This window comes from Aulonocara stuartgranti (assembly GCF_965226115.1).
Source record: "Aulonocara stuartgranti genome assembly, chromosome: 15".
Lineage (NCBI taxonomy): Eukaryota > Metazoa > Chordata > Actinopteri > Cichliformes > Cichlidae > Aulonocara > Aulonocara stuartgranti.
This window is the reverse complement of record NC_138951.1, coordinates 14,709,071-14,830,966: the sequence shown is the minus strand read 5'-3', so window position 1 is coordinate 14,830,966 and position 121,896 is coordinate 14,709,071. Positions and strand designations below refer to the sequence as shown.

General features: G+C 40.5%; 3 protein-coding genes and 1 long non-coding RNA gene across 7 annotated transcripts in view; 2 read left to right on the top strand and 2 right to left on the bottom strand.

Annotated features, from left to right (window-relative positions):
* Positions 1 to 209: 209 nt before the first annotated feature.
* On the bottom strand, positions 210 to 86,391 carry LOC309689930. Of its 2 annotated transcripts, none has more exons than XR_014271560.1 (3): positions 86,329 to 86,391; positions 19,583 to 19,703; positions 210 to 379 (listed from the first exon to the last, which is right to left on the bottom strand). It is a non-coding gene; the product is annotated as an uncharacterized lncRNA (long non-coding RNA). The 2 variants fall into 2 exon arrangements; XR_014271561.1 differs by lacking the exon at positions 210 to 379 and adding an exon at positions 62,222 to 62,295 and having other exon boundaries at positions 18,470 to 19,703; positions 86,329 to 86,363.
* Positions 2,352 to 11,996, top strand: dusp10 (dual specificity phosphatase 10). Its single transcript, XM_082506630.1, has 4 exons — positions 2,352 to 2,788; positions 3,863 to 4,692; positions 9,605 to 9,973; positions 11,269 to 11,996. The coding sequence occupies exons 2-4, from the start codon at positions 3,909 to 3,911 to the stop codon at positions 11,532 to 11,534; spliced, it is 1,419 nt and encodes a 472-aa protein (XP_082362756.1). The 5' UTR covers positions 2,352 to 2,788; positions 3,863 to 3,908; the 3' UTR covers positions 11,535 to 11,996.
* On the top strand, positions 33,757 to 36,479 carry LOC309690183 (uncharacterized protein). Of its 2 annotated transcripts, XM_082507111.1 has the most exons (4): positions 33,757 to 34,578; positions 34,859 to 35,141; positions 35,307 to 35,614; positions 35,720 to 36,479. In XM_082507111.1, exons 1-4 carry the CDS (start codon positions 34,349 to 34,351, stop codon positions 35,973 to 35,975), a joined length of 1,077 nt encoding a protein of 358 aa, XP_082363237.1. In that variant the 5' UTR covers positions 33,757 to 34,348; the 3' UTR covers positions 35,976 to 36,479. The 2 variants fall into 2 exon arrangements, with proteins under 2 accessions (XP_082363237.1, XP_082363236.1); XM_082507110.1 differs by having other exon boundaries at positions 35,307 to 36,479.
* Positions 86,392 to 119,764: 33,373 nt separating the features above from the next.
* Positions 119,765 to 121,896, bottom strand: part of hlx1 (H2.0-like homeo box 1) — a 3,779-nt gene continuing 1,647 nt past the window's right edge. For both annotated transcript variants that reach the window (XM_082506279.1, XM_082506278.1), the window contains 2 exons: positions 121,856 to 121,896; positions 119,765 to 120,580 (listed from right to left, as the gene is read on the bottom strand). The exon at positions 121,856 to 121,896 is cut by the window's right edge and continues 144 nt beyond it. In XM_082506279.1, coding sequence (XP_082362405.1) covers positions 120,251 to 120,580; positions 121,856 to 121,896 — 371 coding nt within the window. In that variant the 3' untranslated portion in view covers positions 119,765 to 120,250. The remainder of the gene's footprint in view (positions 120,581 to 121,855) is intronic.

Sequence of the window (121,896 nt, the reverse complement as noted above, 5' to 3'; positions counted from 1 at the left end):
TGAGTCGGTTTTTATGCAAATTATTAAGCAGATGAGGTGACTACCCCGGAGAAGCTTCTGCTATCCAACAAGCCATCACCACATATTTGAGGCAATGAGAAAATCAACGAGCTTATAGCCATCACTGGTCTTCTTTTACAACACATGGATGGCCAGGTGCGTTACTTACCTGGGGAAAACCCGGTACCAGGGTCCACTATGGGAAGAAAGCAAGCTGGCAGAGGCAGTGTGATGTTTTGAGCAATGTTCTGCTGGGAAACCTTATTGATGTTACTCTGACATTTACCACTTACCTAAGCATTGTTGCAGACCATGTGCAATATTTCATGGAAATGGTATTCCCTGATGGCTGTGGTCTTTTTCAGCAGAATGATGCACCCTGCCACAAAGCAAAAGCGGTTCAGGAATGATTTGAGGAGTAAAGCAATGCGTTTGAGATGTTGATTTTGGTTCCAAATTCCTCAGCTCTCAATCCACTTGAGCGTCTGTGGGATGTGCTGGACAAACAACCCACCTCGAAAGGATGTGTTGCTAACATCTTGCAGTTCAGGCCTCATAGGTCACGGCTGTTTTGCCAACAAAAAGTGGACTAACGAGGTATTAGGCAAGGTGGTCATAGTGTAGTGCCTGATCTAAGAGAAAACTTAAAAACACTTTTGGAGAGGCCCAGTGCTTAAACTTGATTGGGCTTGAGCCAATTATGACCAACATGCTGTGACTATGGCTACTCGGGAGCAGCTATGTAAAAAAGAAGGGCCTAAAATTACGCTGTTGTCTTTGTATGTGATTACTGGTGCTATAGGAGGCTCAAAAAGGCTGTTAAATCTAGGTTTTAGAGGCACTTATTTTATCCTGTGGCACTTTCAACAGTTCAGTGAGTACTTTCAATAAAGATGTGAAAGATACTGTGACTTGTATTAATGTTTGGTGGAAGACGATGGTGAACAATGTGTCAATCTAAAGAAAGAAACAATGTATCATTCTTTTTTACAATGAAGATCTAAACCAAGACGTGGACAAACTATCTTTTCATTCTCTGTTTCAGTAAACCAGTTCTGGCAGTTGTGTAGCATTCGCTTAAGCCTTTCTGGGTTGGCAATAGGCCTTTTTTTTTCAAAACAGACATCATGACTTGCAGTAGGAAACAGGTGTTGTTCTTGTTATTTAAATGTCTACTGCAGGGGCGGGGCTTCCTAGAAAACGAAACACTTCATATGAGAGGTTAACTGACCACAATGGAGATCAGTGAGAAGATGCAGTGTTATTTATATTTTGGTCTAACTGTGTACGTCTTCAGTCTGTCTCACCAGGAAGACATTTATATTTTTGCACTTTCATATGAAAACTAGCAGAAATACTTCTATGCAGAATGGAAAACAAAACTGGCTGCTTTATTACCACCACAGCCGGCTAATCACAACAGGAACTGTGTGGTACTGTCAAACTGTTGGTTTTGGAAAGTTATTCGTATAAACGTTAAGTTATACACACCCCTACGACACAGGGAAGGTGGAGGATTGGGTGTATTTTTTAAATTAAATTATGTGATAAACAGCTGAACAGACAGCCATCACGGCAGGGACGTTATTGGGATTTTTAAAATGGGATGGCACAGGGGGCCCCACCAGAAATGAGAACATCTGATCTGAAATACATCACATGTGACACCCTGTGCCCTCATTATAGACAGTGTGTGTGAAACATGACAGGGGCACAAGATCCTAAAAACAGCTTCTCATTAACTTTAAAAATCAGTGAAAGAAATATTTAGATTCTTAACTTAAGTCAGTTATAATTCTACGTAAGTACAACATCAAAATATATTTAACACACCTAAAATAAAAGTGAAATTATTGACTCATTAATGTGTTAATCTAATTAGCCAATCCTTCCAAGACAACTAGCTGAAGTACAAAGTGAGCATCAGAATGGGGAAGAAATGTGATTTAACTGGTGTGGGATGGTAGCATTTCAGAAACTGACCAAAATCTTAGAGGAATGTTTCCAACATCATGTTAAGTCTGTGCCACAAAGATTTAAGACAGTTTTGAAGATAAAAAGAGGTTCCAACCTAACAAAGCGGTCGCTCAATGTAGATTTTAGACAAATGATGAGACACATAGGCTTTAAAATAAATTATATAAAGTAAAATACTTCTATCAAACACACAAAACAAGCATAAGTCAATTAAAAACTGAAGCAACACAGCAAACAAATTTTAAAAAGGAAAAAAAAATGATGTTATGGCATAACCTAAACCTCTCTTTCAGTAGGCTCTTCACTATAAAACACTATAATCTGAGAAAAGAATCAGCTTTTCCTTTTCCTACGGTTTAAACACTCTATTAAACTCCAATAAAGCTCAATTAATGCTGTTTGCCTTCTTCCTCGAGCCTCCTGGAGAGACTTTTGATTGGCTGCCAGTGACATCATCTGTACGCGCGGACCGGAGGCCGTTGAAGCGACAACCGCTCCCCCTCCCCTCTCAGCCAGCCACAGAGAGAGGCAAGCAGCTCGTCCAAATCCCTCCCACCGCAGGGCCGGCCCTGGATGTACGAGGAGGATCAGATGTAATATTAATGAAGTCGCGCATTGGCTCGTACTCGCGTCATTCCCACTGCGCGACTTCTGTAGGCTGGCAGACTTCCTTCAATATTATTTCTGGACAGCAGGGTAAAAGTACTAAAAAATGTTGCCCAGCCACAACACTGGGACGGACTGAATGGAGGCCACGTTGTCGGGGAGCGGAGATAATAAATCCGTCTACGGTCAACCGCGACACTCACCGGTAAGCAGAAACGCAGAGCAAGTTTGGGAATCAGTGGCACAAGTTGTTCTTGAAATGCACGGTCATAGAGATTTCACGCGATTCCATAATTAATGAAGCAGAATATTCAATTGCTGGAACCATTTTGAGTATATATATCTATCCCTCTATATATATATAGTGTGCGTGTGTGTGTGTGTGTGTGTGTGTGTGTGTGTGTGTGTGTGTGTGTGTATTATAAATTCTCTCTTATTTTATAAGCCCCGCAGGCTTAATGGGCTTCAGTCCTGACAAATGCGGCAAAGTTACAATCTGTACCTTATTTTTCTTTATTTTTCTTTTTTCTTTTTTTGTTTAAATCAGTCATCCCGTATTAATCTTTTTAGAAATTATTCACGGCGGTGGTGTGAAATTGGATTTCCTTCAGTCTGCAGCTCATCTGATCAGTTAGTCTCCTCCTGAAAGCCATATCACATTCTCGGCACGTTCTCATGCCGGTTTTTTCAATGAATTTGGCCATGAATGATTTCTGCTTTTGCTGAACCTGCACCGTGCATAAAGGATGGCAGCGGCCGGGACAGGCAAAGCTCGGCGGGTGTCTTTACATAATATGCCAAGATGACATGCTTTTAAAATGCTCAGGCTTCTGATCCAAAGGAAATGCCACCCTTCTTTTTTGGTACCCCGTCTTTCCATTTGGGTGAGACAAAACTGCAGCGTAGCATTGATGCAGTATTTTATCTTTTTTTCTTCTTCTTTCTCTCTTTACCTCTTCCTGTTTTTGAATCAGCCACACCAGAGTTGGGATGAAAAATTAAGCATCACTCACGTGTGTGCGGTGTCTGGGGGATGATTCATATTAATTACACCCAACAGTGATTCAGTTACAGGAGAGTCTTGATGATTTAACTGTTTATTATTAGTGGCCGGTCTGTCACACCTAAATTTTCCCACCAACTTGGGTGTCGCCCTGCAGGTGTTGACATTACTAATATTTGGCTTCTGCAGCCGTTTCCTAGTTTGCATGGTGTTCAGACAGACGAGGGGACGTCTTCTCGCAGCCGGGATTAATTCAAAAACTTATCCTTTCCACAGAGCGACTTGTTGAGTTCTCCGTGAAAGTCCAGTCCTCGGTCTCCCCATGCCTCCATCTCCCCTCGACGACAGAATTGTGGTGGCGCTGCCAAGGCCAATCCGACCTCAGGAACTCCAACTACGCCTGGACACCAGCTACCTGGACTCCATCACCACCAGCAGCATCGACAAGACCGTAATCAGCACCACCGTGGTGAAGATCCGGGCGACGGCCAATCTTGTAACGTATATGCCCTCATCCAAGGGCTCCACGCGCTCATTGTCGTGTGGATGCAGCAGTGCCAGCTGCTGCTCTGTCACAACCTATGAGAAGGACAGCCAGAGCCTCAGCCACAGCCAGGTGAGCGCCAGTAGCCCCAATCTCAGCTACGCCGGGCCCCCTACCCCAATGGTCAGCAGCCATGAAGCATTAAGTGCCCCCAGTCTCGCCCCTGGCACACCGAAGGCCCTAGCCACCGTGAGGGTCATCCACCCCAATGAGCTGGCCAAGCGGATAACCTGCTGTCCCATGGGTCACCCTGTGGGGCCCGTGCCGGTCATCATTGACTGCCGGCCCTTCATGGAGTACAACAAGAGCCACATCCGGGGGGCCGTGCACATCAACTGCTCTGACAAGATCAGCCGGAGACGGCTGCAGCAGGGCAAGATCACTGTGCTGGACCTCATTTCCTGCCGTGAGGGCAAGGACTCTTTTAAGGGCATCTTCTCTAAAGAGATTGTGGTTTATGATGAGAGCACCACAGACCCGAACCGGCTGACATCCACTCAGCCTCTACATGTGGTCCTGGAATCACTGAGGAGGGAGGGCAAGGACCCAATCATCCTCAAAGGTAACACTTGAAGTAGAAGCATCAAAGTGGGAGATAAGTGAAAAACAAGCAACTAATGAGGGCTTTCATTTACAAAAAGGGGGTAGAAACCGCAATTTCATGGGGTTTAGCCTGACTTTGGAGGGACTCTGTAGCAAGTGTCTGATTTAATCAGCGCTAGAAGCTTAGTCGCAATATAAACTAACATGAAACAAATGTGGTAGAATAATAGTGTGTTTAAAGCCTCCTAAACGTTTGTCTTTATTGTTCGGGCCAGCTGATTTTCTTTCTTTCTTTTTGCCTGTCACCACAGCGTTTTAGTTTTATCACCCAGTGAGCTGTGGACTTAAGCCTCACAGCAGTTATAACACCACAGATAACAGCTTCTGCATCCACTGCCTGCATCGCGCTCATGCATAAACTTATGCACACGCTCTTTAAGAGCTTTCTATATGACTCGCTCTCACCTTTTTTTTCCCCTTTTATTTTATTTTTCTGTTTTTTGCAGAGAGCTAGAAGCAGCTGTTATTAAATAAGGCAGCCTGGTGAGATAGCAGTCCCTGGGTCATTGCCATGTTTTCTATCTTTGGTTGGTGTGTTTGAAGCTGGAGAAGTATGTCGTATTTGGTGGGTTTGGGGGTTGGGCTGCGAGTGTTCCTGTATGCCTCCCAGTCACAGCCTAGCCGTAAGATCACAGCACCTTGATCTCGTCTCTTCTCGTCTGTTGCTTTCACTTGTTCCTCTGGTCCTCCTGTGTACTTTGATAGACGAGGATTCTCCTCAGTCTCTCATCCTGCACGTGTGTCTGTCTGAAGCTGCCTCAGTGGGAGGAACAGGCAGACTGTCTTGCTCTTTCTTCCTCTGGTTTAATTCTTGCAAAATGCGAGCATCCTCTCTGCTAAAGGGGATCAAATAGCACAGGCTCACTTTCCTCTACTTTTATCAGCATCGGCGATGGCTAGTTTCTGCCTTCTCGTCACATGTGCATTCTTGCCTGGAGCCTTTATTCCATTCTGCATACATGCATGTTTTATATTATGTAATATTTCACTAAAAACCGTTAACATTTTTTTTGTTGCTGTAAGGACTTTGCTGCTGTAATGTGCAGCCATCATTATTCTTTACTTCCTTAAATTATTTGTAGAAATGTGTTATTTCAGGCAGCAGTAAAAATAACACATCTGGAACATACTTGTGCAAATGCTGTTGAATAATTTAGCCAGAGTCTGTTATTTTAGAGCTACCAAACATGTCTCCATCATGATTTATTGTAAATATGGCCACGGTGTGTGTCTCTACTTCACTGGAAACACAAGATCTTCTGTCCCCTGCCCCGCTGCAGCTAAAAGCAGATATAGGTTACACCTAATCCGTCAGAATTGCCATAAACAGCATGTCAGTAGTGTTGGAGGGTTTAGGGTAAGGGCTGGAAAAAAGCAGGTCTGTGGTGCGAGAGGCCTTGCGAGGCAGAAGCGGTAGCTTCTGAACAGGAACTGAGCCAGTGGCTTATGAAAGTGATCGAGACACTTCTCGTGTTTTTCACTTTTGTCAGTTTTAGTCGCAGATAATGACAGACAGTCACACTTGGCAGACTTCATCTCACGGCACCGTGCTTCTTCTGGGGGTTCTGCTGTTCTCGGTTTACTATGAAAGCTGAATTTGAGAATAAAAATATGCTTATTCAGTTTGAGCCAGAACTAATTTGCATTGTTCACATTCTCATTTGCATTGTGCGGCTAGCTAAATTTGTTTTTCCCAAATATAGATTAAAATGGCAGATATTTGCTTGTTACTAATGTTTAATGGAGTAATAATAGAGTCACAACAAATTGCAATAGAGGCAGCTTTTATTTACAGCTAAATATTTTGCTTTTGTGTGCAAAGGAATGTGTATATCGCCCAATGTTTTAGAGCCTTTGTTGAATTTTTGCTCTAAAACTGGGAAAGCGACTCTGAAACGCTGTCATCTGCACATTAATACCCCTGTTTTAGTGTTAATTTTGGTCTATACCAACTCGTGATGGATAGCTTTCCCTTTAACCTTCCCTAATGCTTCCGTAATGTGGCTTTATTTTGACGTTTAACTGAAATCAGCTTCCCAATAAGGTTACTCAAAAGAACGCTGTTATTATAATAATAATGAGTTACCTCTGCGCAGTAGAGGTAAAAGTAAATGGTCAGATTACAGGTTGGAATTTTTCAAATTTAGGTAAAGCGCTTTACTAGTCCCTAAGGACCCCAAAGCGCTTTACACATCCAGTCATCCACCCATTCACACACACACTGGTGATGGTAAGCTACATGTAGCCACAGCCACCCTGGGGCACACTGACAGAGGCAAGGCTGCCGAACACTGGCGCCACCGAGCCCTCTGACCACCACCAGTAGGCAACGGGTGAAGTGTCTTGCCCAAGGACACAACGACCGAGACTGTCCAAGCCGGGGCTCGAACCGGCAACCTTCCAATTGCAAGGCGAACTCCCAACTCTTGAGCCACGATCGCCCATTTATGATACACAGCCATTATATATATACACCCTGCTAGTACTGGGCTGGACCTCCTTTTTGCCTTCAGGACTGCCGCCATTCTTCATGGCATAGATTTGACAATGTGATGGAAATGCTCCTCAGAGATTTTGGTCCATATTGACATGACAGCATCACACAGTTGATGTAGATTTGTTGCACATCCATGGTGTGACTCTCATGTTCTAGTACCTCACAAATGTGCTCTACTGGCTTTAGATCCAATGACTGTGCAGGTCTTTTGAATACAGTGAACTCATTGTCATGTTTAAAAAAACAGTTTGACATGATTTTAGCTTTGTGACATGGCGCGTTATAATGCTGGAAGCAGCCATCAGAAGATGGTCCTTAAGGGACATGGTCAACAACTCACAGTAGTATTTTAGGATGTGGTATTTAAATGATGCTCACTTAGAGCTAAGGGGCCCAAAGTGTGTCAAGAACATATCCATCATGATATTACACAGCAATCGCCAGCCTGAACCATTGATACGAGGCAGGAAGGATCCATGCCATCATGTTGTTTATGCCAAACTCTCGGCATGCCATCTGAATGCCGCAGCAGAAATCAACACTCATCAGACCAGTCAGTGTTTTTTTCCAATCATCTGTTCGATTTTGGGAGCCCATGGAAATTGTACTCTCAGTTTCCTGTTTGTAGCTGGAAACAGGAGTGGCACCTGGTGTGGTCTTCTGCTGCTGTTTGCATACTTCAAGGTTTGACATGCTGTGCATTCGGAGAGGGTGTTCGTCATACCTCAGTTGTAACAAAGGGGTATTTCATTCATTTTTGCCTGTTGCAGTACGGTCTTTCTTCTTCTGGCATCAACAAGGCATTTTCAGTCAGAGAGATACCGCTCACTGGATATTGTCTGTTTTTCATACCATTCTCTGTAAACCAGAGAGATAGTTGTCGGAAAATCAAAGTAAATCAGCAGCTTGTGAAACACTCACTTCTGGCACCAATAACCATGCCTCGTGCAGAGTCACTTAAATCACCTTTCCTTTCCATTCTGATGCTCAGTCTTCATGCTTCAGTGCATTTAGCAGCTAAGGGATAACTCCTTCATGAGCTGGTGGAGACCAAAAGGAGAGCTAAAAGTAGAACAGGGCTTATATTCTTGAGAATGTTTAAATGATAAAGTTTGCTTGATATAAATATGTGTTTAGTCTTTCTGTTGAGAGATAATAATCAGTGAGAGGAAAAAATGTCCTAATAGTTTTATTTCTTTAGGCAAGGTTTTTCTAAATGGCTATAAAATACAGATACAATATAGCTTTAAAAAAAATAATTGTAAAATATTGTGATTTCTCTAATCTATATAACAAGAGTTGTACACCCGATACAAGTGCTTTACCTGCACCGCCGAAAAAGCCCATAAAAACATTAACATCATGAATATTATTCATCTTATTATTAAAATTGGTCACTCTTTTGGGCATTTTCTAAAAAAAAATCTGGAAATGAACTCCATTTCAGTGGAAATTCCCCAAGGTGTTTGAGCGTTGAGCTTGTTGTTGCAGGTCCTGTGAACACTTCCCCTTCTTATATTTACCACAGTGTAATTACTACCATGATAATGAGGGCTTGGCGACTATCATACCACGTTTAGGGTGATGTCTTTGTTTAACAGTGGGGCTGCTTCACGATGGAAACCGACAGTTGACAGGAGTGTCACCTGCTCTCCACCACAGGGGAAGTTGTATGGTTGTGCGATGACCTCACATGGCATTATGTCAGCTCTTGCACTGTGAACAATACATGAACTGATACTTGGACCCCTCCCCAGAGCTCCAGTGCTGAAGGGAACCTTTGGCTGATGGTATCACTGGTGCAAACAGGTGCAAACCGGTTATTTGGAGAAGTGAAGTGAAAGTGAATAGTGTATTTAAAACTCAGTGCACCTATTTACCTTCACATTAACAGGTAAACAGATGCGCCTGTGTGTACATGAGCTAGTGGAAAATGTCCTGCAGGCAACTTTGGGTCTGGTTTTCAAAGCAAGTTCACTTGGCCAATGGCTTCCTATTATCTAAATGCAGCATTCAAATTAGAACCAAATATAACAGTGGCGTCTGGGGTTTGTAATGTTTTCAGGGCTTCAGAGCTTTTATCTGCTTTTATCAGATGTGTATGCAAAGCTTGGTTGTCCTGCTTAGCTGTTTCGTGTTTCATGTGGTGGTCAGACATATAAGCATGTTTATTTTTAGCAAAACTGCGCTCCTGTGGGAATTGAGCCTTTAACCCGTGCCATGTCATCTTCATGCTCTATCTGCTGACACCAAAAGGGTCCAGTCTGGATTTAGAAAAAACAAACTGAAGAAAAAAGTGTTGTTTGAGAGTTTAACTCATTTTTTTTGAAGCATTAAACCCGCCCTACATCAGCCTTTCTCTCTCCATTCACAGGAGGCCTTAGCAGCTTCAGGCAGAGCCATGAAAACCTGTGTGAGCACTCGCTGCACCTTCACGAAGGCTTGGACACGGGCGCAGCTGCTGGCCTGACGGGGGCTCTACCTCACTCCCTGCCCTCCACCCCGGACATAGAGAACGCAGAGCTGACGCCAATCCTGCCCTTCCTCTACCTGGGGAACGAGCACGACGCTCAGGACATCAAACTGCTGCAGCGCTTGAACATCGGCTACATCCTAAATGTAACCACCCACCTGCCGCTCTACCACTATGACACGGGCCTCTTTGTCTACAAGCGCCTGCCTGCCACCGACAGCAACAAGCAGAACCTGCGGCAGTACTTTGAGGAGGCGTTTGAATTCATTGGTATGAAAATCACCTCTTAGCGTCACAGTACACATTTGGACTCAAGCTCGGCCATCTCACTGGGAAGCTGGCGTATTTAAAAAGTCACATGACATAAAACTTTCACTGCTGGTTGCACAGAGCTGTCAGCAGTTAAACAAACAAAAATGTTGGTTCATAAACTGTCTACATTACAAGAGCTCACATTGTGTCATGTGAGGTTATCGCGCATAGTATAAAAATAATCTGTATGTAATGAGTACTTCCTTTTGTGTGTTTTCTTGTAAATCTTCTCGTGACTCACACTTATTTCTTTAAATTCTAGTGCAGGAACCGCTTGGTTAAAAAAGGAAAGGTCATGAATCATCCCTCTGACACTGGAATAGTTGGTTTAGAGCAGCTCGCTCTCACGTCCTTTGAATGCATTCATTTTATTTTCTGAAGGTTATAGACAAAACCTCAGAAATTCGGCATTGTTAGACGGATTCAAAAGAGTTTTTGTTTAGTCTTGGGTTGAAGTATTTGTAAAAAGGATGAACTCATTCACCTTTTTTCTCTCCCTTATCTTATTATACATACTCCAGTCCCCTCCACGCAATTAAAAATGTTAATGTTAGGAACACAAAGGGATATTTTATGTAAGGAAACAATAGTGCTGTTTTTTTCTCATATGGATGACTAAAGTTTGTTTAAACTGGATGGCTCACATAGTCTGAGCTGATCTATTGAAATTTCTTTGCTGCCTGAAGGGAGGAAGGTCCTAGATCTAACTCACAATCAAAAACTCCACTTAGCTGAACTGAAGGTTTCAAAAGAGCTCCATGTCCTGGCATGTTGGATCCAGTGAATTCGATCTGTAGTTGATGTGCTGCTGTAATGCAGAATTAACTCTTTCCTCATAAAGACGACATTTGACGACCTGCCCCGTACCCCTAATGACGAGTTTTTAAACCTCTGTATATATCAATAAAGATGAGGTTTGATGACCATTAGAGTAGATTCAGGGTCTTTCCAAGGGTAGCTGCATAGACAGAGGCCATCCTCAGTAACTTCTTATGCAAATCTAGTCATTTTGTTCTCTAATAAGGCCTGAAACATGACAGAAACCCCTCAGTTCAGAAAAGAGCCTTAAAGGTAGCTCCTAGTAGCATTTCACGGTGTAAAGACTGAAGTAGATAAAAACAAAACCTTATAATCTAAAGTTCAGAAAGGTTTACTCTCTGAACACCTGAAGGCACAAAGGAAGGTTCATTATCCAATCATGTGTGATGACTGGACTTCCTCATGGGCTAACTGTTTCCATGTTCTTTCTGCAGAGGAAGCACACCAATCGGGTATGGGCCTCCTGATCCACTGCCAGGCAGGCGTGTCTCGTTCAGCCACCATTGTGATCGCCTACCTGATGAAGCACACCTGGATGACCATGACGGACGCCTACAAGTTTGTCAAAACCAGGAGGCCCATCATCTCCCCGAACCTTAACTTCATGGGCCAGCTGCTGGAGTTTGAGGACGACCTCAACAGTGGAATAACGCCACGAATCCTCACGCCAAAGTTGATTGGTGTGGAAACCGTCGTCTAGATTAACCTCTCGACCACTCCCCCTCCAATGCTCGCACTTGTACCAAGTCTCCATCTGCCAGCGGAGACTGGCTGATCTGAGCCAATTTGGAGTGTGAGAGTCGCCGAATTTTTCTTGACTCTTGAGAATGCCAAAGCTCTGGGTCAGTGGCGAAGAGAAATGCCAAAAATCCCCACTGTTTGGACCTGGCTGAAGTCCCAGAGGAGAGAGCTAGAAAGACAGGAAGCGGTCGGTGGCGAGCTTTCCACTTGTGACTGCAGAGGAGCTTAAATGACGGAGAAGGAAATCTGTTTGGAAAAGAGATTCTGTGCGCTTAGGGGTAGATATTGACAGAAGAAACTCTTAAAGCTCACACTGTGGCACACAGTTTATGTTTGCAGACTCAGGCGGGGTTGGCCACGGCAGTGCCTGTCCAAAAAAAACAAACAAAAAAAACAAATAAAGACTTGTTTGGTGTGTTAATGTTGTTTTATTTTTATACAGGGGTTTATGGGGGTGACCATGACAAGCCCACAGCGGCTTACTGTGCAATAATTTCAGAGTGGAATGCAACTGAGACCTTGATCTTATGTGTATATATCGGACTTGATAATACAAAAATATTTCCAGCTCTTTGCTGAACAACAGTTTTGATGTTAATGTAAATTACTGTTGTTCAGTTCAATGTGCATAAGTATGCTGTATTTTAGGCAGAGGTAGGAGATGGGGGGTGGGGTGGGGGGCTTATGGGGGTTTTCGTCCGCTGAAACAAAATTCATACTGAGTGCGTTTTCTTCACTATCTTCATTCCCCATTCCTGCATCTACATATGCATATCTTTTAGCAATATACATAGTAATAGACAGCCATATGAGCTTTTCTTTTCTGTTTTTTTTTAATGCATGGCTGCTGGCAGTTGAAGGAACACTTTGAAATTACAGTGAATATTGTCAAACAGGGCTACTGGAGTTGTTTAATGTAACACAATGGAGGAATATCACTGCCTGCTTCTGTCTCCTAGTCGTTTTTTTCGCTCCAGTTCATCCGTGAGCCTGCTCTGTTGTACTGTTAAGTCCCCGTTGTGGCCTCATCTTATGTTCTTGTCAGTGCCCTATATTTTGAGCTATGGTTCAGCCGATTCTAAGGTAGCAAAGTTAAGTTGAGGTACAAAAAAAAACCATGCACTCGTGGGTTACAGTTTAATGTGACAGTGAGGGTGGTGGTGTGGTAGCAGCGTGACCATCGTCTAATCTCGTGCAACTCCCTGTCACGAAGCTACAGTTAAGTGAGCTCTTCTTCCTTGCATAGGCAAGCGCTGCTGTCACGTGCTGCTCTAGCGCCTCTATCAATGCCTTAATTCATGCGTCACCAGTGGGCCTGCGCATGGCACTCTTAACATGTACGCACGAATGCAGAACACGCAGAGGTCAAATGTTAGCTCCCAGGCAAAACTGCCCCGCTCCTTTGTCTCAGCTCTTTTCAGACACGAGAGACTTCACGTTGCCTCGCTAACCTGTATAAATGATGGCATTCTGTCATTCGGATAACATCTTTAAATTAATGCTTCTCACCGCTTCATGCAGACATGGCCAAAGAGAGTGAAGAAGATCACACTGATCACGTCTTTCATGTGTGGCGGGTATGGTTCTCATTGAGTTATTAATCGAGAGATGGCACACTTTTGAACGTCTCGTCGCCATTGCCACCAAGAGCAGGGTCTCTATCACTCTGCGCGTCTGTGTGTGCTGCAGGGTGCTGCTGAGAGTGCTGCGCCCCGTCCCTGCCACAGGCTCAGAGAAGGAGATCTCTCTCTCTGTCTTTCATTGAGAAGAGCAAATGCATCATAGAGGAATGTTTTAATTACATCCGTTAATTAGATGCTGAGTTGGTGAGATAAAATGTTATTTCCATTTTTCTGACATTCGGGGCATTCTCTGGTGAGCTGAGGCAGCTCGCAAAGTTGCACGAGAAACACGCCTGTCTGTTAGGACGCATGCAAGACTGTTGCAAAGCGGTCAGATTAATAGAAACGTGAGTGTCTGAAAGGAGCTACGTAGACATCACTCTTCTAAGATTGTTTCTGCCATTCTTAATCAACGTGCGGACGTTTAGGAAGAAACCCCTGGAGGTTAAAATGCTCTTTGTGCGAGTCCAACCAAGTGGTGGCATTTGAAAGGAAATCTAATTGTAAATGAGCTCGGCACGATTATATGCACTTCCTGCTTCACTAATATACTCACCCCTGACCCATAAAACAAATATATTAAGACTCTACTTGGTAGACTTCGCTCTCATCCATGTTGTAGATTGCTGCGTTGCCGCTGCACGTGCTGAATTTTGCATTCATCCTAATTTGTCTTGGCGCATTCGATTGTCTCACCTGTTGAGTGCTCATAGTAAAAAAGGAAGCATTTACCTACCCAGGTGGGATGAGCTGCGGTTTAAGCCTTTCCACTCATAGAACCGATCAGTCACTAAAGACCTCGTCTAGAGCTAAATGTGTGCACAGCCATAAAATATTCAGCAGATCAACACTGTTGGAAAATTTAAAATTTCCTTTTCAAACAAAGAAAAATTGCCTTGTTATCGCGTGGAAACCATGCGTCTTTGACCTAATTGGTTTAGATTTGATAAACCCAAGGGCTTTCAAAGTTTTCCCAGTACATAAAAGAGCATGTAATCTTTCAACTGAAGTTAAAACAAACAGCCAGTGATTTATGCCTTCTTCCCGAGCTGATTTGAAGCAGCTTCCTTACAAATTACGGTCCCAGTTCTCTTTATAGTCATAATGTTCTTCTGGTTTCTGTTCAGCTCTCCACTGTCTGCATGAAATAAAAGGCATGCAAAGAAGCACAGGGCTAAGTATCAGTGTCGAAAAAACATCTGCTTCGCAGTCCACTGTAAGCAAATTATATCTTAAAACCAAACCCGAAAGGTTTTTTTTCATTGTTGTTTATTCAGTTTTGAAGAAAAAGTTCAGCCGGTAAGATTGAGACGTTTTCATAGCAAAGTGAATACGCATACAGTGTACTCAGTAAGGCTTTACAAACCAACATTCACGACAATAAGCTTGAAAAAAAAATCCCTCATGTGAAACTTCATGCTATGCAAAACGAACGAATATATAACGGGCTGTTTTCAGCTATTGTTTGATAGTTTCGAGGTCTCTGTGAACATTTCGAGCATGAATAACAAGTTTGCAGCCTCAAAAAGTGAGATTTGTGTGATTCACCGACAAAGAAGTTTAAAAAAAAAATGTCTGTCCTATGTATTTTTTTGTTGTTGTTGCTGTTGTCACTGGTGTCTACTGGTGCTTTACAATATCTGATTATGATGAAAAGGTATAATAATAATAACCATTTACCACACGTTTGTAGATGTGCATTTATATTTGGTGACTACCATTTGCCAATAAAAAGAGAAAAGAAATAAAAAGAAAAAAGAGAGAGCTTATTATCTGAGCCATTGTTGTAAAGGAAAAGTATACCTTTTCATCCCATTTGCTGATTCTTACAATCGCAGAGGCACATGGCTTTTTTTTTTGTTTAAATGTAACGATCTATTTGACTGAATAATGTAACCGTCATACTGTACATTGCTCTCCGATCGGAAACGAAGCATGCTGTGTGCTCCTGGTCTGTGAGGGACACTCGCAGTCATTATGGTGCTGTCTGTTTTTTCTCACATTGCTCTTTCTGTAGAGGTCATCGCCAGACTGACAGCTCCGAAAAGGCATTTGGGTCTGTTCCCTTTTATTCGGAAATATGGTTCTGTATTAGAACAATATCAAGCTGTCACGTTTGATGTGCACTCTTTACGACTAGACTTGTTTAAGAGTCTCTGCTTTGGGCTCAGGCTCCGGTGACAATGGGCTTCACTCTACAAGTCTCTATATCTTTCTTTGTGTCTATAGTAAACACTCAAATATATACAGTATATAAATATATATCTATTTTCTTTGTATGCATATATTCATTACTATTTTTGCACTGACCTATGGACAGATGGATTTATTTTTTCCACAAAGGGTGCTATTATAACGGAGGCCTTCTCCCACACCTTTTTGCATGACTTGCTCAAAATTCCTCGACTGGTCTGTCATCTCTCCTACTCTCCTCCTACTACTCCTTGAACTGTTGCAATTGAAGCACTGTAATTTTGTAATCCCTACTCGTGAGCTTTGAAATAAACAGGGAGGCTTGAAATTTTGTTTGGTGTACTGGATGTTTTTCTCCTTACCGTCTCAACAGTTCTTCAGCCACTTAAGATGAAAGACAGCCAGTTTCTAATATATTTTACTGGCATTTAAATTAATTTGTTATTAAATCTGTGACAGATGTTTCATGTTGCATTTAAAGCTATTTATATGAAAAAATGGTCACATTTCTGTGTAATATTTGACTTGCCTGACACTCCCCTCAGCTAGATGAGGACTTTTAGCATTTTGCAGCTGACTGTTTTGGTTTTATGGCCCACAGCTTTGCTGTTTTTGATGCAGTTTTCTCATTTACGACCGCAGCAGGCAGATATTTTGATGCCAAGTTTCAGACTGAGAGACCAGTTGAATTGGCTAATGTTCATAACTATCTGCGAGTTGTATAGACATCCAGCTGCTTGCTCTATTGATTACTTACACTCACAGGCCACTTTGTGAACAAAACATTTAACTGGTCATTAACACAAATATCGAATGAGCCAATTACATCGCTGCAACCCAATACTCTGAGGCAAATGGACATGGTCAGGATGACCTGCTGAAGTTCAAACTGAGCATCAGAATGAGGAAGAAAGGTGATTTAAATGACTGTGAATGTGGCATGGTTGTCGGTGCCAGATGGGCTGGTCCAACTCTAATTGGTTCAAAAAAACTGAACAACAGAAGAAAAAATAGTGCCTTATCCTGGTCTTAGTCTTTATTTTTGCTCCCAGCTTCACGTAACAATACGAAGGCATCGATCCATCCTGGCTCGTCTCAACTGTTCAGGCTGGTAGTGGAGGTGTAACAGTGTGGGAGATCTTTTCCGCGCACATTTTTACTTAGTGCTACAACCTACCTGAGTATTGTTGCTGACCATGTCCATCCCTTTATGACCACAGTGTATCCATTTTCTGATGGCTGCTTCATGCAAGATATCACGCCATGGCACAAAGCTGAAATCACCTCAAACTGTTTTTTTGACCATGAATGATGAAGTTAATGAGTTCACTTCACTGAAATGGCCTCAAAAGTCACCAGATCTCACTTCAATAGAGAACCTGTAGGATGTGGTGGAATGGGAAATTCACATCATTGATGTGTAGCCAGCAAATCTGCAGCAATTGTGCGATGTTATTGTGTCAGTATTGACCTCCAGCACCTGTGCCCCCAAGGCAAAAAGAGTCCCACCTGATACTAGCAAAATGTACCTAATAAAGTGTCCAGAAAGTGTATTTAAATGTAAATGTTGTGTCTACAACTCCAAAGCGACCACAAAAAAAAAAAAAAAATGCAGGTTTAATAATTATTGAGAACTAAAAAGCACAAAAGAAATAAATCATAATTTTTGGACAAGAGAAAAGAGAAAAAGAAGTCTTGACGGGAGACGCTGTCTTGACATCTGAGCACCCAGAGGAATACACAGCAAGAGTTGTGAATTATCTGCGCTCCCTTCCATTGAACCATGTGTCACATAGCTACAGGAGTTATGAGCCTAAATTTACTCCAACTTTACAGGCGGCTTCTGCCTCATGGCTAGTGGGGAATGGGGGTCAAGATCTCTCCATAGGAACAAGAACAAAAATAGTTTTTAGTGTTGTTTCTAATTACGAACGATGAGTGCCACGACTCATTAATCCTTTCCTATCAGCACTGGGCCGGCTGGCAGCACCAGAATAGCCCTGATCTTTGTGCTGCTGCACGCCGCTCTCCAGTGAGCCCTGCATGGACGTATTAGGCAAAGGGGGCCTGAGAGGAGGACCTACCTTTCCTGTACACACACACATACACAGGTGCACACACACATACATTCATACACGCACAGTCAAGTGTGTGCATACTTCCCAGTCAGAGGAGAAGGTGACATAATCCAGAGAGGAACTCCAACCCTGAGGACGGCTGCGCTGGTTACAATCAAAACTGTTTCCTTTGTTGTACTTGGGTGACGTCTCACCTAAATGACACTGCAGCAGCACTCTGCTGAGACCTTGTGAATAAAATGCTGCCGGTCAGCAAACTTTATTATAAACTACACTAAATGTACAATATGGATTTGAGCTAATGGGCAGGCAAAAGGATTGCATAAAGTATGAAAGAATGGTGAACAGCTTGATTCTCCTAAAAATAACTGTACTTAAGGATTTATTTGGTGTATTAATTTGATACTGTGACCAGGTTTTCTCCTTTCAGTGACTCTAAAGTCTGCAAAAACAGTCATGAAATATGATAGAATTCTTGGCTGAACTTCCCACTGCTAACGTCCACTAGAACCGCTGTGTCTTCCTCCCCTCACCCGCAACTGTCACTGCAGATAGCCCCCCTGCTTAAGCCTGGTTGTGCAGGAGGTTTCTTCCTATTAAAAGGGCGTTTTCCCTTCCCACTGTCGTCAAAGTGCCTGCTCAAAGGGGGTCATCTGATTGATGAGGTTTTCTCTGTTTTCTCTTTACCTTACAATATAAAGCATCTTGAGGCAACTGCTGTTGTGATTTGGCGCTATGTGAATACAATTGATTTGAATTGAAATGAATTGAAAATGAGTGATCTTGTTGCCTTTGAAATTGGTGCTTTGAAGACAGGGACCAGATCGAGACCGCTCGCAGTCGGCTCCTGTCTTTAAAGCAACTTTGGTGATAAAACAGCAGTAATATGGAATCAGTATGCTGTCAGTTTGTGGTCAAGTTGGGAAGCGTGATGAAACAAACTCGAGAGAATCATATATTCCTCCACAAATGAGGCAGGTTTGCTTTAATACAGAATATAACCAGAATGCAACCAGTTGAACGAAAAGCTTTCTGGAAATGAATGTGTCGCAGACGAGTTGCTCTCTGATTCCAGTGTGTAGGCTGCTGCAACTACTGCAAATGCAATCACCAGGAAACCAGAGAGGTTTAGGAGGTTGCCCCCCCCCCTAGAATGACTTTGCCATTAGAATGCAAATTTACTTCTTCATTTCAATCCCTCAAACCTTACTTGCACAAACACTTGATGAGGAAATCTTCTGCAGCTGTGTCCTGAAGGGCATTAGCCACCGTTTAAAGAAACAAAGCCTCACAATGTGAACAGTGTACACCATTCTGAGGTATCAACACCAGAGCCACAATAGCAGAAGGAACAATTCCTCAGCTGCACACACAGCAAAGCAGTCTTACCTTTTCTGCCATCTATACAGGCAAACATTTGTTGACTCACTGTTTTCGCTGACTCACTCAGGCCAAAAAACCAAAATGCTTTTTTTTAGTAGAATAGGCATGGATTTTATCCCTGTCTGCACAGAATACCTTATTAAGACTGATTTATTTGGTTCCTGATTAGTGGTTTTGTGCAGGATAATTATTGAGTTTTGTAGCTTGATTATCTTTTAACAGATTCACATTAATGTTTTCTACTGTTCAGTCTTTATGCTGAACCAAGCTAGACAGCAGTTAAAATTTACAGTGCAGACATGAGAGTGGTATCAAGCTTTTCAGATATCTCCATAAACAAGTAAATGAGCAGATTTTTTGAACATGTGAATTATTCATTTACAGCCTTTAATATGCATTTCTCCCCCTCAGGCTCTGCTCATGAGTGCTTTAAGGATGTTTTTTTTTTGAGTTGCCATGTCTATGTCCACATAGATTTGTACACCGGTGCACATTTGTAATAGTTTGGGTTACAATATTTCGTGAAAATGAAATGAAATCCTCTTTTAGAATACAGTGGGCTTTCATAATGTTCATAAAGAAGTGTGCAAAACATCAAAAACCATCTCCTGTATCTAAATCTGAGCAGTTGGCAGGTCATTGTTTTGGAATTAGATGTTCATCGATCACTTATGGATGTAAAGTTTTGGTGTCTGCAAACTTTTGGCAGCACAGCGTATATATATTTATACCTGTGATGTAGATTAGTCTGGACGAGCTGTCCCACTCACTGTGATGTACTTCTGCTGTAAATGAGTTCTGGCCTCCGATTCTCTGCAGTCAGCTCTTAGTTGGTGAGTATGAATTATCCTCCTGCATCACAAACAGAGACACAAACAGGAGTGTGAGACGGGGAGACAAACGGGGTCGGCGAGGGCCAGAGAGAGATAAAATGCGAGAGAAGGGGTCATGGCTCATTTCCACCCCTGTGCACCAGGGAGCTTACAGAGAGGGTCTCCAGGTATGACACAAGTGCCATATTGATGTCTCTGCAAATAAGCAAATGCAAATATGCCACCTGGAGTGGAGCCAAAGACGGGAAAGGACAAGGAGCTCGGAGAGTGAACATAAACAAAGAAAAATGTTATTCTGCAAAGATCAAATTGATATCAAACAACACTGCCGGCTCTGCAGTGGGAAGAGATAAATACGCTGTCATCTGGAGCTGCTGAGTCCACAGCTTTGCAGAGCGAAGAGCGGCGGAGGTTCATTATCGCTTGTGGCACGTGTCGGACATTTGAAGTGTCATGTGTTGCTACACAGCCACAAACTGACCACTACACAAGAAACAGGCTCAGTGTGGTGACACCATATGTCACGCTGTCTCTGCGTGAAGCTGCTGTGGCCATGTTTGGAGTGTATCTGGTGGCTTGAGGCTCCTCCCCCAGCAGAGTGACACTTTATCGGAAAATAACACATTGTATTCATGCATGTATTGATTCACAGCACTGTATTTGGTCTAGTTTGCCTCATGATTCATGTACACACACACTGTCATGCAATAATCGTCAATAGACACGCAACAGCTGTCAGTTTTGAACCATTCCTATCTTACTTTTAGTGCTTTTAATACATTTTATATAGAAAACCCAGCCATGGGGGCATGAGCCAGTGTACCTCTGCTGCTGTTGCCATGCCAAAAAGTGATGATCTGTCAAAAATGTGTTTTTTTTATGCCCAATTTTCTTTTCTTATATTGGTAAATAGCCTGTAGTAAACAGGCTATGAAAGGATTATATATAAAATTATATGTAAAATAAAGAAATGACCTAACTATCGTTATGACTCTTCATTATTCCACTCAATCCAGTCCTTTTTGGCCAGTTAAAATAACGTTATAGAATTGTTACGTTATAATTTCTTCCTCCTTTTGGTCAGATCTCACTTGAAAAAGACTTCTTTAATCTCAATGATAGTTCTGATCCAAATTGAAAAAATGGATTTATAAAACTAACTTTGCCAGAAACTGATTGGTTTAAAATGACTTGATATTATTCATGAGAGACATGTTTAAGAGGTTATAGTTCAACTGGTCATTTACAGCAGCTTAAATACAAGAATCCTGGCACGATGCTGGTCCCAAGCCCTGGTAAACAGGGTGGGTTGTGTCAGGAAGAGCATCTGGTATAAATCAGACATAAAGGTCATCAAAAATGAAATTTCCATACAGGATCGGTTGAAGTTAACAATGACTTTATCCAAAATAATATACAGTGGAGAAGAGAGGTCAGGAAGAAGGTGTGGCAGGGTTGAGTAGGTGTAGATAAGTGCCAGGGGTGATTTGTGACAGAAGGATGGCAAGAAACGGAACGTTTATAAGATAGATAGTGAGACCTGGTATGATGTATGGGTTGGAGACAAAGAGGCAGGAGGCTGACCTGGAAGTGGAGATTTTCTTTGGGAGTGACCAGAATGGACAAGATTAGAAATGAGTACATCAGAAGGAGAACTCAGGCTGAGCAGTGTGAAGACAAAGTTAGAGAGGCAAAGCTGAGATGGCTTGAACATGTGTAGAAGAGGGATCGTGGATATATTGGGCACAGGATGTTGAATATGGAGCTGCCAGGCAGGAGGAAAAGAAGAAGACCTCAGAGAAGATTCATGCTGTAGTGAAGGAGGATGATGGGGATAAGGGGAGGTAGAGGCAGATGATCTGCTGTGGTGATCCCATAAGTGAGCAGCCAAGAGCAGAAGAAACAGGAGAATACATTTTATGGAAATGATTTATCATTTTAAAATATAATAAGGTTAAGACAGAAATTACAATAGAGACACAGCATGACTGAGGTGGCTGACTCACAGTCATGTAGACTTATCAGTTTCAGTAAACATATACATCAAAGCCTCCCCTGACTTGTTGAGTTGGAAAATCTGACCAATGACAGTCGGTAACTTGTCATTTAGATAAAAACAACTGAGATTAACTTGTCACACATGGCCATGAGGTAAAGTGCATTTAATTAACACCATTACATAATCTTGTTATCTTTAATTGATGCACATTTTGCATTGTTTCAGTGCTTGCATGCGTTATTCCCCATAGTATATCGCACAAAATCATGGCTCTGGTAATCATTCTTGTCATGAGTCCACCACACTGTGCACGTTACACTTCATTGGTTTAGAGCTGGTTTTAAAACAGCAGCCATTCTGTTCTGAATCTGTTTTTCTAAATTGTTTTGTCGTTATTTTTTTATTTTTTGCAGGATATTTCTCAACTTGAGATAAGTAGAAATTATTCTTTTATCATCATAATTTTATCAACTGCAGCTCAACCACTTCCTAGGAGTGAGTAAGAGTCCACACACCATCATTTCCTGATGATGCTGGTGCATGCAGTATGTTGTAGTTGGCTATTTTAATGGCAGTATCAACAACTATACGAATTTTAATCTAGGCATGCGTGGTGACAGGTGCTCAGATTCCCACTAATTATCATGATGTCCCTTCCTTAGATTGACATTTTTGAGTGATATCAGTGCTTTTTGACTTTTCCCTTAAAAATGAAGCTATTACAACTCACTGTTGTGTTCAAGAAACCGGTTTGAGATGAACATGCTTTCATGTCGTTTACGCCAAATTCTGAGCCTACTGAAAGCGGCAGCAGAAATGAAAAGTCATCAGATGAGGAAATGTTTGTCCACTGTTGGTGAAACCAACACTGTTCTTATCGGACAGAAATAGCAACTGCTGTAGCCCATCCCCTTTAAGATTCAACATGTTGGAACTTCACACCTTGGTTGCAAGAAGCTGTTATCAGTTTAAAGCAGTCTGGCCGTTCTCCTCTGACCATTATATTCAGCCAGAGAACTGTTGCTTACTGGCCATTTTCTCTTTTCTTCTGATAATTATCTGTAAACCCTAGAGAGAGAGTGGCTGAGTGGGAAAATCCCAGCAGATCAGCAGTTTTTATATACTTAGACCACCCTGTCTGATATCAACCACCTTTAAATCACTTTTCTTCTTCATTCTGATGCTCCGTTTGAACTTCAGCAGGTCGTCTCGATGATGGCTACATGCCTAAATGCTTTGTGTCGCTACGGTATGTGACTGGGTGATTAGACATTTGTAACAAGGAGCTGAACAGATGTACCTAACAAAGTGGCCAATGAGCGTAGATATGTTTATTTAGATGATCAATTCAATTCAATTTTATTTATACAGCACCAAATCACAACAACAGTCATCTCAAGGTGCTTTATATTGTAAGGTAAGACCCTACAATAATATATACAGAGTAAAACCCAACAATCATATGTCCCCCTATGAGCAAGCACTTTGGTGACAGAGATATTAACAAAAATAATAAATTAATGGTTTAAAATTGCAGCTTTTAGTTATTTCAAATACTTCAGGTAATGCAATAAAGAGGTCTGTAGCTGGTGGGCAACCCCCTGCTTATTTACTTATTTCCAAAGTAAAGCTCAGCATGAACATTCTGCGTTAAACTGTTATGTGAGTGATGTCATCTAAGACAAAGTGACAGGGCTGAAAAAAAAAAGCAGAAGAAAAAAAAGGGAACATTGTGTCATCATTTATTTAATTTTAAGAATGATACTGCAGATGAGAGGAGGAAAACCGTGACCTCACATCGGGATTTGGAATTGTTGAACTGCGGTTGTAAACAATGTGGAATTCGACTGAAACCAAACAATAGCGGTGTGTGGGATGGCTGTTGCCTCACAACGTAATGAGTTCACAAACACATGCTTTTCTTGCTGGTGTGCTTCATAATGAGTCCTCATTTTCTCCGGATTACAACAGAAGGCCGCAAAAGTGGTTTTCTGGAGAGTACAACTCCTGTAAATCCTGTCAAATCTTTTCTTTTTTATTATTTGTATTGTGTTGTAACAATTTACTCATCCAGTTTTTGTAACTGTTCAAATATAAGGCTGGTAAAACAGCAGCGAGAGAAGCTTTATCCTGAATTAAAGCAGTGTGGGGAAATTCATTCAATCGCTCACTTCCTTTTTGAGTAGTCAATTTTAAATAATGTAAATGAAATTTGGATTGCAAAAATAGCCTCTCAGAAGCACTATTGGACTATTTTGTTGCACTGATAATACCAGGATGACTGTAACATAAAGCAGAGCGAGCCCCAAAATCTAAAGCAGGAAATGTGCGTGGCGTTTGCAGCTGTGTTATCACTTCTTTCTACATGGCCACTCTTCTCTTGTGCCCGCTTTAGATGCGATATGTCAGCGGGCACACACATGAAGAGCAGCGGCTCGAGGGGGAATGACCAAAAGTGCAATTTCACCACATTATTAATAGAGCATGAGCTTTACACATGAAAAACCAGGCAACCGCTGACACCCTGATCTATTTTCATTGACCAAAATGAAGCAACTTCCTAAATTACAGATGAGATACGTTTTTTTTAATAGTTAAGTATGTTTTATTAAAACAAGCCCTCAGGATTAAGTGATTTTTTATTATGTAAAATAGAAACTTCAACCCAAACCTATATATTCAATGTAATTTCTGCTCCAACTAAACCCAGTGCAAGTCTGAACCTTCCCTATCTCTGCTGTAAGCATCTTGAAAGCTGTCTGGTCCTGCTCCGTGGCCCTCCTCTCCCCTTACCACCATAGAGAGAAAGCATCCCCCTCTCCTACCTCCCTCCTTCCTCCTCCTCATCTTTCCTTCTACTTTTTACCCTGGGAAACCCCCCGCCACAGTCTTCATGACACATTCAACCCACCTATTATGTTGCAATGTGGGGGGCCCAGGAAGCCAAAACAGTAATTTAGACCCCTATTTTACTGGAGCACTTATCTTCTAAGTGCTCAGAGACGCATTGTTGTGATGTTGATGACTTTTGACTCATGTTCGAGGCTCACATTTGAGCTTGTGCTACCGCTGAAAGTGATTTTATTGCACAGTTGTCTAGAGAATGAATATCTGGAGAGCTTAAGATTTGAACTATACTTTACAGGTGTTACTTAAACGCAACCTTTTGGTTTTTAAGACACACAAATGTACGTTGGAATTTTTTCCAGAAAGTTTCCTTTGTCTTGTTTCTTCCTGTATGGAGGCTTTTGCTCCATAATTACACTCATGACGATGATATCAGTCGAATTACCAACTTTCCATTTGGTGGTCTGGGCTCCAAAATTACTAATTAAATATGCCTTTGGTGTAAAAATGGGACCAAAATTCCAACACAGGAGGTCTGTATTTCTCCATTTTCATGACCTTTGAGTGCTTTTTTATTCCCACGAGGTGTTATTTTTAACTTAACCTTTAAAAACATACATAATTTCCCCAAGCATGTGGAAGTCAAATCTTTCGCGCACTGACAAAATTCAGCCCATTGTTCGCAGAGCAACCAGAGGCAGCAAGCTCAAGAATCTGAGTATTAATAGAGTGTGACCTTTCGGTACTCACGCACAGGCAAATACACACACCGAATATCTCATAACAACTCGTAGTAACTCAGCAGGTTCTGTTTGCAGACAGTGAGCTAAGGTGCAAAGTTGAGCTTGTTTTAGTATCCTTGACTTTCTCAGCCATGCAGGTTTCATATGCGGCGAGTGTAACTCAATAGGTCCATCAATTACCTCTGTTTCCTAGGTGCCTTCACAAACAACAGCTGCAGAGTTTAATAAACTAGCCATGCAATTCAATCACATGGGATAAAATATCACGAAGCCTGAAAAGCAGCAGGATGATGAAAGTAGGGCCGTCTTGTTGTCGTCGCTCCTGTCTATCTGTCTGGCTATCTGCGATCCAGATTTGTGCCCTTTCAGAAGTGCCGTACTTACAGGAAATTCATCATTCATTGGCTCTTTCGATCGAGGCCACTTCTGATTTTGAAGTGACACGGTATGTTGCTTGGCATTGAGGCACGCTGTCACTGGATTAAGTTGCATCAGGCTTCATTTTTGGTTATGGGACAGAGGTACATTTTTTCCATGGTAACTGGAAACTCATTCATAGCCCCGTCCTTGAATAGAGCTCCTCTCTTCTTTTAGATCGAAGTAACTGGTTCAGACACGTGCGCCCGCTCAGCTCTCTATTTACTTTATTTGCGCAGCTAAAAAGAATATAAATACAAGATTAAAAAAGACAAAGCAAAACCGAGGTGAAAAGGAGGAGAGGAGGGCTTGGTGGGGGCAAAGAAATAGGAAAACATGAATGCAAAAAGAAACCATCAAGAGCAATAATAATAACTGTATATGTGCCAGTGTGCAGGGGCCGCAGTCAAACGAGGTCACAGCGATTTCCTTATATAATGAAGGGGACAGGAAGCAGAGGGTGTTTCCAAAACACTTCCAGACATGGTGCAGACGATCACACTGTATATCTACAGCTAAACTTAGGCAGTGATGTAGCAGATTAGATTCCTATTTTACACCATGACTGAAACCAGACTAAACTTGTACTTGAAACGTCATTTTTACACGTTGTTTTTTTTTGTCAGATTTAGTGATGAACTATAAAAGTGCTTCAGCATGAAAAGACCCCACCAAAACATGTTTGTTTAGCGCAGCTGAAAGTGCTTCACACATGACTGACAAGCTGATAATGGGAAAATTAAAAGCAGATGAAGGTCACCTTAAAGGGAGAGGAGATAAAACAGCGTGATTTAGACAGATGATCTGATTGGCTACATCAAGTCCCAGCATAGGCCAGTAATAATAATAATAATGTCAATAATAATAATAATAACAAGAGAAGGATAATAATGATTATTTTGAAAACTGCTCCACTACAGTCCAAGAATAAAGAGACAAAGCTGGAAAAAGGCCCACCTTAGAGCTTGACAACATCAAATATTATTCTGGTCCATCTGCGGGGCTTCGGCTGTAACGTGTAATTAGCAATGATATTTACACTGAATGCATCATGGAGCATATTTTCACCTCCTAATTTTTGCTGTTGACCCACAAACAGCTGGATGAGCTCTAACTACTGCTTCAAGTGTGCACTGAGAAAAGTAAAGAGTGCATCTAGGTTACTGTGTGTGGCTGTTTTACAGAGGACATACTCGGCTGCAACTTGGGAGGTACGTGAAAGTGAATGTTAGTCCAACTCTAAGCTCTTCCCAACTTTCCCAACCTGCCTGTGGCTCCCTGCTCCAAGCCCAGTCATCCCCTCAGAGGACTGAAGTCATCAAAGGCACAAATCTTTGTTTAGTTTTTATGAAATTACATTTGTTAAGCGTTATTTTAGGCTACAAATATGGTGTGCCAGCTATGATTTAGCAGCGGGCTGGTGTATGCAGTGTGTATGTTCTCTGTAATTAAGGAGCATTTAACTCGGAGCAATGTTTTTTTCCAAGACATTGAAGCTCTGTGGCTCCAGAAGCTTTATCAGACTTGTAACTTGACTTGTAGGTAAGATGAGCACGTTGGCGTTCGGTGTTTTCACTGGACTTGTTGGTAATAGGGAAAATATAGATTATATTACCGCATTAATCAAACTTGTGACTCAGCGGGGAGAACATATATGATCATTAGACTGAGTCACATGGGAGGAAATAAGAAGAGCGCTGATTCTAACAGCTGCACTGGTTTATAGTGAAAGATGGACAGGCTTGACACAGATGAGAAGACAAAGTGGAGGGGGCAGGAGACAGCAGCACTGAGCAACGTCAGACTATCTCGATCCTGTGTCTCACACGCCTTCTAAGCGGAACTCTTTTACATCAGCAACACGAGAGAAACACAATGACAACATAAATACACATGAGCCATATGCTGTTTATGGAGACATCATACAGTGCTCCATGATGTCTCCATGAACATCCATTCAAAAAAGTCTGCAGGAACTAGTCTTTAAGGGATGCTTACACTGAGTAACTTTGAGCAGTCTTTTATTCCTTTAGGTTCTCTTTTTTGTTCTGATGGAAACATCAGTGGAGCTGAATCAGGACTTTTATAAATAGCCCAAACTGTGATAACATAACAGAGCTCCTCAGTGGGGCTGCTGAAGCTCCCTGCAGCCAAACTCTGTGCTGTACAGACATGAGAGAGGAGACTGCTGCACTCTGGTGGACAGAAAGGGGAAATATTCCAGCGGTATGTCTTTGCACAAAATATGCTGGTAAAGAAATCTCTGAATCTCCTGTTTTCACTCTAAGCTGTACCACTTTAATCTGACCTGCCACTAACTGCAAACAGCATCTCAGCTCGGGTAGTGCAAATTTAATACCACGAATACACCCGTAGAGGATTTCCTGACAGGTTTTTTAGATGATTTTGAACTTAGATAGTCTGATATTTGCAATTTGAATCATCCTAACAGATGTGGTTGAATAACAGCTGCTGCATGTGCCGCTCTGAAGCTGACTGAGTGATTGAGTTCACATTAAGACAAACGTATTTTTAAGATTAGCAAAAAGCGCACACAATAATGTGAATTTAACTAAGTGTACCCTTTTCTTAGTGCTATACAGTCTTGGATCAACAATACTACTGCATCCAGTGCTTCAGTTGATAAAATTGCACCTGACATTATTGACACAACTCTGACAACTCCTAACAGTTTGCGCTGCAGGAGTGAAATTGAAATATGGTTCATTGGTTAGAAGTGGCCTAAAGTACAGCGTTTTCCAGGGGTCCACATTTGAAAAAAACAAAACAAAAAAACACTTATCCAATGCAGTGTGTGTGTATTTGTGTGTGAAATTTGCACTAGCAAAGAAAGTGCAAATCTGTATGTGCAGTAATTTAATTATGATTGTGCTCTTATATAATATTGTGTAACACCATATGTTTAAAATATGTGATTTTAAGCATTCGTCTTCTCATGAGGTGGTTTACATTTGTTGTATATTTATGAAAGCTGGTGTTTGTTTCAGGAAATAAAGTCTGGAATTCTGCTGCCTTTCTGGTTTAGGACACAAAAGAGTCAAAGAATTTAGAGAACTTCCGATATAAAATACAGATCTCTGAGCAAAGGTCAAGGTGGTGTATAGATGCTCTCTACTGAGGTTTTCCACACACCTGATCGCTAACTTGTCTGCCATTTTGGATCATGGGTCAAGTGAATAAGGCCTACAGACCAGTACTAGTCACTGCTTCCTCACAAGTTGGCATCAACCTCCTTGCAATTGCTTTGATTGAGAACATTTTGCTGCCTTCACCTTCCATCTTTTTCCACTTATTGAATTCAGGGTCACGGGGGCGAGGCTTGGTGGGTTGAGCCTATCCCAGCTCTCATAGGGTGAGAAGCCGCTAATCTACTGCAGGGCTAACACAAACCGCGATTCATATTCAGGTTTAGAACCACCAGTTAGCCTAACCTCAGGTCTGTGGGCAGAATCCAGATTACCTAGAGAGAGCTCGCCGATACAGCGTGCACAAGCTTCGTGCAGAAAGCCCCAGACTGGATTTGAACCAGGACCTTCTTCTGCACATCACCAATGCTAACCATTGAACCACCGCACTGCTTGAAAGGGACATGCTTTTATAATATTGCTATCACTGTATTTACCTGCTGTCTCTGCAGAGCTTCTTTGCCCCACCTCTTTACCTTTACTCAGTATTTAGTCTTTCTGGGTCTATCATAAACTGTGATTATATTGTAATATATATATATATATATATATATATATATATATATATATATATATATTACAAATTATTATTGTAATTTTTCAAAGTCACAGAGTCCTGTTTGATGTCCATACATTATATAAACTCTCATTCATCTCTGAGTCTGTTTGATTGATGGTGAGGATGACGCCTGTCGTTGCTGCCGCTGCGCGCATCCTCGTCGTGGCTGTCAAAACCCCGCTGGCTTTTTTTGGAGAGGACGCGAGATGACCACGGCACAAAGCGTGAATCACCGGTGGACCCGTCTCTTCTTCTCTTTGTCTTGCTTCTTTGTATGCCACAGCGGTTATACCAGCCCCCTGCTCTGATTAATGCATGTTTATGAGATACTGCATTAAAGCTGTCACTGTCCAGATCCCCTCCCTCCGTTCTCTTCACTGTGTGTGTGTGTGTGTGTGTGTGTGTGTGTGTGTGTGTGTGTGTGTGTGTGTGTGTGTGACAGGACAAGGTAGAACAGGCCGGGGCACGGCAGGACAGAGGGATGCTGCATGGGGCAATAAAAGTGTCATTTTTCACCTCGTTTATAAACAGGTCGTAATGTTGAGATGAGCCATTGCCTATTATGGGCTCCGTCCAGCCTGTGACATCAGTAAACAGACAAGACAGCTCTCGCTGAGTGCCTGGGATGAACCAATGAGGAGTGTGTTTTAACAAACTGCCGTGCGTTGTTGGGTGTCTGGACTAGCTCGGCCCGTGGTAACCCAGGTAGACGATGTACTTGTTATGGCTGAGCATGGGAACACACTCAGGTCTAACACTTATCAAGCTGTCCTGCGAGGCACAAACTTTGGATCATGAATATTACAGAGGTTATGGGGTTATGGGACAGCTTTATTACTCTGACAAACACCATTTCTCAGGGGGGCTGAGCTGAAAAGACAAGACATCCATATGGCTGCCTATTTTGCTCTGTAAAACAGGCAGCTGAACTTTTTAACTCCACTGCGTGACTCTTTGTTCACCTTTCGCCTGCACTGCCTGACCCATGCTGTTGCGACAAATGAGCATCTATGTTTAGACGCAGTGATTCAGCATGAAGTCTCAGATCGCGACAGGACGGAGGCAGAATGTCTGCAGGAATTGGGGGAAATGTGTCTGATGTGACTCAGATGATAGTGCGGGCTTTGTAAAGCCAGTTTCCCATGCTGTTCCTACACAACCTGCCTGCTTTTCATTTGACTTGAAGTCCATCTTCTCTTAAGCTGCAACCTTTGCAGGAGCTCGCCTGCCCTTCGGATGGAGATGCAGATTTTTGTCATAATGCAGGTGGCTCGCTTCAAGAGAAAGAAAGGACAGAGGGAACAAGTGAGCAGAAAGAGTGGAGGAGGAAGAGCTGGGAAGACACCTCCCCTCCATATGCTCAGTACGCCATATGCATATGCAGCTTGTGTCCACTTTTTCTTTCCCCCCCTCTTCACATAAGCAGCAGGGATGCATTGTGAATGTATACACCTTTCATTAATCTCCTGCATGGAGAAGAGGCAGTAACAGGCCAATGATTAGTTCACAAAGGGAGACAACGCCCTCTTGTGTAACAAAGAATCATTGCACACACACGCTTCAGTATATTGTGTTTGCAGACTGAAATATTACTAAAAGTTATACTGTACATTGATAAACTTTTACAATACACCTATAGCTGCTTATAATTAGCTTATGCTTATAAAAGCTTATAATTACAACACAGCGTTAACATTAAAAAAAAGTCAGTGTTGATGAATGCTACATAGCTTCTTTTTTTTAGGTTTTATTTTCATTAGTCTTTGGTGGCTTTTTAAAAAAGAAATGCTACTTACAGTGTACTAGGATAAAAAGCTGTAATAACTTGAAGCTTCACTTGACTCCTCTTCAGTAAAATCTAGAGCTGCCTTCATTCTTCATGGCACAGATTCAACAAGGTGCTGGAAACAGTCTTCAGAGACTTTGGTTCATATTGACATGATAGCATCAAACAGTTGCTACAGATTTGTCAGCTGTCTTCTCTTATTCAGTCACATCGCAAAGGTGCTCTATTTGATGGAGACCTGGTCACTGTTGAAGCCATTTGAGTGTAGTGAACTCAACGTCACGTTCAAGAAAACAGTCTGAGATGATTTTAGTTTTGTGACATGGTACGTTGTCGAGGTTGAAGCAGCCATCAGAAGGTGGGTACAGGTGGTCATAAAGGGGTGGACATGGGTAGCAACAATACTCAGGCAGACTGTGGTGTTTAAATGGTGCCAAGGAAATATTCCCCATAGTCTTACACCATCAGCAGCCTGAAGCACTGATACATGGCAGCATGGATAGATGGATGTGCTTTCATGTAAAATACTGACCCTACAATCTGAACGTCATGGTAGAAATCGAGATACTTCAGACCACACAACATTTGTCCACTGTTGGGCAGCTCATTTGTATCCTCAGTTTCAGTTAACTTATGGCAGCCGGTGTGGGCTTCTGTTGTTGTAGCCCATCTGCTTCAAGGTTTTCTGTGCTGTGCATTCAGAGATGCTCTTCTGCATAATTTGGTCATGGCAAGTTGTTATTTGAGTCACTGCAGCCTTTATATCAGCTCGAGGCAGTCTGACCATTCACCTCTAACTTTTGGTATGATTAAAAGCATTTTCACTCAGAGAACTGCTGCTCATTAGATATTATCAAATTTTCAGACCAATCTCTGTAAACCCTAGAGATGATTGTGTGGGAAAATCCCAGCAGATCAGCAGTTTCTGAAATACTCAGACAAGCCTGTCTGACACCAGCAACAATGCCACAGTCAAAGTCACTTAAATCACCTTTCTTCCCCGTTCTGATGCTCCACTTGAACACCAGAAGGTTGTCTCGACCATGTCTACATACATTACATTTTCCTGTCTCATATACAAAAAAGGGGGTCCAGTATCTGGTACATAGCGGCTAAGATGAACAGTCACATGGATCAGCACATGGGCGGGGCACAGAAAGAGATTGGCAAGAATACCAGAGGCGCAAAACACCAGCTACTGGTGGACTGAGCAGTCAGCCAAGACTGCAAGACTAGGCTGACCAACCTGTGCACTGCCTGGATTGATTACAAGAAGGCCTGTGACTCAATGCCCCACACATGGATCATGAAATGCCTAGAACTATACAAGATCAACAGGACTCTAAGAGCCTTCATCAGGAATTCAATGGGGATGTGGCAGACAACACTAGAGGCCAACTTCAAGCCCATTACCCAAGTCAGCATCAAGTGCGGGATCTGCCAAGGACATGCTCTGTCCACACTGCTGTTCTGCATAGGCCTGAACCCCCTCAGTGAGACCATTTACAAGACTGGCTACAGATGCCGACTATGGAATGGAGCAGTTGTCAGCCACCTCCTGTACATGGATGACATCAAGCTGTATGCCAAGAGTGAACGAGACATCGATTCACTGATCCACACTACCAGGCTATACAGCAATGACATTGGAATGTCGTTTGGACTGGAGAAGTGTAGTCGAATGGTAACAAAGAGAGGGAGGGTAGTCAGAACTGAGGGGATTGAACTACCAGAAGGCAACATTGCAGACATAGAGGACAGTACCTGGGGATCCCACAGGCAAATGGGAACCATGAAGAGGCCACTAAAAAGACTGCATCCACCAAGTATGGCAGAGGGTCATGCAAGTACTGAGGAGTCAGCTTGAACGGTAAGGACAAGATCTGGGCTATCAACACCCACGCCCTGCCTGTGATCAGGTACCTTGCTGAGATAATAAGTTGGCCAAAGGAGGAGATAGAAGCAACTGACATGAAGACCTGGAAGCTCCTGACCATGCAAGTCCATCACCCTGAGGCTGTACGCTAAGCGTAAGGAAGGAGGCAGGGGACTAGTGAGTGTCAGCACCACAGTCCAGGATGAGGCAGCAAACAGCCATGAATACATCAGGCAAGTGGCTCCAGCTGATCCCAGGAACAACATCGAAGATCTCTGTCCAGAATAGCGCAGTCCTAGGAACAGCTAAGATACTGTGCAGAAACCTCAAGCTCTCAAGCCTCTGGTAGAGGACCCCACACACACATAGATTTCTGAGTCTTTAATTGATATATTTATACAGTAGGAAAATCATGCATCATATACTTATTGTAGACCAAGACTTTACTACAAATCCATAAAAAGAAAAATATTAAATGTAATTATGCTGAAAAAAGCTGTCTTTTTACCCTGTCTTGATAAAAAGCTCATTCCTCTTCTGTCCCGGTCATTTTAAGTTAGAACTTCAGCACAAATTTAGGATCAGTGTTTGTGATCAAGGTATAATTACCTTTATTACAGTTTTTCTCAGTCACTTTGGTGCATTTCTCACAACAGAATTAAACATTGCACAACAGTTAGTTCAACCACCACAACATGTAGTCGTTTTGGCACAACCCTGTGGCGGTTTCACGTTCACTGCGTCCAAAGGCAAATGCCTTTGGACATGAAGCAGTTGAGTGAGTACAAATATCTAAAGAATGGTCACGTTTGACTTCCTATTCATCACTATCTCCTTTCTTTCATCATGAATGTCACAATTATTCATACTTGTACCGGCTGAATAGTCATTGTCCTTACAACTAATAGTCTTCATTGCATTGCTTGTGTCAGTGCACTCAAAATTGCTGAACAGCTTGTCAAACGATTCATACACCCATTTTGAAAACCCTATTTTGGAGGAGTTCCCATGAAAATCTCCATAAACTACATGTCTCAGGTGAACCTTATCTCACACTAATGAAAATTGGTGTGTGTCACTCCTACTTGCAACCAATGAAAAGCCTCTCCTACCCAGTCACAGGTGAACCGCGGCACAGCATCCCCCACTCCACAAGTACATATATACTGCAATGTAAACCAACAGACAGGATTGGCATGAGGTGCATACTGAATCTACAAAACAGCAGAACATGGAACGTCAGCCTCGTGGAAGAGGAGTGAGGATCGGTGGAGGACGAGGACAAAACCGGGTGAGAAGAGGCCAACCACATAGACACGTTCCTGACGAAATCAGGGCAACACTTGTGGATCATGTGATAAACCATGGCCTCACAATGGCCGAGGCTGGTCGAAGGGTGCAGCCAAATGTTGGGAGAACTACTGTAAGTTCTATCATCCAGACATTTCGTCGGGAAAACAGGTGAGCACACCGTAATCTAGTTACAGTATGCAGCACAAACTAATTTGCTCTGCACTTTCATAGTCATACAGGAGACTTGCATTAGGACATGACCTTACAGATCCTTACACATAGACGTACTGTAACTGAAGCGCAGACTTGGCCCAGGTGTGGCATAGTGTGCTGTGGTACAATACAGTAATGCTGTAAAGAAAGGAGTTTTGAATGATAGTCCTGTGACAATCACTGTAAGCATGTTTGCGCTTACATGTGTGTGTTTTCCCATCTGCATCTCAAAAAGGACTGCCAGACAACCTAGAGGAGGTGGAAGAGGTCCACTTATGACTCCGCAGCAAGAGGAAAGAATTTGTGCAATGGTGGCTGCAAACAACGCTTTGAGACTGAGAGAAATACAAAGAACTGTCGTAAACGATGACACCATCTTCGGAAATATTCAGTCAATATCAATTTCCACCATAGACAGAGTCCTCAGACGGAATGAAATGTCCATGAAGCAATTGTACAGAGTGCCATTTGAACGGAACAGTGATCGAGTGAAGGAGCTCCGTCACCAGTATGTACAGGTAACACATGTTCGCATATGTACCTCTGTTCACTGTAACAGTTTAGGCCATGTACTCAACCTACATTTATGCATGTTACTGTAATCCTATGTACAATTCCAACTGTACAATCTGTTCTGCCAAATGCACCATTACAGACCTGTCTGATTCTCATCCTTTGTAAAGCATATCCTGGAGTTGGAGGCCAGGGAACCCCTGCACATGTTTGTATATCTTGACGAAGCGGGATTCAATCTCGCAAAAGGCAGACGGCGTGGACGGAATCACATTGGAGAAAGAGCCACCATTGATGTCCCAGGCCAACGAGGAGGGAATATTACAATGTGTGCCGCAATCTCAGAGAATGGTGTTCACACCCATATTCCTCGTATTGGTGCATACAATTCACAACACCTGTTGGCTTTTCTGGATGCTCTTCATAGGGACCTGATCCCACAAAATGGAAGGGATGATCCTGGTGACAATCGGACAATGTATGTAGTGGTTTGGGATAATGTAAGCTTCCATCACTCTGCTGTAGTCAGGCAGTGGTTTGCAGCACACGACAGGATGCTTATGGAGTTTCTTCCTCCTTACAGTCCATTCCTGAATCCAATTGAGGAGTTTTTCTCTTCCTGGAGGTGGAAGGTATATGACAGGCATCCACATACCCAAATGACCCTGCTAGCAGCTATGGATGCAGCTTGTGATGACATCACAGCAGAGTCCTGCAGAGGGTGGATTCGACACTCCAGAAGATACTTTCCCCGATGCATCGATAGAGCTGACATACGCTGTGATGTTGATGCAAATATGTGGGCAGACAGACGGGAGCGTCTAGATATCAATGATTGATATGCAGCAGTGTCTGTTTTTCAGTTTGTTTTTTTTGAGTCGTAACTACTGCAGTGAGGTTTACTGTCTAGGTGAGTTTGTTTGCTGTAAAATGTTTGATTTACTGTATTTCCCCAGTTTGCACAATGCTGTGAACAGTTTCAATTAAATATTATCAAGAGTGCATATGGAGTGTCTTGATTGTCCTTTACAATTTATGGTTTTCAACATGCCATGCATGCGGTCCGGACTTGACATGTCATTGGGAAGCACCTACAAAGACATCCGTCACAATGGGAACATGTTCAGACCATGTGATTTTGTGACCAAAGGTGCTGGTCTAATGACTTGTAATTGTGACAGCCCTGACACTTTGTTTGGTATCAGTACTTGCTTTTGATGAATGTATTGTCTGTTTTGCTCAAGGGATTTGTTGTTGATGCATTGACAACTTATTTTGGACACCTGACTTTTCTTTTTGATGGAGTGACTCACTTTTGCAAGTTATCCACCATGTTTTGCAGTTTGCACTAATTGTTTTGAGAAGTGCCTTAGTAGTGGTGGAGAGTTCAATTCTGTTGTGAGAAATGCACCAAAGCGACTGAGAAAAACTGTAAACATTTGAAAGGAACAAATCTGTAATTTTAAAAGAGTAAATGTGAGCTTTCACTTGTGTTCTGTTCTGTAAGAAAGAAGCTTTTTCCCCTCTTTGGTCTGTAATGACAGAGACATATAGGGCTACTGAGAAATAACTGGACAGGATGGAAAACAGGATTGTGAAAGCTCCCAGGGTAATTTTATGAGGATGTGGATACTTATGGCTTTTAGCTACCACAGAAGACAACATAAATTAAACTTCATTTGTGCATCAGGAGCCTAACATTCAGCAAACCCAGAAAGTCAGCCTTGAGGAGGGCCTACTGGCAAAAAACCCTTCTCATTGCACACAAGTATTGGGCATCCATAAGTACTGGCAAAACATGGAACTCCTACAGATGTTTAATGTGAAAATTATATACTTTTATTATGTTACCAATAACTACTGAAAAAATGCAAGGCAATAAACTACAGTTCAATATTTTGTATAGTATTTGTACAAAGCATTGAACATTGTTTGTAGAATATATTGCTTTGTAAAGACAGCCTTCTTGAAAGGCTTTCTTTGGACGTTGGCTGCTTTTTCTCTAATGTTCAGTCCAGTCTTTGCACCCGACCATTTCAGACTAATGTTTATCTGTTTGCTAAGCCCCTTAACACAGATATATGAATTATACAAACATAAACTCAAGGGATAAACCAGAGTTGTGTCTACACATAACAGATAACTTTGCAAAGAACCAATTTTAAATGGTTTCTGTTGGCACATTGTTACTGGCGGACTGTAACAAAAACATATTTCCCCCCCTTTTTGTTGTTGAATCTATGTAAAATGCTTAAGTTAACACAGTTTAACAGGAATAAAGTACTATGTTTGCACCAACAGGGTGATTCCTCAAAAACCTTTAGCTAAAAATTTTTTTTTATAACATGGCATGGTGTGCAGTGTGTCCCTAAAAAATCTGAGGAAACAGACAAGTGGAGAACAAAAGAAGAAAGCCTAAAACACATGACTGCAGATGAAGTTTCTGAAAGTCATGTCCTTAATTATAAATAGAAAAAGAAATCCAGCAAAGACCCGACACAGCTTTGAATGTCCTTAAAGAAACCTGGACAACTATTCCTGAAGACTTCTTAAAGAAATGACAAGAAAACCTTTCTTGGGCTCAGACTGTGCCGAAGAACAAAGGTGGTGATGCCATATGCTGAATTTCAACTTTGTTAGAATCGTACAAACTTGGTTTTAGGCCTCATTTACTATTTGCCTTGTTTACCTCTATGTTTGTTTGCACATTTCAATAAATTGCTGCAAAAGCTCAATGCAGTAAAAAGACAACTGATGAAATATTGTAGTTTGCAAAATATAAAGAGTTAACTAAGGCAGTAGACTAAAAATCAATCCCACTAAATAGATAAAATATAAAAGGTGCTATAAGAAAAAAAGTGTTTTTTTTTTTTTTTTATGTGTGTATGTGTCTACTTTGCTCTTTTCCATCTCCATAGATTCGATTTTGGACTCTACCCCTATCCTTTAAGCGAACCCTCTTCTAATTGGATGCACATCACAAACAGAAGGATTAAACAGCAGATGGGTGGGGCTTCTGTGTTCAGAGCAGTGTGCCTCAGTTGACCATATTAGGGATGTCCACTTGCTATGATATCCCACATAGAGCAGTCTGAGGCCTGAACCTCTGACTAACAGAAAGTTTCCTCTTTGATAATGTAGTTTAGTGTATTTTTGTTATAAATACATGAATATTTGCATGAAAATTCCTGTAATGACAAATAACAGTCAGTGGCTGGAGTATAAAAAGAAAAGAAAGCTGTGCACAGTTTCTTTGTCTGGTTTTGTATTAAATTGTAAAAGTGGTAACAATCAGACATCTTTCTCTTGCTGTCAGATTTATAGTCACTTTTATTACTTTTATGCCTCCCTAAAATCACAGATTTGGTTGGTACGGTATTCTTCACTTTTACAGGAGAACATGTGAAATGATTTGGTTCCACAGTAACAGGGCTGCCACTAAATGGATCTATAAGGATCATGTTAAACGGACACATTCTCCAGCTCGCACAGTCATTAAACTATTGGTTCTTGGTGCCTTTGTTCCTGATGTCTCCCTCGTTTTACTCTTACATTTCATGCCTCTCCTTATGTTCTTCCCGCTCTCTCTCACTCTCTGCCTCTCTGGGATTCTCGGTGGGCCTGTAAAAGAGCTTTAATGGAGACGAATATAAATCTGCAAGTGACAAACTCCAGTTGCACCACAGTGGGGGCTGGTGTATACATTGTGAACTGCTGCATTGTAAAACCAGGACCTCCAAGACTTCTGTGCCCCCTGCGATTCACGCTGGCACTGCCGCGAGACCCCACCACTTTACAGTTTGAACCACAATACACAAAGCAAGGAGCTTTATTAAAGCCTAGATTGAAGGGGGACACCAGCAGGCCAACGCTCCCTGGAAGACTTTCCTTTAGAGTGGCCACCAGAGCTTAGGCTGGCAGAGGCTGCGCTGTCCTCCACATCAGCTTTTAAAGAGTTTCACAGACAAACGTTTATGGAGATTTATTGATGCTTTTATCTGCACGGAATCAAACTTTCTGTTCATTTTTCATATTTTATTAATTGTTTTTGACAAATGGGCAGCATGCAGGCCTGGTGGTTGAGACATGTAATGTAAAACTTCCAGGGATGTCATAAGCTGTTTTCATATTCAACAAAATTCTCCAACGAAACAACACGAACTAAATCCCAGCAAGATATTAAAAAAGGCTTAAAATACTTTTTTTTAAAGATAGTTCCAGTTTTTAAATTTAATGAAATGAAGTTGTTAATGTATCTATCAAGGTGAAAAACATGGCAATGACTGAATTAGCTTTCATAATGATTTTTATTAGCAACAAATGTGTGAATAAACCTTGTTATGGTTATATTAAGCACTCAAAGCACTTGATAGTGGTTTGGTTATGTGTAGATTTACAGGTAAATCTCAGACTGTCGCGTGGTGGGTGTATCTGATATCCCTGTGTTGTTGTTGCTCCTGCATTATCATAATGTTGGTCCAGGATCAACACTCCAGCTGATGTCTTTGTAATGTCATAGCTTTGCAATGTGGGGTTAAAAAGAAAAAAAAAATACAGTTATTGATGTCAAAAGCTCTTCTAGGGCAAGTGAACAAAAGTATTTTCTTTATTAATATTTACAATATAATAAATACATTATCAAATTAAGTTTGCTGTTAGCAAGATTTAGGCTCCTTGTGTCGGTTTGCTAGTGATAGTTTTTAATAGCAACTACTTTATTTGCTAGTTTCTAGGCTAATGCTAACTGAGTGCTCAGACAACATCACTGGTCCTTTGCAATGTTGATATTATGACAACACTTTTTAAACACTGCACTTTAAAAAAAATCACATAAATAGACTAAATAGATAAATATATAATAATAAATAAATACACTTCACACTGACATACACTGCAGAGATACAGCAATATAATGGTTAGTCAATTCAGGATATTAGTCAGGCTGCATCCGAACCAAAAAGGGTATGGCTACACAAATCACGCATGATATCTTGACAAGCAACAGGTTTAATCCTAAGACTATTTGAGGTGTACAACTACTTTAAATTAAATCCTTTAATAACCATCTCTTTCCAGTATGAAGTGCCCTAAAGTCATTTTTATGCTTCATGGATGAAATAACAAAGTCTCCATAATCCTCTGGGTCCAGTATTCATTCTTTCAAGAGTTATATTTAGAGGAAAGAAAAAAAAAGTAAGGGAACTTGGCTGTTCCTGAAGAAAATTAGATAAAAGAGAGCAAAATCCTTGTCAAAGACTGAGGTGTAAAAAGGATATATCAAACTGACAGGAAGGTACTGCAACGATGATGACGATGTGGCTTTTAAAAGCCCGTGATTGTTAATTCCAGTCCTGAAAATGTACCAAATGTCCATTGGGTGGCACTGCAAACACTTCCTCACCTTAAAATGGAAGATAAACTCACTTTTAACTGTTAAAACAACAGATAGGGCTCGCTGGCTGCTGCACTGGAGGCTGCAAATGTCCTTTGGATTCCTCTTAGAATAATGGAATGATAGATTTAACAGGCCCAGTTCCCAAATTAATAATACTGTTCCACATTGCAGAGCGTATCGAATCTGTCAGATAGTTTTAACAGCTTTTCGGCTCCACCTTTTTCCATTTTGCTCGAGTTGAGTTTGGCCCCCAGTTTTCCATTCCCCAGCAGCTGTGTTTTGAGTCATTTACAGCTCAGCTGACATCGCTGTGTTAAATAATGGATTAGAGGACAATGAAATCATTTTTTCTGGGGCAGCTATGGGGAATTGCTGAATCCAGTCAATACAACAGCTGATAAAAATGCTTCATTGACTCCACATTGTGTTGAAAATCTGGAAAGAGATTGAGTGGAGCGGTCGCATCACATCTTCATAAATCAATCATGGCTATTCAGAGGAAAAATAAAAGTGTTGAAATGTTGTGCACTGTCAGCACCAGTTTATTAATCGTCCAAAATTTCTGCATCCAGAGATTTTTCATTTTAGGAAAATAATATTTTAAATGAGGTATGACCGTAATTTGGCTGCAAGCTGAATTATATTCTCTTTATAGCTACAGATCTTGCAAATCCATCCAAGAGGTTTATATATTAAATAATAAACACGTGCAGCTAGTATACTCAGTAAAAACCCTTCCAAATTTGTACTTTCTTCATATTAAATCAATATAATATAAATATATATAATATATAATATAAAAGTAAAACAGAAACTCTTTATTTTACTTTTATGTACAACTATCTAACAAAGAACCAAGAGTTTATGATGGCACAAAAGAAAAAATGAAAAAAATGACCAGAAGAGTTGTATAACATCCATGATAACACGATAATTTACTGTTCATAAAATACTAATACCATTGCTTTAAATTATGTTGTCGGCAGCCTTAGTGTAAAACCTCCAGGAAATATTCACCCACTGTGAAATGACTGAGTCTCCGTGCTTGATCATACTGGGTGGCAGGGCTGGCACGGCACTGGAAAACATTACTTCTGCATAGTGTTAATGGACTTACTTAACTCCTGGGTCCTGACTTGTGTTTTCCGATGAATTAAAGTGTCAGGAGCCACAAATCAGCATCTGGGATAGGTCATGTGGGTACTGGAGGAGGAGTGTGGGCTCAGTGCTCTTTCTTAATGGTTTGTTCCCTGGATGCGTGAAACTGGAGCCTTAAACCCAACCTGTTGTTTCTGAGGCCCCATTTGTACTCCCATCTACCCGTAACACACACGTACCAGCAACCGCACATGCGTGCCAATACTTGCTCGCAGAAAAGCTAAACACACTCCTGCCATCCTTCCCTGAGACAGAGCCTCCACTCCCCCCCCCCCCCCCCCCCCCCCAACACCACACACACAAGCTAAATCCACATCCCCTCTGCGCCCTGGCAGACCGGTAACATTTACTCAGCTAAATGAATTAAGTAATCGCACAATCCCGCAGCCTCTGCATTACAGAGGAATTTCCATATTACAGCATCTGATACTCCCTGTTCACAGCTCTCCTACGCCACTAATGCGAGCCCCCGGCCAGGCGAGCCGTAACTGGATAGCCGATGGGATCCTGCTGCAGCAGATGCAGTGAGGTACAGAGGATGGATGTGTGCGTGTGTGCTAACACAAGAGAAGTGGAAGTGGTGATGGTGGCGGCTATCCAGGCTATCCTGCTTTTTTTATTAGAGCTCATTAGGGCAGCAAATAACTCACTGCTCCTTTTTCATTTAGGCAACAAGCCTCTCAAGGCTGTGGCCTTCTCAGATTTAGAATAACTACACGTATGAGGCATTGTGCTATAATTACTGTGGCTTTGCTTATTTTACAACATCATTAAGATTTTAATCCCTAAAAGAGCACTCCGTGAATTTAGCAGCATTGGATAGTGGATAGTTTTCAAACTTGTATCTTAATTAAGGTTAGCATCAATGCTCAGCTCTCTCTGGAGTGACAAAAGGCTTTATACAACTCTTTTCATATGCGTAACAGTACTGATACCTTATGGAGATGCCTGTGGTTATTATTAGAAATAGTAATAAGATCTTAAAAGTACAAGTCCCGGGTCTCAACACAAATGTTTATAGATCACCAAGGATGTAAAACAAACTCTGAGGAACTACTTGGTCAAGTTTATAGCAGAAGACTACAAACAACTCAAGCTGACGAGATGTGGATTAAGAGGATTTGTTTGATTCTTGCAGGAAGTGGAAAGGACCTGAACACAGGACACCAGAAAAAAAAGTAAAAGTCCAAAAAGTTAACGTTGGAAACCGCAGATACAAACACCAAGACACGAGCAAAGAAATTAACTGGCAACAGCGAGTTGCAAAACAGGTGGTGCATGTAGGGTGGACAGATTAATCAATTAGTGACAGGTGGTGTGAAAAACTGGCCAAGCAAAGAGCAGAAGCTACACTTAAGGTTGTGGTTGAAGCATCCAGTTCAAAATCCTCACAGGAAAAACCAAAAGAGAAAACTGATGAGATTGGTCTGCATAATACTCCTCCTGAAATATTTGCACATTACAACTATAACAACAATAAAGCTCCTGCTGCTGCATTAAGAGTTATTTAAGCGTATTTGCTTTGAAGGAGTGATAATAATTCACAATTATTATGCTTTAGATTCTTAAATCACGTCTTTTTTTTTAAAGATGGATATAATTATGGACAAAGTATTTTCAAAATATAATTATGTGTGTGCAGACAAGTGTTAAAAATAAGATTTATTTTCAGATTATCTAAAAAGCCAGTGAAGAGGAATAAAAAAGTAAAACATTGTGCAGGGGAGTTTTAATCCAAGCAGTTCTTAAATAGCAGCAGCACTGAAAATTAAAAACAAGATGTTATTAATCTCAAAAATTGAATTGTTGAAAACAACTTAGCTCAGAAAAAAACAAAATTACACAAAAATAGGAGCTCATTTAAATTTAAAATTCAAAAAATAAAAAGTTCAGTGAAGCATAATCTAAATATATATTTTAGGGACTTCAGAAGGTAAAATCTAACAAATAAAACCAGATATAGTGGCAGGAGGATTTTTTTTTTTTAACATTTAGTTTTGGTGACTGTCTTTGTCAATTACAACATGTAATTAATCAGAAATATTCCAAAATAGCAACAACGAGGTGCCCACATCCTAAAATGTGGTGCAGATGTCCTGCCATTGTTTTACAGACAGAGCTCATTAGGAAGATCCAGCACATAATTACGCAGCAGCTGCACATGTTCACTAGTTTGTATACTCTCATGCAATAATATAGTGGATGAGTGAGTGAACAAAGCCACACGCAGCCTCTCTCAAATGCAAGTAATAAAAGGAAGTGGTTAATAAAACAACAACAAAAAACCCCAGATTTCATTGCTGCACTTTGTTATAACTGTAAAAAACTACATGATGCCATTAATGACAAAAGAAGATAGTCTGCAATGTTGCCACATACTTTTCCCTCTTCAAACTTTCTAGGACAGGCTGTACTTTTGTGGATTATGCCACCATATGTGGCTTCTCTTTTCCACATTTCAGCATATATATGCATCATTCTCTCTCCACGTGTACGCCATTTGAACTCTGTAACCAGAATTGCAGATTTCACCAGTGACAACTGGTCTGCATTGTATCACATTACATTCTGGGTTTAAACCAGACCAATCACAGTTCAGAATCAAAACGAATTGTCCTCAATGGCTAAATCTCCGCCTATCTCTTCCCATATTCCCCTGCCTGCCCACTATGTGCCTCATGTGGCAGGCTAATTAACCAGTTGGTACACCGGGCAAGGACAGAGGGCCACACACAGCTGTCATGACCTTCTCCAGACACGGGGGTGCTTTGGTGCGGCCGCCCTTGAGCATTTGGACGAGCTCAGAGCGGAGAAATGGGAAATATTGAATCAAAGCCGAGGCTGACTGCTGTTAAAATGTCAAAATGATATCGCTGGCAAACAAAAGCACTTGCATCTGCAGAGAATACGCTTTCTGTTTTTCAGAAACGCCGGGAAGAGAAGGCCATTTCTAAATTCCTCAGTGCCTTCTCATGTATTTCTAGCATCCTTAAAGTTGATATCAACATGTTCAAGCACGCGGGGGACGTAAATATCACCCGACACCTGAACTGTGAAGTGTTTTCTCTAAAAAAAAAAATTTTTTAAAAGGCACCAGCCAGCGTTGCAGTCAGGTGTCTTGAGGCACTGTTCAAGGAGAGAGAGCAAAAAGTCACCCAGTCAGCATTCACTTTTACTCACCCTTTAAATCTCCCTCTTTCCCTCTCCGCTGCTCCTGGAGTCGTGTTTCAGGAGCTCTCTGCGATTGTAATCAAAGGTGCTTTTACATTTCTGGCCTTTTTCAAAGAGGTCCCCTGACACTTTGTACATACACACAACTAAAACAGGAACACAACCAAAGCTCAGCAACATGCCACACCGTCAAACATGGAGTTTCCTTCATTTAAAACGTGCTAAATTGGACACGGCATCACACAGCTCCTCTAGCTATGGATACATTTGGTGATGCCACAGTATTGTATTGCAGCATTAAAGCATGATTAAGTATCAAAGGTATGCGCCATCACACAGAATACTGATACCAATGTTGCAGTATTTCACATTTTTTAAATGTATTAAATGTATTAAGCTACTATCAGTCTAATATTGTAGAAAATGGTTACCATAAGTGGTAACTTTTTCAGCATGGATTATTCATGTTTAAGCAGCTTTCAAGTATTAAATGGTGTAAATGGGATCTAATAATGATTCAACACGTTCACAAAAACTGGATATCTCCGATTTTTCGTTGTTGTTTTTGAATACAAGTGAAAAGTATTTGCCTCTGACATTTATAGCGGAGTAGATGTTTATACCGTGTATTCATGTTAAAAGGGGTGCTACTACATGCAGTGGCTCTTTACATCCACTAGGAGTCAGATTTTCTAATCAAATGTACAAAATCAGAAGGAAGTGATAAAAACAAGCACTGAGCACATCACAGTCTGTCACCATGATGATGATGATGAGTATGACGATGATTACACGCAGGAGGAAGCGGCGTGATGACACAAAACACAGTTTATACTTGCACAGTCAAAGTTTCCACCTAATTAAGTTAATCTTCTCTAATTTCAGCTTTCAGGAATTTAAAGCCGATAACGAGGCAGTGCTCTCACCCTGTGGATCGCTGTTGATGATTCTGTGATACTTAATCATCGCTCGATCAGTGCCTGTCACTGGAAGCTCGACAAACAAAGAGCAGTAAACAAGAAGCTGCTTTCCTGTTTGAGGACAATCATAATCAGTCTGACTGATTAGAAGGAAACAAAACACGCAATGATAGTGCAAAAATACACCTAATACTTATACATACAGTACAAGTACAGTACAAGTATCTGCCCAAGGCCTCTTCATAGCTTTAATGGTGATAAATTCACACTAACTAGCCATTTTATTAGGTACACTTTGCTAGTGCTGACTTGGACAGCCTTTTGCCTTCAGAACTACTCGAGTCAACAAGTTGCTGGAAATGTTCCTCTGAGATTTTGGACCATATTGACATGACAGCATCACATAGTTGTTGCAGATTTGTCGGCTGCACTGTGAGATCTGCTCACTGTGGAGGCCATTTGAGTGCACATAATCTTGAAATTTCCCCTTGTGGGACTAATAAAGGTATCTTAAATCTTAAAAAAATCAATTTTCAAGAAACCAGACTGAGATGATCTAAGCTTTGTGACGCTCATTTGCCACCGAGTGTGCCAAAAAAACATCCCTCTCACCATTACACCAACAGCCCCACCTGAACCCTTGATACAAGGCAGGATGGATTCATGGGTTCATGTCATTTTATGCCAAATACTGACCTTGTCATCCGTATGTCGTGATAGACAACATTTTTCTAAACTTTCATTGTCCATCTTTGGAGAACCAATATAAATTGTAGCTTCAGTTTCCTATTCTCGGTGTGGTCTTCTGCTGCTGTAGCCCACCTTCAGGGTTTATGTGTTGTGCATTCAGAGATGCTCTTCCTCATGCCTTGGTTGTAACAGATGGTAATTTGACTAACTGTTGCCTTCATATCAGCTCAAAGCACTGGCTTTTCCCCTATGACCTCTAACATTAAAAGGCATTTTCACCCAGAGAACTGCTGCTCTCTGAACATTTTTTCAGACCATTCTCTGTAAACCACTGAGTGGGTTTTGTGGTAAAATCCCAGTAGAACAGCAGTTTTTGAAACACTTAGAACAGCCAGCTATAATCAACAACCATGCCACATTTCAAAGTCACTTAAATCATCTTTCTTGCCCATTCTGATGCTAAGCTTGAATGTATGCACACTTGACTATGCCTACATATCTATACGCACTGGATTTCTGCCACATGATTGGTTGATTAGATATTTGCATCAAACCACTAGCTGATGAGGTGTACCTAACAAAGTGGCCAGATTATGCAGTCTCCAGCTAATTTAACCTCACTTTTTATGTCATTCGTTGTGACAACTTTACCCAAACAAGCTTTCAATTTCCTGAATTGAAGGCCACTGAGGCTTACACTAACGTATCTCAGTTTAAATGAATCTGTGTAGGAGCTAAAAATATCAGGTTTAAAAAGAATCTGCACTTAGCTTAAGTATTTATACAAAACAAACAATATCACATAATTTTAAGTGTTTTCTATCATTTATTGAGAGTAACACACAAAGGAAAATTACAGTCATAAGCTTTTTATGCCACATAAACACACAATTGTGCAGATTCCACCTATAACTAGAAAACTGCAGTGTGTTTTATTGCTGTAGAGAAAAGTATGATTTTTAAAAACTATGTATAAATACCTTTTCATATGTTATACCCTATTTTGATTAATTGTTTTTTAAGCAAGATCTATAGCCCCACAGAAGTGATAAATTATGAGTTTGCGTTTGCCATTTTACGTGCGATTGTGAACTTTAAGTGATGTTTTAAAGACACAAAAGTAAAACTGACAGGGAGGTAAAAAGTCACGTCAAATTATTATTCTAACAGATTTGACCTCTAGCACATGTACTCCACATTTATAAACACACAGGCTATTTTCATCTATTGAAGTGAAAGGAAGCGAATAACAGTGCATTAGCACAGACCGCGTTTGCACACACAAAGGTGCTTGGATTATTTTGGCGAGCGGTGAGTTTATTATTTTGTTTTATGGGGCTGGGAGGCGGGGGAGGTTGTTTTGCGGCACTGCCTGTGATACGGCGGCTCTGTTTGTGAGCTTGTGAGAAAGGAAGCACCAGTAAGATCAATACATCCTCTACGCAGATTTCCAGCAGAGTGTGACGTGCGTGTGGGGAAATGAGCTGGGCCGAGGATACTTTGCTTGTTATGGATTTGACATGAACTTGGCCCTCGGCCTCTCAGAATGTGATGAATGTATTATTTAATCTTCCTGTCTTTGTTAACCTCCTTTCGGCCGAAGGCACGGCGATTCTCCCTCAGTGAGGGGATGAAACAACATCTCCAGCATGGCCTTAATAATCATGGTCATAATAATAATAATAATAATAATAATGCCTCCCCACAAACCTTTCCCACCACAGACATGCTAATCGCAGGCTGTATTTTAAGCGCATGTGAGTCAACTGCACGAACACAGTTTTAAATTAACACACGAGGCTTGGTATCAGTGAGAACAGCACTCGAACAGCTGCGTTAATATCATTATTCAGGGTCGAATGAGTTTGTAAAAACAGCATGGAGTTATAAGTCTTGAAATTTTACATTTGGGGAATTTCAGTTTTCTCAAACATGGGGTTAAAACTGGAAAAATAAAGAAAAGTGGAGAAGAAGAAATCATAACAAAGGGAAATACAAACCATCAGATCTCCATCCAAAGCATTTGGGTTGCATTTATTGCTCTTTCAATTTCAATCTTTTTTCTCCTCTTTGTGTTTTTATATTCAGAGTGCATGCCAAGATCCCGGTAGATTACCAGTATTTTATATTATATATTAATCATAATGTATTATGCATATGCCCACACATGTGTTACATTTGTCTTGCTGTGGAAATGAAGTTATTAGAATTGCTTCCAGTTGTAAGTAATCACTGTAAAATCAGAGAAACAGGCAAGAAATGGCTGTGGAGTGTTAGGTGATAGTTAAGTGAGTAAGCGAGGCTCATAATGTGTGGTTTTTGTTTGCAAGTCAAACGCGCATGGAGGCGAGTCTAAACAGAGGCTGTGCAGCTGACAGAAAGGAGAACCCATCACGCCTGTTTTTTGCTTTTTTTTAACTACCAGTGAATTTTCATTGATTGTTTTTTTCCCCTAACATGTTGCCTCTGGGTCAGTGAGGTCAATCTCCCAGCAGCTTCTCTCAATACCCCCCTCTTGCCTAACGACTAAAGGCAACCGAGTTTTCTTTCTTTGAATAGTCTGCCATCATATGGACGTGTCCAGCACACTGTAAAAAAAAACCCTCAAAATATCAAGGCGGCGTGATTGATTCTATGCCTTGTCGACGAAAGAAGAAGAAAACTACAGGATGGAAACGCAATGTTATGTCCTCTATTTATCTCTGTCTCAGCTTTCTGCAGATACAATTACAGCAACACGAAGCACAGGTTAATGTATTTCCATAGCTTAGGGCATTGCCTAACACAGGAAAGGTCCCCAGTTTGCAACCAGGAGGAAACACAAACTCGACCTTGTGCCGGGGGAAGGGCTCGCAGGCTAGTGTACGACCCCCGCTGCTCCGAAGCACAGAGAAATGTGAGGGCTGGGTCAGAAAGTTCATTTGGTGTCTGTGCCAGATCAATCAATGATGTGGCTCCTTCTGCTTTTTTAAATACACTGAAGCTATTATTATTATTATTGTTATTATTAACAAGTGATCAATGTCAAGTTGCCAGAACTCTTGCAGCGCTTAGTAAAATCAACAAAAACAGGCACAAGTTGAGGAAATTCCAAAAGTTATTGAATCATGTTTCTGAACTTTTTCTTTACAGTGAAGTTTGAAAGACTTACCTATTTTCACTTATGTCTAGTGAAGTCCTCATTTTTGTCCAGTCTTGCTCTTCTTTTACTTATACTTGTTGCTTCTTTTTTGTTGTAGATTTTATTCATGTGTTTATTTACAGTTGTCTTGATAAGGAAATGAAGCCAGAAAATGCAAACTTTTTGAAAATGATGTATTCATTGAAACATCTGACAAATCAAAAAAAGATTAATTAAAATACTAATTTGGATATATGGGATCTAGTTTGTATTATATTTGCTACATCTGGCTTGCTTGCAATTTATTGGTTAAGAATGTATTTCGATTTTTCGGAAAGGGGAAAATTCATGCTGATGATGAAAGAAGTCTCAAAAACTTGTGTGTTAAATATGATACAGTTGGTTTTAACGGGTAATTCTTGTTATTTCTTTATCCTATCTTATTCATATTTATTTATATATTTTTTATTGTTATTGTATTTGTTTTGCTGTGCTTTTGTATAAAAAATCATGTTGTTTGTTAATGTGTGTTTTGTAGTTTGTGTTTTTGGAGACCTGGAACATAAAAATATATTTGCCTTAACTAGAACACTTTGGGTCAAGTCCTGTTGTTTCATACAAGCTATTAAAAAATGACTTCATTTTAATCACAACTGTACAAAGGCACACAAAAAGCGTTATTGCATATCTACAATTGGATTATTGACACAGTATCCACATTTCATTTTTAAATGCCTTGTTTATCGTAAATATGTGGTTACTGTGATAACACGAGGACGTAGGCAGACAGAGACACCAGGGTGCATTTGTTTGTGTGTGTGTAAAGGAGGTTTTGTATGTCTGCTAAAAATAAACATCTTGCCAGCAGTCTCAGACAATGACGGGGCAATATTCTTTAGACGTCAGAGATTTTGGACAGGATTCAGACTCAAAGACAAAGAGACAAATTTAGACCTTTGCTTGGTTGCCTGAATGGGAAATAAAGTCTATTTATCACCTTTGGGTCAGAGATATTTTGGTAAACACAGAAAGATACTAAAGGGAGAAGAATCTGTCCTTAGCCCCACCTCAACTATTTGTTTCTGCTGTTTCACCGCACACACGTATACGTGAGGACTGCAAATCAGAACTTTTGCTGTAACACGAAAACAGTTTTTACAATAAAATTATGCTAATTTCAGAAATTATTTTATAAACTGCTCTTGTCTGTAACTAGCTCAATATTCCTACTCATCATTTACGATAAGGGAGATGAAAAAAGAGCTCCACCTAACTATTTATTTATATGAAAGCTGAAACATGCTCTAAAACATTTTGTGGGTTGCAGAATCTTTAATTGGACACATGGATTAAGACGATACTGTTTATTAATCAAAACATGAGCGTAACCTGACAGCATGTCATTGGGGCACAAATGACAAAACTTGTGTGCTTGTGTGCCCCAGCTGCTGCAGAAAGTAAAAATAAAGATAAAACATATTTTAGTGAAGTTCATTAAGAAAAAAAAAGCAAAAATATGCTTTCTATCAAATGTTATCTGGTTCTGAGTGTACTTTGCTGCAGGAAGCCTAACAACCCCATAAACGCAACATAAGCTGTATAAGACATTGTAAAAATGTAATGTAAAATAACTAGTTATTTGCTTCATTGAATATGAGTCAAAAAAACTCGATGTGATCCCAAGGTCCGTTTGCATCACTTAGGCTCAATGCTTTAAAACATAAATGTTAGATTGGACGCTCAATGTGCTGTGCAATGGAGCTTCACAGCGTCTCTGTTACAGCCGCCGTGACCTGAAGCTGTTGAACCGGCTCCGCCACCGGCACAAAGAGCCAAACTCCTTTCACAAAGGGGAGCACATGAGTGAGAAGCAACAAGCTGAGAGAAATTTTCTGCAAATGTTTGCAGCATGGCACTGAAATACTCAGCAGACTTGTGGGCTATTAATGAGCATCTTCGTCACAACTCTTCTCTCAGTAGAGGCAGATGACCTCCTGTCAGCTGTGGCAGCCAATCAAATAAATATAGAGTGTTGGATTATAAACCCAGAGTCCTGCCAGTGGGCAGCCTGTTGCCTGCCCCACTGTCCTCGTCCTCCTCTGGCAGTTTTTCCTTAGTGCCCTTCATCCATTTATCACAATGTTTTTGATTTAAACACATGGCACTTCTAACAAAAATACCAAGTCCTCTCCACCAGCAGGCCGAGCGACCCAGAGCTCTGAGGACGTCACATCACTTCTGATGAGAAAGCCCAACTCCTTCACAAAACACCCAAAACTTGTACACAGTGCCAAGCCACCAAGAAAAAAAAAACCCATATATTTGAAGATTTGCGATCATAAAACCTGTTTTTTTCAGCTCTATTTAAAGATAGGGTTAGGTTTTAAGCCTCCGATGAGAGTAAGATTAGGGTTAGGGTTAGTGTAAGCTTTAAAAACAACTCACAAGGTGAAAATTATAATAAAATCCAGCGTTGCAACTCGGCCAGAAAAGATCAAGCTCCTAAATCTGGATCCTCGCCTCGACAATCAGCTGGGCACAGCTAACCGCAGGCAAGGGCAGTATGAGCCTTGTGGATGTTTGACTGAATGCTTCTTTTGGTCACAGGGAAGACCATGAACAAATCTTCTAGCCACACAGAAAACTTAGACATTCACCCTTCAAAGCTCAACGGGCCATCCAAATAAAAAAGGCATTTGTCGGAGAAAATGAGCTTCATCTACTGGCCTGAATCTGTTCCACACATTTCTGGGAAGGTAGTAAATTTCAATACATGCATCATTTTTTTTCTGGTTCCTTTTGCCCCAAATGATCCATTATATGACAGTGAATCAGGAGCCTGGAGTTGAGTGGTCTCCAAAGCCTCTTCACATGCATACCTCAACAGCACAGGCCCCCCCTCCTGCACAGGATACAGGAGATTTGGATGCGCAGAACTGTGCTCAGCCCCTGATGTCAGAGATGACTCAATCCAGAGGCTTGTAACTCCATAATGCATCTCGGAGATTCCGAATGGAGGTGAACGGGGAGAGAAGGAGTAGAAGGAAGCAGTTTCCATTACTCAATGAACATATTTTCACTATTAGATAAAAGCAGTCTCATGCAGACTTCATAAGGTAGAATACAAAACGGAAGAAGCACCGTGTCTCTGTTACAGACCTCTAAGAGGAGTGTTAAATCTCTTTTGACTCTAAGCCCACTTGAGTTAAACACATCGTCGTGTTTTGTTTTTCGCTCTGTGAGGCTGGCCCTCACTGCGTGGCTCCCCGGGGAGGCTGAGATTAGCTAGAATGTGATGGGATGGTGACAAATATCCAACACTCCCCCATATCAACAATCACAAACGAAACCACAATGGAGGAGAGTTCAGCTCCGATTGGGCCGGAAAACAAAACAAAACAAAAAAAGGAGACGTGGCCAGGAAGCGTGGTATCCATTTCGTGCCCCTGTCTGTTTGCCTACCACCTGTTAGACATGATCATTACCACGGAGCAAGGGCGTAGGGGGCTAAGCTGGCCACATTTATATCAACAAGCTGGGATAAAACTGTCTAATTATCCCCCACGGCCCCTGGCCTGGCCCCCCGACTCTCCTTGCAGAGCTCGTCCCATTTGCCAGCCTGGCCTGCAGCCAAACTCTGCAGGCTGGTATGTGAAAGCACATCCTAATGACAGCTCTCTTTCAATCCCGGGCCTTTGTAATTGCCCTGAGTAGCTTATACACATTATGTGGCACCAGTCCAACAAAATAGTTAAAAGGTCAAGAGGAAAGTTTAGTGGAACAGGTCTATGAAGTTGTCGCTGTGGCTGGTCTGAATAAATGATCACAACCACTGTACGTTTTGAAAGAAAATATATTTGTTGCCCCAAAACTGCATTGTATGTACAGATGGCTTAAACATGGCAGCGGTAACTCTTTCGTGCTGTTTTCAGGCATCTCTTGCATGGAAACAACTGCAATTTCCCATTTTAACAAGCACCATTTTCAAATAACATCTAAGCAAATCCGCCACTTGTGAGCAAATGCTTGAAGTCAAGCTTTGATGATCAGCCGTGACTGAGAGGAAATGTAGACTAAATGTAAGCAATTTGCACCTGTGCAAAGCTGACTATTACCATAACAGTTTTGATGGCTACAGATGGAATGTGGTGGGTGGGAGTGGGGCATCTAGCTCCCCGTGGGAGGTAGCATTAACGTCTTAATTAGGACGCATGGGGGAAGATTAAAAGTGCTCCAAGATGACGAGGGAGGCAGCAATGGGAAACTGGAGCTGATCGTCTTTCCTAGTTCAAGGCTAATTGCTGAAAGGGATCTAACATGGATGTGCAGGGAAACACGGACGGCATGTAATAAGACGATGTGAGCTCATTTCTAAAAGCTGTCTCTGGACCAATTCTGTATGTCTTTGGCGGCTATATTAATAAGACATCGCGAATACAAAAAGGCTGGACAATTCAGTGTCATCGCGATCTAACAAAAGATTAGGTTTTTTTGTGATCTTGTCAAGAATATGAATGCTTTTTAGCAGCTTTTCAAATTTCCTTCAAACCACCGGCGACAGAATTGTCACTCGGCAAAAGCCACCACAGCCGCCTGTGCGCTTGCCTCAAGATCTCTGATAATGTGGCAGCTGTGGCAGATATGATTACCGGCAGAGGCTCGATGCTGGCCTCGTCTCTCCATTTAGTGGCTTAGATAAACTAGCAGTAGAAATCAAACATTGTCAAGCATTTTTATTTCATTACTCGTAATAAGATTCGTTTTCTGCATCGTTAAAATAAATATCTGACCGGGCTTACAGAGAGAGTCTACTTAGAGGTTGAGTCGCTGATGATGAATACCTGATGCATCACATCTCCAGTTTCTTTTTGCATTGTTTTTCAAATCCTTTTCTGGTAATGCTAATGGGAGGCAACGTCAGCAGAGGAAATGACAAATCAAAGTTTAAGAGCAACAGTCACGAAGCGAAATGTTAATGTCTATATTGACTAATTATGGGTGGAAAGTAGTGATGAGTGTGGGTGGCTTCAAGGCTCTTTTGACCACAGCGCATAGTTTTGTGGTGTGCGCATGATAAATATGTAATTTTGAGCAGAGTTTACCCAGTTCAGCTATAACACCAGAAGAGAACGTTACTCACAGCGGGACCCGGCTGTGCTGAACTCATTATTCCAAGATTATTCTTTAAGAAAAGAAAAAAAAATCTGTGAATGTTCGCTGCCACCAGCTAAGCGGTTAACACATTTACCACAGTTCACATGTTTCAGAGTAAGTGGAGGCTTACTTTTAATAAAGGCCAGTTGTAGAGAGTTTCTATGAAATAAAATAACCATCCCTAATTGCCCTATCAAATGATTTCTTTTCACTGACGTCATTTTTAAACATTTCTTCCGGATAAAATCCTTTCGGGCCAAATTTGTGTGAAGTAAGGCGCACTGCTGTTCTAGAGATCATCTGAAATGATTCCCCTGGCAGTGTCCAAACTTTATAGAGTAGTATAAGGCAAGCCTTCCCCAATAAAAATACAGGTGCTTTTCTTCCTTTTCCAAAGACTTTTGCAGATTTCTTACAGCTAAACAGTGATATATCATTTATTTATTCTTGGAATGATCTGAACTAATAGCTGGACAGGCCCGTGTTAGGACTTCAAGTACATTCTTGCTGTTTTTGAGTGATTTGCCAGTGATTTGCATTAAAATGCAAGCTTGTGCATCTATCTGGTTAAAAAAAAAAAGATCCCCAGCTTTGAAGCAGTTGAAAGTGCACGGGGATAAAAACTCTATACAATTTCCATATGAAATAAGAAGACGGGGGTCCACGGGGAGACACTAAATTGAAACTAAGGCTGTGCCTGATAGACCACAGGATGTGCCTGCAAAATTTAGACATATCAAAATGACGAAAAAGTCTGTTAGTGCCCATTCATATATACTGAATGGCTTGTAATGTTCTCAGGCCCTTGGAGGATACTTGCAAGGTTGAGGAAAGACTACAGGAAGAGCAGAATGGTTTTGACATAACTTTATTTTAGTGCGCTACAGGTTTTCTCTCCTCCCTGCAGTTTAATGTTGTATTCCACTGGGTCCCGGAAGGAAGCAGCTCAGTAAATCCCTACTGCTCGACTTAAAAAGGAAATGGTATCTGAAGACAGGTGAAACACTGAAAGATAAATACATCCAGGCCTCTTGCCTGTAGTGTTTCTCTCCAGAGGGTCATCTCCCAGCTACACAATTTAATGGCGGGGGCATTTGGTTTAAATTTAGCCAGAGGGGAAGCCATATACACTTCTGAAAACATAAGTCATTTTGATTAAAAACTTGCATTTAACGTTACAGACCACCGGCTGGTTCTTAGATAAGCCTTTCAGGACAAGGAGGTATCTGGGTTTTTAGGCCAGTTTGCAGAATTTAATTGAGAGAAAGAAACAGTGGACATTGAAACGCACACGCAGGAGATACCCTGGGGGATTTGCGGGGTGGTATGTGGATTAGGAAGTCTTCACTTAGCTGGGTATAAAAAACTGAGCTGATGTGCACCTCTGTAAGGTTTAACATTCTCCCTTTTTTATTTGGAGGAAGGAGGTTGGGGATTGAAAGGTAAACAATGAGAACCTCTGCAGCCGCCTCAGCGGCTCCCATTGCACTTCAAAGGGGTTTCCATATGTTTTCAAGATCTGAACCAAAGTCCGGTATCGCCATTTAAAGCTGTTCAAGGTAGTGTGTCCTCCCTCTTTTTTTAAAGAAGAAGAAGGAAAAAAAATTCCTCACTTTAATACGATTGTCTTGCTACATGCAAAGAGAACGATTTAAAAATATTTGGAAATATAAAAATTAAAAGCTTGTTGGAAAATTATACAGCAACAGTTCTTCCACCATCCTGTACTGCTGTGTTATCTGAGACAGTCATGTTATAGGTCAGAAATCACCATCGGGGTGTGTCTGTTAAGGCGATAAAGCATCCACCATCTGCTGGGCTCCAAGCGCTTGTCATGGTAAGATGAATACTAGAGTAGTAGTGTGTGTAGATAGTATCCACAACATCAGCGAGCAGTTTATGGAGTCATCTACTCAGAGTCCAGCTGACAGAGTAAAAAAGTCAGGAAATAATTTGTCTCAGACAAGCTCAGTTTATCTAACAGGTCGTTTCCATTAAGATGTGTACACTTGCCCCCCAAAAGCTCCTATTTATCCACAGTAGCAACTTAGATGCTTTTGTGAAACTTTTGCCAGTACAGCTGCATGCCAACCAATAAAAATGAGACACACGGTGCGGTCTGTGAGACCGGTGCACGGTTGTATTAATAGAATAGCTGCATTGTCATCTTAACTTTAAGCTGAGTTCATTATTCTTTACTTAAAGGTAATCAGTGGGGCTCCCTGCTCCGTGAATTGCACGACACAATATTTAGATATCTCCTTTAATCATTGCGGTTCATTTATTTTTACCCTATTAAAATAAACATGCTGGAGTATTACCAGCTGGCTAAAAGAAAGTGGAATTAAAAAAAAAAAAACATGCTGCAGTATAAACCCAGAAATGGTGAATTGCTTTGGTATGAGGAATTTCAAAGGGAGTACAATTCTCAGCAAGGAGCTTCAATACATGAGAGAGCAAAGTATCCAGAAGCTCTCTTCAAAGGGAGGTTGCACGGTACATCAGTGATTTTGTAGGGGTCAGTAGATCATGATGGACTCTAAGTTGAGAATTACATTTTGACAATACGCCTTTAACATCCTGGACAAAAGGAGGCCTGCTATAATCTCTGAACAAGATGTAAAACAAATGTGCAGAAAAGCATAAAAAGCACCATGAAACCCGAGTGTTTCAATGTCCAAACATGCCATGACCACGGACCATCTGTTTTTTCCTTGTTAGGGAAGCCAATGGAGAGGTCCACAGTGATGCGTAACCTCAATAAATATCGCAGATCCACAGAGACATCCCCCAATTTGTCCGCTGGTGATTCATCTGGGAACTAATAGTGGAAGACAATAAGCAGTGAGAGGGACCATCTGAAAGACATCAGTAAACATGTGCGTAAATCACACTGACCCAGAGCGATGGTAGGAAAAGGCTCTCTCCACAAAATCATCTTGTGGTTGGATGAGTACAGGGCTAAAAGCAGAACAGCGATGTTAAGGCTATTCCCAGATTCTTGATGTTTTGGCCTGCATGAATTATAAGAGCTTGTCCTTTCAGTGACCTCGCAAGTAATTATGCATGGATTACAACACTGTCAATTCCTACCATTTGAAGCTAAAACTATGTATCTTGTGTAAGCTATATGCTCACCCCCAAATTCACCTGATAGTCACCTGGATGTTAGCTGGGAGTTTGCCTGATTGATGCAATTTTGTCTCTACTCAAAAGTGAATTTAAACAAATTCATTGATTAATGATTTACAGCTTAAATCTACAAAGATGTGTCTTCAAATGTGAACTTAAATATGCTATAATAAAGGATCCTGATGCGAGCCACAGTGCTTCACATTTGACATCAATAACTACAGCTATCATAACTTTTCTGCCCACTGCAGCTTTTCCAGCCAAGACTGAACAGAGCACAAAAGGCCAAATACAGTTCTACTTCTATTTGGGAAAAAAGACAGATGAAGCTAATTTAACAATAAGTACAAAATTCCCTAAAAATAAACTTTGAATGTAAACAATTGTGATGTTGACCAGTTTTTTTTTTTTTGCCATTTAATTTTATTCTTCCTCCCACAGAACCAAAGTGAAGATAAATGTGACCCGACTTGTTGTGCGTTATGTTATGCTGATTAAAACAACCTGTCGGTCTTGCAGCTTAACCAGCCGCACATTAGCTACTTTTCCTCACAAGCTGGCTGTAACTTCAGCTTGATAGCTATGGCCTAAAGACCTGTAGTCGACCATCTGGCGACCATCACTTGGAAGTGAAAAATGTGTATTCACCAACAAGTTTTGAGTGGATGCTGGAGGCTGCTGGAGGCCTACAGACTGGTCAGTGGTTATTCCTGGTCAAGTGGTAGTGAAACTGTGTTTGCCTTGAGCTCTAGTTCCAGTATGCATCATGCTTTTTTTTAACTTCACTACAGCTTGGAGAGTAAATGGCGAGTGTTGCCAGTGTTACCGTCATCTTCCACCCAACCTAAGGGCGACTGCAGCGATCTGCTGGTGACCAAAGTCACCAAGGAGTTTCACATGACTGCCAACTACCTCCAGAATCCACTCGCTTTCCAGTTGGGGGATAAACATTTTTCCCTATTGACCACATACCAGGAGGTGTAACTCGTTAACATTACCTTACTAACTAAGTGGGCCACTCAAACATAACAAATTTTCCCCAAATTTGTTAGCACAGTTCACTGCAGAGCAACAAATTTTTTTGGTTTCAATCAGACAACAAGCAATCACGTGGTTCAAGAAGAACGAGTCCTTCAGTGTTTTTACACAACTGATTCAAAGTTTTTGATCACTGGGAAATGTCCCTGTTTTATAAATAAAAGCAAAATTTTAATTCATTTTAATATTAAAATGATCATAAAATGCTATTTAAAAAAAGTTGGTAGCTGGGCTTCAGCATCCGGTGCCCTACTAAAAGTTAACTATGCAACGCCGCCTCCACAGCACTACATTCACTAGTCAAACAGCAGCATCTGTTAACTTTTTCTCAACACAAGGAAAAGGAACACAAAAGAAAGGAGGCCACACCTTTCAACACCACATTAACTAGACTCCAATAGGCCCAAATTCAACTAACAGTATTAGCACAAGTTTTTATTAGGCTTTATCTGCTAAATAGTTCAATTTCCAAGGAAATAAATAAAACAATATAAAACAAAACAAAATAGAAATCCTCTCCTGAATAGTGAGCAGTGGACTCTTCATATAGCAACCCATTAGTGATCTAATCTTTTGGCATGGTTTCAAAATTAATGTTTTTCATAACAAAGCAATATCTGGCATATAAGAAACAGTAAATTGTGTTTCACTATTAGGTAGTCAATAGTTTTTTTAAATAATGCATTTGTTCCTTTTTAAGTTCTGAGCGTATATCCTGTGACAAAAGAGGTTTTAACAAAGAGGGCCAACCCAACAGATTGACAAATATAACATTACTGGGTGGGTTACTGGGTTCGAGTGCAAACTGGGGAGACCTGCTTAGTCTTGGATGGGACTTTAGGGTTAACGTCCAGCATTAAATTTCAATTTAGTTAGCTAGAATGTTGCTAGCCTTTAAAATGTAATGCTTTTCTTAGGCTAAGTAGCTAGTTAGCCCGGGAGTTCCTTTTGCAGCTTATCTTGGAGCAAGCACGCTATAATCCTTTCCTTAAACATTTGCTGTTGTGTGTGTTTAACTTTAAATGCATTACATCAGATTTAGCTTCCATTGCAGAGTATGGACCCACCAGTTTAATATCCAAATGTCTTCTAAATTGGCTACATGATGATTAGACATTTCCCAGGAAATAGCTAAATAGTATCTAAACTTTAAGGTCCAAATTTGGATTTTAAGAATTAACATTTACACCCAAGTGCATATTTAGGCACACTGCTGTTTTTTTTTTAATTTTTATTTTAAATTTAATACAAGGTTATGGTTAATGTGAATCGGGTTTAATCTGAGTAATTTCCACCTACAGTTAGTCCTTCAGCAGCAGACATTAAAACTCAGCTGTAAACACCCATGCACATGAAAAACATCAAACCCATATATCAACATCCATCTAATCCATATGCAGTGACAATTTTATTGTGCTCATAAAACGCTCTCAACTGCCCTTAAGCACATTGTATTTTCAGACGCTGTTTTAAAAAGGCTTAAATTACACTCAAACAGCATCAAGATGAATGGATTGGCAGCACTAATATGAGAGCATTTTTTGCTGTGCTCTTTTCAAGACAGGGAATTTTCCTCCGCTCGGCCTTGCCAAGAGCAGGAGGGGAAAATCAACTCCATTCAACTATTTGTCAACTCCCTTTAGAAACATTTAATAGTAATAAAATTTATAGCTCCAGTTTCCAAAGGATACTGCCAGTGAAGTTCATCTCTACGAAAGTGGTAGTAAATGCTACCATTGTTTCAAATTTTTGATTTATGGCTCAACCATTTGCTGAGGTTTTAGATATAAATATTGGTGACTCTGGGCAGGGTATGAATATAACGTGTGCATTCATTTATGTATCTATCCGTCTCTTTGCCAGGTTATATGTTCAGCCAATTCCATATTGTCCATCAGGAATAGAAGCTGAGGAGGATGCAGCCTCCTCGCTGTAGGATGAGCAATGACAGTACCAGACACCCTTCAGGAATCTAGTGGAGCTTCCAAAATTGAGTTGCCATATGGCACTGATGCTTAAAAATGGTCTTGAGACAGGTTACAGCATCAACTCATATGTCATGCCTGTCAGCTACATTGACTTGCTGCTAAAACTTTGATAATGAGCTCCATCAACATCGGTTGAATATTAGAAGAGGAACAAAACAATTGAAAGAAGACCAAAGTCATCATTTGGGGGATTTTAGGTTGAGGTGAGTAATTTCATCACTCATACCGTGTGATCTTCCGGGCTCTTTTCTGTGTTATTCCATTACGATATAATTCATAGTCATATTATAAAAATATGTTAGTCATATCATGGATCACAGTTCAAAGTGTAAACCTTTTTACTGAACAGTGTAGAACTGCCCATATTAAGGTTATTAAAACAAGCCATAATGGAGGTGGGTATGAAGGGGAAAGGAAATCATGGTCAGAGTGAGTTATGTATTGTCAAGGAACGGTAAAAGCCAATGATGAATTATTATGTGTTTCGATTTTTTTCTTTTTCCTCTTTTTTCCTCCTGACATGAGGAAGGAAATGCTCTTTGTTTTCTTAAGGATGAGCACTTTTCTTCTTTTCATCCCTTTCAGATCCTCTTGCTGAATCCTCAGGCCATCAAATGGAGGATTTAGAAGGCCTTAGGCGGCAGTTATGGCTCCCTACAGAAGCTTCCTCGTGATGCCGAGTGGCGACTCTTGAAGGTCGGGGGAGGAAAACCAATTTGCAGGGCAAAAAAAAAAAGGTTATTTCAAAAACCCTGGCGAACGACCGCAGCTCACTTTGAAATGGAGCATCAATCAAGCCTCTTGCTCTCTTTGCTGTAATTACTGGGAAATGTTAAATGTTATAAATTTTGGGAAGTTTTGAGCGCTGAAAACATTGAAGGATCAAGACGTTTATTGTACCAGGAGAGAGTGAGTCACCCAGTAAGGTGAATTATTGAGACATGATAAAGTTTGAGTTACTGCTCTTAATAAAGTAGGTTCTTTTTCAAAGTAACTGACAAGCATATAGATTCTACCTTTTTGTTTAGTGTTATTATGTTAAAATTAAAGCAAATACATGCTAGGTCTGCTGCTAGGATGATGTGAGTTTGAGCAGTAAAATCATCCACACCCTCGCACATGTGCAGATTACATTATGCTTCCAGTCCTACCACAGAAAACTCGTGTAATTTATAGGCAAATAAATCTATCCCCTTCCTGACAATTAAACCCTCAACTCTAAAGGGTGGCACAAGAGAGGTCTCATTTCAAAAAAAAAGAAGAAGAAAAGAGAAAGGAAGAAATAGAGTGAGCCTTAGCTCCATCCTAAATCACTCACCACAGCAAAGCTGCATTCTCCGACTTTCCTCCAGAGCTTTTGCTGCTAGTATTGAACACCGAATAATCGCAAGCCTGCATGGAACAAATATGTATATTGCATCAACATTAAAGCATGCATCTGTCACATCCCCAGTGAATGAGGAGGTTATTTGTGAGCCAAGCTGAGATGCTGATGGTGCTCAGCTGACAGGTGGCTGGAGTGATGATGGAGGTGTGGAAGCCACATGCTAAACAGAGCATCGAGACGCTGTTCGCCGAACAGTCTTACTGACTCTGTTTGCATTTGTAGATATAAAACATTTTATAGTGGTGACTTTTTTTTTTTACACAGCCACAAATATGAAGTTGAAATAAACAAACTCAAATACATCAAAGGTAAATGCCTTAAATATTTCTCTTACTGCAGAAAATCTAACCCGGTTAATGTTGTGCCACATTACAAATTAAACTGCAGTTTAAAGTACAGGGATGTTCGTGTCCATTTTTGGCACACAGGGTCAGTTGATTTATTTGACTTCCCAACAGCATGATGTCGATTGTGAAATTCCGTGTGCAGGTTTAGTCATTTCTCAAAAAAAATAAAGGCAACAGCCAGAAAATGTTAATTAAATATGGTCTGTTTTTGACCAGGACGAGGGCTACAAAGGCAGATGGCCATGTTAAATATGGCCAAGCATTCAAAGAAATTGGACAGTGTGTGTGGACCAAGCATCTCTATGCTAAGCTCATTAGCATCGCATAGAAATAAAACTAGCGACAGGTAAATTTCCAGGGTCTGCACAACTGGGACTTTGGCAGTCATTTTCCATCTCCAGCAAACACTCACAACCAGCGTTGGTCAAGTTACTTGAAAAAAGTAATTAGTTACTAATTACTGATTACTTACTCCAAAAAAGTAATCTTGTTACTTTACTGATTACTTATTTTTAAAAGTAATTAGTTACTTAGTTACTTTTAAAAAACATGATACACAACCTGAATATGTATAAAATATGTATAAAAAATAAAAAAGCAATAGACCTTTTAGCCCAATTCTATTTTTTATGCATAATCATTCATATAAAATTGAATCAAATGGAAAGCCTCTTTTTAATAATTGTTTTATTTTATTTTATTTTTTAAATTTTGAGCACATTGCATTAAGCAAAATTAAATTACATAAAAAAGTCTTTGACTTGAAGAAATTGTTTAACCTTTAAACCTATTTTCTGCATATTCCAGCATATAAAATAAAATAATGTTTTGTGTTTATGCTCACTCTTTAAAATAGTTGCAAGTAAAACAGCAAAAAATGAATAAAATCAAAGATTCAGCGGCACTGAGTGCTGCCGCTCTTAAATCTATTTTCACCTGTTTAGCAGGGGTGGTGCGGGTGGAGGTTTGCACGGTACCACAGTGATCATGTCAGTGGGGGGATCCGGAGGTTTCTCTGTGAATTTCACATTCCCGCGGGGGCTTACTAGGTGCCTGCTCAGATTTGCAGATTTGAAGTTAAATTTTTTGCTGTAGAAAGAAGTTTTCTTCCCACGCAGAGTGTACAGCGGATGCTAATGCTTTTGTCACTTTTTACGAACTAAATGTAAGTAAGTACGTCCACGGTTTAAACCCTGCATGGTCGTACTCTTTCCCGCACTCTAATGATGTGCGATACCACTGATTTCCTTTCCGATCCGATACCAAGTAAAATTCAGGGTGGTATCGACGATACTGATCCGATACTGGTACAAAAACTTATTTTATTTATTGTATCTTTTACTGTATCTCAAATTATAGCTTCATAATGATTACGGGACATCAGACTACTTGTTCTTATCGCTTAAATAATGCAGAATTATCATATAGAAATAAAAAAAAAACTGAAGTTGTGCGCTATTTGAACATGTTGCCTGCCTGCACCACTAAAGGACTCCGTGAGAGACGTCTGTCTCGCCCTAGCAGCACCTGTCCCTCTCCACTCCTCCTCTTCAGTTCACCTCAACATACACTCGTCATATTCTGTGATATGATTTACTGTAAGATGTTTGATGAGGTTAGTGGTGATGCCACAACACCTCACTGTCTTGCTACATGTATCGCAAACCAAGTCTCGGCTGTTTGTGGAGGTAAAATACCTCCGCACATGACTCCAATTACGCTCAGCTATTGTTGTGAGTGTGCATGCCAAGGGGCTGCGACACATTTATACAGCCGTATTTCGCATATGACGATGAAAGAGGAAGTAGTTCCTTCAAAAGTAGACAATCCAAATTATATAGTTTCTTTCCACTGTGTTCCTGTTAAAGATAAAATGATGGGTGGCTGCCAGGTGGTTGCAGACCGGTCTCTAGGCCTGTGTGATTGGGACCTTATTCGCTTGGTCCTCCATGTCCCCCCCGTACCACCTTGCTACGAGTTTTCATGAGGTTTGGCTGGAGCTGATACATTGCGGCTTTATCACCAAGCAAACAGGACAGATAGCTTAGAATTCCCTCTGGTTTTATTTAAGAATAACTCAATATTTTCTGAATGTTTTTCAGACAAAAACAAGAGATAACAAATAACGTATTGAACTTTATGATGAGTATTTTTAATATCTTCTTTGATTCTTCCATTGAAAAGTATTATGGTAACCCAATTATACTGGCTTCGCATCTTTGTTCAGGCTAATGAACAGAAAACAACCCTGTCAAAATAGAAAAAACTGGATTAAACTTGTTTAACTGATTTATTGTGTCTACTGTTTAGTGCATCCTGTCTCTGCTTTCAAAATTGCCTCCAGCTGTTATAGCAGTTATATAAGCCCATCATTTGCAGGCACAATTACTTGGTGTTGCAGTAGGTATAAGGTTAAAAAATGGGCTCTATATAGCTACAGTAATCTGGAAGATTTCATCCAGCTGTAAGCAGTAGTCTAGGTTAAGCTTGATCCTTCCCTCAATGGTCTAAAAAAACTTCTGGGTGAAGCAGCAGAAGGTGTGATTGTCTGTAGGCCAAAAGCGACAATTCAGCTAAGTGGTATGTAGCAGTGTGCATTACAGCAGCACATTATATTCTCACAGTACAAACTTTCTAGGAAGGAAAAGCTCAACAATTAGGAGTATAGGATTCTTTACTTACTGCGTTTCCCGAAATTAAGTCATTACATCCAGTAGAGCTGATGAGGCCACACCTGACAGGAAAGCCTGAGGCAACTGACTCAACAAAAAAACAAAGGACCTGCGGCTGTGGTCCAAGCAAACTACTACTTTTTTTTACTCACTCACTTGTTTGATAATTGTTTCATCTTTCAAACATGAAAGAGACACGGCAATATGTTGCATCATGAACTGAAAATATAAAGATGTTGTCTTTTATCACCCTGCTTTGACTTCCTTAGATTGAATTAAAACGCCCCTAAAAAAACACAATGGATGTTTTCTCAGATGTGCTGTGCAGCCGAAGAACTCATTGTTCTCTAAAATACGACATTACCTAAATGTGGATGAGATGCATACCTAATGATGTGCCGAATCATACAGTTAATCAGACTGGGTAATGGAGCACAGGGGAAATGATCCCACCAGTTTTTATTTCAAATAAACAGAGCCTATCTAAAACTACTGTACATAATATCCTTATCTTACATCTTATACCAACATGATTATGCTAGCCAAATGTCAGTTATACTGCATTTAACTGTGTCGGGTGTGGAGAAAGGCTGATAAACGAAGGACTAACAAAGGTCAAATGGGACACACAAGATAAGAATGGAAGAATGTGTTGCAGTTTTATGATGCTGTATGTGCATTTAACTCAGTCAAACCATCTTTGTATTTCTGGCAATAGCTTTGGAATGGGCAAAAGGAAGCGCACCAACAATTTTTAAAATGCATTTATATAAACCATGAGGGTTGTATTAGGGTTGGCACGATACTGGAATTTTAAACCATTAGGAAAGTTCAGAAACTTGGGGAAAAACATGTAAAAAAAAAACCCCGTAATTTTTGTGCAATACAGACAATGAAAACACACCCAAAAATAAATAAATAAATGAATACTTTAACATATCTCTAAGGTGTGTACATTAGCTTTATGTGGTATGTGTTTACTTGTATAGGTCTCATATTACACTGACTGCCGCTGATTAACATTTTTCCACCCATTTAAGTTTGTTTTGGTATAAAATGTTGCAAAAAAGTTTGATAAAATTCAATCAGTATGAATCAGAAATGTTAAAATCCAACTTATTCCAGCGTGTGTTGTCAGTGTTGGAAAATAGTATTCTGTCAGGTAGTTGACACTAAAACGCAAGAATTAGTGCCGTACAAACCTTTCTGACTTTGCCAAAACAGCTGATATATGCTCTAAAGTAATCCTTTTGCGAATTCTGTTCCACAGAATCTAAACAGCCTGAGAAGTGTTGCTCCTGGCCAGCAGAGGGTCATTTACTTAATGGCGAATGAATCTCTAATCCTGTGTAAACGTCAGGTCCGTGCAGTAAGTGCTCCTGCAGACAGAGAGAGTTTTGCTCCCTGAGCTTTCAGCCAAAAAAAGTCTGAGCTGTTCCTCAAGCTGGAGACAAGGTCAAGGAAATAATGTTTGATCTGTTATGGCACTCTTATAATTATTTGGACCCTGGAGGAGGACCTTTTCTTTGGCTTGGCTACTGCCATCTAATATTTCACTTGAAAGATGTGAAAGCCATATCACTACTTGTGGTGTAAGTCCGCTGCTGGATATTCTTAAATCTGCTTGCAAATTTATTCCCCCACTCACTGTAATTCTAATTACTATTAATTTTAAAAACTCAGTAGATTTTCAGTTATTTGTTAGGCATTTTTGGGCGAGAAGGGCTGATAGACCTAAAGCTACTACTGGCTGAATCATATAGTCAAATAAGAAGCATGTTTTTAATATATTGCATGTAAGTGATGAACCTCTTCCTAAAACAACACTGGGGGTTTCTGATGCCTGTATCTCACGTTCAGCGCTACAATAGAAAAGTTTCAGGAATTCCACTTCTACTTGGAAGGTTATACGAATAAAAGGAGGAAAAGATTTTATAAAATAAGTTAAAGTTTTCATTTCTGTCAGTTTTAGTTGAATTTTGTTACAATTCAGTGCTGTATATTCTAATGTCCAATTTCTCAATTATTACAAAAATTCTCTATTTAAACTAATAAACAATGTATCTGCCACAAATTCTTAGAGATTATTATTGTTACATGATATATGACATGTAAGTTAATAGTTAAGGTTTTTTCTGACCAACAGCTAAAAGATTTATGACTTAAATGCTTATTTGATGGCACCTTTTTTGACAAAAATACAAATCCAGCTTTACATGAAAACTACAAAGGTATACATTTATATCGAACAGAGAAAAGCTGCAAATCTAAACATACTGAAGGCAGTAATCTGCTAATGTTTATCATTTAATCTTGAAAAAAGCTGCTTACTATTATTTAATATTTCTGTGACTGTCTTTTTGACAAAGTAATTATTTAATTAATGATTTTGTATTTACTGACTGATTTCCCAGAGATGCCAAATTGTAAATGATTTATTCGTAAAACTAAAGTTAGTCCTCATCATTTTGAGCTGAAAGTGTAGGGGTACAGCCAGGATAAATAACTTATGATAATGTTTGAAATACTTCACAATACTGAATCTGAACGCAGATGAAGGCCGAGCTATGACCCTAACAAAAGTGTAGGAGGGATTTAAAGGCACTGTTAAAACAATATATATATTCATAAAAGCAGGAGTAAAAATGAAGCCAGTGTTATTCCATTCAATAAATCTCCCACAACAGGAGGGACTGGAGGAAAAAAGTGGCTGGCGTACGATGCGCTGAACTCGAGTATTTTTTTACAAGTGATGACTTATACAAGAGTTCAGCTGCTCTATAAGATGTGCCGTGCGGTGAGATGAGCTAACGCACGTGTCGAGCTTGAATGGGAGGAAATGGAGGAGGTCGGGGAGTCTTCGGTGGGTATTAAACTCTGAGGTGGGCGACTATTTGCTGTGATCGCTGAGGTTTAATTGTTCTGAATGCAGCTGGCAGTCAGCTTATGCCTTTGCACACGACAGACTGAGAGCATCGCAGGTTTACAGGGAAGAAAGTGCTAAAAGAAGACGTGGCCATAAAATCTTTTTCAGGGATTTTCTGACAGGTTTTTGAAACGTACCCCGTCTCTCTCCTGCTATCTAATAAAGTTGACAGTCACATATCAACATTAACATGTCAGCCTTCATATGTGTGATTTAATGTTAACAAATGCAGCATTTCGACCAGTTTGCTACAGCCTGTTGGGATTCCCATATTTTAAAGATGTTTTTAGAAATGGCCTAAAATATAATATAAGCTTACTGTTCCCTTTAGCCATTAAACACACCTTACTGTAACAGACCACATCTCTGTCCACAAACTTCAAGATCAGCAACCAAACATGGCTTTATCCAACATTATGATGTCATTGTGCTGCCTAGCAAACATCTGCAAATGGGCTAAAATGGCCTATATTTGGAACCTATGGACTCATAAAGCCTTATAAAAGCATTGTAGAATTTTTAATTTTTCAATATCTAATTTATGTCAACAAAATGTGAATCCTATGATCTCCAATGCTGTGAAAAACTATTTCCCTCTGACGTGATTTCTTTTGCATATTTGTTAGACTTAAATGTTTTAAATCAAATACATATTAATTAATGAATACCTGAGTAAATGCAAAATGGAGTTTTTTAATGATAATTTATTTTCTTATTATAGAAAAAGAATCCAAACCTAACTAACCCTACGCAAAATGTCAAAGTCAATGATTTAGACGTTGAAGCCTGACAAAGAAACATCATGCCAGGATCTAAAGAAACAGCTGAGAAACGATGTCACTGACATCTATCATTCTGGAAAAGGTTACAAAGCCCTTTTCACAATGTCTATGGCTTTGGGACTCCAGCTAACCACTGTATGAGCCATTATCCACAAACGGAGAAAACTTTGTGAACCTTCCAACTATCAAAATTACTTGAAGAGCACAGTGACAACTCATCCAGGTGGTGACAAAAGACCCCCGAACAACATCTAAAGAACTGAAGGGCTCACTTGAGGTCAGTGTTTATAATTCAACATTAAGACTGGCTGAAAATAGCATCCAACGACTGAGTTTCAGGATAAAAATCATTGCTGATCAAGAAGGCTCTTGTTTCTCAAACATCTTGATGACCCCTAAGACTTTTGAGAAAATATTCTGAGGACTGATGAGATAAAAGTTTTCTTTCTGAGGATTGAGTCCCTTTATACCTGGTATAAAACTACTACAGCATTTCAATAAAAACATCAACAATCATACTTCAGGTGTTGACATCAGGTGTTGGCAGAGTGATGGTCTGGGTTTTGTTTTTCTTTTTTCTGCTTCGGGGGCTCAGCCATAACTGGAGCAATAAGTTTTGATCTCTGAAGTAGCGGCCATCAGTTTCTGCCCTGAAGCTAAAGCAGTGATGATCAGTGTTGGGTAAGTTACTTTAAAATAGTAACTTAGTTACATTACTAGTTACTTCTCTCAAAAGTAACTCAGTTACTTCAAGTTACTCGTTACTTTCAAAGTAACTAGTTACTAGGGAAAGTAACTTTGGTTTTACTCAGAATTCTCTTGTTAATGTGTTGCTTCCATAACTTTGCCAGTCTTCTAGCTTGCTTACTTGCCACAAGTGCACTGTGCCACCTACCAATAGAAAGGAAAAGATAATGTGCATATTTCCATGAGAGAAATCCCACGCCTGGACTGTCATTGACTGCTGCCATGATTCTAGCCTACGTCACAGCGTCATGTGCGCCTTTTACATCCAACACAAAAACTGGAGTCGTGGTGCTTTCGATTGTACTCAGAACTCGGAAATTCTGCCTTCTGAATAGGAAGATGTAGGCAACACCAGACTGCAGATGAGCTGCATACAGGGCTGGACTGGGACAGAAAATTGGCCCGGGCATTTTGACTAGAGACCGGCCGCCATTATAGCAAAAATCATAAAGCCTTTGAATGAAAACAAACACTGCTGTGACAGTGATGTTCACTGTTTTGATGGTATATATGCATCAATCTATCAATCGTTTGTTGTAAGATTCAGATAATTATTTTTTAAAAGCGAGACATTTTAAATGAGAATAAGACAGAAAAGTATTTCTTTGTGCCCCCCTTTCCCTGTTAATGCCCTAAGCTGATCAAGCTTAAACGTGCTGCTGTTGTTTACCGCGACATCCGCTGGTTTCCTCTTTCGGCGCAAAGTGAGCGATAAACAAACAAGAGAGCCGATCAGCTGATCATTGATCAGTTTTCATGATTGAAGCAGAAACGGGAGAGGGAGGGTGAGAGGATGAGAGAAGAAGAGGCAGCTGTGCAGCAAAGACACAGAATAACTCCAGCTTTGTGTCTTTTTCATTGTAGCTGAATTACGGGACAAACTGTTCCTTTTCACCTCAATAAGAAACGCGTAATATTTTCTCTGAATACCAGACGGGACGGTTGGCAACTCTAATAACTTATGAACAAAATAAAGTTCAACATCATTAACTTCATAGCACCACCCAGCTGTATAGAAACTCTGTCATGCTAGCTAGCACGCAGTACGGAAAAAGTCAGAATAACGAAAATAAACTCCACCTAAACTTGGTTCATATCTGACCCAGAGAGACTGCAGGTCATAACTTCTTACCTGAGGTTCAGTTCACACTTGGACCGGCGGCCGCCTCGGGTCTCTTTTCCTTCTGCGTCCCTTTTCCTTCATCCACCTGCTGGCCTCCACCACTTGCTAATGTTACTGAATCTGTGGAAGCTCCGCGATAGCCACCACACGAAGTAACGAGTAACGACCCTATCTAAATCCCAGTAACGAGTAACGCGTTCCTGATTTTGGCATAATAACTAGTTACCGTGCTCGTTACCACAATAATAACGTAGTTACTGTAACGCGTTACTTAATAACACGTTAGTCCCAACACTGGTGATGATCTGAAACACACCAGCACCACTGAATGGTTATGAAAAAAAGGTGAAGATTTTGGCATGGTCTATTCAAAGTCCAAACTTAGATCTGATTGAGATCCTGTGGCATGACCTTAAACAGGCTGATCATTGTTAACAATCCTTTAGTTTGGCTGATTTAAAACAATTCTGCAAAGACAAGAGAATCAAAACTCCTCCACAGCCATGTCAAAGATTGATTGCCAGTTACTGCAAATGCTTGTTTCCGGTTCTTGCTGCCAAGGGTGGCATGAATAGTTATTGGGTTAAAGGAAGTAATTACTTTTTCACATGTGCCAGACTGTGGGTCTGGATAACTTTTTGCCTCAATAAGTTAAATGTTACTGACTGGTTTTGCTGCTAAGCATTTTGGCCACTGCCAAATTAATTTTTTGAGGCCAGATGTTACCTTAAATGAATGACAGGGTGGAGTACCAACTTGCCAGCTAGCTTGCTGGTTAGCAAACTGCATTAATAAACTGTACAGATGCAAGTCACAGACACAAAGCTGAAGAAAGAGGTCAAAATTAATGACTTCTAGGTGGCTCCAGCTGCTTGTGTTGACACATCTGTCAATCCAAGTGGATTGACAGATGTGTCAACTACTAAATTCTGGTAGAGAAATTATAAAAAATTCAAGCATCTGATTGTCTATGCATAGAGGCCGCAACAGCTTTTTGTACCAGGGTTTAATATCCGTCTTAATGCTGTTTTAACATGCAAGTCTATGGGGAATGACTCGTTTTTTTAGCCAGCCATCAAGTGGTAGCTAGAGGAACTGCAGTTTTGGCTTCAGTTTTCAGCTCTGAAAGTTAAGTCTTGTTTTTACACGATTAACTTCTAGTTGGAGCCACATTAGTTGCCCCCTACTGGCCATTAGTAACCATGCAGTTTAAATCACTTCTGCATAGGCTTAATCTTTCGGACCCGGAAGCATCTAAAAACCATTGCTGCTACGATGCTAACAGACAAGGGTAAACTACAGCAGAGGCTCACTATAGAAATAATACAGTAAAATTATAATTGGCGTAAGTGGAACTTAGATAAAGTTCAGCTACAACAACTGCCAGACGCGTTTTGATGCTTTCCACATAAATAGATAACAGCATTTCACCACAACGTTGCAAACATTTAAATCTGTAACATTTGAAAGGAAGTGAGCCGCACAAGTGATGCATAGGATGGAAACTACATGTTTAATTTTAGCTCTGAATAATATACTGCAGAAGCTCACAAAAGAACATCATGACTGTGCAATATGCTATCACTCAACACAATGGTCTCACTATTTTCTTTCTCTCTTTTTGCTCTGTTTCTTCTTTTCTCTTTGCCTGCTTCACTCCCTCGAATGCCGTGCATTCCTCTTTGTTTGCTCATGCTGAGCCGTCCCTGCGGATCCCAAGCCTGACTTTCCCAAAGCCGATATTAATATCACAGGCCATTGTAATGGAGTTATTTTCATGGAAGCCCCGGAGGAAGTCACGTGGCTATGATTAGTCCCCCGAGGGCCCAGAGTCTCCATTAAGCTCGTTGTTTTAACTCACATAACCATCAATGAAGTGGAAAAGCTGAGGAAGTAGCTATCACTCAGGGCCGGCTGGGGTGTTTTCTGAGCACCTATTTTGTAAATGGGGCCAGAATATTTTCCCTCTGTCTTTTTTTGGAGGGGGAATTATTCTTAAACCGTGGCTTGCAAAAAGAGCCTACACATGTGCGCGTTTACATTGACCCACCACCATTAAGATTGATAGCAATGGGATCTGGTGGTTAACACAGTGTTTAAACCTGGAGAAAAAAAGGGGGGAAAAAACAACATAAGGAAAAGCACAAGGACTCACACACACTCAGCAACTACACGCAAGGGTGAGCTCCAATGCATCTGCCATCAGGAAGACAACTTGAGTTAAGATGGAAAAAAAAGTACCCTGGAATACATTTACTCTGTCAGGTTACTACTTAAACACACATGACTGAGGAAAACAGACACTGCTACATGCATGCTTCCTCTCATAACTCTGCTCACCTCTCTTCTTGACCCAAAAGCCAATGGGCCACTTCCCAAAAGACAGGAAGACCTGGGCCAGCAAAGGCGGTTGACAGCTTTCAGATGGACTATTAGTGATATGAACCATGTTCAGAGGCTCACTGTGAGGAAGTGAATGCTGCTCCCACTCTGAACAATGTAATTACCCAGACATGAGTCTCATAATTGTCAAAGCAAATTTTCTTGAAGTCAACAACTAATAGTTGTGAAGGAAAAACCCCCGAAAGGGATCGGCCCCAAAATAAAAACTGACCTTAGGAGGAATTTGCCTGAATTATGGGTCTGGATTTTTGAATAATTTACTGACAGTATCTTTCAGTCATTTCAGACTTGGAAAATATGTCAGCCACTTTTATCAATGGAAACATCAGACTGTGAAATAAATGGATCACATTTTCAGCCAGTGGGATTTCTGTCTGGTATTCTACTTAAGAAGTCGATATAAAGAATAATAAAAACAAAAAAGCCAACTGTATTACAAACGTCAACATTTTACTTTAGATTACTAACACTGTGTACACAATGACTTTAGACAGATCAGCTACAACACTAAAACCACTGACGTATGAAGTTACAGTGAAATGTTCTGCTTGGGATCCTCGAGTCCTAGCAATCATGTAGATGCTATTTTGACGGATACCACCCACCTAAATATACTGCGGACCAAGAACAGCCCTTATTGCTAGGGTACTCACCTATCAGGACAATACCTATGTAATGAGAAATAGATACCCTGTATCTGTTTCTCATCATGTGCCTCATTTTTTTATCCATATATTGTCTTCTTTTTTGTTGCTTTTAATGAGTTTTTATTACTTTTTCTATATTTTTCATGTCTTTCATGAATTAATTTTTTTAACTCACTTTGTAAAGATGTTTGTAAAATGTTATTTGTGATTATTAGTAGTAGTACATTCCCATGCTACAGCATGGTTTGGTTTGTTGACAAACTGATGCAGTTAACCACACTGAGAAAGATATAAAAAAGAGGTAGATGTGGTTTTCTAGTGTACATTGCCTTTCAACTTAAGATTAACTGAACCTATGTTGATATCATGATATCTAAAAGAAGCATATTGAGGCAAATTTAAAAATCACGTGATTTTAGTTCATTGGTTGTTTGTATTGTACTCATCAATATCATAGGATCAAGTTTTTTGAATATAAAATGACATTTTTTGGTTTTGTTTACAAGATGTTATAGGTGCATAAATGGTAAAAACGGGCCACTTTAGCAGCTCGTAGGTGGTTGCTAGGCAACACGATGACATGATATCAAATATAGACAAGAAACTTCAGGGGCCAAAGGTGTAGCTGTGTGCCAAGTTTGGCACAGAGATTTGGTGTATGATAATAAGATTAATGTGCTTTACCATGCTGAAAAACTGCTGTGGAAAAGTTTGAGGAAGTCTGGGGGATCAGTTGCCAGTGTCCTGATCTTTCAATAGGTTTAATCAGAACTGTTTTGGCAGATCAGAGGCAGATTTACATAATGTTAGGCAGATGGTTTTAATGTTATGATCGGTGGACATGGGAGAAGGGGTTATTTCATACCTTAGTAAATAGGGTTTTGTTCTATGCTGTAAAATGGACACAGTACCCCCAAATAATGCCAGTAGTCCTCAGGCTTTATAGCTACTCATGCTGCTGTCTTCTCTGGCAATCCTGCCTTTCGAAACACACTTCCATTTTAATTTGCATCCCAAGGCGTCACATTCTAGCAAATAAATCTGGTAGTTTTACTGCTCTTCTTTTCTGTTTTGGAAAATGTAAATACCAAGCTGCTCACATCACTGAAGATAACTAAGACCTTCCATTCAGTCACATCTGCATGTCGTCCAAATGATGTAAGCAAGTTCCCATCACTTTCCCTTATTAATGTCAGTTCCATGTTGGGCGCTGAGCTACATAAACACCCACACACATGTTAATAATGCACACGCAGCAAGACTCTATGTGGGCCCCAATTGACCTGCTTGTGTTAAACTGACACACATATAATACGCCATCTATCCCTCCCCGCCTCCCTTTTGCTGCTTGGTCCCGATTGGGCTGGCTGGGGGGAAATGGAAGATCCACATGGAGCTTGTGACACCATGGCCCTGTGCTTTTCCCCAGTCGCTGAGACCAGAGGAGGTCGACCGGCCCACTGCACATTAACTGGAACAGGTGCAGTGAGCGGGGGCTTGTTTTTCTTCATTGGCTCCTCAGGAAATCATAAAGCAAATATATTGCAGGAGGACGGTTTTCGGGGTGCCCTGTGAGCAAACTGAGAGGGGAAATGGATCAACGAGCGGCCATCGGGGACAGTAAATCAACAGGCTAAAAGGAGAGCTGAATGTACTGTGGAGGCCCCGGGAGCCCAGCCCAAGGCCAGGGCCTCTGTCAGTCAGAGCCTGGTGTTAATGTCAAAGCCAGCTGGACCTAGCAGCACATGCCTATAAGGAAATGATTGAGCTGTCTCTGTCAATCGCCATTATACCACTAGAGGCCATCATGTCACAGGGCAGCATTTTTGAGAACTTCAAGGTTTAGCTTGTCCACATATAGTTTCTTTCAAATCTTTCCATGGATCAGATTTTCTTGACCCCTCAAAGGAACCTGAGAAGCTGTTTGCTTTCCAGTCCGCGTATACTTTTAAGGCATCAATATATATATATTTTTTTACAATAAAAAAATGAAGGCAAACATATGCAGATGAGATTTATGGATTCTCTGTCAGGAGCAGTGAGAGGAATAGCACAGTTGAAAATGTACGAGCCTTTCCCCGCACTCTTTGGAGTAATGGGTCATCACTAATCGATTTGTCCTGCTTGTTTAAGCTCCAGTGAAATCTTCGTGTCCCTCTGTCAAATGCCTCACTGCACGCAAATTTCTCACCGGCTGGAAACCACTTTCTCTCTGCTACTGCGCTTGATTCAATCATCGTCAATCAGGAACATATGGTGTTTCTTGCCCAGCTACGCCTTACCACCAGTGCCACACGCACTCCCCCCTTTTTCTCTCGCTTAGTTTACAAATTAGAGCAGCTAAACTTTACTGCTACTTCATACAGGCCGGTGCTGCTACAGGAGGCCCGGCCAAGGCTGGCTACCTTGTGAATGGGGCATTATTATGAGCTGGAGACACAAGCTGGTCCAGCCCAATTTTCCTGATTGAGTGTTTCAACACATCATATAGGGAAACAGCTGTACTACAAATTAGTATGTTTTCTGTGACAATGATAAATGTGCTGCTTAGACTCTGTAGAAGCCTGACTATTTCCAAAGGCCTCTTTTCTTTCCCACCTTCCCAGCATAGACACCTCAACACCACACACACGTACATACAACACACGCACCGCACACACATATTAAACCCGTCCACTTGCCAGAAGAGGCAGAGCAGTAGAGGTTGTGATCACTCTGCTTAATCATCCATCTGTCATTCGACTTACTCTTGCCAAAGAATGAATGCAGAGAGTTGTGCAACACAATATGTATTGTTGAGAGTCAGCTGTCAAGTGACCAGGCATGAATTAAACTTAACTTCATATGCTGATTGATTTAAAACCATGCTGAAAACCAATCTTAGCAGTGTTTGTGAGACCATAAAAGCAATATTTGGTTACTTTTGACTGCACGGGCACTCATTTTATCATACATCATAAAGGAAGGTCTGATTTACCAGGCTCAGGCTACTTAAAGAGCAGCCATGCTATATGTTATCATGGAAAATAGATGTTTTTACTCGCTCCCTCACTGTGTCAACGCTGTAGCGTCGTTTGTTTTAAGTGTCATCCAGCCATGACTGAAGGCAAAACTGTTCGTAGCTGCTCTTAAAAGCCGTAGTCAAGAGTTGGATGAAAAGCCTTCAGGCACTTATGGGGATAATCTAAAGAACAGAGAGTTTTAAAGAGAAATTCAAATCTTCTCCACTTAACAATGCGCAAAGTTAGAAAACTGTCAAGCAAAGCTTTGGAGGGGGTTTCACACTATGTTAAAAATCCAAGTATTATGTTGTTTTAGGGATACTGACACCCCTAAGGGAAGGGTAATTAAAGGAAAATGTAGGATAAATGTAAATAGTTAGTTTGAATGGCAGTATACGTCATGGATAAAAAAGAGGAAAACCCCTAAACGAAGAAACTGAATCTCAGGAAAGACATCAAAGATCAACACAGTAATTGCTCACTCCAGGAAATGGAAGCAAGAATCGTAAGTGCTTGGCAAATTGGATTTTCCCCTTATGCATTCTAGGTAATTGAGGATTTCCACTTCACGTTTCACAGGTAATGGTGTGGCAAAAGTATAAACACTAGTTCAGTTTAAGCAGACTCAGACTGTAGTTCTTTTGAAATGCGTGAGCCAGATACCTAATGTCAGTGATTTGGAGTCCTGCAGTTAAAACAGTGTGGTTTGGGAGAAAGTGATCATACCAACGAGCTTACTAGGTATTTTGCAACTTAAACGAAAAAACCTGAGACATAGAGAAGTGAAACTACTTTTAGGGCTGAGCCGCTGGAGCAGCTGGAAGGCAGCATGTTCCAAGTTCATGTAACAGGAAAATAAAAGTGGTACTTCCCCATTTTTACACCATATGTAATTTCACACTAAATAATAAAAAAAAAACAATGTTGCCTTCAGTAGTGGATGGTGGAGGTTAAATCTATAACATAATGAATGGTTAGCATGACCGATCTCACAGTTTTGGTTACTTCAACACTGTGCTTTCTGTGTTAAAACAGGTCATTTAACTGGTCACTGCTAACTCATAATTTCTTTAGAAAACTATATTGATACCGCAGCATCTTTACTTCCTCATTCTGATAATGACACATTGTGAGTGTTTCCTGTTTTATTATCATCAGCCTTACAGGCTGCCAAAGAACAAAAGAGGTAAATAACGTAGAAAAGTTAATAAAGGTACTTTGCTGTATGTTACTGATATATTACTGATTATGAAGACATAACTAGAAATTATTTTCCCTTTTATCAGAGTCTTAAAAGCAAACCTAGCCATAAAATAATACCATAAACCACATGACTTTAAAGAGGAGGGTGGTGTGGAGCTTTAGACATTTTTCAGTTTACTCTCAGCTGGCGTGTGATGTGCAGCCAGGCTGGTTTTCTGAGGGGAAAACATCAACTGGCTTCAAGCACAACGAGCAGACAAGGGCCGATGTTATTCTTTCTGCCCTACAGAGTGGCAGAGACAAGCTAAATATCTACCCATAAATTTAACCTGGTGTGGGTTAGGCTGCTGGCTCAGCATCAATACCATGCACCTAGTGTGTGCCAGGAAGCCAAGCCCCTTTTACCACAGAACTGCTCATATATCTCACTCCTCACATCATTTTGATCTGCTCTGCGAACGCTCACAGCACCTGAAATTGCCATTAAGATGAGTATTTTGAGTTGGAATGCTGAATCACCACATTTCAGTGTTTAAACTTGTCATTGTCAAATTCATTTTGATACATTAGTGTTGGCTGTTGCCAAAATTAGATCCAAATAACCCTTAAATCTGAAGAAGATCGAAGACGCTGTTACTCAGTCATGCTGATCCCAACCTAAGGTTGACCTATAGCAGGCCTCAACAATTAACATCACGCGCTTCTTTTGTGTATCAAACTCTGACTGGTTGACACTGACTGAAATAACAACACATTTTCATTTAAAGCATCAAATACTGCTATCGGCATATCTAAATCAACCTCTTTATCAACCATTGACAATATTGGGTGCATAGACATAAGAGTCTGCAGTTTGCATTATAAGTCTGGAGAGTTGGCAGTGGAATAAGCTGTAACAAATTTGTCAACCAGGAGATGTCCCATTTCAGTCTTTAGGTTTTCTTCTTTATTTTCACTCACTTTTCATTTTTATTCCCTAGTTAGGCTTAGGCACTAAAAACTATGTTATCTGCTTGAGCCAGTTGAAGGCACTTAGTAAGGTTTAGGCAGTGGAAACTACTTGGTTAGTTTCAAGCATTTAGGCCAGTCACTTAGGTCTAGGGACTGGTTGCCAACCCCATCCGCCAGTTGCTATTCCCTGACTGCTTGGTGGGTGGTTCCAGGAGGATGTTTGCTGTTACTAGATGCATTAGAAACCTCTGCTTGCAGATTGCTAGCAGAGGCTTAGAAGATGCCAACACATTGCATGTGGTGCTTTTGAAGCACGTTGTGCCTCATGTTGGCTGCAGAAGTGAAGCAAAACTGACTTTAAAATCAAATATTTTCTGTGTTCATCACACTTTTTCAAGTTTTACTTTTGCTCGGTGGCTGTAGTTTGGGTGGTAGAGCAGGTCACCTACTAATTGGAAGGTTGTTGGTTTGCTCCCTGTCTGCAAGCCAGTATCTCGCCTTGGAGCAAGACACTAACCCCAAGTTGCTCTCCGATGTATCCATTGGACTATGAATGTTTGTGAATGTTAGAGAGAAGCACTCGTATAGAAAAAAATGCATGTGTCAGTGAAAGAAGCTGTGCAAAGTGATTTGAGTGCTCAGAGTAGAAAAGTGCTATATAAGAACCAGTCCATTCATTTGCTCAGTGGTTAGTTAGCGAGAGTTTGCAGAAAAGCAAGTCTGCAAACTCTCGCTAAGTGTCAATCAGCTATCAACCAAAGCAAAGCAAGGAAGATTTTGTTGCAGCACACTCTTTGCAATTGATTTCACCAAGCAACAAGCTCTCGCAACCAGCTGTCAACAAGTCTGTCAAATGATGATGTGTGGCAGGCAGAGAGAGGACCCAAAATACAGCTGACTTGGCAGACAGGCTTAACAAAACTAAACAGCTTAATTGCTGGAGCCCAGGAAACAGAATACAAAACGACAAAAAAACTCAACCTAAACTGAAAACTAGAATTACTGATTTCATAACAGAGAAAACGGCACACACGAGGAGGGACTGACAATAACACGACAAAAAACAGAGGGAAACTGAGGACTTAAACCAGGGGTGTCGAACTCCAGGCCTCGAGGGCCGATGTTCAAGGTTCAAGGTTCAAGGTTCTTTATTTGTCACATGCATAGTTATACAAGTATAACACACAGTGAAATGTAGCCTGACACACTCCTTGACATGTGCAAAAAAATTGGGGGGGGGGGGGGGGGGGGTGTAGAGGAAGAACATTATATATATATATAGTATATACATTGGGTGAATGTGCAGTAGTAGCAGCAAGCAGGTGAATTCTGTACATTAATATGAATAGACATCTGACTATTTTACAGGATAGACAATATAAACATATTGTCCTGCAGGTTTTAGATCTCACCCTGGATCAACACACCTGAATCAAATGATTATTTCATTACCAGCCTCTGGAAAACTTCAATACATGTTGAGTAGGTCATTTAGCCATTTCAAGGACAATAAAACCTGCAGGACACCGGCCCTCGAGGCCTGGAGTTCGACACCTGTGACTTAAACAGACATGAGGTAATCAGGGAAAGAGACACAGCTAGGGAAAAGAAGGAACAGGTGAACAGAATCAATTAGCGAGCCAAGAGGGAAGCAAAACTGAACACAACACACATAGAACAAGAGACTATCAAAATAAAACAGGAAACTAACACTAAGACTGTTACCAAAACACATGAACTTGATATGCCAGAGTGAACACAAAGACAAAACTGACTAACCACAGAAGATCAGTGTTGGGACTAACGCGTTATTAAGTAACGCGTTACAGTAACTACGTTATTATTGTGGTAACGAGCACGGTAACTAGTTATTATGCCAAAATCAGGAACGCGTTACTCGTTACTGGGATTTAGATAGGGTCGTTACTCGTTACTTCGTGTGGTGGCATCGCGGAGTTTCCACAGATTCAGTAACATTAGCAAGTGGTGGAGGCAGCAGGTGGATGAAGGAAAAGGGACGCAGAAGGAAAAGAGACCCGAGGCGGCCGCCGGTCCAAGTGTGAACTGAACTTCAGGTAAGAAGTTATGACCTGCAGTCTCTCTGGGTCAGATATAAACCAAGTTTAGGTGGAGTTTATTTTCGTTATTCTGACTTTTTCCGTACTGCGTGCTAGCTAGCATGACGGAGTTTCTACACAGCTGGGTGGTGCTATGAAGTTAATGATGTTGAACCTTATTTTGTTCATAAGTTATTAGAGTTGCCAACCGTCCCGTCTGGTATTCAGAGAAAATATTGCGCGTTTCTTATTGAGGTGAAAAGGAACAGTTTGTCCCGTAATTCAGCTACAATGAAAAAGGCACAAAGCTGGAGTTATTCTGTGTCTTTACGCTGCACAGCTGCCTCTTCTTCTCTCATTCTCCCCCCTCCCTCTCCCGTTTCTACTTCAATCATGAAACTGATCAATGATCAGCTGATCGGCTCTCTTGTTTGTTTATCGCCCACTTTGCGCCGAAAGAGGAAACCAGCGGATGTCGCGCTAAACAACAGCAGCACGTTTAAGCTTGATCAGCTGTTGTTAGAATTTATTTAATATTAATTTCTAGTATCAGCTGATGTTTGCTGGAGCCACAGCTGTAAAAAAAAGCTGCTGGTCATGATATGGTTTGGTTATCTGGTGAGAGGGAAACATGAAGATGAAACCAGGAGATGTCCTTACTGGATCATCAGAGCTGAGCAGGTGATGGAGAAACAGGTTTACCTTTTAGGTGACATGAATGAGTTGAAGGGAAGTTATGAACTGTTTCTGAGAGACAAATAACCCCAGGATCCTTTTTTAGGTAGCTGACAGCTGGTAACTGTGCAGGTGCGGATCTAGCAAAGTGTGGCCAAGGGGGCATGTAGGGCATTAACAGGGAATGGGGGGCACAAAGAAATACTTTTCTTTCTTATTCTCATTTAAAATGTCTCGCTTTTAAAAAATAATTATCTGAATCTTACAACAAACGATTGATTGATTGATGCATATATACCATCAAAACAGTGTACATCACTGTCACAACAGTGTTTGTTTTCATTCAAAGGCTTTATGATTTTTCCTATAATGGTGGGCCAGTTTCTAGTCAAAATGCCCGGGCCAATTTTCTTTCCCAGTCCAGCCCTGTATGCAGCTCATCTGCAGTCTGGTGTTACCTACATCTTCCTATTCAGAAGGCAGAATTTCTGAGTTCTGAGTACAATCGAAAGCACCACGACTGCAGTTTTTGTGTTGGATGTAAAAGGCGCAGATGACTCTGTGACGTAGGCTAGAATCATGGCAGCAGTCAATGACGGTCCAGGCGTGGGATTTCTCTCGTGGAAATATGCACATTATCTTTTCCTTTCTATTGGTAGGTGGCACAGTGCACTTGTGGCAAGTAAGCAAGCTAGAAGACTGGCAAAGTTATGGAAGCAATACATTAACAAGAGAATTCTGAGTAAAACCAAAGTTACTTTCCCTAGTAACTAGTTACTTTGAAAGTAACGAGTAACTTGAAGTAACTGAGTTACTTTTGAGAGAAGTAACTAGTAATGTAACTAAGTTACTATTTTAAAGTAACTTACCCAACACTGCAGAAGATATAACAGAAACACAGCATGGGGAACATAGGAGGGCAGGAAAAACCTTGAGAATAACAAAGAGAACGATAAATACAAAATAGGAATGAAAGCCTAACCGAAGCTGCAACAAAATAGCAAACAGAAAACCGAGTCTTAAACAGAAAACGCTGGGTACAAACCCCAGGATCATGACAGTCAGGGAACAGATATTTTTCCCTAGAGACCAGTCTCTTGGCCTGTGTGACTGTTTGTCCACTTCAATACCAAAACTAAATGATCATAAACTTAAAAAGTTGTTTTAAAACATTGATATGGTGGCAGACACCTTATTTAGATAGTAGCATTACATTAGGGTGACAAGTCACAGCTTGACATGTCTAGGTGTTTGCTGAGTGATAGCCATTGCAAACATTTCACCCTGTGCAACAAAGCTGCTTTCACAACAGCAGTCCCAGCTGTCTCAAACATGACATTGGTAACATGCATTTCAGAATGAAAAAAGAAGGATAGTACTTTGGATGCCGTTACTGTGACTTGAAACTCCCTTAAGTTGAATTCTTGAATAGACTAAATGCCAGTCATTTAGCTGTGTTGCAAAATTAGAAGTATTTCCTACCTTGGTCTGAAAAACCAAGGTTTGCATATTGCTTTTTGTGAATCATTTATCATCCCTTGGTCAGCTCCCCAACGAAAGTTTTTTCCACACACTAGTTGCCAATCTTCCACAAGTAGTTTTTCCTCTACTTCCCCTCATATTCTTCTCCTTTTGGCTTCTAGGGCCCCATCTAACGCTATCCCGAGCATCAGCCTCTATCACACCAACCCTCTGCATGTCCTTCGTTACGTCTTTGAATCTTCTCTGAGGTCTTCCTCTTTTTCTCCTCTGCTGCACATGTCTAAATTATAGTTTTAGACACTCGATGGTTTTAGAAACTGGCAACTCTTTGTTTAGTTTTAGGAAAAGATTACAATTTGGATTAAAATTATTCAATGAGTCAGTAGTGACAGACCTGTGTGAACACTGCCTAAACCCAGTTTTCCAGGTTCTTCACCAAAGGACATCTTGTGTGTTTAGAGTGCCAAAAGAGCAGTAACTAAAACTCTGGGAATGAGAACGAGCTGGAAATAACTGTCTGGCACAATCCTCGGCCTGTAATTAAAGCTCTATTTTAGTTTCACACTGAGTTAATTAATTTTTTTCTTGCAATGGTTAATGCTTTTGCTTCCTAAATTTTCTTCATGGTTCGTGGATTACTTGAAGTCAAAATGTTTTCTGTGATTAAGGGAGAAGTGTATGCCTTCTTGTGGGTTTTAATGTGAAGCATAGGTTATATTCATTATGAATTTCCATTCTTGAAAAAAAAAGTTTCCTAGAACAACAATGGTTGAAAACCATATTCAAACAAGTCATTGTACTGGAAACGTCTCAGTAACTTTCCATCTTCATCGCTGATCTTTATTTGTTTTATTTTGGCTTTAGGATATGTGAAATGTGCTTCGCTAATCAGTCAGCACATTTCCTTGGCTGGGTAACCTCCCTCAAGCTTGCAGGCTTTAACGTTGACACGACCGCCATCACCATCATGACAAGGCATATGGCGACTGGGTTCTGTCCAACTCCTTGAAACCGAGTTGACAAACAGTCTCAGTCTAGATTACACACGTTTCAAAAGAGGCGAGTGTTGGGAAATTTGTGAGCCAAAGTAAAACCACATATTTTATACGCTTTTCTGCCAAGAAGGTAACACAATCTCACATCCCACTGGCAAAATTAATGTTTATGAGCATCTTTAATGGGCTACCTCAGACCCAGGCTTTTTAAAATTATGCCAGCGCTACCAGAGCCTGTGAAATGATTTCAGCGCTATAAAAGAAGCGTTTTGTTCGGCCACCTTTACTATAATTAAGAGCAGCTCCCTTCAACAAGTGAGCTGTGGAAGTGATGGAGAGACTTCATTATTGAACTTTCAGTAAATCAGTGCTAAGGTTTCTACAGTTAAGGCTTTTGAAAATACAAAAAGTGCACCAGTCTTAATGTTCACTGATGAGATTTAGTGCTACTTCTTTATTTGCACTGTGGAAAAGATGGCAGATTTAAAGAGACATGACTGGAATATTAAGGCAGGAAAGGAGAAATGATTTATTTGCCAAATGCTTAACTGTTTTTTTAAAATTGAAATTTCATCTATATGCCCAAATAGAAAAGTTCATAATGGAATAACTGTAAAGCAAAAATGGAACTCCATCTGAAAGGTAGTGCCGTCTATTTTCTGAAATGGGCTTTGTTGGTGTGTGGCTGAAACAAAACCTCAGCTAAGTCAGTTCAAATGTCACTCAACAAAACTCTTTATTTAGCCTCATCTATAACCAGTCATTGAGTCACAATAACACAATAACATATCATTTGCCACAACTATGACAAACTAACTGGCTTTGCAAACTGAGAGCACTTGCTCTACTAAATGAGCTGTCCTGGGGTGAAAGCTAAGCAATATCATGGTGTTTCACAAAAATTCACAATTTTATTGCAGCTTGCAGACAGCTGCAATTATAAGTGTAAGTAAATAAAGGACATTTTACATCTTTCCTTCTTACAATGAGCTATTCTCATTCATGGCACATTTACTAATTCGAAGTGAAAATCTATTGCAAGAAGACATGAGCAGCATTATCGTACAACAGTGGTAATATATCCATAACAGCAAAAGTCAAATGCAAATGCAAGCAAATAAAGTAGCCTAGATACTGTTGGATTATTCACTGTAGTGATGGGATTTCCAGATCTTTTTAGAGATCGGGCTCTTTCGGCTCGACTCATTAAAAAGAGCCGGCTCTTTCGGCTCTGAACCGGCTCTTCAGGTTGTTTTGTTGCTTTAATTAATTTATTATTAACAATAATGTAAAATTATGCACAAAAGGAATTACTAACGTAAAAAAAAAGTGGTTTTATTTATATATGTTTATATATAAATATATGTGGTGGTCCCTTGAGACAAAACACGTACAAACTCCAAAACACATTTCTAGCGTTAACTGAACTTCCAAAACAGAGCTACTAGATCACTTAAATTACACAATTGAAATCATATGTGTATTGTTTGTGTATTTATACACAAGCACTCATATATATTCTAATAAATTTAAAAAAAAATTCATTTACCTGTTACTACCACACACCAAATCTGGTCGTTGGTGGATTTGGTGGACTTGCTGGCTTGTGTAGCCACTAGGTAACAAAAGCTCAACACTGCGCCCAACACTGGAGCACTTCTGTTGTCTTTTGTACGTGTTTTGAGTTTTTACATGTTTTGGAGTTTGTATCTGCTTTGCCTGTAGGGGCCACCATAAATAGACATTTATTTATTCACTCCACATAAAATGTAATAAATAAATCATATTATTTCAAAAACCAATTATTCACATTTCAACTTTTAACTATTTAAATTTTCAGCTTTTTCCTTTTACAAATTTAAAGTGAAACAACACAAAACACTGCAAACCACAACACAATTAAATATAAATTAAAATATGAAAACACAAAGAAGATGCATATTCTCTGTCATATGGGCCTGCATGAATAAACTTTCTGAATCCTTTATCATCTGCAACCGAAAATAGTTGTGGATGATTACTATACCTTTCTAATGTGACGTTGTTGTCCCTGGCTCTCTTTCTCTCTCCCTCCCTCCCGCTCTGTTCCTGTGCTACTGAGTGTAACTACCGCCCCTTTCCCCTCATCCCAGCGTAAAGCACAAGGCTCGCGTGTGGAATCAAGTTCCTTATCCACATGGGGTCACATCAGGAGGCATGTTTGATTTGACAAATCTTTATGCCGGATGGCCTTCGTGACACAACCCTCCCCCTCTTTGCAGGGTCAAATCAAGGATCTTTTACTTCTCAGGCATGTGTGTAAACCACAGCACCATAGAGCCACCATCGTCAGCTACAAGTGATATTATTGCAAAGGCAAAGGCTTTAGCAACCACATCACCTCAACTATGAGGTGTGAAACTACGCAGAGTTAGAGGGCGGGCTTATAAAGCACTGATGCACTCAGTGGGTAAATGTTGACAACACTCTGCTGACTCAGAGTTCCAAACCTCCTCTGGCATTAACATCAGCACAAAAACTGTGCACCAGAAGGTTCATGGCATCGGTGTCTATGCTTAATCTACCATGCTAGTTCATATTGATAAATTGTACACTAGCGCTGATAATTTCTGTGAAATGAAAGAACAAGTAAGCAATATGCTCATACTGAGAAAAGTTTAAACACTCATATTTTCACACATAATTTGAAAACTCATGAACTTAGATGAAAGAGGTTATGAGGCAGCCAAAGATTTTAATATTTGGAGTAAAGGCCAGACTGAAATTATGTCCACGTGCAACAGGTGCTAGACACACGTCAGCTGTAGACAAACTGAGACATCACTACAAATATGAGATCCTAGCATGGCTTTGCATATTTTTCTGTAGCACTGCACTTTTATGAATGCAGACAGCTTGCACCATCTCAAAAAACTTTTGTGCCATTTTAAGAACAACATGTGGTGGCTTGCTAACCAAGTACAGAACAACATGAAGAGTCACAGAAAAATGACCACAAAATCCACCAACCTATGCTACTCCTCAAAATCTCAAAGAGGCCAAAGTTTAGACATGTTCCTCTTGGTTTTACAGGCAGACCCGGAGCACCTGAGGCCAGCTGTTGGAGCCCTTTTTTCACACAGCTTAATACTGACCATAAGCCAAAAATAACAGAAATAAAGGGAAGTTTGGGTTTTAAAAATATGTGTGCATCAAGAACTGATCGAGACAGAGAACTGCTCCTCACTAGAAGTATTTGCCCTTATTAGTAGATAGAGCGGAAGTAAAACGGGACTAGCAGTCATAACAGGAATCATTCATTTTAATCACCAGGCACAAAAGACAATAGATTGTGTCTTGTTCACATCATACTCAGTCATTTTGAAAATGCTGAGACTTTCACAACCCACAGAAAATGACGCACAGTCATAGGTGCTGCAGCCAGAGTTTGTTTACTATAAACCCGAAAATAGCATCTGTCTAAAGGCTGGTCGCTCCTGTAAATATTGACTTAACTGTTAAAATAATAAAAAAATATACATATTTCACTGTGTAGAGTTTATCATATAAACCTTACTTGCCATGCATTTCTTGCACAAACAGTATAATCTGCACTTATTCCCAGACAAATGAAGTCATCTCTGTTTCAGGATCTTAAGCATCAGAGAATGCAAAATACGGACCTGCCTGTATGAGGGTTATTAATGAGACTCACCGGTATATTTAGCCTAAACCTGATGTAGCAGAAACCAAATTAATTATTTATCAATTTTAATAGAGAAATGTCTACAAGTAAATCAGAATCTAAATGTAGTGAACTCTTAGTTACGCCTTAAGTTTGAGCAAAGTAAACCAGAACGTCAACAGTGTAGTAGCTCATCTGGCTCACGATTCATCACAGTTCACAGGTTATCGTAAAGATAATGTTGAGTTTTCTTGTCACTGGCTGGCTGTTTTGCAGTAGTGATATTGTATTAATATGATGAGCTTTAATAACCTTGTGTTTAGATTAATCCGTCTTTATAGAAGAAATATTGCCAAGATGATAAACGTGACCTTAAGTATTGGTTTATATTTGCTTTTCATGTCATTCTCAACAGTCCTTATTCAGTTCTCAGAACAGTTAAGTCATTTATATAATTCATACTCATCTGTGCTAAAGATACTAAAACAGTCAAAACCTTTTTCACATCTCAACACATGCAGTCAAGTCAGCTAATCGCTTTAACGAATAAAAACCCACCGTTTTAAGGCTTAGACATTAAATAGTTTCATATTTTTATCAAAACGCTATTAACCTTGGGAACATTTCTGCAAAAATGTCGGCCTCATTTAGAGTAAGAAGTGAAAAAATGAAGTGATAAATTATTTTTTGAAACGATGCAAATTTGCTGAAATCAAGTAAAATCAAAATGGTATGTCTGAAAACAGAGAAAGAAAATATATACAATCTTGGAACATAGCAGCAAATACTGTTATAGTCCAGAAAGGTCACGCTACATACATTCAGCAGTCAATTAGGTAACCTGTTAAACTCCTTGTTAATGCAAATATCGAATCAGCCAACCGCATGTCAGCAACTCAAAGCATTTAGACATGTAGGCGTGATCAACACATCCTGCTTAACCCTCTGGGCGTCAAAATCACATGACCAATTTAAGACACAGCTACAAGATGCAGCGACTCAGAGTCTCCGTTTCAACTTGGGTTGAAAGTGCGGACTTAAAACTACATACCAGTTTTTGAATTGTAAAACCAGAGTTATGATAAAAAATACACGCGATGTTTTTTCTGAACAAACAGTGGTGTTTACAGCAGGAAGACGTTTTCTACGGACAGCGCTAGCAAACACTCTCCGTGAGTGAAAAAAGAAAAAGAAAAAACACCTATTGGTGTTAGAGTTTACCATGTCAGCCAATCAAAAAAATGATATGGCAATATGTGACACTTGGTTGTTTAGGGAGAGGGGGAAGTTTTAGGAGTGGAAAGCGGGCGAGCGAAAGACAGAGAGAGAGGGAGTTTTCATATGTGAGACATTAGTGACGTTTAGCGTGTTTGGAGGCTGTAGTTAGTGTGTTGTGTAGTTATTGTTTTGTATTGTGTGTCAGTTATACTGCTGAATTTCACATTTGCTCCAAAAAAGCCGTCAAAGGCAGATTCCAGTGTAAACGCTGTTCCCACATGGAAAACTGGACTTATACACCTCCTGCTGTCAGACCTGCAGGGTTTAGGCCTGTGGTGTTCTCCTCTGTCTTATACTGAACACAAACTACATTTTTTGGACTGGCAAAAATAATTTGTGCCTTCTTATTTGTTGTTCTGTAAATAGATCGAAATGGTTACATAAAAAACACTAGAGGCCTTGGCTGCATTTTCAGGTAAATAGTACCATATAACTTTGTTGTTTGCAAAACTTGTGCATAATTTTTAGAAATGTACAATTTCTATTTACATTTCAAGTTATGAAAATGATTCGTTAAACATGTTTGTGGGTTTTACAGTAAAAAATAAAAAAAATTTCTACTCGGATTTTGAATTTTTTTGTCTGAATTTAGATCAACTGTGCTTATATAGTTTGCCAAAATGAAAAAAATAACTCAAATTTCAGATATTTCAGGTTGTGCTGAAAATAATGATACCAAACAAGACAAGGTAAACATATTTTAAAGGTGAAATATAGAGGTAAAATCAAAAATATCTCAACAACAACCTCTAGGGTTTACAAAAAAATGGTCCATAAAAGAGAAAATAATCAGTGAGCGACAATTCACTGGTGAAAATACCTTGCTGATGTCAAAGGTCAGAGGACAATGGCCAGACTACTTCGATCTGATAGGAAGACAACAGTAGTTCAGTCAACCAGGTATTACAACCAAGGTATGCAGAAGAGCATCTCATTGGTCCTTGATGTAGATGGCCTACAGCAGCAGAAGACAATGCCGGGGGCCACTCCTTGTAGTAGCACGGTGTACCTAATACATTGGTACAAGTAGCAGTTTTTATGACATGCACTTGTGACACAAATCTCTAAAAACAACCTTTCTCCTCCACCATGACCAGTGCCATATTTTCATAATTTTTCATAATCTTGCTAAAAGGCTGAGCTAACACCTATCGCATACTTCTGCCGATTTCAGTCCACTTATAATTTAAAACTGCACACAAACCATATACTACAGCAGTGACAACAAGCAAAAATTTAGCCTCCTGTCAGCAGCTGTTTCAGTTATTCCAACCTGATAATAGGCCTGTTAAGACTTAGTTTAGCACTAGCGCAATGCTAGCACAGCAGCTAGCTTAGTTATAACAGGCAAACCTTAGCTAACAAGAAACTTGTGTAACTTAGCAGGAAACCCAAAATACACAGTAAAACCGCAAAAGTAAAAAGTATTCAGACACAAAATGTGAAGGATTTATTTGAAACATTATAATGCAATGCAATATAATACCTGAAACTGAGAAATCAAAATGATACATCTGAAACTATATGCATCTAAAACAGACAAATGAAAAAGTATAGCACTAAAGACTGTCAAACTGCACACAGTCTATGTATAGTATATACTTCTGTGTCATGACATGCACCTGTGATACAAGTCTGAGAGCATGCATACCTATTTGCTATTTTGCTGGCTAGGCTCTTTCATACATACCTGAAACGAGTTTGAAGTGATTTGACTGAAAACACTATTGCGATGCTGGACGGTATTATGGTAAATGAGAGATCTGTAGTTCTGAATGACGAAAGCAGAAAATTGTTTTGATGAGTCGTTGGAGTCAGATGTATCATCACAATGATACAAAGCCATTTGTTAGTGAAGCATACCTAGATACAGCTACAGTGTGTGTAAATACAACGAGAAACGATAAAGTGGGTGGGGAAATGTGTTACAGTTTTGAGAACTGCATTAAAAGTAAACATGATGTTCCTGATATGAGAAAAGCCTTAAAGCAGCTGAGTATACACTTTGTTCTGTATCAACATTAAAGACTATGTCTGCAGTGCTACAAGAACAGTACAGCAGAGAAATTGAAACTGCAGACACATTTATACTACAATAATATTCAATATTCAACAGACTCCAACTACATCATTTTCTAATAATGTTATGAAGACATTTTTATAAGGAAATGGGATGTGTGCAGGCAGCTGTGCGTTGAGAAACCTTCCTCCAAACCCTCTAGTTGAGTTGGCTATGGTGCTGCTTTAGAGTCCAAAGACAGAGCCCCCCTACCCCCCGGCCCTTTGTAGCTGGGGAGATGAAATGTTGCATCAAAACTTAAATAGATGTGTGCGTACGGCTGCACTCCTGCGGGGGAATCTGGGAGCCCTTTATCACCTTCCTGAGCTGTTGAGCAAAAATAATGCCCCCTCTGTTATCCTCATCACTGACGCGCTGAGCACGTCTGAGGGGATATCCTGTTGGCGAAGCAAACACATTCATCCTGCTTGCGGCGGTTTTGGTGACACAAGATTTACAAAATGTTCCGCCCACTTCCACTTACCTCTTTACAATACTCCGTATATAGAGTAATGGCCCTTAGATCCTCTGTTATTTCTTAAAATTGGATTTTCAAAATGGGGCCAACTTTAGCAGGGCTAACTTAAAGACTAATAGTGCTTTTTCTATTAGTCTTTAAGTTACTTTAACTTGCAGGCTTTTAATGAAACACTAGATTTTATGTAACCAGAGAAAAAACAAGCTGAGCTTAGTTTAGCTTAGTTTAATCCTTTAAATGACCTACATACATATGTAAACTGTGAGTTTCACTTCCGTGAACTGTTGAATTTCAGGCCAAAATGAGCTTTTACCTAATAACAGTAACTTGTGTCCTTCTCTTGAAGTTATTTCAATAATGCGCCACTTCAACATTAAGCAACTTCCATTGCTTCCAATGAAGGAACAGCCTACATGCTTAAATATGAAGAGTAGGTTTAGAAAGCAGATTACTCAACATCCAACTCAATGACTTGAGCAAAGTTTGAAAACCACTATGAAACAATTCTGTGGGCTGGGTAAGGAGGAACCATTAAGTTGCTGAAGTAATTCAAAACATCCACTAACCATAATACACCGTGTGGTTTACTGATTTCTGGAAAAGTGAAGTACTTAAAAACAATCGGATTTGAAAAATGTCATCCTCCTCCTTCATTCCTTCCCTCTCTGTGGCAACAGGCTCCACCATGGGACAAAAATACCAGGACAAATGCAGAGTGAATTCCTTCTTTTGTAGCAAAAAATGGAAATAAATAAAAATATGGTGCTGTATCCTGCTATCGCAGCTTGACCCTTTTGTCTGACCCAAACCACACTTGTGGTAAAACTCCTGTCATACCAGCAAAAGCAATGACATTAACATCAGAAACCAGAGGAAGCCCGGTTGCAGGCCACCCAGGTTTTCCAGGGGTCTAGAGAGCCAGGGAAAGTATATCTTGGACAAGTCACTGGACTACCCTTGCATTTCCTATTATTAATTTTACGCAGGCGACCAACCCACCCCTGTAAATCATACCTGTGGTTTAGGAAGGGCATATGGATCTCTTCTTTCTCTTCCCTCCAATTCACGGTGAGTTCTGCTCATTGTCTGTCTTTCTCTCTCTGTCTGCTTATCCATCTAGTTATTCCCGAGATTATGCTTGTCGCTTACAATACAGCGCATACACATGACGTAGTCCTGAAATGCTGACATTTGGGTTCAGATTTTAAAAGCTCCGAACAAGCCGAAAGTACCGTTTATTCCTTGGCGCGTTAGTGTTATTGCAGCATCAGAGCTTCTAAAGAGAGGAAACTGTGGTGAGAATTGGCGAGTCTGTTCAGTCTTTGCTCTTCACGCTAAGCAGGGGAGGCATATCGAGTATTACCCTCTCAACTCGACAGACACGCAGTTAAACAGCAAGGTCGGCAGGCTGTTTAAAGCGCGTTTGGAGGCTCCGCAGGTTATTGGAGGAGATGATTTTATTCCAGCACGAAAAAGAGAGAAAAGGACATCTGAATAAAAAGTATAAAAATAAAAGCTATTCATCTAAATTCTTATGCTTACTGATTTATGATGCTTGGAGGAATTTCAAGGCCGCAAGAGAGATATTTTCCCTTTTGCAGGTCAGGAGTGAAGCCAGGCACACAATGTAAAACTACATCTGATTAAGGCTGATATTTGATGGCACATGAAAGCAGAGCGGTCAGCTATCGCTGTGTGTCGTACGCCAATAAAAACTTTATTCCCTTAAAATGTATCACCCATTGTGGGCGCTCATCTCGGTGAACAAAGACTTTTATCCTGACAAATTTAAACAGCAGTTTGGCCCACACATAACTAACCCTCCCTTTAAATGGATGGCGTCTCCGTGCTGTCCACTATTTATGAAAATCTGTTGAGTGGAAACCTCACAGGGACTATCATGTACATCTTTTTTTTTTTTTTTAGTACAGTAACCCCATTCATTCACCTTTTGTTATTCCATATGCCTTAATCCCATTTGCAAAAATTAGATTTTTATCTCCCCGGTGTGCTAAGTCCTGCAGCACGGAGGGAGCGAGAAACGGCCTGTGAAACCTCAAGTGACTGCTGGAGTCATTCATTTTTAAGTTTCTGGCACGCTCACTGTGAGGATGTGGCAGCTCCCACTGTGACGCATTTACTTAACTGGAGTCCATCAGAACACAACTGGAAGGTATAATGATTGGAGAGCTGTGAGGTAATATAAGAGGGGTAATGAGTTGTGCAGAAAAATTATCATTTCAAACAACAGTGCACTGAAAACAACGCTAAATATCAGTTGCTGAAAGGACCTTGACTTGAGTTCTGTACTTGGGAATAAATGAGGTACTTACAGTCTACACAGAAGATGTTATCAGTTTATAAACAGCCTGCAGGCAACTTGCATTATCTAGTTAATACGTTATAATCTGTTATAGATTAGCAGCAATTTCATTATAAAGTGATACACAGTATACATTAATGTGTCATTGTGGATTGTGCTTTTTATAAACAACACTATTTTCAACCTACATGAGTAAAAAAGTGACTGTTTTACCCTTTTCAGTCAGTACTGCAGTTTTAGCCCCTTGTACTAAGTGAGCAATAGTTTGAATACTTCTTAAAAAACTGGGCACCACTTTGTTTTTTCTGGCTTCACTGAATAAACCCAGCAATAGCAACAATTAAATAATCACTGTAGGCGGCACAGTGTTGCAGTGGTTAACACTGTCCCTTCATAACAAGACGTTCTTGAGCCCAAATCCATCGGCCAGCTGGGGCCTTTCTGCGTTCTTTCAGTCTCGGGGTACTTCGGCTTCTTCCCGCAATCCAAACACATGCATGTTAGGTTAGCTGGTGATCCTAAATTGGCCGTAGGTGCGAATGGTTGTCTCTCTGTGTGTTACCTACACGAACCTGCGTGAATAAACACTCATACAGGGTTGTTTTTACCATCTCTGGCATATGGGAATGCTTCTATTTTTGGCCCAGTCGCACTAGAATAAATAAAAGATAGCGAATTCCCTTTTACAAGCAAAAAAAATCAGTTGTTGCCCAATGATTGCATTTGCATTCAGCAGCCAGTTGCAAAGAGTTGCATAAGTAAAAAGTAAAAGTAAAGTAAGTAAAACTTTATTTTTATAGCACATGTCACAGATGTGTGTTACAAAGTGCTTCACAACAGAGGTAACAAAGCAGAAAAACAAAACACAGTACAGTCATGAATGCACCATAAAAACTGTAGTCTAACTAAAAGCTTTTGCAGTTGGTCTATGCAAAATGTCTTTGCATAGACCAACTGGTCAACCAGGCCAAGCCAATGCGTTGCCATCCATCTGACTCAGTCTGCACTGATAAACTCAACAACGGCATGTGTCTTTGCAGTCGGGGACTCAACTTGTTCCTAACCGATTACATTCTTGTATAAAAGCAAGGTTGCTGAGCTCCTGTGCTTTATCTTGCAGCAACTATATAACTAATTGTGGAGGAATTTCTGTTTCAGATCTAAGAGGTTGGACTCTGAATCTAAGCAGTTAATGTGAATTTCTGTGTATGCAGATGGCAACAGATGGCAAACACACTGGATACCATTGCCAACTTGACCCCGATCAATCAAACTGACAGCAGACTGTGTCCATCCTGTTGCCATTTGATCATCATCATCACCAAAGTTGCTTTGAAGACGGCAACTGGCAACCGATCGCAGACCTAGTCCTCATCTTTGAAGTAAACATTTCAAAAGATAACAAGACTGCAAGTTTTTTGCACACGGTCGCAATAGTTTTGGCTTTGCCACATTGTTCAACTTCTCTTTTTCCTGGAGTGACTGCAAAATTAAAGCTTTGCATGTTGCCTCTAATCACTTTCAGGTTTTAGTAGTTTTTCCTTCATTTTTGGCTGGGTCACAATGAAAATTGAGAGTTCCATCAGAAAGGTGACACTACCAGTGCTCTTACTGACACAGATAGTGATTGGCAACATGTCACTTCAGACCCCTGTGTTTGGCCTGAGATTTGCTCATTAACACCTTCTGGTAACTCCACAGGGTGCTTGTGTAATATGTTTTGTGTTTCTTGCATGCCCTTCAGCTTTGCAGTATTGCGTTTGGATATGCAGTCATTGCTGATGGTCTCTAAGTACTTCCCAATTGTAAACTAGCTGCTTGTTAAACCAAAGTGTCTAATTTTCTATTTCCCCCAAAGTTAAATGCAGAGTATTTAACATGCGTGTAAAGACTTTAGACTAAAGACTATTAGACTATTAGTACAACTAGTACAGGCCCTCGGGTTAAGCAGAGGAATGTTCAGCTCACCACAGGTGAGTTTCACTTCAGAGAACAGGAGCAGACTTCTATCAGAGAGAGGAAGTAGATTCATCCATGTTGCCAGTGTTATACTGAATATTTATGAGTTCCTTGTGGAGCAGGTGGTGGAGATGGTGACTGGCCAGAGTTTTCACAGGAGGTAAAGGGATGGTAGAGGGTGGAGATGGGCAGGACCTACCTATCTCCACCTGAAAGCAAAGGAAACGTAAGAGGCAAGAGAGAGAAAGAGCAAAAGAAGGAGAAATAACCCCGACCAGCCTTAGACTATAAAAGTGCTAAGATTTTAAATAACTTGCTAAATACTGCATAACTACCATTATTTGCAAGTATCTTTGCATTTGAAAAAATGTCTTCATAAACAATAACGTTTTATTTAGAAAATTTGAATCCTCATTTTTCTATATTAAGTCCTTTTATTTTTATATGATGATGCTTGCAGCAAATGTAGCTAATATTAGCATTTGAATTTTTACTCTGTTTATATGTATTATGACGACTTTCTGTCAGGTGCAGTGGCCCGTGGACATGGGATGGACTCAAGCGCAGATTCAAAACCGGAGGCCAGGGGTGAGGTGTAACGAAAAGAGACTTTATTTTTACAATGCTCAGAGGCTAACAGAAAGTGCAGACTAGAATCAATGAACATAAACTAGATGTCTGAGGCGAGAGAAAAATACTGTGGTGAAAACTAGATGGCAGGGATAACTGGGTGCAGGTACTGGGCAGGGAAAACTGTGGCGGGCCCGGGCAAAGCTTGCAGGTGGGGGTTGCGTGGAGGGGGGAGGCAGGAGAGGTCCAGGTGGGTGCTGCATGCAATGCAGGGAGGCAGGCAGGAGAGAATGGCAGCTCCAAAACGGAGAGGGGTTACCGGTGGCAGCAAACTGGTATCCAGGAGAGCTTGGTAGGTGGTTTTCAGAGGCTGACGAAAAAAAACAGAGATACGGTTAATGCACACGATTAGTCACCAAGGAACGGACGTGAGGCCGAGAACTGACTAAAGTTGGCAGATAATCTGGCGAAGACCAGTTGAGTGCGCCGGTCATAAATACTGCTGGTCCGATTGCCATCAGGTGAGGAACAACAAAGACTCCACCCAGTGGGGAGGAGCTGATGCTGTGGAAAACCACCCAGACCACGACACTTTCAAAAGAAGAATCTGGGCTGAATCTTCTTCAGCCACTGCTAAATACTCAAACAATAAAAATTCCTTCTTTTAACACTCTGCATAATTCATATCTTTGTTGACTTAGTGAGTGCTTATGTTTAAATGCTAGCCAGTGGGAAACTTCAGCTTAAGGACAGCTGGACTCATAAAGATGGACCTACTTGGAATGTGCCAGTAAAGCTGAGCAGTGCAGAGTCTCTGTGTGAATGTGTTTAGAATCAGTGTCATCTGAGTGCATTAGGTAGAATGTAAACACACACAGCAGACATTTACTGAAGCCAGTCTGCATACTTACTTGTGAGGCAAACAGGCAGCCGCTGTAGCCGCGTGCAAACCTCAAATCTATTGATTTAAACATTATAAAGCTTTTGCGCGCTGAAGGGCTGAATGGAGCAACTTTAGTGCTCAAGTCATCATCTCCTTGAGTCTCCAGACAGACAGCTCAAGGAATTTTTAAACAGATTTGCAGAAATCCATCATATCAAAACCGTTTTAGGTTTTATTTGGGCCTCTGGTATCTCTCATCTCTTTTGGAACATGACAGTAATTACAGCCATCAAGGTGCTTGTCTGGAGCCATCGGCCAAGAGTGTGGAGACTGCTTCTTCTCAGCCGGTCTAACTCGGACGCCTGACATCACCGCTCCGTTTGTTTTAACAGACCCTGAAGTATGTAATGGCGATAATTGCAGACAGGCCAGATTTATTCGGAGTCGTCGCCCTGGTCTAATTCATACATTAAGTTAACAGTTGCTGGGAGGATAATCCTATAAACAAGGTAAAGCATTAGCCAGAGGAAAGAATGTGTGGATAAACTTAGGTTGTGAAATGGTCAAGAAGGGAGTTCTCCTGCTCTGTCCTAAACCATATCAGTGATACATGTAATAACTTTAAAGGCCCACTAAATTTACGCGTGAAGTTCAGTTTACTTAACATGAGGAATACCGGACTGCCTGTGAAAACACTTGTATAACATCTTCTGTAACCTGGATTTTGTTTTTAAAAGTTTAATAAAAAGAAATTCCTGCTTACATCAGTGCGGTCAGTTCAGTTCAAGTCTGACACTTTTACATTTTTAACAAAAGCTTCCTGCATTATAAATCGAAGCTACAAACTATTAAAATGCATTATGGGAACTTTGAGGTTGTCCCATACCAAATCGGGATATCTAGGTCACCACTGCTTAAACTTTGGGACTGTCTCATGTGAACGTCATGACTTTCTAAACCACTAGACTACAGTTTTATATGTATGTTCTTTTTCAAAATAAAGCATAAATCTAACATGCAAAGTAAAACTTTTTTATACTACAGGTCAGAGGAGACTATCTAATCTAATCTTTTTATTTGTTTTGCTGTTTATTAGTGGACTTGTCTGCATTATTATAATAAGGAACATTTTTCCTTTCAAAGACCCTGTAAAACTGAATTATCTGCATTATTTGTCTCCAGGTTTTAAATCTGACACCAAAATCAGAAAGATAGCAGTGAGAATGTAATAAATCAGGAAAAGATCATCTGTGCATGTTGGATTTCCCTGTGTTTCCTGGACATTGAACACTAAACTGCTGGAGGTTAAGTGCCTTGCTAAAGGGCACCCTGATGGTTGCGCTGCATGCAGGGTGAACCATCCATCACTTGCTTTCCCAGCCATTTTTTTTTGCAAACCACTCCAAACTTTGCTTTAAACTGGCAAACATCCAGTTCCAGAGTAGCTCCAGCAACACTTGTAGTATGATGAACAACTTTATCGCTCAGCCAACGCCGCGTCTGAGCCTGTAGCCTTCACTTTCAATAGTATATATGTTTGAGCAGAAAGAAAGATTTCTAGTAGAGAAAATTCTAAAATCATCCATAAACATCCAGTTTGTAGTATTTGACCCTTCCTGATATTTTTTAGTTTTTTGCATATTTGTAAAAAAAAAAGAAGACACATTTCAGAATAAAGATAAGATCACAATATCCTAAAGGAGATCAGTTTAAGCTCTGACGATGATTCAAAAACCAACCTCAGAAAAACACAATGAAGGTGTAATTAAGTTTGGACTCAAATCAGATTGAGATACTTTGGCCCAGTCTTCAACAGGCCGTTAATGCTCAAGCCCTTCAATGTGGCTGAATGAAAAATATTCTGCAGAAAAGAGTGGGTCAAAAATCTTCCAAAGTAATGTAAAAAACCCATCATCAGATATCACAAATGTTTGATTGCAGTTCTTACTGCTAATTGTGGCACAACACTTAATCGCTTTAGGGGGCGATTACCTTTTTACACAGGGTCATGGATGTTTGGATACTTTTTTTTAACCTTAATAACTGAACTCATTACTTAACAACTGCATTTTATATTTACTCTGCAAAAGACTAAGAAATCAGAAAGAGGGGAAATACTTTTCCACAGCCCTGTACTTATGTACGAGTCCACTCAGTTGCATAATTGAAAAAGCTTCAGCCTCTTCATCCAGTTCCATTCAAATCAACATGCAGCAGCATGGACACAATTTATGGTCATTTGGCTTTATGGTTGAATTCATGAAGATCAGATTACATGAACAAGCAGCACAGACCAACAAGGTGGCAAGAACTGCAAGCCCAGAACACTTGGAGGAAAGCAGGTGTCAGTCCTGTCACCTTTGCGTCTCAACTACAAATAACGTCTGTGATCGAAGTTTAATAAAAGAGAGACTAGGAAACTTTTGGTTGGATCTATGTTGTAAATGCTGCCTCGTTGGTAACAGTAGGACAGAAAACACAGGCGAGCAGGACTTGGCAGTATTTCTCCACAATGTTCCATGAGTGGTGAACTGTGCTCCAGTTTCATGCTTGTTTGACAATGTTGTCACCCTTTTTCCTCTTAAATATGAAACACTAAACACATGTGTAAAAATTATGGCATTTTAACAGCTATTAAATGAAAAGACAAATTATTTTTCTGCATAAAACCAGTTGACTGATTTGCAGCGCTCATTACTTAGGTGTTACTCTATTAGGTTTCATGGTATTATGTCTAATGATGTCAACTTTTCCTTCTTGCGAATGGGCTCAGTCAAAGGGGAATGGCACAGCTAAATCAAGATTATACTCTTTATAATGTTTCAATAAAACACGGGCCCAGAAGAAAGAAGTCACCTCTGGAGAGAGCAACTTGTATAACATCAACAATCTGCTGTGAATTGTGAAATGAAATAAGTGAACTCTAGTCCCACTGCTTCTGCCCGACTCCCATTCATCAGCTTTCAGCCTCCACTAAAAGCGGGCTTCACAGCCAGTTGGCGCTCCTGCTCTAAAATATGTCCCACTGCATGGACACAAGTGTCAATGAGGTGGTATTTCTCAGGCCCGTTGTCTTTCTGTTATCGCAGGATGTGGAGCTGGGAAGAGCGAGGGAGCAGAATGGGGAGGACTGGAGCCCTAAAGCATGATTTACTTGACCTTGCTGTGCTGGAACTCACAGCCAGAACCTCATTAATTCCCAGGGTCATTCTGTTCGGACATAAATTGGTAAAAATCGGAACGCGTGGATGACTTCCAGACATACGCGAAGAATTATGAAATCTCTGGCCTTACCCCAACCTCCCTGACTCTGCTCGTACCCACTCCAAAACCAAAACGCGAGTGTAAATCAAGCTTCTCTGCTTGGAGGAGTCGCCTAATCCTGATCGAAGGGAGGAGGCCGATGGAACGTTTTGTGCTTATTAGGCGGCAAATATGCCGTTGTTTTATGTGATTATCAACTGTGAATGATTTTTTGCTCCCATCCATTCTGGAGCCTTGGCCTGTCTTTTGTTTGGGAAAAAGGAGCTGGAGCAACAGCAGGGCTGAGAGGGAAGCCCAATAAATTACACTAATGCACACATTTAAAGGGGCTCATATTCCCCCTGGCCTGTTATCAAGACTACTCTAGCGGGAATGTAAACTACCTCTTTCTGTCCCCCTCCCCAGACCCAATATTTAATGTTATCACCCTTTAAAACAGCTCAACTGTTTATGTTATCGCAAATAAAGGCAGATTATTTCGACTTTTTCTCACTATTTCATATGGGCTCCAGATTAGCCAGGCAAATAGTTGTCTAATGGTGCTCCTGTGCTCATTAATTCAAGAAGATAGACCCAGAATTGTATAAACACAGTGGAGTCAGGGCTGGTGAATCACACCTTCAGTTTATAGAGGCCGGCAGAGGGGGGTTGGATGCTCTATATGAGCCCACACAAGCTAAGTTGCGGAAAGGAAAACAAGCATAATCCCACTGATAAAAGCAGGATTGTTCAGCGTTTATTTGGACATGCAGTGCCTGGTTGGGGTTAGACCCTAATGAGACAGCAGCCTGTCCAGAGTGGATTCATCACTGCTGGATTGGGGTTATCGCCCTTTACCGTGCCCCACTACTTTTAATCAGGCTCCTCTCCGGTCACTCCCTATCAGCAGCAGTCCATCTTTGGAGCCGTCAGCATCCATCAGAAGCTTCAGACAGGCCCGGGGAGCATAGCAGAGCGGTGCATTAGTAAATTATTGCTTTGTGGTTTAGCTTTAGTGTCTGTCACGTAACAGAGCACATGTGAAGTTAACATACACAGTACACATGTATGCACACATGCCTGTGTGTACTCGAGACTGTTATTTATAGGAGAACTGATAGAGATGAGATACTGTAGTAAAACCAGCAGCTTTAGTAGCTCCGTGCAGCAGAGCTGCAAGTCAAAAATGCACAAACGCAACAGCTTTAGAAGCTGCTGAAAAATTGCAAAGAAGCTTTGAAAAGCTTATATCAGTACATTTCTAATTAAAGACAAACATAAGAGGACTAACAATTTAAATCTTGGCCTATATGGCTGCAACATATTTCTCCAATAAAGGCAAATTCATCTCCTGTCCTTACACAGTCTTAATGTGTGTGTGTTTGTGCGCGCCCGTTCGATTAGTTTAACTCAGGAGGTGATTTAGTGTTGTTTGTGTTACTTGCTGCCATGACATGACCCACTCCCACATCATCAACGCGCCCCCACAACCCCAAATAAGCACATTAAAGTCACAACAGCTTTTAGTCTTGACATGACAGCGCAGCTCGTGGCTTGCATCTTTGTCTCAAAGAATAAATAAATATATTTTTTTTCTCTCCTACCTCCGGTCAAGTAAAATACACAAATATCAGAGTGTGAGGGGGGAGGCTTAAATCATTCGTTCTCGATGTTTACACCAGTTAAGTCGATAATCTCCATCTTGAGACAGTGATAAGTGATATAGCAGGGCGAGTCTTTACCATTACTTCTCTTTGGGAGTTTGCATAATGCAAAAACATCAGTTGGACCACATGTTCTTGGTAACTGGTCGTACGGGAGAATTCCCTTGAAAGTTAAAGAACAATGCCTGAAATTACACATTACCTTTTTTCAGCTTTTCATGGTAACAGAAGACAGCGTCATTGGTGTTTACTGAGGTGCCACAGAGATGTCTCCAGAAGATACAGTCTGTGTTGCAAGATGAGGGCCGCTGGACCGTGAGAACCCTAATGAGCGCTGCTGGGTGAAGACACTTTGGTCAGAGTAGTGGGTTTCTAGGCAGTAAAGGGAAGTCTACAGCTACAAATGTTTAAGCCTACATCTGTTGTACAAATATAAGTAAATACATAACCTGTTTTCCCAACTTTTAAAAATTCTATTTGCACAAAACCAGCAAAAAATGTATGCAGTCTCTTTTTGAAAATTGGATTAAGGAGAATTGCATAATTTATGCTTGCGAGTAACCTACCATAGAGCGTTCACACAGGTACAGAGAGAGCAAGCAAATTCCACACAGAAAGGCCCTAGCTGGCCGAGAGATTCAAAACCACGACGAAGTGACAGTGTTAACCACCGCGCCACTCTGCTGACCCATAGGAAGGAGAACTCAGTAGTTCAGTCATACCATACCAAACCCTTCACACGCAGTCTCCGCTCCTAGCAGACTGACGCATGGTCAGGAGATATTGCACTGGCAGTCGTTTTAGGTCATTTTTCAAAAAGCAGTTGAGCCCTAAAGACTTAAAAAGAACCCCAAAGATTGAAATCGTGAGTCTCCAGGCAAATGTGCTCACACGGTGTGGTCATTGTCATGATGACTGTGGTAAATAAAACTATCCTTTTTTGTAAGTAAGAATTTACTTTGGCATGTTATGTGTGGTTAATGTTGTAAAAATGTGTATTTTAGCCCAATCCATGGTCTATTCTTAAATATAACAATAAATATACTTATTTATTGCTTAATCCTTTCAAAGTAGTTTTGGTGACTAAACCTAACCCCAGTGAAAAAAGGAAAAGTGAAAGATTATTGTTATGAAGTAATACCCCAGCATTTATTGCTCTAACTCTTGCAAAAATTGTTTTCTGGAGAGGTTTTCAAACCTGCCTATTAGAAAATTATGATAAATGGGTATCAGGTATGTTGAAATAAGGCAAGAATGGTTCCTGACCATGTGACCAGTTGGACAAGTTGGATCTTTAAGACTGGAAGATAAAGTGAAATGCACAAAAGGTTGCATTAGCAACCCATTAGCCTCATGACTGCTGGTAACCTATAGAACCAAGCTTAAACACGGAAATCACAATGTAACTTTAATTATATAAGAATTTATGTGCCAACATTTAGCAGAGAGAAGAAAAAAAAAACAGTAGCATTTCATGAGAGAAAATGGCCACTGTAAAATTGTCACTTAAACCTCTTTAGAATTAGGCCAGAAGTGTTTGCTACTAGCAACAAAATATCCACAAAAAATATTTTTATGCAGTTTTTTATGCCAATGTTCACTCTGTCAGTTTTACTTTAATTAGTCAGTTGCAGTTTTTTTTTTGGTTTCTGTTTTTTTGACATGGCACTTTGGAAAAAAAATTGTTGCATGCTGTGGTTGTTTTGCAGATTCATCCAATGTGAGCAGTTAAAATACATGTCAGCAAACAAGTATTGCCACATGGTCACCATCATAACGGCTTTTTAGTTATCAAAGATAAGCAAATGATTGAATGCACCTTAAATACAGAATTTTAATGAATCTAGAGAGAAACGTTTTTGTCCTTCAGATTTTACTTCTGCTATGTTTGTACGAAGCTTCAGCTTTTAAGGTCTTCCTTAAAAGCCCAATCTGAAATGTTTATTATCAAAAAGTTTGCCTACCTACATCATCACTATTATGACAAGTAAATACGTCTGCAGTCCCACAGTTGAAACTTTTGTGAGCCTCAGTTTTGTTTGTTTCTTGAACTCTTTGGAAGCACCCAACATCTGTGATGTCTCAAAATCCTCACCCAGATTTCAAGTATCTATGTTTTATGATGTCTCTTCTTAAACATTTTAAAAATTACTTGCAGTGCCACTCTACAGATTGAAATCATGATCACAAACACCAAATTAAGTAACACACCAGTTTGACATAAAAAGTGGCAGCTAAGCTGGTTTAATAATGGAAAGTCAATTATAAACCTGTTTCTGCTGCAGATCGTATAGCATCAATCCCATATGCAGTAATTACAGGCTGCGTAGCATGTGTCTGTGCATCGTGTGGCCTCCACTGCTGCTGCTGAGGAGCCCTGCATCCCGTCACGGGCTGTAATGGAAGCCAGATGTCTCCCTGTCTGTTTAAGGCTTATAATCAATAGCCTCACTCAGAGCAGCTCTGACTTTCTCTGCCTCGCTCTCCTCTCTGACAGCTTGTTATGAGAGGCTCTGTGAAGGAATGGCGTGTCTGTGTTGTGCACAAGTAGAAGTGTGTGAAGAGTGAGATTAACTAATTGGATTCCCCACATGAATTTTTTTGTTTGAAGGAGGAGGAGAAGGGTGAGAGGGAAGGGAAGAGATCCCTCCCTGTAGCCTCAACAGGCTACATGACACTGCAGACTTGTTCCTCCGGCCCCCTCCGACATCAGCTCTGGGAATGCAAGAGTGATGGAGGGAGGGGGATTCCCATGTAGAAAAAAAAATACAAATCTGTCCAAATAAATAACCTGAAGTGGCACTCGAAGCGATGCAGTGCATCTCCATTTTCTGTGACTGTTTCCTGCCATCACACAGGATCACTTTATATCTCAATCCACAAGCTTGTACCAGGGGAAACATTATGAAGCTGATGACTTTTTGTTTCAGCAGGAGAGGAAGTGAGGGGTATGTATGCAACACCGGGTTACTACAGAAAGAGGCAGAGGTGTGGCGATTGGAGTGTGCAGGTCATGACCTCCAACTTGTAATGTTCACCTGATGGATGTTGTGAGTCCGAGGTCAACTGTGTGTCACGGGGAAATAGAGTGAAGGCCAGTTATGCAAGGCTGCATGTGCAGCAATGGAAAAAGCTTCAAAACAATTACATTTAGAGACTCATTTGACACTACCAGGAATTAGACTACTTCCTAATAGTGCTATTTGTGGCACTGAAGCAAATCATAATCTTTTTTTTTTTTTTAAATAACCTGTGTTAATAAAGGGATATGAATTAGCAGCTATTAATAGATAGCTGCAGAAAACCACATGGCACATAAACAACACTCATGGAAAATATGTTTGACCATGCTGGAAGTTCAGTCCAGCCTAATCTGGAGAGCATGAATGACAAAGATGCATTAAAAAAAAGACAAAGCTATGATCAATGAAGCAGGAGATTCATGTTATTTTTGCTGGTTTTGCTATAGTTATGATGTACTTTCAAGGCAGTTACAATAGACTGTAAACAAAAGATGGACTCCCTGAGCCTTCACTTTAATGCTTTGGTACTCATTGTTAAACATCAACAAACATGAAAAACTGAAGATGCTTTTACATTATTGACATGCTGATATGTATGTATGTACAGTAGCAACCTGTTAATAATGAGGTAGACCTGTGCAAAACAACACGCACCTTTACTATGTATTTTTCTTTAAATACAACCATCAACTATAAAACGAACATCGCGCTGTGTTAAATAATAACTGAAACACTTTGGTCAACCTGTGTTGTTTTTAAATGTGCTTATAAATAAATGAATAATAAATGAATAAATAATTAATTGAAACTGAGATTATATAAAAGGTTTTCAGTCATGACAGAGCAAGACATTGTTAGGGTTTTTCTGTAGACTTCTACTGAGCCTAACAACCACTGGCTGTTGGAGAAAAATGTGTATTCCCTAACGAGTTAGTAGTGGTTCATGGAGCAAATTGGAAATGGAGTAAGTTCACCTTCAAAGTAAAAGTTCTGCCTCAAAAATGTAGCTAACATGTTTCAAAAGATGCACTTTTACTTTTGGGCAAATGGTCCCTGTTTCCAGTTTTTGTCACACTTTTCAGTTTCAGTAAAGAGAGCAGTTGGACAGTGTCTGTAGACAAGTCCATCACTTCCATTCAGACTATGTCTGCAGGGATAAGCAACCACTAGCGTCCGTGGAATACTCATTTTTCCTTTAGAACCAGTCGTTGCTTCTTGATTTATCTCTAAGTTTCACTCACTCAATCCTACATGGTTACCATGATTGTGTCACACGTCTCATGGTTAGCATCCACATGTCTGTACAGCCAGACTTGTCTTTGGAATCAGAGGAGTCAAACCCCTGCAGTCCTTTAGAGAGGCTACAGTTTTAAGTTCTCCTATAAATGCTGCGGTAATTGCAGAACCATGGAAGTTCATAAACCAACATCACAAAGTCGACGAACACCTTGAGGCGACTGTTGTTGTGATTTGGCGCTGTATAAATAAAACTGAATTGAAGTGAACAGTTGTACAGACAGACAGCTTAATGATATTACACAATCTCATTTGTTTAGGATTTATACAGAAAGAGAGCGGGTGTGACTATAAAAACTGTGATTTGTGTTTATGTTTTCACTTCCACTGCTTACTTGGGTCTATTGGGTCCATCTGGCTACTTCTTCATGACAGAGCCTTGTTGTTGCCAGGTTTTAGCATTTATCTTGTTGGATACACTGCTGCATGAAAAACCCCAAGAAGGTATTCCAGCAAAAACAATCAGTAATGCAGCTGTCTGAAATTGTCCTTTAAAGCAAGTTATGTTTTTGCTTAATTCGCATATAAGAAAAATCAAAAGATGTATAAGATAATATAATGGATAAAACCAGCGGAGGAAGTATGCAGGTGTCTTAACATACAGGACTGTGTATTCATAGACCTACTGGGTTAATTTGAAACCCACCAAACAGTCACATCTGTGCAAACACAACTTTTGGATGTTTATCTTTACCACTTTCATTTCATTCAAGAAGGTTTCTGTCCTTAGTTCAAGTGCAGTTTTTCTGAAGTTGGTCCTTCTGGTGTTTCTGGTATTAGCACTAACAGCTATTTAATGTACAGTAGACGGAGCAGAGCAGTTCCTGATGAGGAGCGGAGCGGAGCAGCAGATCTGGGGTTGAGGCCTCCATATGTCCATAGTGGGAATAACTCCATCTCTCCCTGATAAAGGCAGCTGGCTCTGGCGACGCTCAGTAAAGTTTTATAGTCAGATATGCACAGATGATTAGGCCAGCTGCGCAGTGTCATATATTCCTAAACAAACCCTGCAGGAACTGAACTCTCACCCCTTGCGCATATGGGTTACAGGGCTCGTACTCACACGCTTGTTCGTGCACTTAAATATGTGCAAACATTACGCACAGAGACACACGCACACACATAGCAGAGCAAGAAAGTCACAGCGTCCCGATTGGCTTGCACGAACGCGTGGACTACGTGACCCTTATTAAACCAGTAAAAATTAGAGTATCTGTCAGTGCATCAGAATTGGCTTTACTGGAACCACTCAAACACAAATAAGGACAGTAATTATGTTCTCTCACCCGCATCTGAATCTGTCTGCTAAATCAGTTAAAAGGAAGTGGGAATAAAGGATGTGAAACCGAGCAGTGATTTCTATAAATCACCTGTTCACTCTCACTTGCATGTCTCCTCTCTGGTTGCTGTGGTGACGAGTGTGTGGCGCTTTTCTCTATCCAAATTGTTTTGATCAAAGGAGCTGTTTAAAACTCAGCAGCCCCGAAAGCCCCAGCAGTTCTCTGTTTATTTTGGAACAAGAACAAGACAAACCCAAGTGACGTTTTATTTATTTTCCCGCTCTTGCCCTCTCCTCCCCTTAACAAGCAGAGTTGTGAAGAGGAATTCCTTGATAATCACTCAGTATCAGTCCAAAGTGTGTGTTCTCCAGAGTGTTGACATCAAACACACACACACACTCGCATGTATTTATAATGGAGTGTGACCAGGTCTAATGCTACAACAGTCAGATAATGAGGGGGGCAATATCAGATAAAAGCAGCATGAGCAATGAGGCAAGTGACATGCCTGATTGTGATTGGTCCCTGGGGTGGTCTAAATACTGCAGGCTTGCTGTCTCTCCCACAAATGTAAACAGGCCTGATTTAAAAGTGGTTTTGAAAATATTTTAATGATGAAAAAAAAAAACTCGGCGTTGGTATGCTGCGCTTCACCGTCAACTCTCGTTGCCATTTAAAAGTAGTGCTGCTTTACTCTGAATTTAAATAAAGGTTAGGGAACATTTGTGTTGCCTTTAAATGATAACATCTGATTTGATAAACGGAGAACATATGGTGACTTGTCATTTACCCAATGAAGAGGCAAAAACACTGTTAGTCATTTGACATAAGCAATAGGGGATATACAGTTGGTCTTGGTATTCACTGACTGGTGTTTCGTTTTAGCTGTTCTCTATAAAACTGCATCTGCAAGCCACGATAAGCACCGAAAAGGGGAAATAAGGAAACCTCAGACTATACTCAGCAGACCTAACATTTATCTTCTGAGAGGCCACGCAGGTGAACTTAGCTGCATTTGTCAGGTTCTGTCTGAGTGTAACATGGCTTTTTTGAGCTGTACAACTTAACGCATCATACGGGAAAAACCACAGTCTTCTCCTAACTTTAGCTAAAGGGTTGTTGTTACCGAAACCCAGACACGGATGGGATTCTGCACACAAATTCCCAATCTGCAAAGTTGAAGCCCTCCATACCAGCCCCTATTCCAGTAAACACATAAACTTAGCATTTTAAACAGTCAAAAAACAAAAATAAGCAATAAAATAACTGTAAAAAATAACCTTGATAAGACTCCGGGTGGTAAATGACATCAAAACAGTAAATCCTGTGTTTTTGTACTATTCAGCAAAATTTATGACAATAAAGAGTAGCAAAATGTTTTGGACACACTATTTAGCTTCACTTTCTGAGTGATAAGGTGCCATTTAAAGGCTGGGTAACCCATAGCAACCTCCTAATTACAGCTAGTAAGGAAGTAGTTATATTTGCACTAATATTTGCTTTGTAAGAATTACCAATAGTAGAGTGAATCTACCCAGTCCCCATTCACCACTGCCTTTTAGGTGCATCACTGGATTGTGGGATATCTGTGTAGGGACAGCATTCTGGGCTCATCATCGGACACTTTCTGATGACGAGCAAGATCAGAAAGGAAGGTAAAGCAGGTCATGGGTGCACAGTGTCCTCTGTTTCTAAGTCTGACTTACCTCTTGCTTGTCAAGGCTTCAAACCAGGACTGGAGCAGCTTTATGCAGTGCCTCTTACCTTCTTATTAATTGTACTGAAACTGGTTGTAATTCGTCAAAGTGATTCTCAATACATTGGAGTGAATGGTGCTAAGCAGCAAAGTAATTATTTGCACTTGCTTATAGATAAAAGCCAATATTTTAGTTTAGATTAAGCTTATATAACACCAGTGTTGGGTAAGTTACTTTAAATGAGTAACTTAGTTACATTACTAGTTACTTCTATCAAAAGTAACTCAGTTACTTCAAGTTACTTGTTACTTTCAAAGTAACTAGTTACTAGGGAAAGTAACTTTGGTTTAACTCAGAATTCTCTTGTTAATGTGTTGCTTCCGTAACTGGATACCCAGCCAGAGTGCCAGTCTTCTAGCTTGCTTACTTGCCACAAGTGCACTGTGCCACCTACCAATAGAAAGGAAAAGATAATGTGCATATTTCCACGAGAGAAATCCCACGCCTGGACCGTCGTTGACCGCCGCCATGATTCTAGCCTGTGCGCTTTTTATATCCAACACAAAAACTGCAGTCGTGGTGTTTTCGATTGTACTCAGAACTCGGAAATTCTGCCTTCTGAATAGGAAGATGTAGGTAACACCAGACTGCAGATGAGCTGCATACAGGGCTGGACTGGGACAGAAAATCGTCCCGGGCATTTTGACTGACCGGCACGCCATTATAGGAAAAATCATAAAGCCTTTGAATGAAAACAAACACTGTTGTGACAGTGATGTACACTGTCTTGATGGTATATATGTATCAATTTGTCAATCGTTTGTTGTAAGACTCAGATAATTATTTTTTTAAAAGCTAGATATTTTAAATGTTAATGCCCTATCTGCCCCCCTGGCAAAACTTTGCTAGACCCGCCCCTGCACAGTTACCAGCTGTCAGCTACATAGAAAGGGATCCTGGTGTTATTTGTCTCTCAGAAACAGTTCATAACTTCCCTTCAACTCGTTCATGTCACCTAAAAGGTAAACCTGTTTCACCATCACCTGTTCAGCTCTGATGATCCAGTAAGGACATCTCCTGGTTTCATCTTCCTTTTCACCTCAATACGAAAGGCGTAATGTTTTCTCTGAATACAGGACAATTCCGTTTTTTAGGGGACGGTTGGCAACTCTAATAATTAACCTTATGAACAAAATAAAGTTCAACATCAGTAACATCATAGCACCCACCCAGCTGTATAGAAACTCCGTCATGCTAGCTAGCACGCAGGACAAAAAAAGTCAGCATAACGAAAATAAACTCCACCTAAACTTGGTTCATATCTGACCCAGATAGACTGCAGGTCATAACTTCTTACCTGAAGTTCGGTTCACCTGACACTTGGACCGCCGGCCGCTTCGGGTCTCTCCTCTTGCCTCCCCTTTCCCTCATCCACCTGCTGGCCTCCACCACTTGCTAATGTTACTGAATCTGTGGAAGCTCCGCGATAGCCACCACAAGAAGTAACGAGTAACGACCCTATCTAAATCCTAGTAACGATTAACGCGTTCCTGGTTTTGGCATAATAACTAGTTACCGTGCTCGTTACCACAATAATAACGTAGTTACTGTAACGCGTTACTTAATAACGCGTTAGTCCCAACACTGTATAACACTGATCAAACACCTGAACTGAACCATAACAACACTAATGTGCTTTTGTTTTTTCTTACGGTGAAGTGTACCCATAAAATGTTGACAATCTGCAGATATATACTCATTTAACAGTGAAGGATTTAGGATGGGATGTTTTTCATATCCACTATCCCTCACCTTCACACTTCCAAACCATCTCAGCCTTGCCTCTCTAACTTTTACTCCAAACACATTGAAACAGAAAATTGCTAAAAGCTACAGCTCTATAGGGCCTTATTCATTCTGGGCTTTGAGTTCCTTTAGTTTTAAAAATTGTTTCATAACTGATAACATGCCAGCATTACATTTCATTCTAATAAGGATGCAGCAACTTAGTTTCTAAGGGATGGAGCTTTATTACTTATGTTTCATATATTTTAATTTAACTGGGTTGCTAAAGTTGTAGGGCAGGAAGAAAACTTGTTCTTTTAAGTTAACCAGCTTCAACTTTGTGTCGAATCCATTCTGAAATTTGTACACGAGGCCTAAAATTTACCCTCATACTATGATATTCACATCACCGACAGAAATAACAATTTAATCCTCCTGAAAGCCAGAGCCAAGGTTGAATATGCTAGCAACTCTCTCATTTGCACACACATAACATCAACTCTATCTGATGCGTGGACATAGCGTACGGTTAGTCTAAAAGCCACAGGCACTTCGCCCCGGTTTCAGGCAGCAGAGTGAAAATTTGCTGCTGATGACAGGTCCAGTGAAATGAAAGTGCTTTTTACATCCTCCCTTTTGTGTTTGCATCTCAGTGGGCAGCCAGCGCTCGGCCATAATCCTCCTCCCAGTGTGTACATCACTCAGTGAATTCAACCTCTATGGAAACAGGCAGGCGGTCGAACCGCTGCCATTTCACAGCCCTAATTAATATCAAACCTCTGCACCATTTACAAATTACAGCCTATACCACATGAGGTTGGCTCAAGACAACAGTCTGCAGTCTGCAATAAAATGGTTCCTTCATGGCCACCTTAAAAAGCAGGGTAGGTCAGAGGACTTTTAGCTTGTAACTGATTACCATTGGCCATCAGCTCAGAGTGTGGAGGCAGTGTATTATTTGAGAAGGGTGGTGAAAAGAGCCTAAGTAGCGCTGTCCAGGTGGCAGATTCTCTGAGGGATTCTCCTCTGAGCGAGCCATCCAAGGACAGCCAGGAGAACTTTTTAGTGGAGGCAGTGGGGAAGGGTTTCTTTTCAGGCTGAGAGGGAGGAATGGGCCACCCCACAGTGCTCCGCTGGCTGTGGTCTGCAGTCAGTGCAGCAGTAGGTAACTGTGGAGCCAAGGTGGAGTGAGAAAGGAAGGGAGGAAACTCAGAGAGAAACCATGAAAAATGTGGAGCATGAAAATGTCTCCCTTGGTTTATGGCAGCGCAGCCTGGCTTCCAAGAGAAACACGTCTTTAAATTTAACTTGAGATGTTTCTCTCTCTTTTTTTTTCTTCCTTCTTCTTCTTCCACTCCCAACTGCTGGCAAGAGCCTGGTTTTGAAAGCAAAGCAAAGATGCTTGGAAACTGCGACCATGTTAAAAAAGCACTCAATAATGTGGCTTTTTGGAAATGTGGCGACAGCTTCTGTACGAGAGGGTCAGATTTCAGCGCTGGTGAACATGTTTGGTACTTGTGCAGCTGCAGAAAAGCCCTGAGTACCAGTAGTATTCAGAAAATCCCTTGATTTACACAGTGGTGGTGTATTTACTGAAGCCTAATGTGATGTGAGAGGAAGGGAATCGAGATCACGCAGATAAATATTCTGGGGATTGTTTTTGGTGATTTAAATTTCACATGCAGTATATCAGATATAAACTCTGGCTTGGCACTGTGGTCAGTTAATGTGCATTTGACTGTTTCTCCATAGCAACTTCAGCCACACTCTCCTCTAATACTCAGGGAAAAAGAAAATCCCAACTGTGTTTGGAATAAAAGGCTATAAATAAAAGACTTGATACTGGTTATTCCAGAGAATTGGATTAAAATGAGGGGGGGCGGCTGGAAACATTTTGGCCTGGTATCAAATTAAAGCTTTGTACCATGCAATAATATTTTGCTAGTCTCGGGAGGAAGTCATCTCTCATGCCAATGATTCAGAGCTCATTTAGGGAAAAAAGCATGCAGCCGATCTCATAAATCAATATTTGATGGAACAAACATACCTCGACACTCGCCTTCGTTAGTTACTGAATAAAATGCTCCATTGATGATGAACACATTTTTGGGGCTTTTTTTGTTTAAGGCACTCTAGCCAAAAGCTAACACCTCTGAGTGCAGCAGAGGCCAGAACATATTCATTAAGATCTAAGATATTCTAATGCTGTGTGCAAACACAGCTAGGGAGTGATCCGAAATGTCAGCAGTGGGACACACTTAAGTCATCATAGTGGTCAGAGTCCCCTTGCCTCATGTAAAGTATTTTGGTGCAAAAACTGATGACTAATCCAGAAAATTCCTCCTGAATAAGTGTTTTCCATGGGTTTCTCCAACACAGTGACAGTGTAAGAATTGTGTAAGATGACTGGTGACTGTGAAGCTGTGGTTATGAGTGCAAATGTCACAGTCAAAACTTTAAAACGGTGGATAAACACAGATATAATTTAAGGTCTGTTTGTGCCCACAGTCATGTGAATAAGAAAATTTCCGCAGGACTCTGTGCAGTTCTCACCTAAGTACACCCTTACTGCTTCAACAGGAATTAAGAGTGCCAGGTGCTACTAACCAAATGCACATGATTAACCTGAACATCTGCAAGTGTGATCACTACTAACAAAAGTATGAGTTTTGGCAGTTCTCTGATCTGGAGGGTTCAGGTGTGTTCTAGCACAATCCCACAATCTTCCCAGGAGTTGACATCCCGGCAAATTCACCCAAAGTTAAGACTGTGAAAAAAATCTATTAGCTATATCTCAGACTCATCAGGTTAGCTTGTTAAATGTTAAAGTTCATGACAGTACAGTTACTAAAAGACTTAACAAGTATGGGTTGTTGGAAGGGTTGTGAAAGGAAAAAAGCCTCTTCTCTCTAGAAAGAACATGACAGAGCAGCTAATGTTAACAAACCACAAGACTTCTGGAACAATCACCTTCGAACAGACGAGACAAAGTGGTGAAATGTATTGGTATAGTGCTTTACTTAGCCCCTAAAGAGCTTTACACTACATACAGTCATCCACCCATCCACACACTGGTGATGGCAAGCTACATTGTAACCACAGCTGCCCTGGGGCGCACTGACAGAGGTGAGGCTGCCGGACACTGGCGCCACAGGGCCCTCTGACCACCACCAGTAGGCAACGGGTGAAGTGACTTGCTCAAGGACACAGCAACTGAGACTGTCGGAGCTGGGGCTCGAACTGGCAACCTTCCGATTACAAGACGAACTGCCAACACGATCACCCCGAGCGGAGCTCTCACAGTGGAGATGTTTGGCCATAACACACAGCAACAACTGTGAAATATGGTGGTAGAGAGAGTCGGATGATGATTTGGATTAATTTTTCAGCCACAGGCCCTGGGAACTACGCAGACATTGAGCTGACCATGAAAGTATCGTAGAATGTGAGGGCTCTGCACGAGTCTAAATCTAATGCTGGGCAGAAACGATGTCATACAGCAGGATAATGATCCCAAGCACGGCAGCAAATTTATAACAGAATGGCTGAAAAACAAAATCAAGGTGTTGCAATGGCCCTGTCAAAGTCCAGACCTCAGCCCGACTGAATCGCTGCAGCGCGACCTAAACAGAGTTGTACATAAACAAACGCCTGCAAGCCTCAATGAAATGAAGCAACATTGTAAAGAAGAGTGGGGCAACACTGAGAGACTGAAATCATATGAAAATGATTAGTTATTGTTGCCAAAGGTGGTTCTACAAGCTACTAAATCACGACTGCAGAGTCCTGTGAAAACGTTCATATGATTTAACACAACTTTAACACAAAGTATGGTTTACACATGGGTAACACCTCAAATGACAATGGGGCTGTTATTTTTCACATTTTTTTCCTTATTCTTTTTTTTTATGAAGCAAACATGACACAAATTAGACATCACTGGATAGCAGCGCACCTCTTCTAATAAGTACATGTGGACACAACAAAAAAAAAAGGTTCCTCCATGAAACTACTCACAACAAGTTTAGTGGAGCAGCTGCGTCATGATTTCTGGAAAGAAACACTGCTTGTGACCTTTTCATATTAAGCACAGGTTACTTCTGTCAAACTCGTGTAGCAGTCCCATTAGATCAGCTGACCCTAATGCCAGCCCATGTCAGCTGATACCCTTCTGTACATTCTTTTTGGCAAATGTCATATCGGGCTTTTCCCATCATCATCATCCACTTTTCAAACCTGCCTCAGTTTTTTTGGCACCTTGAGGCAAGTGCCATCAAGTTCCACTATATTATAGAGAAGATATCGCTACACTCAGTGTCTTCAAAACCAGGTAGCTCACAGTTAAAGTACCATCACCATAACAACCAAACAAATGAAAAACCCAGTGATCATCAAAATTCAATACATTTAGTTATGGCTCCAACAGCATATTTTTATACCAAATTCGCTTCTCGATGCAACCCTGAAAGGATGTTTGTCTCCTTGTATGCTCATTTCTTAGACAGTTGTGTAAACCATTACAACAATGAGCCACTAAACTGGATCAATGTAGGTAATGTAACTAAAATTAGTAACTGACTTTTATCAGATAAATAAAATAAAATGCGGTTCACTCCTCAGATAAACACCCTAAAGGAACCACTCTGTGTCCTTTGTAACCTTCCAACACACTTTAACCAGATATTCAGCTTGTAAAATACATGATGCATTGTTATTTAATAACCACAATAAAGGACTTAAAACTCTGCTGCTACACCATTAAAGTGCAACATTTGCATGATAATCCAATAAACTCATTTGAAAGGTCTTAACGTGTAAGTTTAAGCAGTTAAGTGCCAGTTTAACACTTCTTCTTTCTAGGCTGGTTGAAGAAATTCATGATCATTTTCTTGAAATGTTTACATCATGATCCTTATCCCTATCACCATGACAATTAAAGATGCTATCAAAATCATCTTCCAAAAGAGGAAGAAGCAGACTTACTAACATAAACCTTTATGTTTTTTTTGCACGCAGCTTTTATCAGCGGCAGTTTCATAAGCACTTGTTCTGTTACTTTGTAGAGACATACGCAACACCATGGGCGCTAAGGCCTTGTCTGATGTGTTACAGCAACGCGGGAGAAATCTCCATCAGCCTATCGAGCAACTTCACAGATAATGCCTCAAAGCACTTGAGACGTCATGGCTTTTAGTCACGTTAATCTCTCAAGCACTGCTGACAGAAACCCCCTCCTCTGCTCTCACTGAGGTAATTTGTTGTACACAGTTACTTTTTCAAAGCGTTAAATATTGGCTGAAATCTGCGAGGTTGGTTTGTTTTATGGGTTGCCCTGTCCTGGGGCTGTCAAGAGGGACGTATAGGACAGCTTTTAATGGAGGCGGAAAGGCTGACATTAAATACAGGCCAGATGGACTTTCTCCTATCCTGCTCATAAAAGTTCTTAGGACAGTTCACAAATCAAGGCCTCTCAGTATTATGTTAAGGGTTCGGATTGTTATTGTTATTGTACATTTGCAAATACTAATGTAATTTATGGCTTTTTGAGGATAATTCGAGACTCAACCCACCCAGACATTTAATACACGAGTGTTTAACAGTTAATATTAGCTTGATAAAGTGCCCGGAGCTTTTACTGCCTTCCATGGAAACTGACTATCATAACTCTGACAACTTCTCATCCAGCAAGAATTAAGAGTGAAGAGGAAGATGAAGAGTGCCATCTACTTCTCTACCGTCCCAAGCCAAGTTTAGGAGAAGCGACGCTGAATCAAGCTTAGGGGTAAATAAAAGGCAGCAGGTATACTGTACGGCCAGGCATGGCGGCAGGAAAGTGAAATTCAAGATGCTAAAGTAAAACGGAAAACCCCCAGGTCTCTCGGGGGGCAGCGCTCTTTCCGGAGGAGAAGAGAGAGGACTCCGTAGTTGAGAAAGTTTCTGGTGGTCCAGGTTTTTTGGGTAACTCACTATGATGTTGCTGATTACATGACAAGAATGAGCGAAGAACTTTGAGTTTCCTGAGTGGATTAAGGGTGGAGATTAATTTGTGCATCACTGCAAATCATGCCACCAGCCCATTTTCATTCTGTTTGGAAGATTTTAATCTAAAAAAATGTTTAAATGTTTGCGCTATCTTCAGCTACATTTATGTCATAGTCTGAAAATTGGGATTTATCACACATACTAATGGTAACTTTATAATGAATAAGGAATACTGTTACAGATTATCATATAGTCTTTTACATCCCTACATCCCCAGCAGGTCCCTGAGGTCATGTGATCATGAACTGGCGACTGTGCAGCATAAAAAAAACTGTGGAGTCTCTTTTATATGGCTGCTAAAAGCTCATTTTTTCAACATTTCTTTTAAATAATTAATTAAAAAAAATCTTTATCTTTTTAGCATTTTACTGTGAAGCTCTCTATGATATTTATCTCGAAAGGGGCTTGACTTAGTGAAAATAGTTCCAGCTAGTCACGCTGTGATCAGCTTTATTGTTGTTCTTGGACTGAATTGATTAAACCCGAGTGAAAGCTGCACCTGTTTAAATCTGTGATTTAAGTAAATATAGAAATACCACAGGAGCACAATATTTGAAATATAGCAGGATTGTACAGATTGTTAACAAAATAAAATAAAATGCCTTTGAATCAAGAATATATATATATATATATATATTGCGTGTATATATATATAAATATATATATACACGCAATTTTCAGTTCATTAATAGTTTTCGTGAAATCCTGGATGCCCATTGCCTAGGAGTACTGTGTGGCACTAACTCCAATAAATCCTCATACATCTTCCAGTGCTGGTGTTTAGGAGTTTAGGAAACATTGTAAAACAGTACAAAGCTTATTTATTAGCTTGTTTTCCCATAAAGTTCCTTCAGGCTTATTTTCCATCAACAGACCTTCTAGTAGCCGAGGCAGGTTGCTTCAGATTAATGCAAAAATTATCCTTGCTGTACAAGACGCACGACACTGGAGCTCTTAAATATATTTATACTCACATTAATAAACAACAGTGTGACTCAAACTGTCATCTTACACAACCATTACGCTGGCCTGCAGCTGGCCTGGAAAACACTTACACAGGAGGAATTTTCTGGAGAAGTCATCAATTGTTTTTTGGGTTTTCTTTTTTCGTAACAGAGTGCTTTACGTGACTCTGACAGCTATGATGACCACTCAGAAATGAATATTGATCTTTGTTATGACACTTACATTGTATTTAAAACTGCAGTATGAGGAATGAAGAGTTTGAGGAGATGTCACTGCGTTTTAGTCAAGATTTACGAGTGCCTTATAAAACAGAATTACTCCTACAGACACACATAGACATAATAGACATGTAAAAGTGGGGAGTGTGTCATGACATCATGCTATTAAACATCCTTTAGCTCACTTCATTGCCCTGCACGTGCAGCTTTCTGTATATGGCTGCAACAATGTTGATTTTTTCCCCTGTTGCCTTCGTGATTGGCTAACTGGGACATTTCACTGGGTCACTGACATATCATTTGATGCTGGATTATGAGCGGCATCGTTTATTTGTATTTGGTGTGAATAGTGACTTCAGATGGGAGATTATGAATAGATGTTGATTGTATCTGTCTGGATGCATAAAATATACTAATCCGGGTCCTCGCTGCTATCTGGAGCCAGTAACTGTATACAAACTGTAAATTATCCTCTGGGTGTCTCCCCCGTTTTCGGCACTGCCTGAATTAACAGCGTCCAGAGGACAGAAATGCGCTTCCACGAGGGCAAACATTTATTTACGGTAGATTTACAAATTATTATGTTTTAAAACTAATGTTGCATTTAAAATGTTTAAACAATGATAAGTTCGTTTGGTGTTTCCAAATAATAATAAAAAATTAGCTACATATTGATATTAATCGTCTTTTATTTTCGCAGATTATTCTTTTGGACAGCAGCTGCTATTAACCTTCATGAAAATAAAAAAAATAAATGTAACAAAAGTTACCTACATTATTTTTCTGAAATTTATTGCTGTTTGTGTTAGTTGAATTTTCTAGTTGCACTGTTTACAAGCAAACAGCCAAGCATGCATCGCACAGAATATCTTTGTTAATAGTGTGGCTATGATAGTAATAATAATAATACGATTTTCAAGGTAAGAAAACATTTTATTTACAACATTTTCAGTGCAAATGATTAACAAAATAGCATATATATATATATATATATATATATATATATATATATATATATATATATATAACATGAACACTGGCGTGATGTTCTGAGATCTCATTCATAACGTGAAACGAGTGGTTCATAACCTCAAAATAAAATTCACAACCCCGTATTTCCTTCGCATGAGGAAAACATCATGCACACAGAAGCTCTTGAGAGGAAAACGACAGTAAGCAGACACTGGAGGAGGCCGGAAGTCTGCCTTTTGTTTCTTTTCTTTTTTCTTTAAACTTTACGTGCACTGTGGTTTTATTATAAGGCCAAAACAGAGATCAAATTTAGTAAAATTCACACCATAATCTGCAGCATGCTGGGTGTATTTTGCAATAAAGCTGTCTATTTGCGTCACGTGTTTCCAGGAATTAAACCGACCTTTCAAGCTTAACTTCTCCACCACAGCAGCGGGAAGTGATACTGCTTCCCCGGCGTCTGAACATATTGTCGTTCTTCTGTCAGATTTTTTTTATTTTTATAAATTCTCATTCTTCTAATGATTGTTCGTGACCTAAATACGTCCTCATATTAGCACCTGTGATGCCGCTGTGTCTGTGACTGTGGCCACCGTCTCTGTGCTGCTCGCCGGCGCGCTCCCGCTCATGATCACGCTGGGCTTATTGTGCTCAGAAATGTCCAAGTGTCCATCAGCGCTTTCCTCCCCGGCCTCGTCGGATTCACAATCGCTCCCGCCTTCGCTCTCACACTCAGACTCCAGCGGCTCTTTGGGCTCCCTGCCGCCGGACTCAGACAGACTCTTCTCGCCCTTCTCGTCCTTCTCCTTGTCCTTCTGGGCCTGCGCTTCTTTGGAGTGTCTCCACTTCATGCGTCTGTTCTGAAACCAAACCTTCACCTGAAAGCAAACATTTAAGTCAGGAAGCGTTAAATTCTTGTACTCCCCTTCCCCTAAACAACCCCTAAACCTTCACACAAACTGGAGCAGCATTTCAAGGGTTAAACAGTTTTTGTTCAAGGAAAAAAAAATCCCAATATTTTCTTTCTTTCCTCTCTTGTTAAAAATGAAAAATAGTCGACACAATTCAAGGCAAACCACTGCCCAGGAACATTTCACTTTACCAGGTGAATCCCACTGGTACAAAGGAGCAGTCCAAAAGCAATAAACACCACAAATGCAAATGCAAAAGCAAAAGCTATAAAACCTCTGCAGATGACAAGAAGTTGGAACCCTCATATAAAATATATCCTCAAATGTGACATAATAAAAATATATGATTAATTAAATATGAGAATCTGTTTCTATTTTAGTTATTAGCATTAATGTTGCTTGGTGAGATTAAATGACGCTAAGTGAAGAAATGCAAACACAAAAGAAACGTGGCGAAAGGTTGCCCAATATAGGGTGAGATCTGGCACATGGCAGAAGGCCTCTTAGCCAATCACATTGCACCATACAGTCACAATGCTGCCTGAGGTGGAGGTAAACGCCTGTTAGGATTTCAGCTTTGTTACTCATTTCCTTTTTTTTCTTTGTTCTTTATATAAACGAGCCCAAAAAAAGACAGAAAAATGAAGAAGAAAAAATATTGAAAACAACCTTTTTGGAGAATTACAAATGTGGGGAGGCACAAAAATCATCTGACCTCTTCACTGGCTGCAAGTGAGGACGCTGAGTTTGGCAACAGCTGGGTTAACTAGCCTACAGTGAAGTATGAGAAACAAGCACACTGTGGGTATTTTACAGTGTGTGCAATGATTTAGAGGGCAGAGAGGTCAGCTTTTAGAGCAGGGGAATTAGGCTAAACATAAACTTTGACTGGGCAATTTTATGGGGGTAAATGGGTTCATAACTCGAGTGTATTTAAAATGCCTCATGTCTTGTTGCCTTGACTTCTCCTGGATCTACTTTAAAAGATACCTTAGGTTACGTAAAATAAATATATGAAAGCGGGTTTACGTGAGCTGTTGATAAAATAAATAAAATAAATTACTAATCTGCAAAATCTGTCTCTGAGATAATAATAATAATAATAATAATAATAATAATAATAATAATAAGAAGAAGAAGAAGAAGAAGAAGAAGAAGAAGAAGAAGAAGAAGAAGAAGAAGAACAATGACAAAAACAGGCCAGTGCAGGCCCCATCCTCCTGAGTAAACACTGCATCTTACCTGAGCGTCTGTCAGTCCCAGCATGGCAGCCAGCTGCTTTC

Excerpts from the sequence above, each read along its gene's own strand:
- dusp10 (XM_082506630.1), top strand. The coding sequence starts at position 3,909 with ATGCCTCCATCTCCCCTCGACGACAGAATTGTGGTGGCGCTGCCAAGG. Across the intron at positions 4,693-9,604 it reads GGACCCAATCATCCTCAAAG|GAGGCCTTAGCAGCTTCAGG; the intron begins GTAACACTTGAA and ends CTCCATTCACAG. Across the intron at positions 9,974-11,268 it reads GGAGGCGTTTGAATTCATTG|AGGAAGCACACCAATCGGGT; the intron begins GTATGAAAATCA and ends TTCTTTCTGCAG.
- LOC309690183 (XM_082507110.1), top strand. The coding sequence starts at position 34,349 with ATGGAACGTCAGCCTCGTGGAAGAGGAGTGAGGATCGGTGGAGGACGA. Across the intron at positions 34,579-34,858 it reads ACATTTCGTCGGGAAAACAG|GACTGCCAGACAACCTAGAG; the intron begins GTGAGCACACCG and ends CATCTCAAAAAG. Across the intron at positions 35,142-35,306 it reads TCCGTCACCAGTATGTACAG|CATATCCTGGAGTTGGAGGC; the intron begins GTAACACATGTT and ends TCCTTTGTAAAG.